The following is a 144,179-nucleotide window of genomic DNA, read 5'->3' on the forward strand; positions in this document are numbered from 1 at the left end:
CAACTTTATTACTTTATTACAAATAACATCCTATCTATCTCTAGCCGTACAGAGCGATGCAGATAGTTTTATGGTTTTATTTGCCCATGATCTTTTCACCATTACTCTGGATAATCCAAAGATTATCATGTCAACAGGATTTATATGAGGCGATTCTTTTGTAGAGTAAGATGAGATTTATTTATTTTTTTATCACACAAAGTGTCAGAGCAGCAGAAGTGCAAAAACAGATGCATAGATAAGTAACTTTATCCGTGAGCTCCACGACCAATATTCCATTTACATCATATTATATCTTTATATATCTTTTTCTTATTGTTACGATTGTGTGTGATTCACAGCCTCCGTGTCATAGAGCATATTAAGCACACATCAGTGAACCACATTGTACTATGTGACACGTTCCTTCATTGTAATGAACTTGGACACTGTAGTTCATTTTGAGATCCACAATTCTGCTGCCAGAAGTACTCACTAACGTGCATCAATCTGCTGTTGAAAATAGTCCTTAAAAACACATTGTTTACTCCTGTGTGAAACCCACAATGCACAGCTGTTCTAGGGAATTACCCATTCCCAACCAATACCAATTATTTAAATGACAGTACATATTTGAGGCCTGTTTTTACATATTTTACAGGAGTGAACATGCTTAGGGTTGAGTGCTACAGACAGGAGGAAAGTCAGACATATTTTTGGTTTTTGTAATTTCTTGGGATTCAGTGTCAATAAGATGAATTTAGAATAACATCAGCGTTACACATTAAAACATGGGCAAATAGGGGCGGTCGGTAGCATAGTGGGTTAAGCGGCCGCCCCGTGTGTAGAGGCTACAGTCCTCGCTGCAGCTGGCCCCGGTTCGAATCCCGCATCGGACGGCTAATTTACTGCGTGTCACTCCCCCTCTCTCTGCTTCCTGTCTATCTTCAGCTGTCCTATCAATAAAGGCATAAAAGGCCAAAAAAATATAAAAATAAAAAAAACATGGGCAAATAAAACAAAAAATCCTCTTTGAGTAAATTGACCCTTTCCTCCCTTTGCAAGTGTAAACTACTTCTAATCAGGCAAAGAAATGGCAATCCCAACTTCTTAAAAGAAATTATACATTTCTAGCTTGACAAAATACTTTTGGACAACAACCTTGTGATGATTTATGTTTGCCTGAGTTATGGATATTAGACTCGATGACCAAGAGGCAGTTTACTTTGAGTGAATTCTCATTGCATGTAAATGTCGCTGCTATTTCTTTCTGCTTTCCCTCCCCTGTCGACTGTCCTTTCCCCCTTCTCTGTGCTGCATGTGTTTAAGGCTTTGTCAACAGATGTGGAGAGGGTCACTAGGTGTGCGGACTTTGCCAGCCAAGTGCCCACATGTCTGATTTTAATGGGCAGCATATGGAGGCGGTGACTGATGAGTGGGACTCGGCCGGTGACAGGTGCTGAGTCGTCTGTCGTGCTGACCCCCGCCACACAGTGGACCAAATCAGAGGACACCTTCATCCAGCAGGCCTGACCCTAACACATACACACAGACACACACATCTGTCTGACTCAGTATTTTCTTTACATTTATTTGCTCCAAGCTAGTAGAAAAGCACGCTCACTCCCACGCTTGCAATTATAGAAAAGTTTGGAGATCGTTCAGTTCTTGCTGCACATGAACTATCTGCACTATCTTCTTGGGTTTCTATATAGCTGTAAATAAACTGCTGTGTTTTGTAGGATTAAAATTCATCCAGAGGTTTGTCATTTCAAACTGCGGATCGAAGAACTTTGAAGAGCTCTAGTGCACTCTGTTACCTTGTGTTGAAAAGTGCTGTATACGTTAAGTTTCAGAGTATGGCTTCGGACACAAATAGGGAATCTCCCTCCATAGCTAACACAAACAGACAAAACATTCGCATCTCACAGGCAGATTTAAGAGCTTTGAGTTCACCGGATGTATGTGTCTCTGGACTGCGGGAGAAAAAGAACAGAAAAGCCTCCCTTGGGTTCAAAAGCAGGATCTTCTTGCTGTGCTGAGCCACCTTCTGCTCATATACTCCCCCACAGTGCACATTACATCTAATAATAGAAGTTGCATCAGGCCAGATGAGATAATGATAAAGTCAGCCTGTGGTTAACTAATTCAGTAGGGAGTTTGTAGTAACATTTCCTTCACCTGCAGCTGTGACTTCTTTGCTTCATTGTGAAGTCTTTCAAGAAAAAAATATGCTTTTTGGTAAACCTTGTTGGGTTGTTTATTACACAGTGTAGCCAGCACACATTTTATCATTTCAGTTTTCTCTCTCTATATATATATTTTTTTTATTTTTGTCACCTAATAGTGTCACCAAAACCAATTCAGGAGAGCTCTCAGAGAGCTGCTGCTTTCACCTGCGTCACAGTTATTACAGGGTTGGGAAACTGGTTCCATCTTTGGCAAACTTTATTGCTATCATTGAAGTAAATATCACCTCATTAATAAAGTACACACTCAGAGAACAGACTGTATTAAATAGCTGCACAGAAGTTAGGTCATGATCATGTTTTTTTTTCTGCTCATGTGATTGAAAAAAGAATTGAAACACCCTGCCATCTGAATATTATGCTGTTTGTGTGGACAAATTATGAACACGTTGTTCTAAAATTGCCAGGCTAAATGTTTTTATAGAGCTGTGAAAACAAGTCTGCGTCTTGCAAGTCGATATCTCCATCCCGTGTGAGGAGATTATTTTGTGTACAATGTAAGTGACTTTTCGGAGGTAATGACCTTGCAACTTCTCTTCCTTCCCTTCCTCTTCCCCCCCCCCCCCCTCTCTTTCCTATGATTCAGAGATGGGAGATGCGGTTTGACGCAGGGCCCAGAAGATGCAGTTGGATTCTATGGCAACTGGCGCCTGCAATAAGGTCGCATAGGAGGTGTTTAATTAGTGGGCCACAGCCGTCCCTGCAGAGGAGCTTTTTATTACCTCAATATGTCATAGAGTGCATCAGCTAGCAGCCACACAAACACACACACATACACACACACACACACACACACATATGCACAGAAGCAGATATAGTACACAGCACAGAAACAAATAGTGAAGGAATGTTTTTGGTGTGGTATTAAAAGCAAATGAGACAAAGAGAATGGCAGAATGAGACAGAGAAAGAGTAAGAAGAAAAAGAAAAAAGGAAGAGGTCAGAGATAGAGAGGCTGGAGTGTGGGTCAGCGAAATATCAGCTAAGTAAGGATCAGCCCCGAAACTGGCAAGAACAGGAAAAGGACAAACAGAAAGTAGGAGAGAGAAATGCGGCCACTGTGGCGAGGCTCCACACTGTGTTGTCACATTGTAGAGAATTCACTCCTCATGTTACTAGCTCGCTGATACTTTTTTAGGTGCTTAGCCAGCTGATTGCTGGGTCACTTTGGCCAGCAGAAATGAGTGGCATCTGTTCAGCCCTGACTGTGTGCACGCCACTAAGCCAGTTGGATGTATCACTTTACCGTGGGTGTGGGGCTGCCAGGGCCATTAACACATGCCAGCCCTGTGAATGGCTATGCAGCCACATCATACGCGCCAATACATCATTAACTGAGGCAGAGGATGAGGATGTGAGACAGGAAAACACGCACAAACAGAGCTTGTATGGTTTGGTAACGGTCTCTGGTAGCTGTTTGCTCATGAGCTGGATCTTTTTGAATTCAGTTGAACAAACAGTGCAGTATGTGGATAGTCAAATTACGGAGTGGGAGACAGAACATTTAAACATTCTTAAGATTATATACCATGGCCCCATGCATGTCACCACTCTTTGGCACCTCTTGCACTTTGCTCTATGTTGTGGCACCCCACATAGCTGGAGATATTAATGAAGCACGCCTGGGCCTGCGAGAACCCCCCCAGGAGGGCAACATCCTCTCTCTCCTCCCCAACACGCTTCATCTGCTATCAGCTTGAGGTGGCATCCTCAGTGCCCGTCTGAAAAATCAACTGAAGCTTTTAGAGGAGAATAGAAGTCATACCAGGGGGTCCTGAAGGGAAAGATGAATGGTTTTATGGATATGGATGGAAGCCCTGCCTGTTATCTTGTGTGCCCTCCCCTCTCTCATTTCCAAGTTCACTAAAAGGTGTGCACGCCACGTTATTAACAGGAGTGCACTGTTACCCCCCCCCTCGGTGACCTTTACCTGTGGCTGTGATGTAGGGGTGTTAAACTGCGGACTGCGCTGTGTGTGGCCCATGTTGGAGCGGGTGATTGATTACATTTTTCTAAGAGCAATGTAGAACCTGAGCCAGTAATTGGCACAGTGTTTTGTTTTTTTTCTCTTATTATTTCTACTCCTCAGCGTGCTTGATCTATGTTCCCTCTCACTCACATGGCGGATGATTTAAGAAAGCAATTTTAAAGCCACTGGTGGGGGAGTTAAAATGGGTAACAAACACAGACAGGAAAGATGTGTTTGCCAGCAGAGGTCAGTGTTGCTCCATTGATGAAGTTAAAGGCCAGTTAGGTCTCCCTCTGTCATCCCTCCTTCATTTTCTGTCTCATTCTCACTCTTTCCATTCATCTTATACTCTCTGGATCAAGCTTTGAGAGGACTGGCCACATTATGTGATAATAACAGCATAGCATACATATCTACCTCAAATATGGCAGATACTTCACCTCTAGCTGAACAACCGTGAGCCGTAATTGCATTTGACTCCACTTAATCTAATGGCTTTACTAACAATGGAACATAAAAGAGCTTTAAATGAGGAAATCCAAGGAGCAACAATGGAGAGAAATTAATAGAGTTGTGTGTGAGAGATGCTAAAAGGATATTGACACAGATTAAGACACACACATGAGAGAAAAGAGATTAAAATTTCACCATCAAAGGATCCCTCCCATCCTATATTGATTGGTGAATGTGTTGTCAACATTTAGATTTGATTACCGCTGACACACAGGGCTGAGGCTGAAACACAAGGCTGGTAATGGCCGCGATGCCTTGTGCATATCAAATATAGCCCGAATCCTGCCGGAGTAATTAATATCGCACTGTGGTTATGAATTTCCTGGCATAAATGGCCAATTGGATTTGCATGGCTTGCACGTCAGTAATTAAGATGAAACATCAGGGAGAATTTTACATGAACGTTTCAGCTAATTCCCCCTCTCTGTGTTTTTTTCCTCCTCTGTCTCTGAGGACTTCTCTTTTAGTCACAGTTTTCTTAAATATTTGCAGGGTAAACTAGGTGTTGACATTTCGCCTTTTCATCGTCGTGCAGCAGCTCCGAGGAGACACATTGGGGTAATTTCACAGCTGTGTGTTGGCTAATGGCAAAGAGTAAGACAGGGAGTTTTTTTCTCTGGCATTACTTATTTTACTTGAGAAAAAAGGCCTCCTGCTTATGTCACAAAATGCTTTCCACTGCTCTTGATTTTCTCATGTTTCAGCTCCCTTTAGAAGGCATGGAGTGCTGTGTGTCCCTCTAGGGGGATTTGGTCCTTCTCTTTTTTCTTAAAAAAAAAAAAAAAAAAAAAACCCTCCTATGTCCCATTTTTACACTGGATTGTATTTCCCGTGTGCTATTGGCCCAAACCTCCGGGGCTTTGATGGCGGTTTCTCAAAAATCATCCCATCAAAAAGCTGTCAGTGTAGTTTGAGATCAGTCAGCTGTCATCGGGTGGGGGCAGATATTGACCTTGTGGTAGGTAAGCTACACCACACACTACTATTTTCAGCCCATCATGGGCAGATGTGGTGCTGATTGGGCCATGTTAACAATTGATCTTGCTGCTATTTTGTGTCAGCGGGTGCAGTGTAGTGGTGAGTCAAACATGAGTATCAGCCGTTTAAGTCAAATATACTAAAGCCAGAGCCTAAAAAACATGATTCATTTTAAAGAGCGTAATAAACTATTGTAACTCTGTTTGCTACATATTTTGTATGATATAATAATCAGCTGCCTTTTGTGTTTTGATGCAGAAATGTCTTAAATCCAAGACAATTTTCTGAAGAGGGAGACAAAAAAAAGCAGCCTTCACCCTTAAACACCAAGCCACCAACACATACACATAAAAAAACATGTATATGTTTTTGTAATTTGAGTGAAAATACCCTTTAAAGCTGAGCAATTAAATTTTTTTTTATGCAGACCCGTGCTCTGTATGAATAAATACACTCCTGTGTTGGCCATCTCTAAAGAGATCACATGTCCCTAATGTCCTGAAACCATAATCGGCCCGCATCATCTCCTGCATAATCCTTTTTAAAGCCATATTTAAAAATCACACATAAAATATTATATTCTGGTGTGCATGTGCATGTGTGTGTGTGTGAGAGAGAGGCCATGCATGCATTTCCCATGGTGAGTGTGTGCTAGCCCGGCGGTGGGGCGATGCGTCTTTGTCCTTCCTCCTCTCCCCCTGCAGATGAGATGACTGATTCTGGGGTATGGGGGCTCTTCCCTCACTCTGTGTCATTTCCAGGCCAGCGCCCCCCGGGGACCCTCCACGACATTCCCAACCCAGCAGCCCCTAGAGCCCCCCGGGCCTATGACACACATAACACATTGGCTCTGTCACCACCACAGCTTATTTTAGAGCGGCCTCCTTGGCTGCCGGGAGAACTTTAACTTTATGTAAATCATATTAATAAATTTGCAAGAGTTAGGGGAGGGGGGTGGTGGTGAAGTTGCTCTGAGGATTTCAGCACACATGCCAGCACCAGAAGGTGAGCGGGACAGTGACAGTAAGTCGACAGATGAAGGAAGAGAAGGAGGAGGAGGAGGAGGAGGAGGAGGAGGAGGAGGAGGAGGAGGAGGAGGAGGAGGAGGAGGAGGAGGAGGAGAGAGTGCATACAGTATGGTCCAGTAAGTATTGTGCTGTTGCTCGAGATACGGAGCAAAAGGAGGTCAGGACAGGAATGATTTACAGTAACCTGCAGGTGGGGATTGTTATGGCCGGTGATTTTACAACTTAAACAATGAAATGGAAGCAGAGTGATGGATAACAGGACACAAACAGTAGACTGGCTGTAAAATCTGAGAGAAAACATCATTATGGTGGAAGATTTTCTCATTTTTTGAAGCAAAAAGAAAGAAATGCAGCTGTTTAAAATTAAATGAAAATGTAGCATTACACTTGAGACGTGATTCTTGCAGCTGTGCCTGGCTAATTTACCGATAACATCCCCGTACCTGCATGTGTCTGCATGTGTTTGCATGTTTCTATTCATCCTTTGATAGGATTGTATTCAGTTGGCTATGGAAAACACAGTGTTTCTATTTGTTCAATTGAGCCCCTGCTGCTGGCTTCTAATGCGTCTTTCCACTGAGCTCATCTTCTCTGTTTCATCTAACACCTGCCTCCCTGCCACAGACATGGAGAGAACAAGAGAAAACAGAAAAATCAGTCGAGGGTCAAATGATGGTGGCAATTCATGATCTTCTTGTTCTTTGTCTCTCCCCTCACTGATTAATGAGGATATGTAAAAATAAATAAATGGTGAAATCCTGCTTGTTGAGCACAGCTCAAGACGGCATAGAGGCCCATTGATCGGTGAGGAGGAGATACTAATGCAATCGATGCAACACACTGACGAGAGTGTTTTGTAGGAAGTCAAGCCCATCATCTTCCTCCCTCACCTCACCTGACATCCACATCAGGGAAGCAGACTTGAGAGACAGGGAAGGATAATGCGAATAGAAGATGTCTGGATGAGTTGCTCTCAGCGCGCCGCTGACAGACAGCTAAACTTTATTTACTCTGGCTAAAATATGATGAACAGCGGCATGTTCACTTACTCTTACTCTTACTCTTACTTACTCTTACTCTTACTTAGCAGGAAGCTTAAAAGATTGGTGTTACAGGTCAAATAACTTCTGCTTCCTTGATATCACAATGGTTTACTGTGTTGACCTTAAGGTTTTTTTTATTAGCAACAAATCCCAAGAAAAAACAGTCTATCTCTCAATACTTTCCGACTGCCCCAACCAGTCTGTGGCACAGAGCTTTGAGCTGATTCTCCTCTCTGTAAGATCCAATTCCTTAAAACAAATGGTAATATATATAATTTCATTTCTGAAACAGCGGGGCACTTTTGTTTTTTTACCAAACATTACTCAAACATGATTGTGCATTTGTTGGCACTATTTTCAGCTGTGGATTAATACACATTTGCACAAGTTTGAATCTTAAAAAAAAAATCTAAAAACTTTTTTATCTTCCAATGACTTTAGCACTTATCCAAGTAAAACACAGATTCTGTATAGGGTAAAAGAAATAATGAGTGATGATCAGACTGACACTGACCCAGGTGGCACTATATCTGCCATGAACCTTTGTATTTTTTTACATTTTTATTAAATAAAATATTTAATATTGGAAAAAGACATTCATCTTTCACATGGATGACACAGTACACACAGAACCAAAAAACAACATATATGACCAGTAGGAAGGACGTGGTAGAGTGTTAAGTTCTTCACTTCTTCACAAGCTAAAATGAAACACTTTAATATATTTGTCTTGGGAGGTGTTAAAATAGTTCAGAAGGATACTATACATGGAACTGACTCAGAATAAACTACAGTGCCCATGTTCATCATATTAAAGGGTCAGCTGTTTATTGATGGGGTTTCTTATAGAGGGATAAGACAGAGAAGGCTTTGACTAGACATTGTCTAGTTGTTGGTTTTAGTCTTTTTTGTGAATATTTATTGACAATAAGGAAAATAAAAAATATTAAAGCCTTACATTTTTTCAAATGAAGAAAAAAAGTGGGAAAAAAACAGGAAATGGATTTTCCAGATTTTCAGGGTCAATCTGTCTCGCTTTATTACCTCCATGGATAATACTCACTCAGTGTATTGCTCCATTGGCAGACACGCACACACACACATACTGTCACATGCACACACACACACACACACACACACACACTCTCCTCCAGTGTGTGGCTCTTAATTACAGGCAGCCTTTGGCGGGACTGGAGTGATAGGAGGCAGAATGAGGAGGCAGTGGGGTCTGTATGCACCCAGAGGGTCATTGTCACACCGCTCTCTCTCAGTTTACTGACGACCACAGACGAATACTGATCACATCGTACACACTGAAGGCTTAACACAGGGAGAGGAGAGAGAGAGTGTGTGTATTTGTGTGCATGAGAGAGAGAAAATGCGGCTGCCAGTGAAATTAATTAGCCTACCTCTGCTTCATATTGCTGTTTAGGTCAGTGTGTTGGGTTTGTTTTTATGTGAGTGTCTCTGTGTATTTGTATGTGTGTGGCTGTGAAAGCTGAATGGATAATCCTGTCTGTTCACACACTGCAAATCTGATTTAGTGTATCTCTTTCATTTGAGAAGGAGCCGTGAACTTCTTTTTTATTGCTTCTTGGCTTCTCTATCTGAGCATGTTTGCACACTTGTGTGTGGGTGTGTGTAATTTGGCTACACTTGTGTTGTGGTTTACCTTATTTCCCACGAATCACAGAGAGAAGAAGTGGCTTCATTCCCTGCCAGTAGCTGCAGTCTCACAGCCCATGTGTTGATTACAAGGCCCAGCACACATACATATGTTCCCTGTCTGTCTGACTCAACAAGATACAGGCTGGTTGCATGCTTTACTAATCATTCCAACAGCACGAGCTCTCCAGGGACACAAGCCAAACTCCATATTTCAGCACACACTTGTCAACATAATGGTATCAACAGCCTTAGAAATGTGATATTATGGGAGAGGAGGACAAACAACGCAGTCTGTTTCCTGACACAATCTCCTGCTTCCGCAAAGAATGAGAGCACATTAGTCAGTCATTGTAAAACTTTATGCTTTTCATAATTGAATGATCTGCTAATTGTTTTCTCAATTAACTGATTAATGGTTTGGTCTATAAAATGGTAAATGGACTGCACTTTTATAGCGATTGTCTTCCATAATGGACAGAGCTTTACAATTTGCCTCTCATTCAACCATAACCTGCCAAACCAATAAGTGGACAATCTGCCGCCTTGACAGGAAATAATGAGAAATGCTCTTTAAATTACCTAAATTTCAATGTTATGTATTTAATCCAAAGATAATCATTTTACTATCACATAAAAGTGTGGCTGCCAAACTAGGGTTCCAATCCCGCTCAGGCAGACGCCAAAGTTCACAGCAAGACTTTGTCTGCTCTGAGGTTCCATATTAGATCTGCACCTCATATTCACTAAAATCCCAATAACACACTTACTGGATAATGTCTGTATATAAAACTATTTTAAAAAAAATTGTAGGCCAACCCTCTGTGACCTCTCAACTTCTGTGACCTGCCGTCTCAATCAGTTTTTAACCAGGTCAGCTCGTTTTTCCCTGCAGTCAGAGTTTCACTTTTTTATGAATAAAACAAATGTGCCGATGATTCAGCAGAACCAAAAAAGAAACTATGGTCATATCTCAAGAGTTACCTTAACTCCGGTTAAAAACCCTTAACATGTCTCGGCGAGAATTTGTCATTTTTGGCAAGAAGTTAGGTAATGACAGCATAAAGCAAAGCAAATGCAACAATATCAGGAAATAAAAACATCACGTGTGATTCTTTCGGTCTGTGTGTTTGTGTGTGTGTGTTTTAAAATGTCTTATTTCTATTATTTATTTTTTAATTTTGATGTCATTGTTTAAAATTGTTGTATTTCATCAAATAGTAATTACATCTACATTACCTTCTCCACTCTCCTTTATGCACGGTATAGGTGTAGTTGTTTTCCGATGATTAGTGATCACATAATGTTTCCTCTAAAGAGTGAGCTCACTGTCGTCTTACACACTCTGATGAAGGCTTCATGCCAAAACACACACTCGGCTGATGTGTCATCCTATTGACTGCAAAGAAATCTACCCCAAAAAGATCGTCTTTCATTCTTGATTTCTGTTTTTGTATTTCCTATCATCTCTTGTTGCTTTTTGTGCACACTTGTTAGTGTTCCATCCTTTTGTTTCTCTGTGTAATCGCAGTCCAAATACACCAGCGTCAACATGAGCGCTAATTTACTTAATTAAGACAAATCACGCTGTGAATAAAAGACTTGCTCAGACACAGAGGAGCACACAAAAACAATTATTTTCTAAATCTTAAAATTAAATATGTTTGAACTCAGATAAAAATCATAATTATGTTTACATGAGTACAGCTAACAATCACGCTCTCTTTGCACACTCCTTTTTAGCACACGCATGAATCATTTAAGCTTATCTCAGCAAAAGTACATGGTGATATAGTGTTTGAGCACAGACACAGATGCAGTTTGAATTTCTGAGAGTTTCAGTTGATGAATAAAATTAATAATAGTCTACTATTCTGTAACCCCTGTGGGCTGACAGTATCACTCACAAAGACAGGAACTGTAGCTGCATGTTGGATGGTAGGATTCTGGCACTTTTTTTTCTTTTTTCACATTTATTTATAATTTATATCTATATTTTATTTATTTGGAAATGAATATGTTACGAGTGATGATGTGCAGAGACAGAGCGAGGCTCCGGCACGTAGCATAAAACTTGTTCTCTGTGTGAAGCTCTCGGTCTCAGTGGCGTAAAACTGGAGGAGCAGAGCGTTCAATCATCTTCACCCTGTCAGCGCAAAGACAAAGAGCTGCCTCCGAGCAAGCAGAGCTGGTCATAGGTGAGTCCCACACACACACAGACACACACACACACACACACACACAAATGCAGACCTACGTGCTGTGACACACACACACACACACACACACACACACATTAGAGGCAAGGCTAGCTAGAGGAGTGGCTGGCTGGTGTGCCCTTGGCTTGATCTTCAGGCCTGGCTACTGTTAATGGACACAGAGGCTACACACCATCCTTTTTACACACACTCTTTCATAACGCCCCACCATCCAGCAACCTTTGTTGTCCCTCTGATCCCCCACCTCAGGGGCCTCTGCTGCCCTGTCACGCTGCTGCGAGATCACCCCCAGTCTCCTGCTGGGCGGTCAGGAGGAGGTGATTGGAGTTGGGGGCACGGGGTGTGTGTGTATTGAGGTAGTAGGAAAACAGGACTGGGAGCATGTCACGTCTCTGTGGACCTCAGCGGTGGGAAACCAGCCGATATCTTGTGCACTATCTGTCTATTATTCCACTTCTCCTTTCATTCTTTCATTTCCCTGTCTGTCCAGTCTGTTTTTTTAGAATGAAAACCTGCAGGATTCAGGAGAGAAAAAGAAAATGTTCTCCTCGAGTGACCTGGTGACTTGTATGTTTATTCAGGCTGCATAATTCATAACACTGCTGGGCAGGTCATGTGATCAGTTGCTACCCACTGGCCATAGTTATGACCAGCACAGTGTGGTGAAGGGGAGGACAAGGCTGGTGTGATGATGGTGTTTGGTCCAGAGGTGAGAAAAACATCTCACACTCCCAACACTCAAAGCCCTGACATGTTTTCTTTCTTCGTCATCCAATTACAAACTGCAGTTTGAGGTGACAGGTGGGCGGTGTGTAGGTTTCACCATTTGGCTTGTCAACTTTGCACAATAGTATCATTAAACAAATGCATCTTGAGTCTGTTGCCAGATTTCCAAATTGTGTCTCCTACCACAGTAAATGAAACGTCTAATTTTATTCAGTGTGCAGCCAAAATCTCTAAGCTGGGACAACGATGCCGACCAACTGTATTGCAGAGATATGAGTCGAGGCCTTAGGAAGTGTCTCCTGAAGGGGTATTTTTGGGGGGGAAAGATTACAGAGTGCTCAATAAACCCTGCTCAGAGGGAAGCAGTGGGCAGCCCAAGCAGAGGACGGATTAATTGGCAAGAGTCTGCACTGGATTTCCACATCAGTCTTTTTCCGCAGTGTTTTTTTTTTTACATCCTGGCAGTTACGGTGTTTATTTTTCTGACCTTGCTTTTTGCTCACAGTTTTTGTTCTCTTGTTATTTCTCTGTTTCTCTACTGCTGTTTGATTCCTCAGCCTGAAGATGTCTGACTCTGCTGATCCTGGTCTGTGTTTCTGAAAGTTTAATGTTGTGTCTGTGTGAATGATGGAAAAGTCCCATGTGACTGGCTTGGATTTGAAAAATGTGCTGGCTTGTATTTCTATTCCTGTATGTAAAAGATTTACCCATACACATTGACACATCCATGTACAGTAAGTGATGTGCGTGCAGTGTACAAGCTCACCTCTCTCTACTTCTTCCTTCCAGAGAGCGGTAATTCCTGGCCAAAGAGGAGCCTGTCCAGAGTCGAGGGACCTGCCCTCTGCACCCTCCTTCTGTTCCTGCTTTGATTTCCAATATGTCCTCCCATCACCACAGATGGCTGCAGAGGAAACATTTTCTCGGCCGACGGTGCTAGCGAGGCCCTTGGGCCCCTGAGGCTGATAGGGGGCAGAAATTGGAGTATAATGTAATAGAATATTTGATTGGGCTCTGATGGGCAGGACACTGGGAAGTCTGCCATAGTAATGTGTCTGGCCTTGGCTGGAAGGGTGCATTTCTTCCTTCCAACCTCTTTCCCCCCTCCTCCTATTTCCCATCTTCATCTACTGTAGCTGCAGGTTGTGATTTAATAATATTTGCTACTTGGCACTGCAGCCCAGGGGTCCAGGGGCCCGGAAACAGAAGTCCAGTGCTTCCTGTGGGCTGTCAGAAAGATGTTAACAACGTGACAAATGTTTGGCCAGGCTGTATACGAATTCGAAGGTGAATAAGTGGAAGTGTCAGCAGAGGGATTAATGGCTTCACTTGAGCTGGGAAGGGGATTGGCTGGATTGGGTTCAAAAAAGAGATGAGATGATCCATATGGTTAGGGACACACAGTTACAAATACACACATGCTGTACATACACTGACAGTTTGAAATATATTCAGCTGCCTCTTAAAATATACTGTAGCAACTGTAGCTCCTCTTAGACCTTGGGTTTTTCCATATGTTGAGTGGTCATGGGAATGTAAATGTAGGAGAGAGATACTTTTAGGGTTTATTAAGGTTATGTGCTACGTTCAGGGTGAAGGGGTACATCTTTAACTAACTTCATTACATTATTTTGTGGCATTACAGGTCACTTTTTAAACCTTTAAGAAATGTTTTCTTACATACATCAGGTATTCACACATGTAGCACATGTTAAATGCTGCTTTTACTGCTATATACTACTATTTGCACTATGCAACAAAACTATATATTTTTGCACTGATGAATGTTTTGCAATCATTTATAGATGCTATAATTCATTCAAATATTGCACATGTTGTGTTCCGTGTTTAACTGTACAATCTTAGACATGCCATGACAATCTTAGGATGCTGTAACTTCCCATAGAGCAGCACATACCAAGCCTAAATTAGTCAACACGGTAATCATAAATCACTTGCTTGTTGCAGCATGAATGTGAGCACTGCGGGCACCACTCTCAATGTGGATGGACAGAACTGACATCTCTTTTTTTTTGGGGGGGGGGGGTCTTTTGTCCGGAAAATCCTTAGAAAAGCAATGCTTTTGATCACTTTTGACGTTTTGACACCACAACATAAATAACACAGAGATACAATACAAGAACTGTGCCGCTCCTGTGTTCTTCTACATGGATGATCAACTGGTGAGAATGTTTTTTTGCTTGAACTATTTTGGCCTCAACTTCTTTAGCAATCTTTTAGCATGACATGATGCATTTGGTCATCAACTGCATAATTAAGACACTTTCACAGGCTTCTCATTTTAATGAATCAGCTGAAAACATGGAAAGCTGGAAACATTTTCAAACAACACATAGAGCTAACTTTATCTTATTTAGCTAACTAGATAGAGATGATAAAACTAGTTAGTTTCAGGATTAAGTGTCATCAACAACACTGAGAACAGGTTTCTTCCTCCTCCTCTGTGTGATCCCACTGTGTAATAATAACTTTGTGTAATCATCATTTTTAATGATAAATCTAACCTGTTATCTAAACTGCATGTGCGAGAGGTGACAGCTGTGGTAACAGTAACTAAGTATGTGTGGGCATACCGAATGGAACATTACATAACATTTCTTTAAAGTCTTTTAAGTGCTGTTTTCATCCTCCAGAGTCAAAGCAATGCACATCTGAGGAGTGAAAGAAATAAACCAGTGGGCAATGGCAGCTCCAGTTTTGAACAAAAGACAAAAAGACTCCCACCCCCCTCTTCCACTGAGACAGGTGCCCAAAAAGCCATCCATCAGAAGGGACAGGCGCAACCAATCACACCTCCTCAAATCAACCAGACGTTTACCCTCGCTCCCAGATGGGTGGGTGGTAATTGCCAATCGCAACTTTGCCCACCTGGCAAGCTACCATGGGATGCGAAGAGGTAGGTAGATGTCTCACCGGAGGGAAGAGTGGAAGGAAATGAGGAATATTTTCAAACAGACGGTCAGGACTGGCACAGAGAAGTGTAGCTGAGCAAACCTGATGACTCATCCGAGATACGCAGTACGACACTTTTAATTTCATTGTGAAATCACTGCCTTATCTCCCTCCAATCCACGCTGGTTTCGGCTTGCTGTGCTCCCCCCCGCCATAAATGCCCCTGTTTTGTAGCTCTGCCATCCTGGGCCATTGTGATGATTGTCATTATGCTGCCTCAGCAATGCGGTGCCCCGAAGAGAAGAGCAAATCACGCTGGTGAAGGATTTTAAATTTCACACCTGTACTGTGGGAAGGAATAGGACAAGGGGGGCTTTGGACAAGGTGCTAATTGAGGAGGTGATACACAACCTGTGTGTGTTCTAAGGAGAGCATTCATGCAAAGAATTGATGCAGGGGCTTCAAACTAGGCTGTGAAGTGAGGCATTGGCTCACTGCTTTCCTCACCCATCAGAATGCTGAGAGAAGCTATTCTTAATGGGACCCAAGATATACTTCAAAATCTGCCTTAATTGCACTTGAATGTGGAAAACAACCAGCTTATTATTATTTCATGTCTGTGTGGGTGTAAAACACACCAGCCCTCCATAGGCCCACTTGTTTTTCATTGCACAGGCATTTCCACCTTAGATTTTTCACATTTTCAAAACACAGGGCTGTGCAGGCACTTTGAGCTGTGAGGTCTGCCAGTGGTTGCGTGTTGCGTTGGATGGCGGAGGGCCCGATTCAGATGTCCGCCTGGCGATTGGGGCTGTCAGATGGGCTGGTCGGGGGGAAATCGGAGCAAAGCTGAAGACTACTCCTGCAGTCATCAATCACCTGCCTGTAGCCAGAGCGTGAGCCAATCCGCCCAAGCCTCAGGCCCTAGGATTCATCAGAGGGGACAAGGTCTGACACCCAGAAAAATTAGCTCAACCCTCCGCACGTCAGGACAAATCGGTGCCCAATGTCACCGACTCGCTAAGCACGAGAGCTCTCCGTTCAAAAAGGATAAAAGCGATAGAAAATGTGTATCCATATAGTATCTTCCTCTATCTTTCTTCAAGTTCTGACAGTTGGTCCCCCATGATTGGCCATCTTGGCATTCCTTTAGAAATGAAGTGTAGCAGTACTGCACGTGTGTGTGTGTGTCTCACTCACTCTCACACACACAACACACTCATCCAGGTTGAAGAAATGAAGGGGAGAGTCATCAGGCTGAAAATGATTAATGCCCCTTTTTGTCCATCCTGGCATCTGGAGCACATCTGCCCCGCTGGGACCAGGACAGATATGGTACCCGCTTCAGGGATTAAGCTGCCCTTCGCCCTCTCTCCTGAGGCTGCAGGTAAGGGATCCTTCCCTGCAGCAAGCACTGCCTCCTCTTCAAATCCACCCCCCAGGGTAGCTCAGTCTGGGCCCACCCCAGAGCTCAGCACATTAAGCAGAGATGATATTTATGATGTGGAAATGGCCTGCTATTTATTCAGCGTTCAGAGGGATTGTAGTTCCTCGGACTCCTCTCTCTCTCTCTCTCTCTCACAAATCTGTCTCTGTCCAACTCTTCTCTCCTCTGCATTTAATTTCCTTCTCTTCCGCTCTTTCTTTTTCTGCCTGTCAGGATTTTCCATATTTTCAAATATTCCCTGTGCACTCTGTAAATTCTCTGAGTTTATTTTATTATTGATGCACAGGTTGACTTGCAGTCTGAGGGCTCTGAAGTGTACCTGTGAGAGAAGTTAGAGTGAAGTGAAAATAAAATAGATCAATTTCATTTTCATATCACATGGACGAGGAGATTCTTCATAGCACAGATATCAATATTATTAAACTATTGCTAGACCAAAATATCGGTGCAATTTTAGTGTGGGAAAAGTAATACGTCTGCTGACAAAGAAATGATGATGAAGAATTTTAAACAATAAACACTCATCAGGTTATGGTGGTTATCAGTTGGTTAGCGTGTGTCTCCAGGGGACATAAAAGCTGAGAGGAGGTCAGCATCGAAAAGCTTTTTGCCTACCTGCATGCGCATCTGCATTCAAAATATTCTGTTCCACTGTGGGGAGACAGAACATTTTATTCAGAGGTGTGTCCACAGAAATAATAGTAAAACTGCAAAATACTTTCACACATTTAATATTATTTTTATCTTTTTAGTTTTCAAACGGCCATCAGATCAGATTTGACTGAAAAACTACATTTCGATGGGTGGTTCAAGACTCATATGGGAGGTATGGGTTACTGTCTTCTATCTTGACATGTGTCTCTGGTTGCAGTTTGCCAAACTCTGCAATCCAACTCTAAAATACGCTTTTGCAGCTTTTGTCTGTCTGGTTAAGTGTCTGGTTTCATGAGACTGGATCAGAGATGTTCTAATCTATTCATAACTTAAAAAGTTAAAGAGGAACCATAACTCTCATCTTAAGTACTCCTAAAGTAGCCGAGATGACATTTCAGTAACACTTTATTTTATGGGTCTGTAATCTCAGAACTATTTGGTACTAATTATAGAGAAAATGAAAGCAGAGTGTAATTACTGCACTTACAATATATGAATTTAAATTAGGTGCTAGTGTAACCTACAAAGTGTTTTAGTCACAAGAACACAGTTTAAGCTGGACATGCAAAAATGTGAAATGTATCTAAAGGCTAGCATCGAATTCAAAAATATTTGAAAAGGTTTTCACTCAAAAATAATAATCAGTGAATATTTACTTTATTGGTGGTTGATTTCTACAGAAATGCTGCAACACAGCAAATAAAACTGTCTAAAAACACTAAAATAACAGACCTCTGTTTCACCAAATACCATTTTTTGTGCACATCTGAAATATTTAGTAAATAAATATTAATGTGATTGATAAAAAATCTGGATTGATTTGCTACATCGTACATGTACTGTACCATGACATGGATAAATGTTCCATGTTCCACTTTGATTACAAGAAACTCAGGTTTAAAAACCAACAAACATTGAACTAATGAAACCTTCAGATGAAGGTAGCCACTTTCACATTTTCTTATAAAATTATTATTTCCTCTTCTTAAGTAATACATTACTTATTCAAACAGGGTGCTGGGGCATAATATATAATGTAATTAATGGCATGTCAATCAAAGAGAAAAGAAAAGTAATGCTTAGTCGTCGTGGTGACGTGGTTCCAATCCACATAATAGATCATACTTCATATTTGGAGCGTATCTCCTGCAGTGTATGCATGGCTATTAATAGATAAAAAATAGATGAAAATAAATAGAAACTTAATGCAAAAGTCAAAGCCCACAGGATGCACAGGACACCAATAACACATCGATACCCCCAATACCACATCATGGGATCTGTGACCACTTTGGAGAGTATTTTTTAGCCTGGTTGACACACACACACACACACACACACACACACACACACACACACCCTGGCGGCTAAGAGAAAAGAAAAAAGCCGAGGGGGGGAGTGTGTGAGAGTATGACAGTGGATCAATAGTTGTGTTTGTGGTGGCGTTCCCACAGGAGCGGAGCAGTATATGAAAAGCTGCTGCTGATGGCTGAAGGTCCTCTCAGAACATTCCCTGTGTGTTTAGCCCAGAGCCAAGGTTAAACCCAGCACAAAGACGCCACAAAACCTCAGCCCGCCTCCCCGGGGCTACATACACTCACACAGGCAAGGGCCCACAGGAGCCTTTCTTCTTCCCTGTCTATGTGTGTGTGTGCCACTGTGTGTGTGTGTGTGTGTGTGTGTGTGTGTGTGTGTGTGTGCGCCTTGTGGCAACAAAACGGTGAATCCTCAAATATAGTGACACAGCCACCGGCTTAGACAGGAGCTACAACTTAACTCTTTCATATATTTTGTGTCATCATTAGTGTGTTTTATTACTAATTATGAGTATTAATAACTGGCTGTAATTAAATTAAAGATGATAGCGCGTCAGTGAAAACAACATAGAGGAGGATTATGACAGCTGTGTTAGCACACTTACATACAGGGTTAATACTCCTGTTGTAAATAAAGCAATGAATTTCACTGAAGGCAGACTGTAATTGTGAGCCAAAGCAGAGTTAACCTCTGTGATTTATCCAGACTTAATTTCCATCTTAACACCTCTTTATTGCTTTTACTAGCATTAAACAGCCCCTCTGAGAGAGAGGCAATAACTGTGGGGCCATAACACTGCTAAATCATGCATTTAAAGCAGTACAATGTGTATATGGAAGTTTCACTACACCCAGGGTGACTAGAAAAGACACAGGCTCCAACAAATAAATGTTACTTTTCTCTGGTTGAAGTTAGATGTAAGAGGAACAAGAAAAAAAATCACTCTCCTGGGGCTCATTTTTCTTCCAAAATTATATCTTATTTACCAGATTCTCCCCAGACAAAGGATTTGTGTTGTTGCTGATTATAGAGATGGAGGAAAAATAGGAAGCTTGTCATGCTCTCTACAGTAATGTAAGGATACTCTGTCAAGCAGCTCTCAAGGTGTCGACATTCCTTCACTTCAGCCATCTTCCTCGCATACAGGCCGTAACTAGCTGCGATGTGCCTCGACAGGCCGTCATCGCCACAGAGGACTGATGGAATACTAATTAGCGTGCCACCACTTGAATTATTCATGCATCTTAATTAGTGGAGAGATTTCCCATTAGGCTTTTAGATGTGACTTAAGAGTTTGGCTCCTATTTTGTTGCGAGAGTCAGTGCAAATAGACACAAGCGCGCACACACACACACACACACAAACATATAGGCTGCCATGTGTGGCGTGAACGTGCACGGCCAGAACTCAAATTGAATATCACTCAACTAAAACTTTAAATTAATGTGAAGAAAAACGTTTCCAGGACGCTGAACAGTGATTACAGCCACGTATTATTCATCACACATGTACAGCTTTTGCAAAACTGCTCACAAAATGCCAAATCGCCACAACTTTGTTCCCTCTTAAAACTACATGAATAAATAACAGCTGCTCCTCTGCAAGGCTGCACAGAAAACGTACGCGTCCCGCTGCCCTGCTATAGGGTTCACTAATTAACTAATGTGCTACAGCTAAGACAGCAGACAGTAGCTACCAGTGCATGATATTCCTCTCCATCTCCGTGCTTTGCTTTTATGCTGAGGTACCGAGTGCTAGCTGGCTCGAGCCAAAGCCACATCCATCTGCTGCAGTTTAGCAGGGAAATTAGGCACTCAATGTAGCATATTTGTTTAAGTAATTGGAAAGTAATTAATAACCTGAAAATATAATAATGTGCTCAGCAGCAGCTCTTCTGCAAAAATGTAGTGGCTAGTGCCAAGTGTGTGTATGTGTATGTGTCTTGTCAGCATGTTACGACGCAGCTGCTTTATGCATATCTTGGAGTGAGATAAATAGGAATGACAGTAGAAAGGGGAGAGGGGGGAGAAATCAAATGTTGATTCATAGGTGAGGCACCGACGAGGTGCTTTACATGACATCACTGGGCGGGGTGCTCATTGGCCGTCCGTTTGACTGGAGACACTGCGGCACTGGCTCCCATAACCGCACAGCGAGGACGGTGGCGAAATAGGAGCCCAAGGATTAGGCCGACATTAAACCCAGCCTCTAATTACGCTGTTCAGAGATTGTTTTTTATAAATATTTGATGAAATGTCATCTGCTGCTCTGAGGTGCTGGAAGGGCGGAGTGAGGGGGGTGAGAAGAGGGTTGGTTTAGTCTCAATTTTCACACACACACACACTCACAAACACACATACATAGAGTACATGCCTCTCTGTTCTCTTTTCATATTCTTGCTCTCAAATGCATACAGAGAATTTTTAAAGCAGTTTAATTACACATATTTCCGTATAATACCAATCAGCTGATGAGCTGATCGTTTATTTATAGTTCCTCATATATATATTAGTGAACCAAGACTTTGTCAAACAAACCCGCAGCAAGGTTTCTTTGCAGAATGTTCACAAGGACTTACATAATCTTCACCACACCAGTAATATAACTCGAGGTCTTGGGACACAAATAGATACTGTACCTGAGTGATCTTCTCATCTAACTTTTAGCAAGAAACTGGATACAAACAATCTTCTCAAAATGTCACACAGTTTTTTTAAAGGCTACACTTCCACTTAAGTGTCATGTCCTTAATTTCTGATGACTTCTCCTGGGTGAAGGATTATAAAAGCTGTATTTTGGGAAGGAAACCTTTTTAAGAGCTTGGAGCACAAGACAAATTCTTTGTTAGCAACATCCAGTACATGTAAAAGTCCATAACTAACTAACTAACTAGCAAGTTGTGCAGCTAAGAAGGTGGCACAGAGTAAGTTTAATTGTCACGTCAGCTAGAACAATAATCTGTTCATTAGAGTATTGTATTCTGAAGTTTTCATTCACTGACCTGCACCTCCTGGGACTCTCTTTACCCAGAAGAACTGCACACAATCTGTTCTTAGACTTGATGAATCTACACTTCACACAGTCACTCAGATATGTGCTCTTTCCTCTTTCTCACTGTTTATTTTTCACACCCCCACACATATGCACGCACCTTTCCCTGAGCGGACTCCTAAGCAGCTGCCGCACGTTGCTCTTCGGGATCGTTGGCTACATGATCAAACTCCACCATGGAGTTTGCCTGGTGTCCTTGAAAGTGTGCGTCAGGGGCGACGGATCCAGGTGGAGGAAGACAGGAGGGATCTCCCAACTCACTGCCGCTGCTTTGTAGCTCCACCAAGATGGCAAATTGACAGCTGTTTCACTGCTTGAGAGAGTCGTTTTGAAATTCCTATTTTCCTCCTCTCTGTTGAGCCACAGTGAAATGACTCATGAGGAACAGTGGGTGATGCAGATAGGTTGATTCAAAGATCTGACAAGAAAATTAGGGTAATTTCTGTGTAGTCTGGATACCCTATACTAGAGTTTTTCTTTCCAATTGACATATTTTGGTTTTCAGCTTATAAACTGGTAGCAACTGACAATACTTTGCATAAACCCAAAAGTAATAAGAATATTTTATTCAGAAATTATCTCTAGCAGAGATTAGCAGATGTTTAATGTTAAAGTATTTTATGATTTTTTATAATTTTATGGAAGAAGTTTATGTTTATTTTCCCATTTTATTTATTTTCCCAGTTTAGTTATAAACATTAATAAATTAAAACAGCAAGTCAACAATCATAATAACAGATATTTTGATTGTGTTCACTTTAGGTTTTACCTCCAAAAAAGGTAGTTTAGATCAGTCTGACCCAAGCAGCAATCTCTTTGGGTGTGACATGAAGCCAAAAACTGCAGTTTCCTGAACATCCACAAGAGGCTGGCTGCAGAACGAGTCAATCTCCATAAGCCCCCATGTTAAAATCACTAACTTCACAGCAGAAATAAACAAGTTTACAGCCTGGTACAGTTATACAGGTTAATTTGGCTGTTCAGCTGTACTGAGGCTGAATTTCTATACAGTATAACTCACCTGTTAAAATTACATTAAGGCTTAAAGTTATGCATCAACAGTGTGGCTGCTTTAAATGACAGGTAGGTGCCATTACAGATGGCTTGTTTAAGCACCCAGGCATCATTTAGCACGCCTCAGGTCGAGCAATGATCCACATCTTCATCAATATTTAGATTAGCAGAGAAGAAGCAGAGGCAGGGCTGCCAAGATGGCGATGGCTTCACATGCAGCTCTTCAGAAACCTATGGGTGACGTTACGCCTACGACTTTCATATTTATACTGTCTATGGTCTGACCTCTCCTTTCTTGCCCTGTCAGACTTTATTGTGTCAATGTTGCTGCTACAATGTTCTCAGATCTCAGCAATTACCTTGGTGAGTGTAGTGTTATCTTAAGTATTAGTCTAGTGTCACAGTAGATTTAACAAAGCACACACACATATTCCTCTCTAACATGAACCACCATTAAAACATGTCCACTGGCATCTGTGCAGCCTTCAGGGTGTCATCTAATTTGGTGCGGAATACTAATCCTGCTCATCGATACCGATAGGATCATCGATGGCAGCAGACCAGATAAATATGTATACTTTATTATGAATCCGTACCCTGAGGCTGATGTGGAGTCTCCACCTGATACCGGCAGGAACAGGTAACTGAAGTCTCGGGGAGACAGATCAGAGTGATACAGAGAGATGCGTGGGGACGGAGGAGTTTCTTTTTGTACCTCCCTTGGTGGCAGCTTTGTGGTTTGATGTGCTTCCACACATGCACTCAAGCACACACTTTGGGAGATGGGGAGATGAGCCTGTGCAAACACATGCAGTCTGCACATACAAAAAGAAAATATATTTTCATGTGTCTGTGCCATATGACCTTGTCTGCTTACCAGAGCTCATTACAGAGGAAAGCAGCAGCGGAATCGGTGGCAATGAAAAGCAGACATGACCCTCAGATGGTTGGAGCCAACATGAAAGCGCTCTGCTATCAGGAAGAGAGAGGGGGAGGAGTGGGGGGGGGGGTTGTACCATAAGAGCGAGTGAACGGAGCTGTCCACAAACTTGAATGTGAACGGCGCTGGTTTGCATAATTTAAGGTTAATGAGGAAACAACAGCAGATACAATCTCCCTGGTTTTATCCCGACTGGCTTTGCTCTACCGCGGTGCTTTTCATTAAAAAGGCATCAGAAGCAGCGCTTTAATGACCTGTGAATTCATCAAAGTTTCACCTCATTTCATATTACATCACGTACATGGATGCGAGAGTGTACTTCCTTTTCAAAGACATGTCCAGTCTTATTTAGCTTCGGCGGATCAGGGGAGAGAACGTGGTGTATTGCTCCCATACTGTAAGATTACTTACATATTGATACAGATGGGCTTCCGCTAATGTGTTGATGGCAATACATAAATAGAAGAGAAGCTCCTAATTGCCTGTGATAGAAATGCTAAAGGAACAGTGCGTAGGATTTAGTGGCATCTGGATTGTTAATTGCAACCAATTAAAACCAAGCGTGAAGGAGAAAACTACAGTGGCTGCAAAACTTTCAAAAATCATTACAGCCAGTGTCTGATTTGTCCGTTTGTGGGCTAATGGGGGTGGGTTAATTTACTAAATAGTAAAAGTGTGCAGTGTGTACATGCATGAATGTGTGAAAAATACACAAAACTTTGACTCCTCATGGGTGTTTCAGAAGCAGCCGTTGGCGCTCTCTCTCTCTTTCACAGTTATCCTTATAGAGGTAATTGGACAGAGGGATACACCATTCTCCTCTCTACCAGCCTCACATCTGTATACCCCCCTCCCTCCCCATGTGCCTAATCACACCTTCATTTGCATGAAGAGCCCGAGAATCAGCCTCAATAACGCTGCGCTGCTTTGAAAGATGAGTTTTTAATCTTGGAGAGGAGATGAGTTTCTGACCCGCACCTGTTTGTTTCCATAGTTTCTTTTTCCGTGTCGTACAAAAGTGACCTGCGGGTAAATTTGCAGAGGCAGGATAGCTGCTCGCCTCCCTAAGTACTGTCATTGTGCATTCATTAATATCCCCATATCTGACATGGCGGGGAAAATGGTTCTTGGCGAAAAAGGGCACTTGTCGTGGTGGGTGAGACTCCCTAACAGGCAATCAAATGGGCTGACAGCGAGTGTCAGGCGGTTTGTGGGTGTGTGTGGGTGTATGTGAAGGAAATATAGAGGGCTGTGATCTTCGGGAGAGGTGTGGGTATTTATTCTTCTCCCATTGCCCTCTATTGACCCATGTAATAGAGAATTTTACAAGGGGAAGTGTTTGAAATATCCTTTGGATGTAGGTAATGTGTTCATCTAAGAGACTGGGACCTGCTTTCATTCCTGTACTATCTGCCTCTTTCTTTCTCTCACATATAGACACATGTGCCTTTCCATGTATTACAATGTAATACCGTAATATGCATGTTGGTTAATTACACTAAATATTGGTTTTGTCAGGCTAGGACTTGATTTTCACAGTTTTTAACAGAGCATGTTAGTAAAAGTACTGGTTGTTTTGGACTGGTTGTCCAGTGGATGAAATGAGGTCATTGAATACAGCAGCAGTACTTCAAACTGATCCTGTTAACCTGGGTTAGTTCATACAGGATATCTTTGATGATTGCAAAAACTAAAAAACCTTATTCAAAAGGTGAGAATGTATTCAAAGTGGCTGCAAAGGTCGGGGCTAACATGGGAAAAGCAAGAAATGAAATAGTGAATTGCCGAATTGAACATCAGCTGATGACAATCAACTGACAAGAGTGCATGATGATTTTTTTTTCTCGTAGAAGCAATTCTAGACTCACTCAGTGATTTCATTGTGAAGAATGAGTCAGTCTTTTTAAGCCCTGTGTAAAGAAATGAGAAGCAAACCCACCAAAATGTCTTTTTCATCTTGAAGTTCACTGTTGCATGGGAAGGTTCTCGCTCATCTATTTGAAGTGTGTGAAGTGTCAAGTTATTCCTGCATCATATTGATGAATGTATATGTATGTAATTCTTTTGAATTTAGCGCCGCAAGGAAAGCCATCACCATCTCCAACATCCAAGACAAAAGCTACATGTCTCAAGATGGAATTGTGGTGTGCACAGCTCAATTGGCAGATATTTGATTTCCTGATGCAGATTTTCTCCTCGGTGCTGGATGGTGACACAGTTGCAGGCTTCAAGGAAAATTTGCAGTCTCGCAATAGGGAAGATATTTCCTGGATTTAAGATGCAGCCTTTGAGTGGATCAGAAATCCATTTGGGGACAAAACACACATTGAACTTGTCAGTTCAAAGCTCCCACCAAGACAGGTTGACAGCTCTGTGGACACCGCATCTGATGGGACACTGAGGACGACTTTCAGAGAGAAAAAGGTTGGCAGACTTTTGGGTCCACATCCACACTTGTTGGTCTGAAGACAAAGCAGCGCAAGTGGATCAATATGGACCCTGATATGAGACTAAAACACATTAAAACAGTGCCATTCTTTTTATTACTTACTTACCAACTGTTGTTAATTAGTGTTACGGCCGCCACCATCTCGTCCCCGGTTTATATCTGTGTGTAGTGTCCCACTATGAAAATACAGGTGTGCTGCAACTGGAGGGGTCACCATTGGCACACGTCCTCGAGTTGTGCAGGGCCGGGATTGGCGCGGCATCCTTCCCACACCGCAAATCACTCATCAGCATCACAGCATTTAAACCGCAGCCGCCAGAGAATCTTGAGGCTTGTTTTGTATGTTGTGTTGTTCAGCTCACCTCGTTTGGGAGAAATTGTGATTATAAACTCGTTCGATGACTGTGGAGGTTTGCTTTGTTTGCTTCCAGGACTGGGCCAGGTTTAGTTTAGTTTAGCACTGATTACATTGAGGATATTTTTGTTAGATCCACTAGTTCAGGGGTGCTGTTCATTGATATCTGTTTTTTTGTTATCGATAGGTTAGATACTGAGGTTTTTCTTTCTCGTTTTGGTTTTCAACTTGGATGATATAGGCTCTGTTTAGAGTTCTCTTTTTGTTATATTTGTTTGTTCTTTTAAACAGCACTCGCTCACCCTTTGTTCTGCTTTTGCCTCACCTCCTTTTGTTAAGAACAATTTAAACTTTCGTTTAATAAATACCTTTGTTTATTAACCAGAACACCTTGGTTTTATGTTACTTCCTCATACCCCTACTGTTTATCTGGTCGTAACAATTAAGCTGTAATTTGTACTAGTGAAGAAGGCCTATATTATTTTGGGGGATATTTGGTATGGTAGGTGATCTGTGAGTGTTTTTATTGGTGAAGTTCCCCTTGGTATAAAAGGTCTTCCCAGTACTGAGAAATGTGACTGGTTGTAAACAGTATACATACATACATACATACATACATACATACATACATACATACATACATACATACATACATCTATATGAGTCAGATAATTTCCAATTTTTTGTTTTTTGTTGTTGTTTTTGTCAGATATTCATCTCAAGAAATAAAGGGTTAAATGTAAAAACACTTTTTAACAACACAATTCTGTTGTAGCAAATCTGGCTTATTTGTATGTTTTTTAGACATTGGTCCTCATTGAAACATTATTTCCTAAATCTAATAAACCATCCTCTTCAACACTGTAACTCATGCAGTTTAATAGATAAAGCAGCATTTTCAAAGAAAAGAATTTCACAGGCCAAGGAGCTGCAATTTTTGCCACTTGGCTTTATTTCAAAGCCACTTGGTATCAACGCAGAGCGCTCTGGAAAGATAAAACGCTGCATTGTCCGGCAAAGCAGTTGAACCTGGCACAATTCTACCATCCTTCTGGGAATTGTTGCAACAAATGATTTCTAAAAAAAATGAGTTCTAAAATTATTAACCTCTGTACTGTGTTCTTGGTGTTGATAACCCTTTAAACTTGTTGATCTTCAACTAAAATATTTGTTTCTTGTGGTTTTGGTCCAAATGCTCGGTACACATGATGAACAACAACAACTAAGCTTGCCCAAATAAGCACCGTCTTGACCAACTACCATCAGTGTGCCCATTAATAAGGCATTTAATCCCCACCATGGCTCTCAGCCGAAGAAGAGGAGGGCTGTGCTCTACAATGGATGCAAGCTCCCACTAATGAATGTGTGCTACAGTGTAAACACACTGATCCTGTGTACTCAGCAAAACTACTGTGGGTAAACAAAGGTAAGACAAAGTTTACAATTAGTCATCCTGCTGCCTTCGTGTATTCAGTTCATGCTCATTTCTACGATGTGATTTAAAGACACGTTAAGCTGGAATGAGTTTACCTCTTTGGGAAAAGAAATTCACTTGCAACACAGACTGCAAACAAACCTTCACGGATATTTCACTACACAAATAGCTCATCACATCTTCTCTCAGAATAAGCAGACACACACACATATGTACAGATTTGATGTCCAGGTGGATTTTGACTCACACCCACAGTACACAAGCAGAAATAAACACGCCTTCAGTGATTACCCACAGCTCCCGCATCAAAAACAGATCCTCAACAAGGCAGATCTTACACACATGCTAAACTTCATCACCTTGTTTACCGTGTCTGTTCATAGTTGAATGTGCGCGAGTGCTTCAGCGCCACGGCAGCCTTCATCTCGCCATTACTGCTCCGCTTTATATTGTTGCCAAAATCACAGGTGACAGGCCACTTTTCCCGGGCGCCTTTGCACAAACCCTCCTCTCAGCGCACGCTGCGGGCAGAGTCATTTGACGGCAATAGCACCCGACACACACAGGTTTCATATATTCAGCCTGAGTATGAGACGGCAGAGGGAGAAAAGAAGGCAGTGAAAAGCTACCGTTATCGCTATTAACTGTCAAAGTCACCTTCACCCCAAGGCACAGCCCCTGTCTATCACACATAAACAAACATACATACTTACACACACACACACACACACACAAAATATAAATATGCTGAAACTAGCATGATTCATGAAACTCATGAAGTTTGAAGTGTGACTGTACGTTATTTTAAAAAACGTGAGATTAAAACCAGCCCGGCAAACCTTCAGTCGTCTGACTAAAAAAAAAAAAAAAAAAAAAAAAAAAAAAAAAAAAAGGAAAGAAAAAGATAACGTGTCAACGACATTGGAGGAAAAAAAACAAGTCACAAACAACAAAAACGTCTCCCCGTATTTCTGCACCGTGTTGTCATCCCTGTGCCATACTGTCGGCCCCTCAGGATTGTATCTCACCTTTATTTTTACTCGGCAGACGGCATGAAAGCTCGGCATTGTGGGACAATGAAGTGTCTGAGTGTGTCAGCTGAACACCTGCCGAGCGCTCCACCAGGATAACTGGGTAGTCTAATTATCAAGCAATTTGAAACAGCATTCTGTTGCCTCGGTTGCTGTTTTAATTAGGGGGCGTTGGCTTTCAGAGGTCACACCAAATGAGCTTTTGACTACTCTCATTCCAGGAGAAGATTTCATTCCTTACTGAAGGCCGCTCCCTGATGCTACTTTGTAGATGACAAGATCTTGGGCAGCTTGCCAAAGATAACAACGCACAAGAGGAAATTTACTGTGCAAACAGAAATTAAGGAATATCCAAAGAGACTAAATGTCTGATGTATTTAGCCCAACTTTCCTCTCCTCAATATATTTTGGGAGAATTAAAAGTGCCTGTCTTTATTTGTAGCCATGCATTTGTATTAAACCCCGTCATTTGTTGTGTGAAGCACTTTTATAGGTTATAATCAAAACTAAGCTGCTATGATAGGGAAGCTGTGACTTGTGTTTGTGGGGTAATCGAGTCAAAATCATCTTTGGGCTTGGCTGTCACGCAGTGAGTGTTGTCTGCCGACAGATGTAACGGGATATATGACAGCCGCCCGCCATTCCCTGAAGTGAGGGAGGCACCATTAGCAATTGCATCATGACATTAAATTAATAGATGATAGCTTTTGCTGATTTCTGTTGATCTTGTGCAGTGGTCTAAAATGTCAGACTTGTGGTTATACATACAACAATCACTGAAACAGATCCAAAGTGGTACTGAAGGGGTTGCAGTGTTACATGTAAATGTTTCTTACTACCTTGGATTGGTGGGGAGAGTTTTTATGCTATGTCACCTTGTTTTCAAAAATTAGGATAAACATTTTTCAGGAACATGCTGCATCTCTTGCATTTATTAATGTACTCTAGCCTGTTTTCCTGTTCAAATGTAACAGACAGTTGCATCTCATCAGATCATCTAAAAAGGTTAGGAATCTCTCCCTCCGAGTTTGACAAAATTGGGGCCCCCACATAGCATCTTGCATACGGTCCCCAAACAGATAGAAACTACCCTGAATTGAATGCTAATGCTGCCAGTTGGACCTGCAAGTCAAAGCAGTAAATGGAAAACCAAGTGCTACATGTCACTTTGACCTTAGCTGGAATCAAACTCTCATCCAGCGGATCTATAGAGCCATGTGCATGCGTACAAAGAGTTTTTTTTATGTTGTTTTAAGTACTAATCACTCGGCCACCGAAGAAATATCATGTCAGATATGGCATAAAACAGGTAGTATTGCAGGCGTTGGCATGATCAATACAATGACATATTTCTTGGTCAATTTTGGCATCATTAAAACTAGAAATTAGGAAATAAATTCATGAAATCACTCAGTCTTTTCTTCCCTTCTGTTGTCTCTTACTGGCTTACTCAAATGCTAAAAGTTACTGAGTAAGTTATTGAGGAAGGATGCAGGTAGGAAGCAAGAAAGGACTGAAGGAATGATTGACGAGAAAAAAAATATGGATGAATACAAGCACGAATGTACAGAGAAGGGTGACAAAAATGTATGGAAGGGAAACGTACCGAAGGGTCGAAATGAGCAAGGAAGAAACGTTGCATGACAGCAAGAGATTAAAAATGATCAAAAAGATTTTATTTATGGAAGGTGAGCAAAGCATCATCGGAAGACTAACAGCTACTGGAAACATCTTAAAAATTCTTTAAGTGCTCATAGTTTGCACTTGAAACTAAGACCCTACAATTGTATTTTAAGAGCAACTCGGAGACAGGCTGAAAACAAGACATTGTCATGGAAAAAGGAAGACTGCGGAGGTGTGTTGCTTATTGCAACTTTTTCTTTTTCTTGAATCTGCCTTCTCTTCGCTCAATTTCTCGAGACAGCCAAGGTAATTTAAATCGATTCTAAGTCCTTCAATTACGGACACACTGACAACAATTTGGAGAGAGGGAAATGGATTTTTCTGCTCATCTACGAGCCAAGGCCAAATCTGAGGACCTCGAAGGCAGTGCGGTAACAAGACGCACCACCGACAGCCTCAGCTGCTCCTTCACTCTTGACATTTTTACTCTCTCCCGCACTGTGCTGCTTTTCCTCCATAAAACCTGTCAACAACTATTTTTTTTTTTTTTATGATTTCAGGCTGAGAAGTAAGACAATAACTGTGTGGAGAGATGAGGCAGAACAAGCACTCTCATTTTGTATTTCTGTGAATGAGAAGAGGAAAAAACAAACAAGAAACGCTCCGGTGTTTGGGAGATCCCACAGGGAAGAACATGTTTGCTGTCTTCATACAAAGCCCTAAAGAACGTACTCATAAACACACATTTCGAATAAGAGTGGAAACATCAATATGCTGGCACACACACACACACACACACACACAGACTCATGCACCTTATCTGTCCACCGCCTGGACGACAGATGCACAGGCAGAAAATTGTAAATATTGAACAACCCGTTGTCCCTGAAAGACGAAGTACAATAGCTGGAGGCAATTCATACCGCTATTGCTTTATTATGAACTAATATGTTCATAGTTGTTGCTTCCAAATGACTCAATAAATATCCAATACTTCCTGAGAAACGGCCTTGACCCTGCTGTCTGAAAGAAAGCTTTTCCAGAGCACTGGCTCTCCCAACAGGCCTAAACACTGAAGGCAGCTTTGTAAAGTGGCAATTACCGTTTTGACATCAATTCAAAAACCACATAAAAAATCTGCCACGTTTTGAGAAAGCAAAATGGACAATTACAGAGACAAATAAAGTGAGCCACCAAGGGTGAAAAATAAGACTCCCACAGCATAATAATACTGCTTAATTAAAGGAGCAGCCTGCACAAAGGGGTTTAAAACAACACACCCTTCTCTCACCTCCAGAAGTATTAGCTGAGTTAAAAGCAGCGGGCTACATGACAGAAGTCTTCAGCCTGACCTCCAAAGCTTCTTTCCCCCCTCATCTATATTTATATGAAGGAGCGGCACTAATTTTGCCCAGTAAATCAGTGTGCACATTTCGTTGTGACCTCCAGCTTGACACTGAATTAAACAATATCAGGATATCAGGGCCTGAGAAGCCTGCTTTAACAAGCCTTAAATTCCTCCGTCCAATCCATCAGCGGGGATATTTCTGACACACGGAGAGAAGAGCATGAAATAAGGCAATTATTGAACCCTTCAGCCCATTTCTACGGCTCAGCTAGCTGGCACGGTGCAACACCGAGCCATAGACCTCTGAGTTTGTGTCTTGAGATGACTCTTGGTGATAGGGAGGCTTAAAATGAATAAATCATAAATAAATGATAGTAGTTACTTCACTTAATATCCATCTCTACTTTGTGTCAAGGTTGGCAGTTACACAACATGTCACTTCTAACTCTATGGAAAAATAAAGATGTATAGCAAGTGCAGCAATTACCAGAGGGCCCCGTGTGGAGTCCTCTTGACTTTGCTTGAAGAAAAAAACAAGATGAGCTCCAGTTTGAGACTCAGTTTTCCTCTCTGAGAAAACCTCCTGGTGCATACAGGAGGGAAAGAAATGCTTTGTGTTTGTGTGCGTCTTTCATGGAGGTGGCAGTTGATCCTGCGTGTCTGGGCGTCCTCTCAGATTGCCTGACAGATAATCCATCACACAGTCAGTGTGTCTGACAGGAAGAGGTCTCAGTCAACTCTCTGTCTCTCTGTACTGCTCACACGGGCCTTATGAAGGACAGTCGCTCCTCTCAAGTCTCTCTTGGGGGGGGGGGGACGTACACTTGAGTTTCATTAGAGGACTGAAGGTGTGCGATTTGAGGAGTTTAAGCTTGTGCGGGTATTCTCTAAAATACGTATATACATATACATGAGTGAGTTCTTAGTGGAAACTGGAGCTCATTGGTACTTTTTACACGACTGCAGATTAATCTATGTATTAAACAGAAATCAAATAAATGGAAAGATTAAGGTTTTTTTTGTAGAACTCTGTATCATTTCATCCTTCTTTAATCTTTGATTAAAAGTTTTTTAAACCAGCAAAGGCTGAATTTATGTTGTCACCACAATACAAAGTTCATCTTTCTTTGCTCATTTAAAAATTCTTGACGTGTCTGTTCAAACTGTGTTCGTTTTCACTGATGAAACCAAACTTAATATACTAGTTTTGGTTAACTTAGTTAACTTTTGACAAAAACTATTTTGGACTGTTGGTTTAAACAAAATATGACATATTAGGATGTCATCTTGAACTATTCACTTTTTTGTTTTCTTATGTTTTATAGACTAAATTATTTATTAAGAACACAACTGGCAATTAATCAATAATAAAGGCAGCCCCACAGGCAACACAAACGGGAGCATACTGTATTTCCTAACTTTTTTGCTTGGTGCCAGAGTTACCGGTTTGGTCAGCTTCCAACACAACAAATGAACTCAAATTAAACCCATCCTTCCTTTTAAACTGCAACGGACTGAACCTAAACATATTAGAGTATGTGACCTTTAGACTAAACATACAGTAAATTCATCTGAAGTAAAAACTTGGCATAATGCAGCCAGCGTTGGTAAGGAGAAGGGGAATTACTTGGAATAAGCACCTCCTGTATATTCAAAGGTTACCTCGAGTCTGGACTGTGTTTCTTTGCTCAGGTAGTCAATAGTGAGCTCAAAGGCTCAAAGGCACGCAACTGTACGAACTGCTGAGGGTCTGCTTCCCCCACTGACATTAGCTTTATCCTGCAAACTTACTCTCTCCAGAAAAAGTCAGCAGAAGCAGTGCAATCACAGTTTTTTTTCTTCCTTACTTTCCATACGCTTTTGTCTTTTTCCCCGAGGAAATAAACAACACAGCAATCTTGAAATATTTGTTTTTAATCTCTCAAATTATATACACAGTTTTCACACTGTATTCAAGATATCGTGTCAATATACATTCATAATTATAAAAAAATCTAAGTACAATTGTATATTTGATTTAGTTCTCTCGACATCTCTCTGTATGAAACTACTGCTAGGATAGATTACAAAACTTTCATCATCTAGGCACAGATAACACTGTTTCCCATAGAGCACCTAACAAATAAGACACGGTGTACAAAATTCACAGCATGGGCACTTCATCCACCTCATTGAGAGATAGACAAGGCATTGGATGGATTCATGAAGTGGCTAAAAAAACAGGCTGATTGATTCAAAGTCCATGAAGTGCCATTAAATGATTTCACAACTCATGAACTGGCTGTTTTTTCAGAAAGAGTCTGACTTTAGAGTACCTAAAGCTGAGTTTAGAGGTGCTAATGGGAGAACTTCTCATATATTTCCAATATTTCATTCAAATGCCATAATATAATGGAATGCACAAAGTGTTGGGTCTCCATCCAATTTCACAGGAGATTTGACAAGATTGTGTTGACTTCAACAAGCCTGCGAGTGATTTATTCCAATTAATATGCTTTTGATTCAGAAAAAAAAATGATGGAAGTTAATTTGCAGAGCCGGGAGAAGAACAGATACTGAGCAAATAAAAGCTCCAAATATTTGGAAGCTAGTGTTAAAATAACAAAGGTAAAGTCCTATGAGAGCCAAGGCTCAAAGTCCTGGAGGTCTGCATGTGTATGAAAAGGCTGACGGTGCTGATCTGAGGATGAATGTTGGTGTTGGGGGGGACAGAGTTACATTGAGAGTTTTCTATTTCTTGATGGCAGCCACTGCTTTCCTGGCAGCGTCATCCAGGTTTTCTGCTGCTGTGATGGGCAGGCCGCTCTCCGTCAGAATCCTCTTGGCCTCGTTGACGTTGGTCCCTAGCAGACACGGGAAAAACAGTTACAACAGGCAACAACAAAAAATTGGCCAAACAAGGTTGAACCTAATCTGCTGCCTGTGCTGATCTAAAAACCACATGGTGTGAAAGACGAAGAGCTCCTTTGGAGGAATCAAGGCACATGATGACAGATGGATGGAGTTATGGGTGAGCGGTGGCAAATTCAACTGCTGATCCGAAAGCAGCTTTGTCTGTGAACAATGTCAGCGAGGCAAGAGGGCAATTTGTTTGTGTGTGTGTGTGTGTTCCCCCTGGCTGCAGGGAGGTCAGGAGTAGCAGGTGCTCGGTGATATGGTGGCGTTCATGCCCCGGTAGACCCGCAACCAACCAGAGACGGAGAGAGAGAGAGACCCAGGGACGGTCTCCACAACCCTGAGGCTCTACACACTGAGCTGGCTGCCTCTCAGTGCTGCACATGGCGAAGCCAAACACCAGGCCTGACATGCCTGTCACAACATAGGGCAGGGTGCACTGCAGTGGACGGAAGGACACGGAGAGCGAGAGGATGGCGGTGGAGAGAGGGAGTGAATGAGAAGGGAGAGAGGGAGGGAGGGAGGGAGTGGAGAGAGAGGGCAATGGAGTGAAAGGTCAAATGAAGCAGAATCGCCCACGCTGCTAAAAACAACAAAAGCCAGCTGTTTATGTGGCATTTAGTGATTTCACACATGAAGATGTGATGGCAAAGAAAAGGCCAACCATTCTCTCCTCTATATATTCTTAAAACATTATTTTCTTTTCATTTATTTCTTATCACGACACTGCTGCAATGCCTGAATTCTTCCTGAGGACCAATAAAAGTTTATCTTATTTCTAAAATAGTCATCAAGTATAAACAATAATCTTGTTAGGGCTGGTTGATAAATGTTATGCCCTACATGTAGAGCTGCAAAATTAGCAGGGAATGCCTTGATGAGCATTCATCTTTAAGCAGAAAATCCACTGTAAATGTTTGCTGCTTTTCTTTGACAGTAAACTGTTGGACTGCCGGTCGGTCAAAGCAAGACATTTGGGAAAGGTCAGTGGTGACGGCGGTTTGACATTTTATTGATGAAACCATTAATCATAAAATTAATCTGTAGGCTAATCAATGATGAAAACAATCAATATTGTGCAGTTTTTACTGTATGTGTGTAATTAAAAATATGTGATGTGACAGCAATTACCACTTGTGTGCACTGGTGTCTCTTTGCGTTCACTTTGACCAAGTCTCTGGGTGTAGCTGTTTTTGTGTGTGTGTGCCTAAGTGCGTTTGTGTGTGTGCTTAAGTGTCTGTGTGTGTGCATGCTCAGACGCTTACAGGTTGACCTTAGCTCTCCTGCCTGGCGTGTAATTAAGACTGCATGATATGTGAATTCTCCGGAGGCCCGGCCACCCTGATCAATAGACCTTTCATGAGGAATTCTATTACCAGCGCCACTTAACGCCTAATATTTCATCTCTTTTGTCCAGCCAGATAATAAGTCATTCCAAACACATTTCTGCAGACTCAAACTCCAAACAATCAATTCAACAATGTAATTAATTAGAGTAAGAGCAGGAAGAGGCCTTGCTGTGGCACATAAACATGGGATTATGTATCCCAAGTCATCTTCTGATCAAATAGCATTGCATATTCTCTGTCTGTGTCAGACAGATAAATATGTACTCACAACCGGCGAGGCCGTCAGTCAACGTGAGGAGAGGGGGCGTCAGTACTGTAATAAGTCTGACCTGAGAACTTCAGCGGGCTTTGACGGTTCTCTATTATCATAATGACGGGCTTATCTGTCAGCTGATTAAAACAAAGTTGCAGCACAAGAGACAGAAGATAAAACTGTGGGAGGACAGTGTGTGCTCACAGCAAATACATAATGCAAGAGATGTTCTGAAAAGACAAATATGCCTATGGAAAGTGTATATGGCACTGAAATAAAGTAAACAACACATGCATTTCTGCTATTTTTTCATCCCATAAATATTCATGAGAAGCTGGAGTGTGTGTGTGGCGTTATTTACACACTACCTGTGTTATCCATGTAATGCGTGAGGGGGGAATCGCACATCTGTGGGAGTGCGAAAGAAAAGACGTGCACTTATGTCAGTTTTTTTTTTCTTTTCATGTAAGTGTGTGTGTATGTGTGTGTGTGTGTGTGTGTGTGTGTGTGTGTGTGTGTGAGTGCAGTTCCACTGTGAGCAGTAGGGAGCACTGATAGCTCACAGCAGCAAAGAAAAGGACAGAGCCCAGCAGGAAACAGCACCACTAGATGTGTGTATGTGTGTGTGTGTGTGTGTGTGTGTGTGTGTGCGTGTGAGTATGGCAAGTATATGAATGTGTGTGTTCACCTGCAGCCACTAGGTGCTGCCAGAGACCTATTCACCGCCTGGACCCAGAGACATACAGTATACTGTATAAAGCACACATGCGTGAGGCATACACGCAGAGACACTTTCATTTTGAAAACTTCAAAATCAAATTCAATGTGATTAACTTTAAAGAATGACATTAGAATTGAGAAAAAAAGAAAGATTTGTACTGTCTTACTTAGTATGGAACAGAAAATAATCCTATTATACTGGGTTTATGGGCTTATTCATCAGGACCAATGATTAATTAGTACAGCAAGTGAGATTTCTGGCTCTGAACTTTGTTTTCTAACAAGCATGTATTGGAATTTACATTAAATCGCAATCCACACCACCACCACTTTTTCCCCCCACAAGGCTGTTCCAAAACTGCTGAAGGATGGATCAGCTGATCGGCCTCACAGCACAGCTCAGCTGCATATCTTTCAAGCCAAAACAACAAGAGACCAGACAGCGTTAAGCATTTTGCCATGTGATATATTGCCACTTCACAGCACATTTCTGTTGGATCTCCGCTCTAATTAGCAAGCTTATTTGTGATTATTGTGAAAATGTCACTTTAATGTGTGAGTCAATTACAGGCCACCATATTTCAGCAAGATAATAAGGCTTGGGGATGTGCCAAAGACTTGTGCCAGAGGAGTTCTGTTGATGCTGCCGTTTCTACATTTGTAACTAATTCTGTTTAAACAAACTGATTTTCGTGAAGACCAGAAAAGAGAAGGAGACAGACCTAGTCTCTGACCTACAGAGAAACTCTAAAGTTCTCATGGGAAAGACAGAGTTTGTTGTCGTAGAAGTTAAAGATAAGAAAACAAAGCCTGATTTCGATAAGCCTGATAACTTATCCAAATCTGTTTCTGTGGTTGTTAGCTTGATAAATGTCCTCTAAACTTTGTTTTCAATTGAAGTGAGACTATGAAGAAGCAACAGCTTCTTCATTTTACACGTCGATAGTTAATCTCACAAGTGATAAAACACATTTTGGTTCAATTCTGTACACCTGCAAGTGTCGCTGCTACAAGCTTACTTGGTCTGATTTGAGCTAATGATGGCTGACAACTTGAGATAAACATTTCGGTGTGAATGACACCGCAGATACCGACTCGCTACGTTGTAGCAGTTACTTTGGGCCTTTTTCACAGGAGCAGACATTTTTTGCACAGTAGTTGTTATCCAAAACAATAATGATGGCTCTGTTCTATTCAAGTGTCTCAGTACGCTATGAGAGTGTGACACCGAGCCGACATGAATAATAAGTTATCACTGTTCTTATTATTTACACCTGTGCTTTTGTTACTGTGTCTTCGCTGAAAAGGATCTATTATCTTGTCACTTTTGGTCACTCCCGTGTTCAGAAAAGGTTCTTAGCTGTACTTTAAGGTTTTTTTTTTCTTTTCTTCTGGCACAAAAAAGGTAAATCATAACACCTGTCAAATTAGCTGAATACTTGTGTCTGGGTAAAGACAAATCTTCTTTTGACTATAGTAATAAAAAGGTGAATGAACGTTAAGTATCTGTATGTTTGCTTTGGCAGATAGTCAACGCTGCCTGGCAACACAACTGAGATTCTCCTTCCATCATCATCATGTTTTGACACCAGGACAGCTGATATATATACTGATATAAATTAAATTAGTTATGAAAAAAATTAAACAAATCAAAACAGTTCATAATATCACTGAGGGATATTATAGGGATATATCAGGATCTCACTACTTCAGTTCCCTTGAATAACTGGTGTGAAAAACATTTCCTTTCATCACTGAATGTCATCACACTTTTGACTTTTGAGTTTGAATCCTCAAAATAATCAGGACCAAACAGTGCAAGTTTTCCCTTCTCAGCCAAAAACGGATGAGCCCTGCTCCTCCCTCCTTCATCCTGCGCGTCAAACATCAAATGCTCCTCATTGGAACGCGAAGCGAGATACTCCTGAACAGTGCAGACGTCTTTCCTTTGATGTGCTAGCCAGTCATTAATCAAACTTTTCACGTTTCTCATGCTGTCTAGACTCTTGTTTAAGAGAAACACACACGCACACACAAACACAGCCACTATAGCTACAGTAATATAGTAGATTTAAAAAGCATCTCTGGCATTGACAGCTTATAAAATGCATCTCGTAACAAGACTCATAAAAAAAAACCCCACATTGTATTAACAAATAACATCACAGTATTCAGTGTTTGTGCATCTGAAGGGGAGCAAAGGCTGGAAAACACTGAAATGCTGGTCATTGTTTAATATTTGCACCTTAACATTTAGCAAATGTGTAGATTTGAAAGGCTAAAAACAGGTCAGATCACTGTCAAAACAAGCCAGTGTGTGCAGATGTATTTATGTGGCAAGTGTGTGTATGTGTGTGCGTACACACGCATACCTGTTGTTGTGTGTGTGTACAGCGTGTGTGCAGCAGAGGGCTATTTAAGCTGTAATGACACTGTCAGGACTGAAAAGGCCATCGCAACCGTACTACAGGGCCTCGCATCTCTTTTTAATTAAATGGGAGAAAAATAGCTCCTTTCGAGGAGCGAACAGCCTCCACTGTTATGCAGACAGTTTGGGAATGGCTCTGTAAATCAACAGGCCAGGGAACAGAGTTGAACGAATGCAGTCACCTTTTTCCCAGGACTCTGAGGGCTGTTTAAAGGGAAATCTTTCCATGTTGGCAGACAGCAGGTTCACACTGTGGCCAAAGGGGGCAGTACAGTACTTCCCCAGGTATCTCTTCCTATCTATACCTTAAGTACTGTGTGTACAAGTGTGTCTTTATGTGTGTTCTGTTCTTAATCAGTTGAATGTACAATCTATAAACACAAGTGTTAATACTGCAGACTGGGTGTGATGCAGTTAGACTTTCTTATCAGCCCACAATAAACACTTCAACCCTATCAACTAATTCCACTCTATCAGCATCTCCACCACATGGCTGCTCTCCTACACATATGGGAATATGTAATTCTCCACCAATGAAATCAACCCAGGCCTTTTAAAAGAGCTTTCCCAATTAAAAGTGTGCCAGTTAATCCATCCTGATCCCGTTGAAGAGCGCTGGGCCGTTCTCACTGCCCTGCGGTCAGCCCAGCAAGCTGAGCTGATTGATTCTGACCAATCTTCTCCAAAAGACTGCAGCCCAGGACGTAATGACCCAGAGCTAAAGCTTGGATTAGGCCCCGGCCAGGAAAACGTGGTTGGACCAACCACCAACAGTGACCTTCTGGTCTCAGTCTGTTTGTGAGTTAGGTTGAATTACATGGCCTACTATGAAAAATCTGTTGTGACTAATTTAGGGTCTGTTTTGATTGCTAATCCGGTCGCTTGCATGGCGACACATTTCAGCTGTTGTGTACTCGCTCTTCAGCCACATGGTCAATTGGCAACACGAGATAGTGGATGGAAATTACACAGATTCATATTTTTCACCTTGAGCGTTTGAACTGGCACCAGTGTTTAACTTTGTGTGCAGTGGTAATGTGTAGGGTTTGGGTTTAAGCCACACATCTGTCCTTGTTCGAGCTTCAGTTTTGGTTCAGGTGCAAAGTTATTTCAGATGGAAAAAAAAAAAGGCAGTGATATATTACTCACCTGCGTGAAATTTGCTTGTGTTTAAAGGGAAACAGTAAAAACAATGTCACAAATTCTTTGGGGAAGGTGATCATGATTTACAGCCCGACCTTTCCTAAATGTATCTATCTACTGGTGTGTGTGTGTGTGTGTGCGTGTTAACAGGCATCATTTGATTGAGAACAAAAACCTTTGGTGTTAATATGACAACTAAACTTTACACACTCCATTGTTCTCAGAGCAGCCACATTCATACTGCAGTGTAGTACATCTGTGCACGGTTCTAGAAACCGCTTACACACCCTGACCTACAAACCATATTAGCAAAGAGTGTGAGGACGTACAGTATGAAGAGTTGAGGGCTGACACACACACACACACACACACACACACACACACACACACACACACACACAAACACACAAGCACTCACACTATATACTCCCCTGCTCTCTGCTCTGGACACACCACTCAGCAGGAACTTGACAATTAAACTAACCACCAACTGGCCCCACGCCTCCGGGAGTCACCGCTGCCATCTAACCCACACACATGCATACACATACACACACATATGCATACACATACACACACACACACACACACACATGCATACACACACGCACACACACAACTGAACAGGTTTCATTAGCATATACAGGTGAAAGGTGAGGCAATCAGTGCCGTCTCTACTGTTATTCTGGCTGGCGCTAATGACGGGTGCGGCAAAATGTGACACGTGTGAGAAATGCACTGCTGTTCTTACGGGGACACTGGGCCACAATGAAGATGGATAGGCTCCAGAGAGTACAGCAGCAATAATACAATGGCTTCAAAGTTTAAACCAAGGTGGGGAGGAGGTGCTCTAAATCTTGCCGCACTCATGCTGTTAACCAATTACACTATATACCCAATACATTTAAAATCAGATACAACTAACATTATCAGTCATCGTTTACGTGCTTTATGTCATGGAAGCTGAAGATAGTAGCTACATGGGGATAGCCGTCTTAGTGCAGGTAGGTCAAAGAGGTAACAAGAGCTAGGGTACAGAGATGTTGGCGTTAAGAGATGATGGATACTGATGAGCCCTGATGTCATTTGGCACCTCATGAAGATGAGTGACAAGCCCCGGAGGTGAAAACTTGTTTTTAAATTGTATGTTTAAGGCAAGTGTCATTAACCAGCATCATCAGGAAATCCTCAATGAGGTCATGTGCTTTCATTCCAGGCCAGATGGAGATCAATGGTTGGAATTCCTGAGGTACAATGTGTATTGTGTATTGTTTTGAGTGTCACTGGGGAATAGAGGGTGAGGCCAAGTTTAGATTTCTTTGTGTGCGTGTGTGTCTGTGCATTCCCACCTTCAAGCCTGACCACCAGCGGCACCTTCAGCTCCAGCTCTCGACAGGCCTTGGTGATGCCGTTGGCGATGATGGCACAGTTGACGATCCCACCAAAGATGTTGACCAGGATGGCTTCAACCTGTGAAAGAAGAGAATCAATACATGATTTAATCCAGTGGCAGAGACACACTAAATAACCTGATATATTTTTCATCTTCCATCTGTGTGTCATCGCGATGAAAAGGGAGAGCACTGCATCAGCTCTGAACCCTGAAATGCATGTGGAAAGTGGTGTTGTGTCAAAGATGTGTGTCCAAACTGAAGCACAAAACAAAATGTCAGCCGTTGACAAATCCTTTGCGGGTTCACTCATATGTCCAGTACAGCTGGAAACACGCCTCACCACATCAGTGCAAAGCTAATTGTGTCAAGGTTCAAATCTCACATCTAAAACATAAATCATTTAGCAGGGCAGCTCTGTGTGCAATAGGTCATGCACTTGCTATTCACCCCGAGGGCTAAACAACACTGTCCAACTGTAGGCAGAATAAAGTGATATATTATTGAAGTTAAGAGGACATCAACATGAGAAAAAAGGCAACACTGGGGTTGAATAATAAAGCCATATTTCAATGGGAAGCGGTGAGATGACAGACAACATATGCTACACACCTCCCTGGTTTTCAGACCATGTAAGAGGACTGAGCCATGTAGCATATTTTGCCTTTAAAACTAATTTACATACCATGTGTGGGACAAAACAACAACAAAAAAACAAAAACTGGCTAGTGAAAAAATAAAATAGAAACACGTCCACGTCCAATAGTCAGTCCCCATCCTGCTAGTAAATGTAAAGATATCCTTTGCTTCTATGACTCCACGTTCGTTTCCCTGAAGGCCAGCAAGAACAAAGAACAAACCTTGGAGTTTTGAACACGCAAAGTTGTGTCAAACAAACTCACTGTCTGAACTATGTTCACTTCAGTTGTCTTGCAGTGTCTTTGCAAAAGCTATTTCCAACTTTCTTACAAAATGAGCACCAAACTGATATCACTAAGTAGTGAAGCAAGGCAGCTCGTGTGTGTGCTTGTGTGTGTGTGTGTGTGTGTGTGTGATTACACTAACAATCTAGCACTTGGTAATTACCCTGGCTAGCTCAGTGGAAAAGTAGACTGAGAGCACACAGGATTAATCCTCCATGTTTGTTTATAATCACTGCTAATCTGTTAGCGCCGATTTGGATGAGCAGTTTGTGGGAGTGTGCGCGTGTGTGTGCACTGTGTATGTTTTCACTGTGTGGTAATGATGTTTATAGGGAGAGAAGATCAAGGGCCTGGATAGCTATCAGAACGACAGCCATGGCATTGTCCTCTATGCGCTTATCCAAATGAGCATCTCCTTATAAACAGCAGAGAACGATACAAGACTAGGAGAGAGCTCCAAAACAAACACAGACGTAGGCAGTGGCATAAAGACTCAGACGCCATGCAAAGAAATTGAGCAAGCTGTTAGGTCAACACAGAGTACTGTTTCATGCTGATTAAGTATATCACAGAGGGATGTGACCGGGAACGCAAAAAACAAAGGGAAAAGGCAAGCAAACATTAGCCCTTAACTGCAAAGAAACATGATTCAGATGTCAAAATGAAGCATGACCTTCCAGATTATATATAAAATTATGTATCATGAGGTGTTCCATATATATTACAATAACGGTTTACTGTTATTAAAAAAAGCCAGTTACTAAAAAAAAAAAAAAGGTACAGTATCAGTTTAAACTATGTTGAAGATACTATGTTATTATTTACTTTAACATATGTTAACACATGAAGGATACAAATTTTAATTTAAAACATCAAAAAAGAATCGACAGGGCTGTTAATGTTAACGTTGGCTATTTAGCCAAAGCTTCTAAATGTAGCTACTTGTATAACATTACTGACAGTCTTAATATGTTCCTTGTTTCTTACATTAGTAGTGTGCACCCCAACCTTCTGGTAATATGCTGCCCCCAATTAGTTTGGAGTATAAATTTGACAAGGGGGTTGATTCGTACATATAGCTCCTTTAACAAACACCTGCCGGGCAATTATTGTAATTTTAATGGGAGCCATTATTTAGGAAGTGTAATCTCTTTTGCAAGAAAAAAATATCTTGTATTAGTGCATTACAGTGTCTGTTATATTGTAGCTCTGTAAAAGGGGCCCTCGAGCGTTTTAGCATTGCACTTCAATTAAGTTGAGGAAATAATAATTAAAACATTAATACAAGAGTGACCAGATTCAAAGCAGCAGAGGCTGAGATATCCTGACTTTGTCCTTAGTATGGGTCAAACTGGGGACAGAAGTCCCCTTACCTTATTCTGCGGTGAATGCCTACATATTTCAAAGTCTATGCCTGTGTGGCCAATCTGAAATAAGACATGAACAGGTTTATTTTCTTAGACTTGGGCTTGCTTTAGAGCCACTGAAGACATTATATGACTGTTTTCAGAGGATGAACAGCAATCTTGGTGACAAGTAAACTTATCTTCAAGTGTAGAATTAGTAGATTGCCCTTTAATGTAAAGTGGCAATCATATTTAAAGGAAATAATGTTGTTCATTTCCGCCTGTAGGACTGATACTATATGAATAAAAAGAATCTGTTCCATCACTGTATTCATCACATACTGATGTATATGTGGACGTGTTGTCTGGCAAAAACGGAGTTAACTGAGCTAACCGACACCCCTGTTCACAAACTTTTTGAAGAAAATTACTATATTAGCGATATGGTCTATTCAACGACCAGCATGAATGTAAATATGTGAAGAGTGCCAGACAGTGAAAAGACTGCATGAAAGTTCAGTGGTAGAAAAAAACGCAGACAGAAAGAAAGAGGTGTGAAATGATACCGGCTCGTTGGTTCTCAAACGTCAGCCGTGTATCGAGCAGTTCTTCTGACAGCCTGTTAGACGTGATCTGCAGTTCACAGACTGTATGTGTGTGTGTGTGTATGTCCGTTCTAGGCAGCCTCAGGCCACATTTGTGAATGTGTTTTTCCACTTTCTGGTGCAGTGGGTCAACATTACCGTTATGAATTTGTATACAGCCAATCAAGTAATTAAAAAAATAAAGGAGGGATCCATGTCTGGTAGATTGTAGATTGATTGAACCTGCATTCCTAGCACATGCAAAACACAATGCATTAACAATAGAATGCATTTAATGTGAAAGAAGTGTAAGACTGGTCTCTATGTAAGATAGTAGAGGTGGAGCCAAAGCAACTTTATGACATTAATATCTTTACAACTGTACAAGATAGACTTTACATACTGTATCACACGGTTTGACTCAGCCTCACAAAAACATGAGCACACACACACACACACACACACACACACACACACACACACACACACACACACAGAGCATTATCTGGCCCCACTGGGGGGCAGCAGAGATTTAGATGCCTTTTTGCAGCCTCATGAGAGAAGGCTCTATTCTCACCCTATCTGCAGCCCATTTTTCAACCCTGTCTCTATTGGGAAGAACCATATTTCTTCCATTCATGCGTCTACTATTGACACCCATGTATATTAATGATACATAAGACGTGATTTATATGTCTTGGCACAGAGGTAAATGTAGTATATAGAAATATGGATGTGGCAAAGACTCAGTTGCTCTTTGCTGGAAGTTTTTTAAAAATATTTTTTTATTATAATTTCTCTGGTTTTGGTTTACAAGCAAGCATGCATACATGCCTAAGTAACATTCATTTCCCTGTTTAACAAAAAGGGACAATCAATATAAGATTTAAAAAGACATTTAATGTAAAACTTCTACCACTTCTGCCATTTCCAAGTAAAGATCACAAATGCAGAGCTACAACGCCCACACACACAACCAACTCACTGTAATTTGAAGAGAGATAATGTGATACTGTGTGTGTGCACCGAGGGAACGCAGCCTTAAATTGAAAATATGCAGGGAGACTGGAGGTAAAGGAGCAGAAAAAGAAAAAAATCATATTCAACTTTTGAAACGTGTTCTTTCCTGGGACATTCAGTTCTAAAATGCAAGATATACTCTGGTCAAGCACTCTGGCCTTTCTTTGGTAGACTGTGCACATTAGTTTTAAAATATATTGCTTCTCTTTAGCAAAACACTGGTCTGTACGGGGGTTAAAATGCCACAATGATGAACTGAAGAAAAAGAATCTGAGCCATATTTAGGGTCAATCTTCTTGGTTTGATGCCCTCTCCAATCAAAAAAAAAAGTCTAACCATGCTCTGTTACATTCAGCTCAGAGTCTCAGAAATCCAGCCTTAAGGTATGAAATAACGCTGTACACTACAATCCATCTATATTCTCCAACATCACACTCTGACACACTCTGTAGTAGCATTTTACCTCCTGTCACAGAACCAAGTACAGCCTCTTTCCTTAAAGGCATTCATTTCAGGTGAGCTAACTTGGCAGCTGGGTGGATTTCTTTCATCAGAGCTCAGCATAAAGGCATCAGGTGTAATGTGCCAGCTCGCTTTTTTTTTTAGAGGATCTTTGTGTGTTCTTTCAGGCAGTACTATGGCATGAGCTGATGCATTTTACCTGGGTGCCGGAGAAATGATTCAGATTTTACAAAACAGGATCATTGCTGCTGGCATTGCGATACCGTGCCAAGGCTTTTTTGCGTCGAAGTCAAAAAAGGGCCTTCACAAGAGAAACAGGCTTTTCTGCCTGCTATTATACGCCTCACTAACTGCATTTAGGGCAAGTAAAAAAATGTTGCCCAGACAATTTGACATGCTCATGTGGTTGTATATTGTATTCCTCCCGTCTCTGTATTTTCGTTGAATGTGTCTTGAATGCATGTTCGACAAAATATGTATGTTGTCAAATTATGTTGATGGTCATTTGTATGGATTGGGCAAAGAAGATGACACGACATATTCAGAAGGTCTTCGTATTCCTTCCACAGGCTGATAAATAGCAAAATAACCACAATGTACTTTTCCCCTCCAAGTTTTAACCCCAGGGGGGAATAAGGCATTGTATTGCTTCTCATTCTGTAAGGCTCCTCGTCACAAGTTTTGCGTGCGTTGCAAAATTATCACACAAATACACATTTTCATGCCCATATCCCTGTTAAGCGCCACTAATCACTCTGTAGAAAAAGGGAAAGCATCTTGTTTCTTTTGTTACCAGCAAGCAGATAGGAGTAGAAAAAGTACTGAAGATGGGTGTGTGTCTCTCTGCGGCCTATTAAGGGCTATTGTTCTGTCTTATCTACTGGAGACAGCCTGTACTGTCACAGCCTGCTCTGGCAGGCCTTGTTTATTTGTTTTCGATCTGCTGGGGGCCCTGTGCTCGGCCCTGGGGCCACAGGTTAACATGCACGGCTTCCAAATCAAGGCAGGCCCTGCTGGCTCTAATCACACATCTTGGAATGATGCGACTGTTGGTGAGAAACGATTATTTGGTTTCTGTCCACATTTGAAGCTAGAAGATAGGAGAAAATTGGTTTACATGGAGTGTTGTTTAGGATTTCGTAACATATGTTTTGTTTGGACTTGATTTCACAGCTTCTACCTGTCATGCTACATCCGCACTACAAAGTACTGAGCTTATCTACGTCCCATTTACTTTAGGTAATGGGATACCAAAAGGCATGTGAGAACTAGATACACCTAGACCCATGTGAAATTATGGAATTACTGATTAGATATAATATACTGAATTCCCCACACAAAGCTAAAATTGTGGCAATATCAAATTATCACAGCAGAGCATTGCTGATACATGTTTGGATATAGATGACAAACAAAAAAATACAGCCTTGTCTACATAGTCTGCACTAATAAGCAATATCCTGCTTCGTTACAAAAGATAAAAAGGTAAACACTGTCTGTCACCACACAGCATTCACTTTAGACACAGCCAACGGTTTCTTAGAATCATTTAATTCCTTGAAATTGTTCACGCTGTGTATTTGTGCTTCATGTCACAACAAAATGATAAGGCTAGATGGATGAAAAGAAAAGCAAGATTTCACATGTTCTTTGTCATATGTGTAGGAAGCATAAAATGAGCAGGTCGAGCCTTATAACAAAGATGTTCATATGGCAATGTTTTGTACTGCGTTTACTTCTCTGAGCATCAAATCTGCCAAACTGAGGAGCTATTTTGCCTGTGCAAATCTATTCTTAGAGAGGATACAGAACAAGAAAGAGAGAATGACACAAAGACAGACTGAGTGAAAAGAAGGTCTTCAAGTCAGAGAGTGAGGCGAAGTGAAACAGATGGAGGAAGAGAGATGGAGAAGAAAAGAGACGAAGAGAAGCGATGGGAAGTGGTGCGGTCCCTGGCTTCTATTGAAGACTAGGATTGGCCCTGGCAAGGAGGGATAAGAGGGAAATAATTATCCGGCCTGCTGAAGCATGACAGCCCCTTCTTGGGACTGTGGAGAGACAGACTGAGCGTTATGTCAAAGATTGGCCATGTCAACGGCGGAGACACCTCTTGACAGACAGCGGCATATGAAGTTTCACTTGACGGTAAAAAACCCACCGCAACAGGCAGCCAGATACTTGCCTGATCGATGTCCGGTGGAGACAAGGTTTCATCTGGGGGGCATAGAGATGTAATCACTGAACTCAGTCTACCATCTACATTACCTTATGTTAGTTCCTGTTTGCGTGTACCATTGATATTTCAAAGCCTTTGGATTGAAGGACTGAAATATGTAATCCAGTTCTCTCAAAACGTACTTCTATATATATATATCCATAGAAGTGTACTGTACTTGCTGTGGACAAGCTTTCCTCACTTCCTCAGAAAACATTATGCTGATCGCCTTAGTTATTCTTTTTTACAGCAAAGCCACATACAGTCACCGACACATACTATCCCGTCTCACATACTATCTATACACATACTGAGTCCTCAAGTCCTGCAGTACCATTTTACCGCATGAACTAGGATTGTCAAAACTATATCAATACTTTGATACCTTTTCAATACCACATGTTTAAACGATACAATCTCCCTTAATTATAGAGCAGGTAATATCAAAAACCTAAGTTACAAAAAACCCCATCTCCAATCGACAATCAGAAAATTTCCACCTTGCCGTCCTCCTTCTGCACGGTCTACTGACAATGACACAGATCTGCTGCAGAGACACAGAGGTATCTAGTATTACACTGAAGACATGGGAACAGCATTTACTTTACAAGCATGGACCAGGCAAAACAGCAGTCTACTAGAAATATGGAAATGTATTCAAATAAAATATAAAACTACTCCAGTTCTCCCCAGTCATTCTGTGGGAAACACTGCAACTGGTCCTCCATGGCTGTTCACTGGACTTTTTCTGTACCAGCACTATGTGCAGGTTATTCATTTACAAAAAGAGAAAAATGATCCTATATTGTGTGTCCAGAACTTTTTTCCTTTTTTTGCTGCGGTATCGAAACAGGTATTGAGCATTGCTTTTTAATACTAGTATTGTATAAAAGTTTAAAATTCTGGTATTGTAACAGCTGAAGCCTGAACCCTGCTCCACATTGATATTTCTTGCTCACATTTATCCACATCATTGAGTTTTCTCACATTCTCCACCGGCCAAGAGTATTTTATAAGCACTCCATGAGTCCACCCCCTTTGACTACACTTTTCTCTACAGGCCACAGAGAACAATCAAGGCAGAAGAGTTTGTGTGATGGTATGGGTGGGTAAGGAAAGTGTGAAGGAAATGAGGAAAGGTGAGACCTGACAGGATCCATATGACCACATAACAGAGGGGGCATTTGACAGTGCAGCTTGGAGGATATGTAGAGCTATGGATGAAGTTGCGTTGGGCAGCTTGCTGGTGTAGGAGCTAGGTTTCTTTAACATAGCCCAGTGAGAAGATTTGCAGCCAGAGATTTAGTCACTTCCAAACTAGCTGCAAAGAACATTTAATTTAGGGGGTGAACACGCATTACAATTTTTAAGTTACTTGCATTTATAATGAGTGTAACGACTGATTGGAACTAAATTGAATCAAGTTCGCTCCAGACTGGGCCAGTTGGTGTTGACAGTTGGGAGATAAAATGATACAGTCTGTGGCGTTTAATGATCGTAATTGTTCGCCTTCTGAGCGAGTCACTGCCAGAGATTCCCATTAAGATTATTCTAAACATGTTTGACAGGTGTGGGCAGCACAAATAATACTAATTAAACAAGAACTGTCTGGAAACATAAAAATAGTGTGTTGTGTCATGACAGAGAACTATTTTATAATTCCTTCCTCAATTCACACACCTGCTTTTTTTTTTTTAAACCTTTTGAATTTTCTTCTTAAATTTTTCTGTTTTTGCAGTCACGCAACATTTTTTGTGGGTTGCCCAGTGACACATTTTGATCATTGCCTACTTTATACTGTTTTACTTTAATTTTTAATTTATTTTAGATTCAGATTTTTTTTTTTTTTTTTTTTCTATAATGAAGATGAAGATTTTGACATTTTTGATTACAGGATCAAGGTCAAACTGTGACAGCAACCTCCTTGTCTTGTGATAAATTGATAAAAGGGGCTAGAGAGAAAGCACCATTGCTATGTTTGAGATTACAGTACTTTTGTAGCTCCTGCGTAACCATCAATATCTGTGGCTTACAGTTTCCTTCCACTTCTACGTTTCTCCACTTATTTTCATCCAACAGATATCACCCTCACTGTTAGGTAGCAGAACCATCGGAAGGCTTTTATTGTGAAGCAGTTACAAAAAATGCCATGGCATTTACCACTTTAGTAAAAGCACAACACATCATTAAGGTAAACATCTTCTACTGTTGTATCCCATCATATGGAAAACTCATGCTGTGAACACATCACAAGATCTGACTGCAGTTGCTCACTACATGTGTGACTCAGCATTGGATATTCCTAACTGTTTGGAAAAGGGCCAATAGTTAATGGAAGTTTGACTTTGAGTTTTGTGACAATATGTGCTTTATAACATGGATCATTATCTCCCTGGATGTATTTGAGGTTATGGTGGACATGAATGAATGCACCCAGTCAATGTTTAGGTATGCTGTTCAAATGAAAGCTTGCCAAGAAACATTCCTCATACTGTACCACCACAGCAAGCACAATGCTTCTGTGAATTCTGTTCAACCTGTCATCAACATGTTAGAAAATCAGGATTTGTCGAGATGGCATTACAACTCTATCCTCACGTGTAGATTTGTTATGCGTTCTCAACCTTTTTCTGTATGCCTTCACAGATTTTATACATCACTTTCACCTTCCCCTTTTTTCATTTGTGTGGAGGTTTTGGCATCTCTCACGTACTGCAAACTGCCACATTCAAGTGAGAGTGAGATATGATGAGGAGGTTAAAAAAAAAGTGCAATCTTTGTGAACAAAGTTACAATATGTTGCAGAGACATCCTGTCATCATTATTTTGATACACACACAAAGAAGACCTCATGTTGACACACTTTAAATTTAGGAGCGTATAATTGAAATGTGAATAAATGCTTGTTCCCATCCACTACCGTTATGTGAATATTAGGAGTCGATTCACAAGATAAGCAAGTGCTGTCAAATTTCCAGTTAGGAAACCAACAGATGAGGGTGCAACAAGCTGACGAAATTAAAAGAGCCAGCAGCTGAACTTCAAATGGTAAAAGGCAATGCAAAAAATATGACATTTCTATTTGTTTTATGTGTTTATGTGAGGAGGTTATATCTATTTGTGTTGAGAGCCTTGGGAGTGCTGAGGAAACGGAGCGGAAACAGGTAATCAGTCATGTGAGTTAAATGTTCTCTGTCAGAACTTGACGTGTGAACTTAAAATGTTTCCATCTCACATTAAGTACATGAACTGTTTTTCTGAAAAAGACAGATACTGCCGTAAGCGAGTGTAGAAAAACATTTTTTCAAACTTTTTTAATGCGATACTTCAAAATGTGCATCAAAATACATTTATGGAATACATGGCTATTGAGAGTGACAATGTGACAGTGATTATGTTTTTAATGTACCAGGGTGCCTCAAAGTCTGGAGGCTGAATATGAGGCCCAACTAAAAAAAACATACTTAAAAACATTTTTAAAAAAAAGTCACATCTCCCTTTACCATGGAGATGGAGGCAAGGTGTGCATGGTGTTGGCTTTGAGGTACAGTAGATCACCTTCTTGTTGAAGGGTTTGAAAGGCCTTTTAAAACCCTGGGCCTGTAGTAGACAGGGATGGGAATCAAGAACTGGCTCTGGTTGAGAACCGGTTCCGTGTGTTTCAATTCCATGGAATCGTTTGGCAGTTTATCTAACGATTCTCTTATCGATTCCAGAAAGCATAAATCACATCATGCTTAATGCTCAATGCTCGATTCCAGCAAGCACGACAAATTACGGCATGTAACTTACGCAAGTTTCGCACGTGCAGTGCAATGAGTAGTAAACAATGGCACCCACTCGGTTCAAACGCTCCAAAGTTTGGCTGCATTTTACCAAAACAGATGGCAACAGGGCGACTTGCAACCATTGTAAAGTGGAGATAACAGCGTTGGGAGGAAACACGACGAACATGCAGAAACATTTGCGCTGCCTACCATGTTAGCGCGATATGCTTCTTTGTAAAACATGCTATAACAGTTAACATTAAACGAATGCCTTCTGCATTACATTTAGAAGATGACCATGACGAGAGAGAGAGTCTGGCTGGCTCAGAGGCTAGCAGCTGTACTAGTACTCGTTCCAGTTCACTACCTCCTCTAGATGATGCTGATCAAACAGTTTGTTCTCCTTTTTTCCCAAATAAGAATCGATAAGAGAATCGATAAAGAATCGAATCGTTAAGCAGAATCGATAATGAAATCGTAAAAAATCTTATCAATTCCCATCCCTAGTAGTAGATTCAGTTCAAATGATACTTTTTTTCACATGTAGAATTGCCAACAATTATTAAGAATAAACTTAGTGATGTATTACCCCTGCCTCTTGCTCAGAACATAACCAATAACTTATGAAGGCAAGACAAGTATTCTGACCAATGTTGGCATGGCTGTGGGACATCAATTATTTGTTACATCTTTTGTGTGAATTAAATCTTACATGTCAATTTCTCCTGGACCAGAAATTTTGAAGCGGTACTTTCTTTTCCAGTGAACTGCCAAGTTCAAAGATGAACTGGAAAGAGTGCAAATCATCCTGTTTGCAATGAGAAATTGGTTGGGGGACTACTTTGATCTGTTAAACACGAAGAAAGCAGCAGTTTTTCTGGAAGATTTTGATAAAGGCCTGGGTGGCCACTGGTGGTTGGAAACTTAACTTAGCCTTTACAATTTTATTCCATTAATAATTCTGTATACCTCTTTTCCCCTTCATTTTTTATCCTGTCTGTTTGTAATATTTTGTCTTGAGCTTTGCGTGGATGCTTTGAATGTGCTGCTCATGTTCACATTCTTTTCTGTTCACAGCATGAGTTTTCCACATGATGGGATACAAGAGTAGAAGATGTTTACCTTAATAATGTGTTGTGCTTTTACTGAAGTCTACGACCTTTAAGATATATTATAATGAAATGAATTATTATACTTTCAGTAATGGTATTATTATTATTATTATGATGATTACAATTATTAAAACAAACAAACATAACAAAACACATTCTATAAAAAAAGGATATATTTTGAATGTATTTCATTTGTAGACAATATTGTATTTGCTCTACGCTAAAAAGAACATGCACTGTCTTGTTTGTGATTGATATATATTAAAAAATATATAAATTACATAATTTCGATTCAATCAATTCAATCTAGTATTTCTATCAGTCCTGAATATCTGCAGCTCTTTTTGTTAGGCTAACCACCAATCAGAGGTTAAAGTATCCTGCATGCAGCCTGGCAGGGGAACAAACAGTCAACAATGCACTTGCTGCTGCTCCTAAACATTACTGCAGTGAGCTCATGGTGGCCATCATCAAGTAAAGGCAACTCAGATGAATGTATCAAGGGTTGTTGCTTGATAATAGTGGTAAAGGGAAGGGATTGGTAAGGATTAGCTACATGGAAACTAATTAAGTAGCAACTGTGACCAATGTGAAATGATTCATGAATTTTGAAATTAGACAACAATAACACTGTTTTTGAACTTGAACTTCTCAACTTCTGTGTAGTTCTTTGAAATTTAAATATTGTTAAATTAATGAAATTTAACACTATATAGAAAGTAAAGGAAAATAGATACAAATCACTAGGAACATGCCGTGACACAGAGTGAGGAGGAGAGACACCAACCTCTGCGGTGAGTGGGAGGTTTGTCAGAAGTCAGCGAGGGATGTAGAACTCATCTCCTGCTGCTCACCTCAGGGTATCAGAATGCCCCTGAACCCACATCCAACTTACTGTACACGCAGCAACACACACACACACACTGTAAACCTATCAGCAGGCACACACACACACGAATTGGACTCAACAATTGGAGCCAGTGTAGGGCAGGCATATTATTCATCCCCAGAGGGTGTCGTGTCACTGCTGACAGGCAGACATAAATATTCCTCAACCTCTTCACCAAGGGTTAATGGCTGTCCATCAGGCAGCAATGAGACATGCAGGGCAGCATGGGCCTGGCGTAGACTCACAGTATGGGCACTTTCATTGGAATAGCAAGGTCACTTATGGAGATGAGAAAAACCAGGGAGGACAAGCAGCTCTGTGAATACTGTTTACATGGACATACATACATATATGTATGTCCAAATTGCAACCTGAAATCTTTCAAAATCAAATTTACATTTGAGTGCACTCACGCAGACTGAAGCGTTACCTAAGAAGCTGAGTATAGTTCCATGTTGTGTTGTGCTCTACTCTGCTCAAAGCATGAATTATTTTATTAAACTGAAGAAATGCATAATAGTTGGGGAATAACATACATAATCACCTCTGAGACTGGGTACAACAAACCAGCAGCTGAATATAAAAGAGCCAACATTTCCCACTTTGTTCCTAATGCTGCACGGCCAATCAAAATTAATTTATTGTAATGTATGCACACAGAAGGTCAATTATCCAAATGATTCCAGTTCAGATTGCACCTGATCTTGGGAGCCAATGAGCCATCGAAAGGGCAGATGGGTGTGCTTTGCAAGGCAAATCATCGCCCCAGCCCTTTTTTTTTGTCACCTCCCAACCATTTGCATGTCTAAATGTGCAGGCCATTCGCTCACATTTAGAGAAGCACATTCCACTAATGGATAAACATCTTAGCATTGTGTATGAGAAGTTATGTATAAAGTAGGTGTGAGCCATGGTCAACTGCTACAAATACAGTAGTCACCCAAAGCTAGTTTGACCAAAAGTAATCAAAAGGTAATAAAGATTGTTTTGTGATTCCATTACGGTGCGCACAAAGCCATCATTGTTTAAATGTTGGAATAAACAGAACCTAATTTTCCCATAATAATATCAAATACAATGCTTCCCAAATTTACAGTTCTTGAGTTCTTTTTAAAAGCACACTAGATGTTTTTTTTTTATAAGTTGACATGGGATGTGAGGGGCTTGTGTTTACAGTCATTTTCCAGTCCTACTTCTTGACCTTGTTTTCCTCCTATGCGATGGCCCCTGATGTTTCCTGTTTACACCTTTGGTTTTGTGATGGTGTTAGTTCTTCCATTGTTTCCCTTTTGGTTCTTTTATGCACCTTACAACATTCACACCACATCCTCACCCACCAAGCATGTGAACACAGGTGTCTTTCTGTGAGAGAATGGAACAGCAGGCGATAATGGTCTAGTGTGAAATTTCATCAAGTGAATTTCAAAGCATAGGCATAGCAATGACGCATGTTACATCACTCAAGAGAACTAACCTCATCAATTATGATGAATGAGGTTATCTCTATTTGCCATTGTCAACCATTGCCGTTTCACTTAAAGCCTCTCTATATAGTACCTCTTTCTAGAACCCACTGATTTGTTTTTCCATCCTTGTCAATGACAAAAAAGACAGATGACTGTTTTTGATGCTACTCAGCTCTGGCTAAATGAACAATTCAAAAATCGACAGAATACATATTTTTCTCTCCACTACAGCCATCTTTCCTTCCCTCACGTTCAGCCCCCTGTGGGTCCTGTGAGGTCTGGGTAAGCAAGTGCTAAATTGCCAGAAACACAAACCTGGTTGAAACAGATGGCCACAATCAGGGTTTAATTTTCAAAAAGCCAGACATGGATACATACACTGATTGGGCAATGTTAGCATGCTTACTCCATACTTTCTGTAGTTGCTGTAATGGGAGCTGTTACAAAAAAAATTCCCATGTCCTCGAGTTTCATCAAATGGAGATGTGGTCTGCTCTTGTATGCAAATACAAAGGATTTTTAGTTGTCTTTCAGGGGAGGGGGACCAATGGCTCCAAGCCTGACATTTTGCCCTGCAGACTTTTGATGGAGCTCTTGAGAACAGAGCAGCATATCAATTAGCCATTATGGGTTTGCTCAGGTATTAGAGGGATCAGAGAAACCAATAAAAGCCTCAAGAGGAAAAGGAAGAGGCTGAGTAGACTCCAGATCAATAGAGGTCTCATCTAGGGGCTTGCCCTATGTCAGGAAGGGCATATAAGGTTGAAAAATAATGAGACCTTTGAACTGCATACTGAAGGTATTATCCTAATGAAGACCTCAGACCATCAGTAATTTAACTCCTGATTACTTGTGGACATTTGAGAGCTGTACTGTATGTTTGAGCTGGTGACAATGGACTTGGTATATACCAGGTTAGTCCCAATGAGAAAAAAAATCCATCCTTTTATTTCTGAGTCACAGTAACGTACTAAAAACATATTTTTAAATTGCCAAAAAGCAATACATAACCAGCAAATTCATTGGTTGGAAACTATTTAAACACATTTTCTGGCGAATGACGAATCAAATGATGTTCGATTACATCAAAGATGGTGTAGTTATTGTGGTGGGATGTGCGGGACAAAATGTGGACAAAATTAATTTCACACTGGTGAGTCTATGAGGATGGATTGTTATATATTATATTGTTATATATATTATATACTTGTAAATAAATGTTTTTTAAATCCAACTGTTAGCATGTGTTAACATATGTTAAAAATATGTATCTCTAACCTGTGCTACTTCCACAAACATCTTCAATAAACAGTAGTATATTTTCCTCCCATATGTTTTTTCAATATTTTCTATTTAAAGAAAAGAAAAGAAGTTGGAAAGGTTAATGTCTGTACAGCCTCTTTTATTCACTGTGTCCATAGAAACGACAACAAAGGCAGCCATAAAGCTATGGTTTCCTTATACAGGAAAGAAAGTCATTTAATTTTCTACTCACTGCATAACTCATAAATGTTCCGAGGAGCTTAATATTTGGTTATTTGTGATGCTAATGATGTCCAAATTTGATACAGTTATAAACTGCTCTGTGAGTCATATGCCATACGCCATACTTTTTGCCTTGATTCAATGACATCAAGTTGCTCTTGCTTACACATTTTAACTGTACTGGATCTTAAAAACACTTTGCTTGTGTGATCAATTTATTTCTAGAAAACAGAATTTCACACATATTGTGTAGCAACCTTGAACCCAGGTAACTTAACATTTCCACTGGACACCATAACTGTGCTACAGCTGTGTCAAAACTGAATTATGAAAGGAATGTCATGGACATTATGGGTTATTCACTGCTGCGGGGGAAGGTGCCGCTGTTCAGTATACTGGCTGAATATATCCTATGTGGTTTAACATTTTAATATGACTTTGATTTGCATTCCAAGAAACCAAGTCTTTCACTCTTCCATCACACACAAAAGCACTGAAAGAGTCAAAGTAGGGCTAGGTGTGGGGGTCTTCAGTCCCACATCTCATTCGTTCTGCCACCCACTGTAGTAAAACTCCACTTAATTCATTTTTTTCCAGTCCATAAACTCTACCTCTAGCACCTTTAAAATCACCAGCGTGTTCTCCACTCCTGCCTTCAGTGAACCAGTGAGTGAGGTGCCACTCTCACCTCCAATCCGCACGTCTGCAGATAAACTCTTTCAGTTCCTTAAGAATAAACAGGGACACCCCCATCTCACCACTCTATCAACCCACTGTCCCATATACCAGTCAACCAAGAATGACTTGGACTATGTGTGTGTGTGTGTGCGCATGTGTGGCAGAAAGCGAAGTCTTCTCTAGCAAGATGAGCTCCAGTGATTACAGGCTGAGACAGTTTTCTAATTATTCTGTCAAACATCAATCCTGTGGGCTGATGCAGGCCATCCTGTGGCCTGATGGACAATGTAATCACTGCTAGAGCCCCCCCACCCCCACCCTTCCACCCATTTTACCACTCTATACACCCGTTTCCTCCCTCCCTCCTCAGCCTCTACACTCTCACTTTTTCCTTCCTTCATCTTTTCAACATAACTCCCTCTCTTCTGTCAGTTCCCTCGATTCATCTTCTTTCTCTACAAACTATTTCAGCCATTCCAATGCTTGCTACTAGTGAAAAAAAAAGAAACGATGAACGTCAGAAGGCTGTTAAAAAGATACAGCCGGTTGTAGAAATGAAACAATCAAACACAGTATGGGAAAAAGGAAAGAGGAGAGGCAAAGAGAGTCAGTAAGGTTTTGTATGAGTCACTTTGGAAGCTTAGACCTAAGTATTTTTAAGCTCGGATTGAAAATGGTTACAAATGATGGATAAGCTTTAAATTGTTATAACTATGGGTATAACTACTGTAATAAAACACACAAGGAACTAATAATTATTTTACAATTTTTTCCACAAAGACACGTGATGATGTCATTGATAATGAGTTGTATATTAAAGAGCTGAGACAGAATTAGGGTTAGCACCCTAGAGGTTCCTTACCACGTTTTCTTCACTGCAAGGGTACCTAATAGGTCACCCATGTTCTATTTACTAAGGGGGATCCAAGAGGGCATATATATGGGGGCACCATTAGTACAGTCCTGTTTAAAGTTGACTGTAAATACAAGCGTAGAATTTAATTCAAAGAAAATAATTACAAGTTAATTTGTAATTGTGAGATTGATAACAGTAATTCAATTTTTTTTCTTACTAATTGTTCAACCTGTACATTGAACCACTAGAGAGACTTAAAATACGAGTGTTAATTTCAGTTCTCACAAGGAGATATAAAACAATTATGACATGTTTCCAATTTTTAAAGCCTTAACTCTAACAGAGGCTGCAGGAGGAACCGATTTAAATGCATCATCTGGTTGAAGAATCTATAATCCAATAGTTTAATTACATTACTAAATTGTTTTACATTAATTACGCACTAAATACCCACTCAGGCAGCCAGTTATTTATGTACTCTATGATTTTCTCTAATTTTTCAGATTGTATAACAGTATGGACTCAAGCCTCAATCACCACCTCATACCAGACACCTCACATTCTCACACAGTCAGGCACTGAAAAAAAATCCTGTCCAGTGGCATCACTGTCACATAAGAAACAGATACAGACTACTTAGCATTGACAAGTTTACCAATTTTTCTTTTCTTAACCAACTAAAATCAAATGAATTCCAGATATAAGATCTTTGACAACAAAGGTTCATTTCTGGCTAAATGCAGACCAGACTTGTACCAATTTAGCTAATTGTATTGCATTATGAAAGTGTATTGGTGTATGGTGTACTACATATTTGTAGTGCATCATGGTATTGTGACACAGAAAGTTATATATTTTACCTACACTAGTCATGTTATAGTTCAACTCGGGACAAGAGTTAGAAATTATAAACTCCATGCAGCACATCTATTTCATGTTCTGTATTGGGACTATGTTAAATTACATTAACACCATCATCAAATTTAAATAAAATTCAAATGTTTGTTATTACATCTGTTGTAACGTGTCATCCTGGTGCCATTTACCGCTTACTTGTTACTTGTTCTACTACTGTTCTCCGCCTATATGTACAGGGAATGGTCCTCCCATGGGTCAGCTACGTGGATACTTCTTTCAAACACTAACAACCAAGGTTACTATATAACTACATGTTTTCATACTTAAGCTACTGTGGCTTCAGCTGAAAACTTCTTCCATCTTGATTAAATTAGGCTTCATAAAAAGGATAGTGAGTAGTACAAAATAAGACAGAAGTAGGTATCACAATGGAAACTTGAACCTCTTTAAAAAAACATGAGGCACCAAGCATCAGGATCCATTGACTCTACCAGGTGAAAGAACATTTTATAATACACACTTTGATCAAAATCAAATTTACCTTTATGATGTGCAATGATTACATAAATCTCAGAGTATAAGGTCTCAGAGGCTGTTATCTTGGCAACCAAACCTCTACAAAGCAAATATCGTATCAACCATAACCACATAGAATGGCTATGAATCAGAGGACAGGGTATGAATGTTATCTTAACTTAGGCCAATACATCAAAAGAAAGAACTGCATCATTTTTGTTTGTTTAGCTTTGCATTATTTTGTATCTACAATGTCTACCAGTATTAAATGTAACCTGTACGCTTTTATTGTGGTGACACATTGAGATTTTGTACATATGTAAAATATCTGGCTGATCATCATACAAACTACTTCCACTGCATAAAAATATTCTCCCTTCCTTCACAGTAATATTCAGTTTTCACATTGCAAATCTCTTGTCCATCTGGGTCCTCCGCTGGCAGTAGCAGATATTGACTGAGATAATTGTGCAGGAGAGCCGTGTTCTACATTGCTTCTGCTGCTTGGTGAACAAGGCAGGCTGCTGCAGCAGCAGACAGTCATGTCAGCTTGGACAGCGTACTAGGGAATGAACTGGATCATACAATCTGATACCAAATTCTTCCCACCGGCTGTCAATTGTCACGAAAGCAGGGACAATAAGATCTGGATAAGGGATATGATAGATGGTACATAATAGTTGAGCACAGATAATGCTTGAATACTTCCAAAATCTTTGCATATTTATGAATGTTTTTAATGCAAATATGATATTTGTTCTGATAATTCAAGACAATTTTCCTTTTTTTTGCCTGCAGTGTATGTGTAATGCTAGTTTCTGTTTCTGTGCACGTGGTGATGGTGTGAGAGCCTCGTCTTAACACAGATACACTGCTTTCTTTTCCTGACCCTGAGCATAGAAACAAAATGGAAGCGGCAATTTCTCTGGAGATGCGATGAGGAGAACGTTTCATGTGAGTCTCAACGTCTTTCCATTACGCTCGATAATAAAGAAGTGTGTGAATCAGACAAAAAGCTCGTATCAAATCAGGCTGGGAAAAGCCAATTACACCGACAATAATCTCTCGCTGTACTGCTGCCGGCATGTCTCGCCATACGAAGAAACAAATACCTGAAACATAAGGGGGGAGGGCGAGGGCTGAGGAGAGACAGGACACTTAAACAGACAAACTATATTTATGAAGCCTTGATCTTTAGACTACACAGCTGGCAGAAAAAGTATTTTTGGGATATGAGAATTTTGATTTTTTTCTAGAATATTATGGAAGATTCTGCTTATTTTATTTTAACAAAGATGTTAAAACACTGGATGAAGCAAAACACTGCTCTGCCCTCAAATGGTGTGAGGGTGTTCTGGAGGCGGATAGCAAAGAGAAGCTGGTGTCTCAACCCATGACCCTGCCCAAAACCCAGGGGGCTGTAACAAGACAGAGGGCGGAAGGGCTTTTGGATTTGAGAGCTGGGTCTGACTAAAATCATAAGGTTAATGCGAGCTGTTAGGAGCCTGGGGCCATGTTGGAACACGTACAAGTTTCAGGAGCCTGGGCAAAAGCATATAATCTACAGATAACTGGATGCATACACAGATATTGAATGGTACAGATTAAACATTCTCTCTCTACAGATGAACACACACAACACAAAATGATCGATCCTTATTTTAGGACCCATCTATCCTCAGCACTGTTTTGAAAATAGCATCAATGCTCACTTTAATCTTAATATTCTAGTAATGTCCTCTATTACTGGCCCTGTGATATGCAATATTCATATCAATGTCAAAGTTTTAGACCAGTTTCCAAGTTATAGTATAATAAGAAACAATTCTGCAGTCCTGTAAAAAAAATTAGGACTATGAGCTGTTTTATCTTAATCTGTCCATAGTGCAAATGAATTTTAAAAATGTATACGTTATGTCTCCGCTGTAAGGAGTACGATGTTTCCACAGTCAAAAGGAAGTAGTGCAGGTTTATCTGGGCTCTGCCAATATTGGGATAACAGCATTTAGTTGCAGTCTTCTTTCTCACTTTTGTGAGTGTTATTTGTTGCCAATAAAACTGGCCAATTGTCTACCATTTTGAGACTGTTCAATAAAATAATAAAAGTGGTACTCCAATGATTTTGACACATACAGGTTCAGTTTATTCAGCCTGAGAAAACAGTTGTAGGATGTCTTCTGTGGCTATAAAGGAACTTTCCAACATGAGGAAAAATAACCTTGTTGAATGAAAGACGCTAGTGAGCTGCATTACTAGAATTGTTGGTACAAGTGTATTTTTTTTTTTTTTTTTTTTTTTACATAGAATTCCCAATTCCCAGTCTTAACGAAGAAAAGAATCTTACAACATGTGAGTCAAGCAAGAACCTCCTGCACTTCTGTGTGCACCTTCTTTTAATCGTGCGTCTTTCAGTGACTCATGCTGCAGTTAATGATGTGAGGTGCACTTTGACCACCTCCAGTCAAACATAAAAAAAACAACATCTTTTCAAGGCTTTGGCATGTTGTTAAGATTGTTGGCTATCATTTTTTAGTCACCCGATTTATTTACAGCAACTTTTAACAGCTATCATTCCAATTAGCCTGTGTTTCAATGATACAGGCTTAACCCTGACAAGCAATTTCAAAAATATCGCCCGCATTATCAGTCCTAGAGGACAGGAAAGGGCACAGTGTTTGTGGTGTCAGTACATGCCTCAGAGAGCCTGAATGATCTCATCAACTGGGTGTTTGAATGGCCTCCCATAATCCCCCAGCATGTGCGCATATAAGAGCCAGGGGACCATGAAATGAGGGAGGTCTAACAGTCCCACTTCTTCCGTAATGTCTCACGGCACTGGACATGTGATGGTGATACTCCCTCAAGTCTCGGGACATAGACAGATGGAGAGATGGAGAACTGGATTGGTAGCAAAGGGTGGAGAGATGACAGCAGATGGTTTTGGATGGAAGGAAACTCCATTTATAATACAGAGAAAAGCAGTCTGTAAGGACAGCACTGGCTAGTAACAGCATGTCCATATTTATTAGGAGAGATTATTATGGGTTACTGATCCATGACTATGTTGAAACCATGTGTGAAGTGTAAACACAGCAGAGCTGCCGCTCTCTATGACATATTTATAGCTGGAGTGAATTGTGGGTTAGTGATACTGCCATGACAATAGTTTAAGTTAATTTTAATTTATTACCAGGACGTCTCCTGGTTAGTGGTGGGATGTGAAATGCATGCAAATGGATGCAATGACCATTGTGCAGTGCTCTACAAAGTACCTGCCTCATTGCAGCAAGTTAAGAGAGTAGAGCTACATAAAACCCAGAGTGATAATCGCTACCGTAACGATTATGACTTCCTAAACTGTGCAACAGACGATACATTTCAATTTCCTCTATCATCAGGTGAAGAGCTCCTGCAGAGGCACATGAGAATAAATGAAGCCCTTCTTTGCTATGCCCTTCCTCTGAGTGCTTGACTTCACAAGGTCGCTCAATCACACGCAGCTCCCCTCCCTGTGGCATCCATAGGCCCTATCTGATCGCTGGCTGACTCCCCCTGGCCCCATGGTGTGAACCAGGTGCTGTGATGACAAAACGCTCCTGGCAGCAATAAGAGAACGGAGGGAGCAGAGCTCAATTAGCCCAAGCTCCAATCCCAGATCCTCTATTGATTTCCCACGGATGAGGAATGGCAGACAGGAGAAAGCTCAATCAGACATACCCATGGGACCTGTCTCTCTTTCTGTGCGTGTAGGTGTCTATGAGAGCGTGCACGAGAATCAACAGGGGACGAATTGATGCCGTGACAAGGTGCTGGGATAAGGTGAATACATTAGCAATCCATAGTCTTTATGCATACATGATGGTTAAGTAATAGTGTTGTCTACTGATGGTGCAGTGGAAAATGACATGAGTCTTTAAAAGCATGCTGTGGTGGCCTAACCCAGATCAGATGAAGACGGAGACAAGGCATTAGATCCCTGAAGGGCAAATCAGTCTGACAAGTCATCAGCTCCATGGGTGCATCTCTGGGCATTTCCTTTACTTCAAATTAACCTTCACAAGAGGAATGAGAGGGAAAATGTATGGAGTCGGACAACCTAATTTGTCCTTCACTTACCGTATGTCCTGAACCTTCTGACTTGGCAGCAAAGTCTACATTTTTGCCAAAATTTATGACAGGTGCATACATTTGTCATTTGGTCCAGGACAGTGTACGGATGTTAAGATGATTCAAAGTTTGGGTTCAAGAGTTTAGAGTGTACATGTCAGTGGGAGAAAGTGGCAGCGTACGTGTGAAATTTGTGTTGTTGCCACTTAAATTTCAATATACAAATATTCAAGATAGGCGTCTGTTACTTTGCCAAAGCCTGAGGGGGCCCTTGAAATTGAAAATATAAGCTGATTAAAATGCATACCACTAACTGTGTCTCAATTCATTTTACACACAAGACTGCAGCAGAAAGCACACACTTGTGCGCTGTGAATGTTTCTCTTTCTCTATTCATGTGTTTTTTTGGCAGTTTATTGCAAAAGGTAAATTTAAAAATCACATCATCAGATAGGATTCAAATCCCCATCAGAAACACCAAGCCAACTGAAACAACTTCCATTCCATGAAAGGAAAATCACCTGCCCCTGGTATGTTATATATGTAATCTGTAAAATAACAACCACCATCCTAAATTATGCAATAAACAAATTAAAAAAACAACATCCTCTAAATGGCACAACATAACCACCACCTGTTTCAAGTAAAATACAATACAATAGAATAAAACTGACTGATAAGTTATTCAGTTTTTAGCAAGAAATCACTTGGCATGTCTTTCCAGCTCTCGTGCAGCTATTTGCATAGATATGTGCACTCGGTTGATTTGATTCAACTCTTCTCACCGCTTTTTGCTGAACACAAGTTCTGCGACGTTGAGTTCTGAAGACTGAACAGTCCGTGTCAAGTCAGTTTGAGCCTCGAGTCTTTTCACAGCTCTGAGCTTTGATGTCTCTGGTTGTCATCAGAAGAGCTGAAAAATGCTCAGTTTGTCAAAGTCCTGGTGGCATGGCATGGCATGCATATTATAGGTACAGATGTGATCCTGGTTAAGATCATAAATCACTAGCGAATGTGGATTGTAACATATGGCACCAAGGAACACTCTGGAAGAGGAAGACAAGCTGACAGCAAGTGTGTTCTCAAGTAAAGAGTGGATGGCGTTATTACATAGAGAAGGTCAGAATTTAATTAAGGAGGTGCTGTATCAATATACCGAAAGAAGCTGACTACTAATAATGTGGAATGCAAACAGACTGAAGAGCACAGCAAAGTCTGCAAAGTTAAATCAAAGAGAGCAGTGAGGAAACATGTTAATGTACTTTATATTATACACAACACATATGGCATCTATGATTCCAGCACCTCAGAATTACAGTATAGATACATTTAATATGTGTAAATCTAGAAGGCACCAATGCTAACACTTGCTATAATATGAATCTGTTGTCCCGTTTGTGAAAAATGTTTTTCCTTTTCATGCCGAGTGCAAGTAACATATGCCACATTCTTCACCAACGTGTTTGTGGTTATTTGTATGCCTGTAAACTAGCAGCATAAAAGGCCTGACTCACAGTCCCTATAGACGCATTCATACGATATATGGACAATAAGGAGAAATATTATAAACAGAACCACGATACATCTCAATCTAACACGGTTGCTAATGTCAACTGACATTATATTGAAAAATACAGGACAACTGCTGGTGAAGCTCAGAGTTATCAAAGCTGTACCATGCCACTTTTTAGTCCCCTTCAGTCCACCTTATACGTGGGGTTCTGAGTCCAAGAAGCAAAGGGCTTGGCTCATCAAGGCAGTTCACCCACTCTGCATCAGTTAATAAGCGCATGATTCACGAAGGCTGCATAACTGAACTGTTGCCCCATATCTTGGATAATAACATACGCACACACACACAAAACCATTATGAAATTCAACACATGGAGCTGAACACCGTGCCCATGTGTATGTGGCACGAAAACCAATTACATTACATTCGGCTCATGGTGAATACATTTCAAGAACTAGCACGGGGTCAGTGCACTCTGAGAGTAGCCTATATCATAAGTTTTACACAGTCCCACGAGGGATAAAAAAAAACAACAACAACCCTATATCTGTCATTGGAGCAGGGTTTTAATGCACTGTAAGCAAATATGCAGGAAAGCCATTATATAGAGGTAGAGCCTTTCTCTTGTAATGGCAAACCAATACAATGACCTGCACAGTATATAGTTAAAAAAAAAAAAGACATACATCACACGGTAAGCCACTTCTCCCTTAAAGCACTCAACCCCCCACGCTGTCTGCCTGTTACAGGCAATGTTCAGTCTTTCTGTGGCCTGGCCTCAATATGGTAGCCCCAGTGTGTTGGCTGGACTAAGTACTCATTCCTCACTGGCTAGCCCCCTGTTTAGTACTTGTGTAATATTCTGCGCTCCGGGAATGAACTCCATTACTGTGGTAGCTTGTTTTTTTTTTCCCTCTTCCTGCTTTTCTTAACGGCTTTGCATTGCTTGTGTTCATATCACAGGGAACCAGCCAACGCCCCTAGAGGCCCTCGCCTTCAGGCGGAAAGGTGATTTCTTTCCCTCTAAAATAACACATCATGGGGCTCTCACATCACAGGTGACTCTTGTGATTAAAAGTTGTCGGGATCCCTAGGGGGCTACATGCGTGTATGATGTGGGGTGCCACAATACAGGCATGTATTTGCACCTATTTGCATTTCTGCACAATGACTGAATGAGCTGGTGTGATTTGCATTACAGCCATGTGCTATAAACCCCCCCCCAAGGACACAATCCTGTAAAATAGGGCTTCTTTCCTTTTTTCCAGTGAATCCAGGAGGCAGGATGGTGCACCTTTCATAACACAGTTCTGTAGCTAGCCTGGCTTTCACCGAAGCCACTACCTCTCTGCGACTCCATACACGTTGAAGCACTTTAGACATGGCCTCAGACATCTCCATATGGGGATGACAAAGGCAGTGCCCGGGATCCTCCAGGATTTAGCTACCAGGCATGAAACTAAGGGGGAGCTCCTCACATTGACTTTAACAGGATTTAGCTAGATGAAAGGCTACAGGGAAGAAAATATAGATATAAAGAAGCAGAGAGACTGAGAGAAAGGGCATGTAGAAATGGAAAGGAAAGTGAGGAACCACAAGAGACTGGCAGGAAAACACAATGGGGCACCGCTATAAAAGCTCTAGGTATGTATCACCACGGAAGTGGCACTGAATGATAGCAATACAGACACTTTCACAGAAAACAGAAGACAGTGTTGGAAAGGAAGTAGTTGTAGGGTGTCCCCAGTAGAGGGTCGGGCTCAGCAGGAGTGTCACTACAACAAGGAGGAAAGTGGTTAAAGAGGGACCACAGGTGAGTAAAAGCACACACAGTTACTGAGCTGGAAAGATGGAAAATAGTATGTAGTTTCGCTTGAGGGCAATGGGGGCTGAAGCACTAGGGGACATGCACAATAATCCCACACAAACCGGAGGAGGCAAAAATGCAGAGGAAACCCTAGACATTACACACATACACACTCACGCACAGGTGAGCCTCAGCATTCCAAATTGAGATCACACACATGCCAGTGGGAGCTGGAGAAGATGTTTCACGATCAACAGCGTGATTATGCAACAACATTAAAACATGCATATGAACACACCTCCATATTTGCCCAGGAGGTGGGTCACCCAGCTGAACTAATGCTAATGTGCCAATCTGTGCCTGTTTTCACCTCGGAGCAGAACGTCCTCACTTTGCATGCCTGCATCGCCTTAAACAACGCAGCAGCGAGGCGAGCTACAGCAGCATAAAACAAGCTTACAGGTAACGCAGGAGAGAGCAAACACACAGATATACATTGTAAGCTTTTACACAGAATCACATACTGTATTGTATGTAAGCACACACTATACTATATACCAGTTTATTATTATCTGACTATAATAATTTCACTCGCCTTTTAAAACTTGCCTTATTTATTTATTTATTTATGTTTTCTCACAATATATTTTTGTTCTTTCTCCATCTCATTTTACTTTTTGTACCGACAGACACACAGAAGCACCGAGTGGGAAGCAGCACATTCACAACTCAAAGTGGAAATGTGACTGGCTCTCTGCCACCGTCAGAAGAATAAAACATTACTCTGAGAGAACAAGACTTTATCCAGCCTCAAAAATAGTGTAGCTGGCATACTCGAATTCTGCAAAATGGACAGATTTCTTTTGATTGTGAATATAAACACAAAGCAGATGGGCAGCAGACACAGCTAACCTTGCGATTGATCTCCTTGGTCACCCCACTACTCTGCAACATGGCACAATTAACATGTAGTGTTATTACTTCAGTTTGTGTTACATTCAGTCTATCAAAATATATGCTTGCAAATCAATGTTACAGTTATTGTAACATTGCTCACACACACACGAGCCAGTATGGATGTTCACACAGTCAATCATACAGTACATTGTTGATGTCCTACATTTACCAGCAAACAGTTATGCGTGATTTATTAATTGTGTGCATATTTTAAAGAGGTTAAGTTTGGAGAGACTGTGATGATGCTTTCGAAAAAAAGTGATAACCTTGGAAACAAACAAAAAAGTTTTGGGGGAAAAAACAGCCTTAGAATATTTTTAATATTATTCTATATCATTCTGTTGTGATGCAATGGTGGCCCTTACTGTATATGGACAGGCACCAACAATAAGGGTGTGTTTTAGAAAAATGTAATAATTTACTCTAGCCCATAAAAATTACAGAAAACTGCCTTAAGCTCCAAGAACAAAATGGATGTCGAGTTGGACAAAACATCCATCTGCCACTTTCTTTACAGCACAGGCACAAGGCAATAACGAGGTTATTTGGCTGTCGGTATTTGCTGCCTGCTCCTGCTTCGTGCCTACAGGTGATGTGAGGGAAACCTCAATAAATTCACCCATTCTGTCAACAAAGTGTTCTATACCTGGATATGAAGAAAGTGGAGCTATTTATTTTAGCATGAAAAATAAATATGTCCCCGCTTAAAAAGCCGGGGGCCGAAATTCAAACAAAGCTGAATGGTCTAGTACACCCAGCTGAGCTACATAACATCACACATATTTTTATCACATACACAGTTACACAGTTTTTTACGTTTCATGATTCTTTTTTATTTTCTCCAAATCATTTCGGCTTCTTTTTCCCATGTTGTTCCCACTTTGCATTTACTATCCACATTTTTTTTCAGAGAATAATAATGTTGAAGGTAATGAATGCTGTAAGGGCAGATACTGGAGACGTGAGCAAACAAGAAAAAAGGAGGCTTTGTCATCTCAGACTCAGTCTCTGCTATACAGCGTCCATAGCACACTCACATCACTTCAACTCCACTCAGCACAATGAGCCTGAGACATCAAAGCAGAGGACTGAGAGGAAGAGAGCAAGAAAGATGGAGGGAGGGAGACAAAAGCGTAAAAAGCGACTGAAGTAGAAAGACAGATACCAAAATACCTGTTTCTGTGGAAAAGTAAGGTCATTACAGCGGGATATTTCCTGCTATACTGGCTGCTTTGCCGCTGAATGCAGTTCTTTCCACAGCTTATAAACCATTCTGATCTTTCCATTCGCAAGTGGTATAGTAAAAGAGCACATATTCATGTATGCAGTAGGACATTATTGGCCCTAAAGCCTCTGCTGAACTAATTTCATGCTGTACCAGTTAAAAAAACATCCTTATAACATATACTATCAAAAGAAGTGTTGTTTTTAAAAAAGGGCGTTTAATAATGATGTGAAATGCAAGTAAAGCAGTCGGCCTCCATTAAATGGTGAACAGTCAACGAGGGGTTGCATATTTGGAGGCCATAAGCACTGATGGCCTTGATATTTTGGGCAAATGAGCAGAACAGAGCTCTCTCCATAACTTATTCACACATGGAATCGATAATTTTCCTTTGTCATATTTACCTAAGCAAGGAAGTGATTACAATTTAAATCCCTGCTCATATTTTTGAGTTTGGGAGTTGTAATTTGTGGAGAAAAGGAAAAAAAAATACTACATGCAAATGAGCAGTTCTGTCTCTCTCGCTCTTATTGTGAAATGATTAGCATTCCCTCCACAGATCAGAGCAGGTTTCTCAGCTCCCCTGGTTGAAATGCTAATAGGACTTCCAACCCAGTTTAATGTCAATCCTATTCTACTTTTTTCCCCCTGTTAGGGAGGAGCTCAGTGTCTCTATTTCCATACGCAGCAGCAGGAGGGACAGACAGCAAGCTTACTCCCCCATCTGGATCTGGGGAATCAGTCCAAGACAGAAAGAGTAGGAGGAACTGGAGGAGGGTGGAGGAGGATCCTCTAGTCCATGTGGAGTTGTGGAGTTTTTTTTGGTGGAGGGTGTCAATGCATGCAGATTTTAAAACCTGATTCTGCCTCTGCAGACTTCTACCTCGTTTTAAAAAGGTTCGATAATAATACATGATGGCCCCATACCAGGAGAGAGTGACAAGTTTTCTTTCTTTCTTCCTTCCCCCCTCTGTATTGATCACATTTCTTTTTTATCCACCATTTTCACTTTTATTTTCGTGCCGAACATTGGGTGAATTCACATGAGACCAAACAGAATCTACACACAGTGGAAATCTGAGTGAGGCAATACATCACCTGCTGGGGTGTAAGGGTTGGCAGGTTTTTAACATTCATCTATAAAGAGGTGCAACACTGGTCTGTTCACTGCTCGGCAGAACTCTTTAGAAATGGCAATCACCACTGAGTCATATGAAAAATCCTAGAACTGAATATTAGCTTTGGATGAAATTGAGTTTTCTAGAAGTATAATATTGAAAGAATATCCATTTTAAAAGCAGACTGCGAATCAGTTGACATATCTGTATTCACAGCCTCTCCATTGTTTCTTCACATTTGAATTAAGCAAGATAGCATTATTCTTGGAAGGTTAGAAAAGCAGATGTGTCAAGTCAAAGTGTGAGATTTCAACTCTCGAGCAGATTAATTACCTGTACTGGAAAGCTGTGATCTATTCTCCCGGATGCGTTGTAGAATTAGCGTGATTGATGTTACATTTTTTACCGCGTCGAATGAGAATGTGTAAATCGATATTTAAAAAAAAAAAATAGAGCATGGAGGACAGAAGAGCGAACTGGTATGATATGCTACTCTGTATTCCATACAACCAAGCCTTGCCAGAGACGCTAACACAGAAGCAACCAGAGATCAGTCCGGGAATGTGGGAGTGACAGCAGCAGGGGAATTAGCAGTGTGATGACTGTCAACACATATTCAGCACTGCGGTATTGTTACAAGGCTCATGTTGTTTAGTTTGGAGTTATTGGCTTTCTGAACATAGAGCCTGATCACTTGTAAAACACCCCGAGCTCTAACTCATCCTGAGCTGCAAGACTTAACAGAGGAATGCTTTGATTTAAATATGTACGTGTGCTTTTATTCTGAGCTGCTGATATGTACGAGTGTGCGTAGATGCATGTGTGATAACGAGTCTTTAAAAGCTGGGTCTCATTGTAGAGTACAGAGAAGCAATTTATCATGCCACTACAACGGAAAATGATGGCATAAAATCACACAGCCTGCCAGACTTTGTTTCCCTCAGTGAAACATGGACATATGCCAAGGTCCCTAGCCTAATGAGAGCTGTTGTCTCAGTGACAAAGCATTAACCAGATAGACAGGGCTTTATGAATGTGCTATGACAAGATACATGACTGAAATATCAAAGACAATTCAACAGGTGGTAAAATTGCTTTTTTTTTTTTTTGTCTGACTTTTTCTTTAAAACCAATTTGGCTTATACGGTTACAATCAAGCATGTCAAGAAAAGCTTTTTTTGAAAGTTTCTTCCTACCTTAGGGTCAGCAGTGAGCAGCTTAAAGGCCTCATACACCTGCCTCTCTTTGACACCTCCCCCCAGGTCCAGGAAGTTGGCTGGCTTTCCTCCGTGCAGGTCAATGATGTCACATGTAGCCATGGCCAAACCAGCTCCATTCACTGTAAACATGGACTCAGTTTAGTTACTATGCAAAGATGTTTACCGAAACACAAAGAGGATAACTAAAAATCAGACACATATTTAGCAGCAAGAAATGTGCCTTAAGACAGAGTCAAGTGAGTGTTAATGGTACTGTAGCTTGTGACCTAATGTACAATGTTAAATGTATTCATTGGGTATAATGAAGGTATAATCTGACCAGCAAGTCTAGGCTAAAAAACAGAAATTTAAACAAAAGTCCCTGTGAACAGTGTGACACCAGCAGCACAGAGTTAATAAAAAAAAAAACATTTAGTCCCATGAAAGAAAGATGCGATTTACTGTAAGAACACACACAAAGGAATCCAGCAGTGAATTATCAACCAAAGATGAGCAAATAACTAAAAGAAAATAGTAACACTTCACTTGGAAATCTTCTAATCAAGAACATTCAAAGCTTCAAGTCGAGAAACACAGAGAAAATTTGATTATGACTCAACTCTCGACTTCAGAGAAAAGAGCGTTGATTAAAAGGAGGTTCTGCTACGCTTTTTTTTTTTTTTTTTTTTTTGGCGACCTTTGTCATCGTTTAGCCAACTGTCAAGTGTGGCAACCCTGCCGAGATGTGCGGGAGCCAAGTGCACAAAAAATGTCTTACCTCATTTGATTTAGCCAAGCTGAACTTGTGTCCTGGCAAGCTCCCTGACCGAGGTCTCAATAAAAAGGGAAATTCGCTTTAACAGCTGTCACTTTGGTAGCTTACAGAGCTCTCAAAGAAGCTGCAGGGCCTTAAAAGCTGTTGTTACTTTAAGAGAGGCTGGGAGCTGGGGATGCAGAATGTGTGTGTGTGTGTGTGTGTATATACGTGTGGGAGGGGGTGGGGTGGTGGTGCTAACAGACATCTAATGTGTTTATGAGGCTACGGGGTAAGACGCGCGAGCACCTGTTAGTGCTGCTGTACACTGTAAAAGCTTTGATTTATGACAAGAGAGGGGGCCTTTAATGAGAATGCTAACAATCTGGCTCACTGGAGACTTTCTGGGCGGATTATAGCTAATTAGAACGCATTGGTTACGGCAGCATTCCTTCTGGAGTCCTCAGAAAGCTGCTTGTAATGTGGACTGGAGGAGAGCCCAGGCTGCCTTTACTTTGACTAAGTTTTAACTGTGTCCGAGCTTTTTGCTTATGTGACTTGAGAGACGCGTTAAAGCCTTATGCCAGGAGGAGGTCGCTTATGTGAGAACTCATTTGATGGTTGCTGTGTGTGAAGGAATGAGTTCTGTTACAGGGTCTTCTCTCCATACCAAAGCAGGCAATGTTTCCATCTAGTCCGATATATTTGAGGTCCCACTTGGCTGCTTCCATCTCTGTGGGGTCGCTCTCAGTCATGTCGTCCATGGCAAACACGGCTTTCTGGCGGAACTCAGCATTGTCGTCAAAGTTGATCTTGGCATCAAAGCAAACCACTGGAGGGATGGAGAGATGACAAAGGAAGAGTTAGGGATAAAGACAGCAGCAGAGGACGTAAAAGTGAGAAAAAAGGAGATGGCAGGCGAGGGAAAAGGAAAAAAGAAGGACTTCAGACATAAAAAGCCAACTAATTACCATTTCTAAAACATGAAATTAATGAACTGAATGGTGTCCCCTCGGCCTACTGGTCTTAATTATTTCAGGGGTTGGCTCACTAAGGGATGGTTTTTGACACTGCCTCTAAGGGAAAGACCATTATAGTAAATGGACATTTCCTTTACACTTCAAAGAGTGTGAATTTCAAAGAAACCACTCTCGTGAAGCTACCTGGAAACGCAGTAGGCAAAAAATTAGTCGAAGGGATTTTTGTATACACAACCCTTAAAATAATTGGTACTTAAGAATAGTTTGGTGTTTGGGGGGGGAAGTACACATATTGACTTTCTTGCTGAGACTTTGATGAGAAGATTGATACCACTGTCAGGTCTGTACAGTAAATATGTAGCTGCAGCCAGCATCTAGTTCGCTTAGCTGAGCTTAAAATCTGGAAACGGGGAAACATGAATTCTGGCTCCAATCAAAGGTAGCAAAATCAGCCTACCAGCACCTGTGAAGCTCACCAACTAACATGTCAAATCTTGTTTAATATGTGCAAAGGCTTTAGTGTAAAACCACACATTACAGTTTTGAGGGGTTATGTGCCAGACTATTCCTTGGTTGGCCACAGTGAGTTCTGTCTCGTGATTGCTGTGAGTGTGAAGTGTGCTCTGCAAGAAGAAGTCTGGCACATTAACCACATAAAACTGATACGGTTTTCTTATCTCCAGTCTTTGTGTAAGCTAAACCAGATGCTGACTGTATCTTCACATTCACTATACAAATATGAGTGGTATCAATCTTTTCATCTAACTCAGAAAAACAATCAGCTTATTTCCCCAAACGTCAAACTATTATTTTGAAGAAATTCAATTTCAACTAGTTTTTAGCAAGCTGCAATCTGTTTTTAATTTCTCTTTCAGACAACAATAATCTGCTCAGTTCAATAAATTGCACTGAAGGAACTTTTAGAACTTTGAGTTTAGAGAGTAATTACACCCTCAACAAAAATATAAACGCTACATGCACATTAAATGTTTATTTCTCTCAAATTCTGTTGATGAGTTTGTTACATGTTAGTGAGCAAACCATTCACCTGTGACATATCAGGATGCCAAAAAAACAGCATGACTATGACATATGTGCCTTGGATTGGTGACAAAAAAAGGCTGCTGTAGCTTTACCTTGAAAAAAAAACATTTATCAGGGACTATGGCTATTTCACATCAGGCTATGGATAGTAAAGATATGGATAGTCAAGACCTGTCATACTCATGGCTTCGTTTAAATGTCAGGGGAAGCAACAAACAAATAAAATAAAAGTGTTGTGTTCTGTTTTTGTTGAGTGTATGAAAAATATAACTAGAAAATAGAAAAACTATGGTTATGTCTATGTAAAAAAAGCTTTTCTAAAGAATAGTACATTGCAGATAAACAGACAGCCAGATAACAAACATGTAGGGTGACAACATATGGATACATGGGAATTGGCTTTAGCAGTGACACGCAGAAAAAGAAAAACATAAACAAAACACATAGACAAACGGTACATGAAGCAGGCAGCCTCTCCTGGGACTGGGAAGAAGACATACTGTGTCCCCCCAGGTAAAACTAGAGCTCCCAGTGCACAATTCCTTTTGTTTTTGTTTTGACACATCTATTATTGCAGTCCATCTACAAAAAGAATTGAGCTATTACCAAATGAGACAAAAAAAACACAAAAAAAAAACCACAAAAATTTTCTTTTCCAATACATGTCCGCCGAATGCCTGCTGGAAAATAGCTGCGCTCCCTTGTGACACGTGAACAAATTGAACGAAAAATTAGCAGATTTTAATGTGAAGCTTGTGAAGCCTGCCTAAATCACAGTCAATGCTTCTTCCTGCTGGTAGAAAGGATATCTCATACCTCTCAGTAAAAATTCATTGCTTGAAAGTAGTCATTTCATTCATTAATATTCATAAGGACTCGTGAAACAACAAACTTCTCTTGTCAATCTTTGATAAAACATACTTTGAACAAGAATCTGTTTTTGAAAAGACTAAATAACATCAAAGAAGTGATGCATCTCCAGCTTGTTGTAGGACGTCTCGATAGGACACATCACAGTCAATCTGTGCTCATCACTGCAGAGAAGACAACCACTCTTTTTTTTTTTTTTTTTTAAAAAACAAAATGAAAACAAGTTCAGTTTAAGTTCAACAACATCACAATAGCCAGAATGTGCATCGAGACTGTGTATAATGTGTTCCTTATCTGGATGCAAACTTCAAATGTTCAAACCCCCACTTGTGTCATGTTGGGAGAATTGATTGTGTTAAGTGACAACAGGGGAATGAAATTTACCGTATCTACATTTATTTGTGAAATCAAGTGTTTAGATCGAGCAGGGAGAAAGGTAAACACATGCAAAGAAAATGGACTGAGCCTATTAACTGAAGCTATGCTAAATAGTAATCTTTATGATAACATACAGAAGCCTTTTGTGAGCTATAAATGGCACTAATCACCACTAAAAGGGGAACATACATGCTGTCCTCATAGTGAAAAGGGGCAATTCCGGGATTGTATTTAATGTGGCACACATCACTTGTTGAGTAAGGCCAAATGCCAATACAGACCTTCATTAATCTAAAATTAGCACCACTGTTTTACACAGTCTTTGTGGATGAGCAATGATGAGCTGAAGGCCTAAATTTAGACTTCAGTCACAGTGTGACAAATTTATATTTGAAGAACAGTTGACTGACAATAGAGATGTTACTCTATTTACTGCTCAACTTCACAACAGATTTATTTCTTGAATCAAATTACTTCAAAGTTCAATAAGCTTAACATGTATTAGGCTGCCCTACAATAAAAAATTTAATTGAGGATGATTTCCCAATATTTTAATTTATTTTCGATTCAAAGACAAAGTTCTATTCCAGGCTAATGTATAAAACAATGTTATGAGTGAAATTATGCAGTAGTATGTCTACAGTATGTCAAATTAATTGAAACATTGAGTGTATCAGATTTTATTTTAGATATTCATAAAGTATCCCAGAGTGGTTAAAGGAAGGATGTGTTTGTAGCTGCTGCTGTAATTCCTCATTGTGGTTCCTCATTAATACTTGATGATAGACTGTACGCCTTTAGTTAGTCATCAACAACTAGGAATCATCAACAAACATCAACATGCCATGAATATGGAAAGCTCTGCTCCCTGAAGCCATTTGGATTTTGATCCAGACATAGTCGTGCTGACAAGAAACTGATGTCAGTGTGTTGCAATTACACTTCACATTCTTAAATGCATTCAGACCCGGGGAGATAGTGTGTCTCTATTCCAGTCACTGATTAAAAGGTGGCTGCCTGTTCATGCAAAAATACAGAATTTTAAATCTTTTAAATTATTTAAATATCACAGATGTTTAACACGATTAAGGACATTTAATAAAAGAAAAAAGAAGAAAGAAGAGAAAAGAAGAAACATAAAACACACATGCAGAGATGTGCACAGACACGTGCTGCAGAGGTCAGAGATAGAGGCCACATCAACACACACAGAAAAACAGGCATTTTCTATGATACAAGGTACCTTGTCCTTCGGGAGTCTCTCCGAGAGGATTGACTTCGACTTGAGTGGCGTCGACTTTCAGGAACAGATCATAGAGCCTCTTAATCTGATCTGCTGCCTGCAAAGTCCACAGAGGACGGTAAGTACCTGATGGCTCTGAGCAGCCGGCCCCACCAAGGCCACTCAGTCTCCCACACAGGCTACATAAAAACAGCAAATCACCTTCAACATCATGCAGTCTGAGTTTGTTTTACATGAACGTGTCTCTTTGTTGACAGGAAAAAAAATGTTTTTCACTTTCAAAAGATGTGACAACTGGCAAATGTATTATAACACTCACACAACAGATCACACTGATCTGATACATGCATAACACCTTAACGCACATTTCAGTACATACCAGGTGACAGTAGTATCCAAACATATGTATTTTTGTTTTGCTGTTTTTGCTACAGTGTACAGGCAAAAGATGAAAACAGCCTGTGAATAGAGCAGTGTAGCTATGCCATAACACTACTGTCAGAAACCCCATTTTAAAAAGGATCTCAATTGATATTTCTACTGTTGCAGCTGCAACTGTTCTTTAGTAATGACATGACATAGTATTAAAAACCTTGTTCCAGACAGTCCACAAATCTCAGTTACTTTTTTCTATCACATAAAGACATAAAATCAGTATATACATGCACGCGCACACACGCTCGCACGCTTGCACCACAGAGTTCCCGTCATGCCATTGCTCTAAAGGTATTTTATATGATCTACAATTATCTCTGAATTAAACAGTTTGGCAGCTGACACAACCAAGGAAAAACACACTTTCATTGCAGACACTTAACTAAATACTTTATTTTCCTCGCCTCGCTTGCCATTTAAAACCAATTCTAATTCAATATCCTGCAATACAAGATCACATATATTGCAACCGAAGCTCAAACACCTTAGACTCTCAGAGTCATATACATATACCATGTGTTAATAGACTGAACTAATCTGATTTACACCGTGCCTGTGGAAAAGAAAACAAATTAGTTTGATTTGTCTACATCTAAGCATACATAGAATGTGCTGTTCTTCCTTGGCCTCATTTTACAAGCTAATGCTGTCTGAACTAGATTTGTAAAGCTTGACGTGAAAAGAAAAAAAAAGTATGTTTCACTGTCCTGAAAATTATAGGTTGCAGATGAGCTTTGTTTCTTACTGCATGATTCACGCACAGATTCAATGTTCTATCATATAATGGTACCATTAGTGATGTCAGCTCCCCTCAGACAGCAAAAGCACTGTGCGTCACTGTCAGATATGACAATAGACCACCTGGCAAGTGAGTGTAGTGTAATGACACTTCAAAACTTGCCTCTGAAAAACAAATAATAGCTAAAGTTTGGTCTGTTTATGAATGAGGATGTATCTGCCTGTGTGTATGATTGTGAGTGCATCGTAGATCATTCTGCCCCTTCTTTGCATTGTGCATTTTAAGCCTTCAGTGCACCCACATACCTGTCTCTGCAGAGGTCCTTTGAAACCTAAATTAGCTGCCATGCAAAGTGCCTGGTCGTCTCGCACGCCTTCAAATATATCTATCGCTTCCTGTAAGAATCACAGGGAACGTGAGAAAGAGAGAGAGGGGGGAAAGAAATGGAGAAAGGGAGTGAGAAAGAACATGAGGCTCAAATGCTGGACTATAATTTGACACAAAGCGGATGTTCATATTCAACTGCCTACATCATAATTAAGAAGTGGAAGGCTGCCAGACATGGAGAAAAGGGAGAGTCTGAAACGGTGGATTTATGATCACCAGAGCCATATCTTTGACTTTCAGACAGAGAATCTCTCCTTTAACTTTTTTTAGTCTTTATAAAAATGGATGAAGGGTGTCTGAGTGCAGATTGGTGAAGAAAAGAAAGTATAAAACTGCAGCTGTTGTTTGAACCAGTTTTCTATAAACTGTGCCTGGACCGTATAGATTTTAATAAGATGTACAGCTCAATGGATGTATTTGGATAGCAACTCCACAGCTGTGCATATACAATCTGAAATCTGCAGAAATAATGAATGGCATAGCAGGATCTTTACAGTCTGCTCTAACATCTGTAGACTACAGCAAAAGAAAGATATCCAACAATAGGAAATGCAGGCAAACTCCATCTGCAATGCTTAAATTATACATCTGTTAACATTGAGGACCGGTTGCCAAGTAGCCAAGTGATGACAGTGGATTAAGCTTTGAAAATGGGATTTAATTAATAGCAATATAAAACACAGAAGGCTGTGTGTTTGTTCATGTTAAGCTTCAGTGTATTGCTGCATGTGTTCAGCTGTTGCAGCGCACGAGTAGACAGGACAATAAATTTAACTGAATTAGCAGGAAATATGAACAGAGCACAGCCCAATGCACTGGGCAATCCCGTCCTGGCCTGATTTCAAGACAAATAAAACTTCTGTCTATTACAGAGTAAAATCTTTGAACAAAGATGGTGGTGGTTGCACTTTTACCACTGTCTAAACATCTTCTGCACTGCTTTTGAGGCAGATTAATCTAATCTTTCTTATTCTTCTAATTCACAGCTGTAGCAATGAGCATAAACCACAAATCATATACCTTAAAGATGAGTTCTGGGGTGCTGGCGGCTACCTCCTCGATATCCATGCCTCCCTGGGGGCTTCCTACCATGACGGGACCATTGCAGGAGCGGTCCATCAAGATTGCAAAGTAGGTCTCCCTGGTAATGTCCAGGGCCTCAGCAACCATCACCTGCACATGGCACAGCAGGAGAAAAAGGGGCTGATGGAGGAGCTCGACTTCATGATCACATAAAGAGTGAGGGACCTACTATAACCCCAATAAAGAATCCCATTTGACCTCCCCCGAGCATTTGGCAAACCTTTTACTTTAAAGTCCACACTATTTTATTCTAGCGTAAATTGGACCCAATTACACAGGTAAACAAGCAGAGTCCATATATTGGCAGAATCTACGAAGCATAGCTCTGACAAAATCTAATATGCTGCGAGTGAAGGAAAGAGTGGCAAATAGAGAGGAAGGTAACATTTAGAGTCCGATAGATAAGCAAGAAGAGGAAGCAAGCAAGAGGTTCATTTGGAAAAGAAGAGAAAAAACCTGACAGGAAACTATCAGTTGTGTTGTGCTTAATGGGGTGCAGGTTTTCTGGAGGGGGTGTTTGTTTGAACATGCACAGCCGTTATGTTCTGCTTCCAGCCTATCGCCCAGCGAATGAGGATGGATAGGCTTCTCTACTACCCGTGTGAACAGACAGCGGTCCTATCTCCTTGTCCAAATGTTGTCTCCTCCAGTCACTCAAACCTTCTTTTAGGTTCCCTGTTGTTTGACTTGTAGCCTGATTCTTCACTCAGACTAAATATATTCTGCTCCCACTGCCCTGTTCTTTCTGTTTTCCATCAAACCCTGGTTTTTGTCTCCTACAGTTTTCTTCCACAAACATCTATTACCCACCTTCCCTAATCTTCTCTCCTTATCCTTCAATCAGTGCCATGACAGCAAATCCATGTAGATGCTGAAGTGCTGCCCCCTTTTTTTTTGTGGTGTTCCGTGCTCCAGGATATGCGTTGAGTGTTGATGCGAGCCCCATTGGCAGGTTGACAGCTAAGGTCTGGCTGTCATCTGACAAACCAGGCTGTGACTCCACTCTTACTGTACTAGGTCCTTCAGGTCAGTTAACGGCTGGCTCTTGCCAGGCTTGATTTCAGTGGACGTTCTTGGTAAGTCAATTGGAGGTCACGTCTCTCTTCGCTCACATCTAATTCAATTTCTGTCAGATATATTTTGTTGGTTGTTTGCCTTTCCCCTGCCTGCCTGACATAGGGCAAATTCTGAGCAGCCAAACTTCCTGGACTGCAGGTGCTTTTTTTTTTAAATAAAAATGAAAGAAGAAAAAAAAAAGTGAATAAAAGTTAAATAAAAGTGTGACACTCATTTCATTCTACCTAAACACTGCAGTACAAGCAGGAACAGGAGTTCAGGATCGGGGTGAAGAGGATGGCAGGGGTACACAGAGATGGGGAGAGTCAGAAAGAAAGAGAGCGGTACCCACACACAAGCCACAGACTGAGAAGGCTTCATCACCTGGAAATGTCTGTTTTGAGGAGGTACTGCAAGCAGCATGCAAGTAGAGAAAATGATATTCCTGCTTGTTAGTGGCACATAGAAACAGTTGTTTACCAAATACTTTAAATTCAGTCAGCCCGGTTCAATTTATGCAATGAGCCATAACAACAGCTAGCGCAAACCTACAGTAAACAACAGTGGACAGCTGCTAGAGAAAAAAACAAAACAAAATAAAAACTACAGAGTCAGACAGACTTCACTGTCATTAATCTCAAATGCCTTGAAATGAAGCCCGAAAAACAAGATGAAGAAACCAGAAAAAAAAGAGAAGTATATCCTTTCAGTCAGTCTCTGCAGTGTCTCACCGTTTTCACTTTCACTCCATCTTTCGGTGTCTGTTTGGTAGTCAGGTTGAAACCCAGCATCTTATTGGCCAGCTCACCAACCACCGCAGGGCTGAAGGAGAGAGGTCAAACAGTTTTACAGTCTTAATTTAGACAACAATCACTGAGAGAGCAAACGCTTACAAAATGAAAGATGAGAGAAGGAGGTGAGCTGACAGACGGATAGGTATTTCTTTATCTCATTCGGTTGAAGAGAGTTATGCCTCAGCACTTTCCAGGTTCCACTTCCCAGTAATGTAAGATACTCTGACAAAGAGCAGCTTTTGGAAACACTTTGGTGCATCTGAACATCGCTGTGAATGAACCTCTACTTATTCTCTCAGTTTAAAAGCAGGCCACATGCCAAGGCTGCCTCTGTAAGCGTGTTCTGGTTTTGTAAGTGAATAAAAATGAAGCCAGGGGTTGTACTCATCCTTTGATAGATGAGAGGAAGGTGAACTGTGCACTCATGTCACTGTCTGGGGACGATGAACTTGAGCATATCTCACTTTGAAAAAGTTTCTGGCCATTCCGAACCTGAAGTAGGGTGACGATGATGCATCTCTGCGACAATTGTCATAAATCACCTTTTTTGCCTTTAAGGTGGTGGTAAGTGCTAGGTACCTTTATTCAAAAGATAGTGCTGTTTTACTACATGGGAACTGCAGTACCTGATTAAAGAAAAACTCTTTCAAGTTGTTGTTTAGCCTTTAAAAAATGGCTTCACTGGAGGAAGGAACTCAATCACACTTTGTAAGCCTAAACTAGAATTAAAAAAAACCTCAGCAGTAGCACAAAACCCAATCCACCTGGAAGAGGAAAACTTGGTATGCCATGCACACACTTCTGTTGACCTTAAGATCACTTTTTCAACATCTAATTGAGGGTAGTTTAAAAACGAGGCACTGGAAGAAAGAAAAATTGTTTATTTGCAGCACGAGTAATCCTGACTGTGTCTTTGTGCCAAGGGAGCATCTTCAGAGAGCTCTTTCAGCCTCCTCAATCTAAAAGCCGCTGTCGCACGAGAAATAATAGGAATCCATCTCGTACAGTAACTCTCAGTGTGTAATGCACATGAGGGCATACTTACTCTTTAGTTAAGTGCACTCCACCTTTCAGGCCACTGTCAAACACACCCTTGCCTCTGCCACCAGCCAGAATCTGAGCTTTCAGCACGATCTCCTTGGCATCTGAAAGATAAAGAGAGACGGATTTTGAGAGCGACAGACAAAAGGAAGGGAAGAAAAACAGAGAAAGAGAGACAGAGCACTTAAGATATAGGTTCAGCACCTTGGATGCCCCCCTGAGTCTGCCACTTATCTGGCTATCTGATTGAAGGAGGCAGAGGGGAAGATGAAAAGAGAGCAGGTGAGTGTGATATGTGAGAAGATCAGGGATTATGTCAGAAAGGAAAAAGTTTACACTTTAAAAGGTCAGCACCCGCTCACCAGGAAAATTACCCCAGCACTGCTGATTACGATGTATTACAGCAATTATGTAATGTATAAGATGTAAGATCTTAGAGCAAGAGTCTTCATCCATATGCCAACTGTGACAATGCTAACACGCTGATGCTAAGCAGGTGTAATGTTCACCATCTGAGTTCAGACTGTTAGCATGCCAATATGTGCTGATGATAGCCCTGAACACAAAGTACAGCTGAGGCTGATGGGAATGTTGTTGGTTTTGCAGGTATTTGGTCGTAAATCAAGTAGACAGATCAAAATTTTTACCCGATGATGTTGCAAGAAAACATCAGAGGATGAATGTCTGCACCAACTTTCATGGCAATCCGTCCTATAGTTGTAGGGACATTTAACTCAAGACCATACATGTGGACCAGATGGTGAAATAGAGAAAAGTCATTGAATCATCAAGTCATTAGGATACTGTCTGGGAATCTATTTTTTACTGGATAAGTGGAAACTTATAAAGAAAAGTGAGGGGGAAAACATTTATTAGGATTCATTGTTAGGACACCAAGGATATCTGTACCAAGTTAAATGGCAATCCATCTAATAGTTAGTTCATATTAGTTCAGACATTTCACGGCCTCATGGTGCAACTTAAGTCAAGGTCAAAGGATCGCAGTCAGCAGGCGTCATTATCTCAGGAACATAAATGTCTGCACAAAATTTCATGGTAATCCATCAAATAGTAGTGGAAATATTTTAGATTCGACCAAAGTGGTGAACAGTCTATGACACCAGCATGGCTATATATATACACATATATATACCATCTACATTCAATATCCACTTGAACTGTTTCATTGGTGGGTTTCGTTGCTTATTTCCCTTATTGCAATGAGATTGTAACTGGATGCCACAGCACAACTGCTGGAAACTTTCACATGACCTTGCTCCAATTATATAACCATACTGCCTCCCCTTTGCTGTCACTGCCACCTTGCAAGAACTCGCACATCAGGAGGAGGCCCCTCAGCTGTCTATTCAGCATCCTGCCCACAATCTCCCTTTATTCAAATGGGGCTAGGACACTTGATGAAAGATGGTCTCTGGCTAGGTTATTATTATCTAGGTGGGGGAGTTCAGCCATTGACAGGTGGCTGCCATCAGGGTGGGAAGTAGGTGGTAGGGAGAGTGGAAGAGGATGATCAGCCGTGCAATGGCTAGAAAGACACTTTGACCTTGAGGACTGGAGACAAGCTCCTCCCTTGACAAAAACTCTATGAGCCGGATGGAGAATGTCCAGACAGGTGCTGGTAAGCAGAGAGAGCCTAAAAACTCTGGCTGTGCTCACTGCTGCTGTGGTGAGAAAGGGACCCAGAGAAAATAGCCTCTGACAGGGTGGCAGGGATTAAACTAACACTGCATTAGTGAGGCCCATTCTCTGTGGAGTGTTGAGAGCTGAGAGGGGAGAAAGAAAGAGAGAATGAGAGAATAAAGGTGTGCTCATATGCAAAGAGCTTTTGAGAGGAATCATAAATGAATAAATATGTTAATAAAAAACGGCTACTGTGCAAAATTTAAAAGAGTTCAAAGCAAGATGAAATAGTGTGTCCTACAGGCATGTGCAGCAGAGAGGGACGGCACAGAGGAAATGACTTTTGGTTTTACAGAAGAAAAAAAGAAATGAGTTGAAGAACAAGGATGTAGCCTGGTACGGAGATTGCATTGTTTCAGGTGTGGAGAAAGGTAAGAGTATTGACACATTGATGGGGACTTTAAAAAAACCCCAGCTATGGTCTTAAAGTGAAGATATATTAAATGTATTAAAAGGCATGTAATGTGCCAGGAAAGGTAATGGGGTGAGAACAAGGCAGGTGCTCATTCCTGCTGCACTAGTAATTGATAGAAAACCTGCTTATTATGCGGCACACAACAAGATATTGTAGCAATGTCAGCAATTATGAATGGGCACTGAAAGAACAGTGTACTGATAATAAGAGGAAACTTTATGAAACAAGAAAGACAATGAGATATAGCGTGATGACGTGCATTCACAGAGAGCATAAAAAGAACTAAATAAACCAAATGCCATACAATAACAGACCAAATACACAGGTTAACATTGAACCTCCCTCCCTGTAGAAACACATAGAGGATAATGATGTCCTCAAAGATCACAGTGTACATGGTGCATGGTAAAGAGCAGGTCGGCCATTATCTGGGTAGTATGACAGACATGAGATGGCCTCTAACATTCAGACAAAGGTTGGTCCCTAATGAGTGTGGAATACGGCGGGGAGTGGACGGAAAATGAGCAGTAGTATGTAAAAATCAGAAAAAAGTCATGATTTCATGTTCAACCTAACCACTGTGATGAATAAGGGGAAAGAAGGGCACATGTCTGAAGTTAATCAGTACAGACACCGGTGAGCACTGGGCTCAGGATGCTCGTGAAGTGAGAAATTCAACGTTAAATCTGTAAACTGGGAGGTCACGCTAATGAAGGGCAACACATATTACATTCTTAGTATGTTCAGCAATATATTGTAGATTCTGTCTGAGATGTTTCCTTTCAATGTACATTTTCATAACTGAGTATATGCACTAGATACATAACAAATTATTTCTTAACTTGTTGCAGCCAAAATGATTAGAAACATCTCCCTACACAAAGTGGTTTGGTTATTAGTTGGATGAAAACCATTTTCTTGGGGGGAGGGAGCTTTGGTTGCATAATCAGTCCTCCGTTTCCATTTGTATCATGCACGACCCAATGTGAAGATGCGGAGAAAGATTTTCATCTCCATTTACTTTCTATGACTTGGGGACACAGGGGAGGAGATTAACATCGCACAACATCTCCAATCACATCACATGCGATCGGAGTAATGCGGTCATCATCCTCAGGCCTTACTCATTTCCCAGTAATGAGTGCAAATCAACTCCCAGTCTGCTTGCCAGTGACAGCATCTGGCAAAGAGGATGTTACTCCTACTATCAGCACTTTGTTCACTCGGTTTCTTCTCTGTGCACTTCTGAAAGGTCCATTCTCCTCTCCCCTCTCCTCGCTTTCCATGTAGCTCATGGGTGGCCAGCAGCAGCGTTAGCTTTGGTTTGATATTTAATTAAGCCTTCGAGGCTGTGCCATGAGGGGAATGCTGGCTGGTAAGGGACAGATGTAGGCTGTGTGCCAATCCAGACAGAGTAAGATGTGGCTACCATCTGCATGGAGAAAGAAAAAGATCAGGACAGCCCTCCCCAGAGTGCATGTGTGCTGTAATGAAAGTAATGTGGCGGCTAAATGGAGAAGACTAATCAAACTCTTGGGAGAGGGGAGAAAACAAACACAAGCACACACAGCTGCAATCAACACCAGCGAGTGCCTGAGCCTTCAGATAACCTTTAGCATCTGTGCTCATCATGACAGTACACCTCCTGGTTATGACACAGGAGAGTGTTGACTGCTGCCAAACAGGCAAGGTCTGGCATGTCAGTCTACCAAAATAATAAAAACAAATAATGTGGACGTATTTACCCTTTTCCAAGTATTTTCTGGAATTAGTTCCAAGCAGCTGAACTATAATTTATAATTCAAGGGTATTCCAGGACTATAAGTAGAAAGAACAACAATCTGTGCTTCCATTTGCTTCCATCTAGTGGCACATGGCATGTCTTTAAATAACTTCAATTATGTTGTCAACCACATATTGCTAGCTCCGGAAAGCTATTGAAGCAGCTCTAGCTTTTGACTCATTTCTCCACAGGGCTCTTTGCAGTGTCGCATCAGTAGCTCACTGATATTATGAACAATGTACTCATGACCTGCTACAGCAAGAGTCATAGGCAATGCATGGTTTCAAAGAATTAAAACAGAGCAACTATCCGATAAGCTTTACTAATTAAAAACAGAAAACTGAATGTGTGTGCTGTTGTCCCTTGCATGTGTATAAAAAGGTCAAGTAAGCCTAACACATATTTCACATATTATCACATATTTCAGCTCGCTGTCCAGTGCAATAGACTTGCTAAAACATTATGCTTTAATTACACTTTGGCATAAGCAGGACCAGTAAATGGAAGAGGTGTTGTTAAATGTTTAAAGTCTTGTGTGATAATTTCCTTTAACCGTGGCGGCAACGCTGGTATTATCTTGGACAAGTTCAGCTTTCCGTAAACTTTTACCATTTCCAATGCTGTCAGACTGCGAAAAGGTCAGACAGAAAATTGTTCTCCATTCATGCAGTGATGGCAGGTGAACCAAAGGGAAAGATATGAAAATAAAACCTTGTTTTTTCATCGACCTTGACATATAATGACCTTGGACTTTTTAAAGCTAAATATTACTCCCTGTCCAGCCGAGGTTGAAAAGTCAACAAACACTGATAAATCCTAACCACGGTTGGGCAAGTCCTATTGCTACTGACGTGTGGAAAACCAAATGTTGGGACTTGTATAACAAGGGCCAAACAATGAGATTTAGATGCAGAAAAAGTCAAAGACAACAACAATTTGATCTGTTTGTTTGCTGGAACTAAATATATCATTACCATCATCTCTTGTCTGGTTAAGCCCACCGTCCCTGTGTCCGTCTCTGCCTCTAATGATGCCATCTCTGTGCTACTCGGTAGAGGAGAACATCAGTGTCCCGGACCTACAGCGGCACCTCTGTGTGACACCTGCTCCAGTCACTGCTTGCATGACGGCCGAGTCCTCATTAGAGGACAAGTCCACCTGGCTTTCAGACATTGACAGCACTTCTAATGACATCCTGAGATGGCCGTGGTCTCCTCTCAGTGACAGAAAGGTGCAGTTCAAACCTCTGGCTGAGAGCTTTTCATTGCCATACAACCAGAGGGGTGACGGTAATGATAATGTTGTTGTGGAACGATGGGTGCTGTGTGTCTTACGTATCTTTAGGGAGAATTGTTTGTTTGCGAACGAAGCCTGTGCAAAAGACATTTATTAGAATCAAGCCACATCAGAAAAGGTAACTAGAAAAACACTGTCTGCAGATAGTCTGCAGATAACAGCGTTCCGGGAAATCACCATAAAAATATTGTAAAGTTGATAATACAAACATGAGTCGCTCACTTCTCATTATTGACTGAACATTTTTCATCAGTTCAGCATGAATAATAGCAGCCTCAAACTATTCTAAAAGCTACCAACATCTGCTGCTTTTGATGCGCCAGTGGGCAAGAAGACTACTTGCAATGCCATTTCCACAATATGAGTAATGAAGTGTGCCTAATGGTTAGAAATCCCTACAAAAAAAAAAACACAAGGATGTTTGTCCATTTTATCCCATCAGTACAATTCCCACATCTGAATCTACACACACGAATGCCAACATGACTAGGTAGCTTGGATTTATGCAGCACCATGACAGCAAATATTAGGTGACATGCTCACTTGTACTGGCACATTAGTATCATCGTAATGCGATAGAGGGGATATGTGAGAAATAATTCCACATCTCACCCACAGCATGAATAGGTTAGGTCATGTAATGAGGAGGTGGAAACACTAAGCTGCTTACAGAAATTAGCTCTTTGAGAGACAGGCCGCTTTACCCTGCAAAGCCTATTTACAGCTGTTAAGACAATTTCCGATGCATGGCTTTTTCTTAGTAAACGACAGATCTATGAGCCAGCTAATGTATACAATGACAACAGGTCGTTGAAGAGGCCAGCAGAATTTGTATCTGGGCTTACGGCTGTGCTCTTGTATCGTCTACGTGCTTTAGAGCACATTCTCAAAATGTCTGTATATGCAAGTGTTTGCTATTATCATACAGCCTACTAATGTGTTTCTGAGTGAAGCTGGTGCGGTGTACTGTATTGTCAGTGGGCAGCTGTGCCCGTGTTAATAACCTCCTGTTTCAGTCCAGCCCGACCCTGTCTTCTCTCTTCATCGGGTCTGTGTTATCTTGGCAGGTAGTGTAGACAGGAAAACCGCAGACTAACATCTGTCTTCCTGTGTGACAGGCCGAGCCTCTGAAGGGACGAGAGCTGTTCCGTCCATCAGCAGGAGCCCTGCAGGGAGCGGGGGTGCTGAGGTAGAGATACCTGCAGCTCACTCCGGCTAACTCCCTGCACTCATTTATATCCTCTACAATGTGATCAAGGTGGCAAGCGAGGACACAGGGGTACTGCTGTAGTACTACGTTTATCTCACAAGAGGGAGGGGGAGGGGGGCATAAATTGAGGGGCGTTAAGCTCTCCAGACAAAGACAGAGGATAACTGCAAGAGAGCAACAGCAGACTGAAGTAAGAATGAAAGAGAGAAAGTGAGTGAGTAAACAAATCGGAAGGAGTGTGAAAGAGGTAGGAGACAAGAGGGCTAAAAAGAGAGGGACTAAAAGGAAAGCATGAGAAAAAGGTCAGGATGTGTTTGTAAAATGCAGACGAAAGAGCAATGTTGTTTTGACTTGACATTACCAGTTAATAGCTATGTAAATGGGCCTCAACGCATTTATGTAGAAGTTATTAACATAATACTTGTTTCAAACTCTGGCCACGTAAACAGCACCAGCAGGGTAAATAGTTGTAAATTGGTCAAGTGATTTTCTTTTATTAGTATGCAGAGTTCAGATCAGTCTCATCCTATGTAAGTGGTATAATATGCTAATATTCCACACAAATGGGCAAAGAACACCAATATGATTGTATAATTATGTAACTTTGCTCTTTTGCAAACTGCACATTTGCAGTGCACACACAAAGACACAGTAATGGGTAATGTATGCACTGAGGACAAAATGGTCAAACACAAAATGGCCAAATGTCAAGAGTGTAAAACAGAAGTCACCTCAGAGGAATTGGAAGCCAAACACAAGCTTTACTAAGAGACTTCAAATGTTCAGGGCATTGGTTAAAGGTTGTCGGTGTGGATCCATAAACACAAAAGCAGCATACATAAATGCAGATACTTCTAATATGTTCCATGTAAACCCACGTAAATTAACACACTTCCACACCACAGTCATATTTTCCAGATTCGACATGAGTCTACCCCCATTTTTCTCTTGAGTGCTGGTACACTGGCACAATCCGACTGCTGTATCTCAACTTCTCTTGTCAAGTGAGAGCACATCTTTTGCGATCTCAGAGCTGTCACAATTAATGGAGAAAATTGAATTGTTAATCACAATATCCTGACCTCTGTGGGTCCAAGTCCTGCATTATTAAAATAATATTAAAGAAGAAATCAGCTGCCATGCCATTGTTTGAAAGATACTTGATCAGCTTAAAAAAAAAAAAATCAAGATACCCACTGAAAACACAGCACACAATATTCATTCTTAATTCACTTAACTATATACACCATGCATTAAGCTGCATAATACTAGCTTAAGTTATTTCATTTATTTTACCTTTATTTAGCCACATGTCAGTTGTAAGTGCTCTGATGATCATCAAGTCATTTAGCTAGCCATCACCAAACACATTCTCACCTACTCTGACACTATCACTGGGACTGTTGCAGGAAACCTTATTAGAAAAAGTGAACTGCTTTGGGCCTGGTGTTTCTAGACACAAGCTCACCCATTTGAAACAGACATAATTAAACAGACTCTCTTTCTTGTTGTCACTGCTGCTTTTACAATCGGGCTAGTGCTGTGTTTACATTGGAAACAGACAGTGGTAACTGCTTGCTTATGGAAATGGACCGACTGGCATTAAGACAATAAAGATGGCAAAAATACAAGCACAATATCCTGTAAGATTGAGAAAACATATTCTTTTGAAGTTCAAGAGACCATTATAAAAATCAGTTGCCTCAGTAGATGAGCAGCTGCGTCAGTGGCCTCTGTCCAGTAGACCAATGAGAAGAGGAAATGACATGGGTTCCAGCTGGTGTGTACACAGACACACACAGAGCTCAAAGAAGGCCGTCTTATCCCTCACTACTTCAGACAAAGACAGAAGTGAAAGGTCCGTGGTTGAGCCAACTCTCAGCACTAACTGCTACTGTCAGCGCTTTTCACCAGAGACTACGCTTCATTTTATGAAGGGGCAAGATGAAAGTAGTCTTAAAAGGCGCTTGAAGTGTTGAAGTGCGTGAGGCAGCTCGAGTGGGTACTGTAAATGAGAAGGGAGGTGATGCGAAGTGAGGAGAGATCTGGTCATGTTCCATGTTTTAATGATGTTTGACAATAAGATATATATTTGTTATTTGTCTGTCCCTACATGGGAAGCAGGTCCTGTGTGTCCATAAGGTGTGTAGTACAGCTCTGGTTTTTTCCTTGTTTCATTCAACAAAAATAAAAAACGTTTAATTTGTCCACATATTTTCTTAATCGGTAGTGAGACAGGATTGGTATCAGACAGACAGGAGAGTCACGCATAATAAAATTTGATGATAAAAGAACCTAATGCGCATACAATGCTGTTATCCAGATCCAGGTAGACAAAAAAAAGAGTGAATGTGAGGAGTGAATGCAAAAAAAAAAAAGGCACACGGAGAGGAAAAGGAAAAAAAAAAAAAACACTGCATTGCTTCTTACAAATTCACTGCTCAATGAAGCATGGAATAGCCTTAATAAAACATGCAATTAGGGCCAGTATTTTTCAGATAAAGGCTTTATCAGTGAGTAAGTGTTGGGGCACCGTAATATAAAAGAGCCACAGAAGCATATCACTACCTCAACGCCCACGCCATGGTGATGTTCTACACTGCACATCTTATAACAAAGAAATCTGACTCAGGTATGAAAACATTTTATATAATTTAGAAGAAAAAAAAACTCAACTGTAAAGCACTGATCATTTATGATCAAATAAAGCTGCACTCTTTGGTTGCTTTATGTATCATAGAAGCCTGTTAGTCTGCATTTTGGCACACTTATACATATTTAAGGACCTACTTGAAATGATGAAATTAACATTTTACAAACATTACAACTAGCACTGTTGCCATCTTTCTTCATGAAATTAAGCCACGCTTTGAACCATTTCTCTTTTAGCTGCAAATTTCCACCATTGTCGATGCATGAGTTTCACATAATGACATCCTTGTTTTGCATTGTACAACTGTCAGAAACACATGGTGACAAACTTGGTGGCATACAAATTCTGATGGATCGGACAATTTAGAAACGGTTCTCGACTGGAGCCAGTTCTTGAGTCACAGTCCGATGCATTTTATTACCCATCTCTACTTAAAAAGGACAACATTTCTTGAAGTCAGTGAACATAAAAACATTGCTGTCATTTTTTAAAATCACGTTCAAATGACACACAGTTGATTCGAATGAATTTGTACATAGCCTACATAACCTGATCCTAAACTAAACTGTAGAGTTGACATTGTTCCATTCATCCGCTGTGATCTCCACTATCGCACTTGAGTCACCTAGTTGGATATGCTGTTGTGGTAATGTTTCTTACTGTAAAGGCAGTTGCTTTTTTCAAAAGCTAGCACAGCAACTCCTTTTTATCCATGATTTTTCCATTAAATACAGAATGCTTCCACACATAACTTTTCAGATGGGTTACATGTATCAGCACAGCTTGTGAATAAATAAACTGAGAAAGCATATCACACAATCTCCACTGGCACATAGGTCAGTCAGCATGGGGGGAGCAGGGTGTACAAGGGAGGACGCCGGTAAAATGCAAACGTCACGCATGGTTAAGGAAGTCCTCGGAAAGGCTCGTGGTGATGCCAATGGTGGGAAGGAGCACTTCTATGACAGATGGCACAGGCTAGGCAGTGCGTTGGGTTAGTGAAGAAGCATATGGTACTCTCTAGATGATCTCATTCACCAGCGCCAAACCCAGTCGGAGGTGTAAATGCTTGTCTGAACCCTGCCAGAAAAAGCTGAACCATTGATATCACCAGCAAAAATAATGTGGAGGCACACAAAGTGTAAGCATGTGTAATACAGCATATCTTATATCTGTGACTAGCATTTTATTTCACGCCTTTACTGCAAATAGTGAATGTAATGAATTGAAGCAAACACTCATATCAGATATCTAAAAATATGGATGTACAGATTACATATATCAAACAGTGAACCAATGATCAGGATTTTATGGCCTGTCTGTCCTCCCAGTTGCTGTAACAGTTGCAGCTGCCCTGGCGCTTTATGCCACTGGGTCCTTCCAACATGCCCTTGGCTGGTATATCCCATGTCTCTCCGCATTGTTAGTGATGGGGAAATGCAGTGTGTCTGGGAGTCCATCCAGCAGAGGCTGCTGTGCAGAGAGTCTCCTCTGCACCTCAGTGCACAATGGGAAACCCATACCACCAGATTCCGTGAGAAGAAAAATCAAATTATCTCACCCATCCCTAGTGCTTTTTTTGGTGCATGCCTTTACTTCTCGGCTGGATTGCTACAGGTTGGGTTGTTGCAGTTTTCTCATGCAACCCCTGACTTGAATATGGATGACGCAGCACATATTTATAATGTATTTTTATGTAAGGATCTAATGTAATCTTTTAATAAAATGTCTACTGATATTATCATACACACATGTGAACAACCAAATCACACCATACATTAGGATGGGTGCAATGAAGCAGCTGATCCTCTGATAGTGTCAGAAGCTGGCTGCTTGGCTGACTTTACATGCATGATATTTCGATGAATCATCTGAATGGACATTTACTCAACATTTAATTTATGCACTGCATCTGTGCATCTGAAAATAACCCAAAATGCTTAGGTCTTACTGAGAAGACTGGCACAAACACTAACGGCAGACATGGCACAATACAATTTAAGCCAGTATTGTGAGGAGAGATTTGCAGATCACAGGCCAGGAGGCATAGAGGGGGTCTAAGCTGCCACAGAGAGTAGACAACTAAATGAGCAGACTGAAAACAATCACTTTAGGATACACACAACAACAGTGTCCTTGGCCTTGAGCTACTTTTATTTACACATCTTCTGAGGCACAGTATGAACCTCATTGACTTGGCTTTAAGGGCTCTTGAAGTGGCCAGAAAAGGAGCCTCTCTAGCACAGCCAACAAAATGTTTATGTTTTCAATGCTGGATGGAGCTGATTTTTGCCTCAGCCAACTACATTCTGAGTGCTTTCAGGGATGCCATCTTAAGACAGTAATGTGCGCCTCAATAAGATGAGCAGATCCTATAGATCTCTTCTTCCCTTTCCCTTCTCACAAAAAAGCAGAAGCATAACTAAATCTGAACGCCTGCAAACACAACACACACACACGCACACAACAGCCACATCAACGAGTTAATGTCAAGGTAGCTCACTATTATTCAGCAAGCCAACATATTAAATTAAGTATTCCTCTAATAAGCACACATGAGATTTGACAGGCGTGCATAAAAACTGCTCTGTTTACACTGAATATTCATAACGGAGTGAAATAAATTAAACTGCTTCCTACCTCTGTTAATTGTCATTCTGGCAGTGAGGATGTGCTATGCACAAAAAAGTGAAAGAGAGCAGCAGAGATAGACTGAGGTGAAACAGGAGTGGGAGAAATGAAGGTAACATTGAAAACTGAAAACAAAAACACAGCAAACAAAAAGACAAAAGATACAGAAAATGTAATTGCGACACAATTTGGCAAAGAAAAGTTAGGTAGGTGACAGTGGTACAGAAAGGACAACATATTCCACAATCATCTGATATGAGGTGTTCATATACACGAGTATATGTTGCTCCCATTCATCACACAGGCTCAACATGCGGTGAAGATAAGAATCCAAAGCAATGTTTTCTTCCATCGCCGCTTTGTCAATGAATGATTGCTGGGGGAGGCAGGAGGCATGGCAGACATGAAGGGCTCTCGCAGCAAGGAAAATGTGGTTTTGATTTAGAATTCAGACTGAAAATCCATCAAGATTTGCTCAACAGATGCATCTGTCAAGCGGGTGGCGATACACAAAGTGGACTGCATAATCACATTCTCTTTGGCTGTAGCAGGGCACAGGTATTGGTATATGTGTGTGTGTGTATTTGTGTGCATGTGAAAGGCTATGCATATTTGCTTCGAAGGCAAAAACGGAATCTATATTCATTACTGGACTTGAGTGTGATATCTCAAAATAGGTAGATAGCAACCAGGTCTTTGTTGAAAAACCTGCATACACATACAGTATGCAGGTGTGTCTATATACACAGCATATCAGTGTATATATGAGAGTGCTCACATCAATGGAAAAGGAAAAGCAATTCAATCTTGCACTGACTCAAGATATAAACTGTTATCAATAATATATTTACACAATTCAGAAGGGGATCAGACAACCTCTTCCAAATCATTTCAGGGATCAGATCATTTCTGCCTGCTAAAAATCTGGAAATTATCATATAAGTATTCATAACCAGTCAGCTGTATTAATGTAATTTGTTGCTCTCTGGCATCAGTAAAAAATCCCTCTCGTGTCTAGCTCATCCGACACTCTGCTGCCAGGACTTTGACTTCTTGACAATCATATAACACCAATTCCAGCTTTCTTACACTGGCCACCGTTTACCTACAGAGTCGATTTTAAGATTTTACTCATTACTTATGAAGTCCTGAGGGGCCTTGCCCCAAGTTATTTAGCTGTTTTGAAAACACACTCAATTAATTTTTTTTAAAGACTTATTGCTTTTATTGTGTGTTATAAAGCTTATTATTATTGTTGTTATTATTATTGTTCTTCATTTTTCAAACATGGGGTTATTAGTAACAATGCACTACATGAAGTTTCCCCCAAAAAACTTCAAGTGATTTATTGGAAGAAGTTCTTACTCAATTTCCTTTCTCTAAAGGCATGCACTGAGGTGTGCATGTATTGCTCTATAAAAGCCTTAACATTTGTTCTCTCATTGAGTCGGATTGACAATGTCTTTACTCAAACTTGTACTACATTTTTTATTTGTCCATTTTGTTACATTAATACCTGTACTATTTATTAGTGTATAAAGTGAGCAAATATCTTACTTAAGTGCTAAAAGATGCTTGATCACATACATTTTTAAAAAGGACAGAAATAGAGGTGGCTACTTATACCTGACTGCAGCATGGCATTACACGCATCAATTATTGATTTTACATTTACTTGTACTTTGCCCGTTCACTGTTGACACATTGCACATTTTTGGTAGGATAAATAAGTACTGTCTTAGTTCCGACAAAATGACTAGATACCTAAATATCTAATTAAATATCCACAAATGTGAAAGCTTAACTAAAAAGGACAAGAGTCTTTAACATTTTAAATGAAAACATCAGAAATTAAAAAGTTAGATTATGTAACTTCAAGGTCCAAAAGTTGATTTTTTCAAAAATACAGCTTAGAGCTTGGGCTGTCAAGACACACAAACATGAACAGTTTGGGTATGAGACTAGTGGATCCACATCATTGCTTTTGGACAGGCAGCAGGCATTAAGGTACCATTTTTTCAGTGTCCCAGTGGAGCACACATTACAAAAACTTTGGACTTTCTGATAACTCCCTGCACGGCTCTCCCAGTATGGGGCCACAGAATTCAAAGCCTACTTTCCATGAGTCATTAGCAGGTTGTGAGTCACCCATCTGCCACGATGTAAACTCTCCCCTGAGAGTTGTCATTCAAGTTAAAAGGGAACCAGTGGTCCATGCCCATGTTTTTTATGTTCTGATAGAAGGAGAAAGATTTTAAGCTATTTGTCCGCAGCAGTAATAGAACAGATCAATCTGTGTCTACTTTAGGAGAGTTGGACCACTCTACAGTACTCGAAAGGACTGAGAGGAGTTTCTATATAGCACAGCTGCAATTGAACTGTCAACTTAACCACTCCATGGTTAAGTGAGTGTAGCAAAGAGGAGAATACTGCTTGGTGTACATGTGTGTGAGAGTTTCTGTGTTCATATGGGCAAGCTTACCCCACACACATCATTCATCTGTGTCTGTGCTTACATGCTTGACTGCTTCATTCTATTGTGTATGCAGAGACCCAAGGACTCACAGCAGGATATCAGCACCACACAGAAATCCATTGGAGATGCACCTGGTCAACTCAGATGCCCCTAATACAGAACCACACACCGTGTCATGTACAGTGGAAAGCCATGAAAGGAGCTCCATCGAGGACTGGCTTCAAACCCTGCCTCAGCCTCATCCCCTGGGAGTCAGAGCTTAACAGTTTCAGTTTGCATTTCAGCCCAACTGATCTTAACCAAAGAGGTTACTGATCTCGCTCTGTCTTTCATTCTCCATCACATTAATGTGTGACCTAACTCGACCCAAGAGTGAGCCCTGTAGATTCATGTGAGAGCATGAAAGGACACAGTGTGTAGAAATTAAGCATCAGTAGATGATAGCTTGCACACTTTAATGGTGAGCCAGCAATAGTAACAGGACAAAAAGCGGGGGAAACACACACACACACACGACCAAAGCTTAGCGCATAAATGGAGATGAGAAGATAAAGCAGCTCTGAAGTGCACAGTGGGATTAGAAGGGTTGATTTACTAAGCCAACCGCAGATTACTGACAGAGCAGCAAAAATCTGAGTTGCCGCATATTTTCAATTTCAGCAGTGAATAAACACGCATGATGTAAACTGTCACAGCCATAGTTCAGTTCATTTGAATGCCCTGCTGCTAATTAAGAGCTAATGCTGGGCAATTTAACACGTCTTGTCCATTTCTGGAAAGCAATGGAGCGCAAAGGAAAAGTGTAAGTTCTCTGCTACTGCGTTTGAAATACTGGTTGAAGAAACCAATAAAAAAAAAAAAAGATTTCTGAACTGCAGTCATGCAATTACCTCTGCAGTGGACAATCCGCAATGATAAATCATTTTCAGTCACCGTTTGTATTAAGTTCCATTCCCTCTGCACGTACAGTGTTCTGCAGTTTAACATACAGTTGAAATGTCCTAAAATAGATTTTACAACAACCCAAACCTGCTACTTTTCAGTTGCCAGGAGAAAAAATTCAATGCAGGCCTATAACTATGGACAAATGCTATCTCAAAATAAATATATAAAATAAAATAAACCCAGCAAATACTGAGTTATACATAAATCAACCCTCGAGTCTAGCCTGGGTTTTATTAAGCTGTCTGTTCCTATCTAACTTCTTCTTTCCAGGTTTTCTGTCTCTCAATTTCTTCCCCTACCTAAGTAATATAGGTACTGTCATGAAAATATATATCCTCTTCCTCCTATTTAGTTTATCTTTGTCTGCATCACAACCAGGACCACTGAAAGAAGCACCCCAGGTGCTGGAGTCCAAACGCAGCGGTAAGAGTGGCACCTTGCTGGCTGACAACCAACCTGGATGCACTATCAGAAAACCGCTGCTGTAGTTGGAGAGGACACTGAATAAAATATAAAGCTGAGGGTGGAAATATACACTGCATGTGCTGGCCAGTTTGGTGTGTGGGAAGAAAGTAGAACAAGGAAGGTAGGGAATGGAAGAGAAGGCCATGTGTGGGTGCATACAAATGTGTGTTAAACCATCTTTGTTCAGTACAATGTATTTGTGAAGATTTGTGTTACAAGAATAAAGTTTCAGACACTTTACCATACACCTACACAAAGCATGGTTTTGTGTAGGTGTATGGTGGCAATAATCCAAATTGCAATCAACGATTAAAAATAAATAAATGAAACAAACAAACAAAAAAAACATACAAAATGTGAGAAACTGAACACGCAAAGCTGTGAAACAAATTAGTGTGGATGGGCGCATGATGAAAAACCGAGCAGGCGCAACCACTAAGTGGAAAAAAACCACACAGGCTTCTGCACATAAGCATACAGTACGAAGACGTGATTAAACTTGAAACTTCAGCCGTGATTAGCCACAGCCATTTGCACGTGACCAAAGTGACGTGCAGCACAAATAGGACTGTTAAGGCTTCACAGTGTACAGAAGTACAACTACACAGTAATTACAAACAGATCACATTTTAAGAAACCCTACAACTGAGCCATTATCAAACAGAACACTGGTGCCCCTAATTTTTTTTTTTATTTAAGTGAACCAGCACATGAATTAATTGCATTCAATAATACATTTTAAGTTTGTCAGTTCCCGTACACAGTGTAATTGTAATTTCAGAACACACTATATAAATTATTAAAACAGGGATAATGCTGCGGAAAAATGTTTTTCTATATTTAAATCAAAGCACACTCAAGAAACTGCCATTACCTCAATTTTAAAAAAAATTAAAAATTCAATCAAATAAATCAAACTCAAACAACTTTAACAAAAGTGTGCACTGCTCTCATGTCCTTGCAGAATCTTATGGCTTTACCCAATGCAATTTGTTTTACATCCAAAGCTTCTATGATGTATTTTAATGAAGCCTCAAATGCCCATCTATGTTTTATGTTAACCTAAAACAAATCCTTGAAGGAAATCCTCAGTTTCAATAGATTGATTCATTTGATCGCCTTTTTCCGTTTAGATTTGTTGTTGGCTTTTCATAATAACACTGAAAGTTGAAGACTGCGGATAAAGGGGGAATGGAGAGAGAAGGCAGCATTAGTGAGAACAAAGAGCAGTGAATCAGTGAAGTTATTTTTTGATTATTTCATGGTGGTTGCGTCAAAAAGCACAAACAAACACAGCACACCTCCTTTAAACCCAGCAGGAAGGAGCCACGTTCCCGGATTTTGTGTGAATAACATGCAGCCATAGCCATGCCTCATCCTGTCTGTTGTGTTTGCATGTGCGTGGAGCTCAGCCACACCCTCTGTCTGACCAGTGGAACCACCAATGAAAATGTTCTGTCGCACTTTTAGTCACAGTGCTGCTAAAACGGTCACACACTGAAGCCTTATCAAAGTAAAGAATTATCTTGTGTAAATCTATACAACATAGCACATCTAAAGTGATGTGGCCACATGTTTATATTGCCATCAAACAGTATATGACATTTTAAAATTGTTTCATTGTTTCAAAATGCTATTGTGCTCAAACCAGACACAACCACTTGCAGAATGAGTCTATTTGACGCTGAGCTAACCACAAATCAACTGGGTTACATGGGACTCACACCGAATGCGGAACGGAAGCGGAACGGAAGCGGAACGGTACTTTGCCCGGCGTGAACTCACACCGGACGCGGATCAGCCGCGGAACGGAAGCGGAGCGAGCCGGCCGTATTCACGCGAGATCGCGAGATCACGAGATCACGCGAGAATCCTGGACATACCCGAGACCCCGCGATAAACTGTGTATAAAAAAAACAACAACAACAAACAGCTGACTTTGCTTCTCCGACGTGGAGCAGATTATAAAAAGCATCTGTTGTGTCATAAATGATTGTGTGTTGTTCCACTTCAACAATTAGTCTCTCGTTGAGACCCTTTGATCGATCTTTGATCACCTGGTGCCACCGGTCATGACGTAACGTTGATGTGAAGTTGTAAAAAGCTACATGAACTGTGTATTGTGTTTTATTTTGAAGGGGGGCGGAAGTTTATTATGTTGATTCTGTGTCGGATTTCCTGTCTGGTGCGCAGTGCTCTGTTGAAATTTACGAGGTTTAGCCGCGGCTCGCGGAAAAAATAGAAATCCTGCGGAAAGCTCGCGCCGTGGCGCGGAGAGCCGCTTCTGGGACGCTTCTGATCCGCGGCTGATCCGCGCCCGGTGTGAGTGCTCTCATTGACTAGACTGGATTCTATTTGCTACGGTGACCGCGGCGGTGCCGTTCCGCTTCCGTTCCGCTTCCGTTCCGCGTCCGGTGTGAGTTGGCCTTTAGAATACTACTGAGAATTGAACCTCAATACGCATTAAATACTGAACCAAATGTGCCCACAGTGAGTGCTTAAAACTGTAAAGCTGCCACTGAATGCTGGGTCTCATTTGCTTAATTCTTTGATCAGATTTTTCCAGATTTAATTCAAAAATTTGCCAAATATAGAGAAAAAAGTACAACGTATGCTGTACAGAGCTTCTGCATCAAATTATACACTCAAGGCAGACTGCTCCTTTCTCTATCAAATGGACAAAAATGAACAGCATGGCTCTTGCACATATGTATTTATGTGTGTGTGTGCCTCCACTCACTGAGTCTCTTTGCAGCCTCCAGGGCCTCGGAAGCTGTGTCGGCCACATAGAAACGCTGGACTGCCACGCCACTCTCTTGCATCAGCTTCTTGCTCTGGTATTCTTGCAGATTCAGCCATCTCCTGGGACTCAACCAGGTGCACTGGAGGGGAGGAAGGGAAGGTGGGAAGCAGAATGAGTAAGTGTGACTTGTAAGTGAAAGATAGTTAACACAGTTAACACAGTGCTATAAAAGGGTATCATCTCGGGGGCTCCATCATACCTAATGCTAACAGTTTTTCCTCTTCAGCTCGACGTTTCTCCAAGCCTCTGCACTTTGTGCTGCAGTGTTTTACATTATACAACACCAAAACATGTCTAACACCAGCCTTGGAAGTGCACAGTCTACATCCTTTTCTCCTCTTCCCTCCTCCTACCATCTCTCTCTCTCCTTTTCCAGTAATGAGGCAGGCAGCCGGGCCTAAGCTGCAGGACAGGTCTGGAGCTGTTTGCTCCATCAGCAGACACAGGCCCTGTCAGCTCCAGCTGTTGTTGCTATTAAAAGGAAATTGGCTTTTTAATGCGGCGGGGAGACACAGACTGTGTTAGAGTTAGAAACCCTCCACACCAGCACACACTACTATGCGCATGTGTGTGTGTGTGTGTGTGTGTGTGTGTTTGTGTGTGCGTGCGTGAGAGGGCACACATGGGCATGCGTGCGTGCGTGCATGCAAATGTTTTCACAGGAAAAGATCTTCAGGGAGTCGTTAAGGAGAGAAAGGCCATTAAAGTAAAGGGAAAACAAGGATTGCAAGGTAAATTATGGTCCCGCATATAAATGATGCTTCAGTGCATGTATTTCCTCAGCCAGTGAAGATTAAACTAACATGATAGTAACATCAGCTTTGTGCTGCGTTATGTTGCTGACTAAATGAAGTTAAACTGACCTAAGCTGTTATCCACTGTTACTCTGTTGGGGCTACACATGACAGTTATTCGAGGATACCTCCATGAATATGTGCATATTATAGTGCAGAAGATGATGACACCTTGTGATAATGCTAAGACGCTACTGCATCTTGATAGCATTATTGTGTACCAGCAGAGTCATGTTAGTAAAACACTGTCAAGAAAACAGTATATCAATACAGCAAAGTCAAATACTGACTCACAGCAGCACTCCTTAGGTCTGCAATGTCGATATGCTGCACTTAACAACCACTAGATTTTAAGAGAAGGAGCCAGCGGCTCCAGGTTTGTTCTTTGTTTGCCAGTGGGAAAAAATACCTTTCTGTGGGGACAGACACACAACCTAAAATATGGCAATTGCATCAAGCAGCGCAACACACCTTGAAATTGAAACTGCGTCGTTCTAAACTGACTGAAAGAATTATGGCGCTCATGTGAAATTATTTTGAAAAAGTCGAAAGATAAACAAGCGGCATGACCCAATGTAACAAGTTGAGAACAGTGGCACTGTGGACATTCAGATAAACTTAATATTAGTATAGAATATATTATTGTGAAAGAAAATAAAAACAGTATGACAAAATACTACTTCACACTCAAGCGAAAATTGTGTCTTGAGTGGGAAATTGGACAACAGTGGGTGTTTTGAAGTGAATTCAGAAGTGAATTTTACACCTGCGTAAAGGTAGCATGTCTAGGCTGCATTATATGGCATATCTCCATTTAGACATGTCAGCACTAAACTGAACTTATTAAAGCAACATTTTGGAGCAAATAGCAGCAAAAAACCTGCAGCATTCAGCTTATTATCTAAATTATAATTTATCAATGCCTTTGTGGCACGGGGCATGTTCTATGAATAATGAAGGATAAATTCAAAAGCAACAAAGACGCAGGAGCTGATCAAGCAAATCAAAATGGAGATGTGTGTGTATGCGCATGCACTATGTGTGCGTTTTTTAGGGTGAGTTTTGAGTCAGTGGTGCATGGTGTGTGACAAGGCCACTGTGTGCTCTTTAAAGTCGGCAGTCACTCACATCATTTTCAGCTATTAGGTGATGGAGGGAGTGAAATGTAGTCCCAACTAACCCTTGATGGCTATTAGTGATTAAAGGCTAATGAGCTTGACACGGTGACTCTAATGGGGAACAGTTAAGCCAAACCTTTTTGTTTAATCTACAACTAAGCACAATCATCAATGAGCCTCAACTGAAAACAAAACCGCATGACTGGTAATTCACACTCTATGCCAAAACCAATCCTCCCTGTGCCACAGCACCCTGTATTAGCATGTGTTCTCTCATGAGAGTCTGTCAGGAGACTTCATTAAAGTTAAAATGGCTTGTTTTCTAAGAGAACAGTACATGTTGCTCCACATTGGCCTCTTCTCCTGCATAACTGAATACAGTAATGAGGGGCATCTGCAGGTCACCTCTGCAGTCTCATCTAGCAATACTATTCATATTTTTCAGTTATAGCAGTCTGTATGCATACAAGGTAATTCTGAGCACACTGAAACAGCCAAGACTGATTACATGAGCTCTCTTTTATATATATAGTATATAATGGATATGAGAGAATATATATATATGAATAAGATATATATATATATATATATCTATATATATATATATCTATATATATATTATAATATATCTTTATATATATATATATTCTTTATATCTATTATATTTATATATATATACTCATATTATATACTATCATATATTATATCTGACTAATAATATATATAATATTATATATTATATATATATATATATATATATATATATATTATATATATTTTCTTTATATACATCTATATATCTCTTTGTTTATTTATTTATTTGGGATGCACTGAATATTCGGCAACTGAAAGTATTCGGCCGAATATTGCAAAAACGATATACTTCTCTCTAAACTAAGGCGTCTCACACATGCAAGGTGCGTTGACATGACTATGATGCCTTCATGAACGTGGGAAAAATGGAAATTCACCGGAAATATAATAAAACTAAATAGCATTTCTTTCAAGAACAAATTAACAGTGATTAAAACAACATGGGTTTTCTAACAATATATGTAATAATAATTATACTAACTGGAAATTCTACTGGAATATTTGAAGGATATTAAATAAACATTTACTTTCTTTGAAAAAAAAACATGTCTACAAATTTATCTCATTTACTCTTCTTCTGCCTGTCGCTCATTCCTGCATGTCCACTTTAGCAGAACATGTCCCACAGCCATAACTAGCTGAGCTGCAGAGCTGGTTTTCTTTGTTTTGTGCACTTGTTTGACTGTCGCCCATGTAGGGCCTCCTCCTCCTGGAAACTTCCACCTCCCTTGCCAATCAAACTATTTGCCTTGGGAGGATTAGCTCTGCTGCCTAGGTGCACGTCTTCATCTGTCAGTCTATCTTTTGGTCTACGTTTTCCTGGAAAATGACAGGTTACACATCTTTTCAACAGGAAGTGCCATCAGATCACACAAAGACAGAGCTAACCATTAAGATTATATATCTTGAATTTAGCTTGACCAAAATATAGTTAAGCTTGCACTGCGTTCAGATGTTGGTAAGGTATACGCTCAATAGGGACACACTGCTGATTAGATCAACAACACCACACCCTGCAGTCAATGTCAGCTCCAAGTTTGTGAAACTCATGAAGGAACTTTGCGTTAGAGACAACAGTACATCAGTGACGGCATACTGCCGTCACTTTTGGCTTCAATTTTAGAGAAACTGAAAGAGGTTCAACATAGCAGCATAAATCCCCCTGCTGGCTGCAGGCTCCAGCACCACTAATGAATACATCACACATTTTATCCAACAATTATTTATAACACTGCCTGGAAAAAATCATGTGATCTAAACTTTAGAGTTCTCAGTACAACAGTTTGGTAATTCTGGCACACGTAATCAGGTCTATTGCAAGAAGAAGTGAAACTATGTTGGCCAACACAGACCATGTCCATGTAAGATTAAAAATACAGAGAACATTCACTTTCTCCTATATACATGACCATTGCTGAATAGTACACAGACTTTGGAGAATGTCCTAAAGCCACTGGTGACAATAATGTGACCTGAAAGCCAATGCCAAAGTCTAAAAGGATAAGAAAAGCCTTTGATCCCGATTCCTGCCAAAATGAAGGCATATCTTTGTAGAGAGAGGGGCAGCAGTTATTCTGCTACTACTCGTCCCAAACCAGCGAACAAGGAAGCTCAAACCAATACATATCAATTAAAATAGCTTCTCTGTCACTTTAAAAAGAGTGGAGTGAGGATAAGGAAAAAAAGAGCTAAGCAAACTTCCTAAAACAGCTGCTGCTTAGGAGAAGTCAAGCGGGGCTGGAGGTGTCCCTCCAGGCACTGACAGTTACCTTGGGCAAAACACCAGAGAATGGAGAGGCACCTAGGGCACTTTCTAGTATGTACCAAACCCACAGACAATTTGTATCAAAGATGGGCTCTTACTTGGGATTCTAATAACAATATACCTTTAAATGTATGCAGCCTGAATGGAACCTTCTCCATCCTCTCATGTCTTTTTACTTTACCACTGTCTGCTGATGTCGATGTATAATGTTTCCTATAAGTGACAATAGATTTATGAACACTACACTTTTTTAAAATCGTACTTTTCCAAACACAGTTGCTAAGTGCCGTGCAGTAAAATAAAAAAAAGCGAGAGAAGCGGTCAATTATGCTATAAAGGGGACAACATCCAGACCCAAAACAAGTTTAATATTAACACATAATTAGATAGATTTGTGGTTATACTGAATACAAAGAGGAATGTTGTTCAAATTTAGATTAAGAAGTGTGGTGAGTCTTCTGAGCCTTCATATTACTTTAACTTAGATTTTTCCTTCAGGGCCATCAGAGCCATGTATGAGGCTCCATGCCCAATCCAATTAGTAATAGTAATGGAATAATAATAGCCCTCTACATTTTACGGTCAACTACTTATTTATAATTCAGAGCTGTATGTCTTAATATTGCTATACTTTAATACTTAAGACTGTTGTTAATTCATATTTAAATTATGGAAGGCCATGACGACGAGCGAACACAAGGAAACCATATTGCCACTAATAATCTCGCAATAGAGTGCAATGTGAATGGAGATGCATAATGATAATACACAATTGATGAAGTGATATTTACTTATTATAATGTGAACTGACTTCATACTGTACCTGTTGACTGATATTAGAGATTCAAAGGTTGATGTTGAGACTTTGTCACCTGGCTGTCAGTATGACAGATGTCCCATGACTGACTAGTTGTACTTTTTGAACATCACCAGCATGGGATGGGAATCAGTCCTGTGTGAATATTGTATTAATTATGCTCTAATGATGGCCTGTTGCCGGCATCTAATTTATTAATGAGCAGTGAATTGCAACAGTGATTCTCTCTCTCTCTGCTGTTTACTGCTCTCCTATTGTGCCATGAAGACTTTCTGACATGTGCGGCTATTCTTCACTGCTCAAATTCATAATGCAAAAGACAAAGTGAGCCTTGACATTACTACACCTGTTTTTGAAATTTGTCAAAACAATGTCAAGGAATGCTGTTGTACTACCTGCATGTTGGTACATCTGGCTTGACACATCCAGAGGTAAACACTTAGTAAGAAACTGGTAACACCTTCTGTGAGAGATGCTCTTGTTATTCATAAAAATAGACTAGAATAACATCACACTACTTGTCCAATTAAAAAGTGATACCCCTTAACATATCATTAACAGTACTAAAAAAATTATAATATTTCAGGCATCCGCCGTTTCAGAGAGTAAAACCCTGTTTAATCAGTTAGAATAAACAACTGTGTGTAAATCTTTACACACACACATACAGGTTTAGTGATTAAGACACATATCATACTGTATACTATAATCACAACATCCCTTATTCGATTCTGGCCAGAGACCTGTGTTATATGTCAGGGTGCAAAATAATGTTTTTTTTCCACTGGCCAAATGGCTAATGAATGCTACTCAACAGCAAAACATACAACTGGCATTTTTTGGCTGGTGAATGAAGCAATTGGACCAGCTATTTGCATATTTTACCAGCATTTGTGCTGGTGAATGGTGCTGATTTTTTGCACCGCAAATACAAAAAAAAAGAAAACCTGTGGTTCTTCTCTGAAAAAAAGTCCATGATAATAGCTGTGATCTTATCAAATCCAGTTTCACATGCAGCAAATGGTGACCTTAACCTTTATTTTCCACAGCTGAGCCTCATGGGTACCATGGTAATCAGAGCCATATGCCATAATAAACTGACAAACAAAGCCACATTTCTGAGAAGCATAAATGGAAAAAAAAAAAAAATGAACAAAACATATATTATTGTGAAATAACCAAACAGAAGACAAAATAACAACTTTTAAATGTATAATCTTACAAAATTCTTCCATACCCAACAACCGTTAGGGTTTCATGTTTAATGCTATTAGATAGTCAAGTCATGATATTTAGGAATAATCTGACTGCTGCATGTCTGCCATGGATGAAAGCAGTAAGTGGTGAATGGCAGCATGGCAGCAAGGAAGGCAGCTGGCCTGCAGTCCCCTGAGACGCTCTCTCTACAGTAATTATCATCAGCGGCACTCTAGAGACAATCCTACCCAGTCCTTCTACCTAACTATTGCTCTCCTTGTTCTTAATATACACACACACACACACACACAAAGTTGTATGCTCTGCATGGGCCCTAGATGACATAAATATTCACAGCAAACTCCTATACACACAAAAGCACTCAGCATCTTTCCCATGAATGCATCCAAGTGATGTGAAGTGGGGCACAGTGGCAGGAAAGAGCAGTGACAGTGATAAACAGAAATATTTTCGATTAATATATGGAGATGAAAAAAAACAAGGCAAAAAAGACATTTAAGGTCTCATTCATTCAGTAAATCGAAATGGACAGGATTTGTCGGTAGCATGCCATAGAACACAAATAGAAATAAAGTGCCAGGTGGAAATTGGAAATGCAAGCATTCACATTAGTAACCAGACTTCATGAATTGGCAAGCAGAACATTTTGTTCAGCCATCAAACATCAGAGACGGGTTCCAAAAAGGCCCAAAAAACTTGTACCTGGCTTTTGGTTTAGGGCAGGGACACATGAATTTCCACAAGATCCCGGAGGTAAAAATGTGCCGAGTCAAAATCCACGAAGATATGCAGCATTAATGTGACACCACCCCAATAATGGCCCATCATAGTCTCCATTATGTTTTACACCCCTACCACTGCATTTCAACTTTGATGCAAAAGCACAGCTAAAACCTTTCCTCCAAAAATTCAAACTAGGCAGAGCAGAAAGAAGCTGCAGTCACAGTGAGGAAGCACTTTTGCGGTGAAAGAATCGCTTTCAGCGGGCTTGCAGCGAGAGTCTTGACATTCAGCGAGTGATCACAAAATGCCATGTACTGTACACTGTGGCAGAGGTGGATACTAACTTTTTTTTTCTCTTCTTGGAAAAGGCCTTTTTTTGTTTAAAGGCAAAAGCAAAAGTCCCACTTTGAGTCAGATCTTAATGGTGCTTATGACTGATATTTGGATCAAAGTGTCCAACTTCAAGAACACTCTCACAGGGAGGTGCAGTGCAAGTTGCAGTACCAGTCGATCAAATTAAAACATGTTGGTGTATAAAGGACAAGACATTAGATAAATAGAGCATGGTGTACTGGAGAAAAGTTGTGCAACATGTTTTAATGCTGATGGATTTTGAATAAAATAAATGAATAAAAATCTTCAAATCATAACACATTATATATTCATATATACTAGATTTGGTTTTGCAGAGAAAGCTAAATATTTAGTACCCCAAATTGTGGTTTTAAATTATGGTAATTGTGTTGTGAAAATTCAGAACTCAGTCGAGGTGATCTCTTGACACAGCCAAAATATTTTAGGAAAAAAGAAGGTAATGCAAAAGTTCAGATGTTTACAGGGGTTTACAGGGCGGCTGTAAAAAAAACTATGTGGTGGAAAAATATTGAGATAAAACTAAAAAATACAGGAGAAAAATATCCAAACAAATCGAAAGACAACTCACAAAGACCTTTCCTGAAACTAAATTGTGTTGACATTTCTAAGTAAATAAAGAACATAGGAATCTGAATCATTGAAATGTGCTGAATAAACTATGTCACTATACTGCCGCTCTCTTCACAGAGCACACGGAGTGGCTGTGCCCTCACACAAAGACACAGAGAGGACAGGCAGTGCTATGGCAGTAGCTGCATCAGATTGCCAAGTCCTTGTCGCAGCTGTACTTATCCACGAGTGGCATTGAAGGACAAAATCTTGCAGTCAACGCTATCCCCGAAACACTTCCTTAGCTGGTCCATATGGTATTCAGCACAGCATCATGCAACATCAGGACTTCTCCTATGAGGCGCAAGATTGTGCAGTCTCCTGTTTGGTTGAGAGCAGCATGCCCAATGTCAAAGCACACTTGTTGTGAGAAGTGTCATCACAGTGAGGGGATGTCTGATCTTGGCACTTTGCAAAGTCATTTCATGACATGCCGCTACTTTGTCGTTTGCCCTTCTGTTAAACTTAAGGAGTCAATATCCTAAGGCTAATTTAAAGCAGTTGTCTTTATCACTATGAGAGAGTGGAACAATGTCAAAAAGTCACCATCTGACAGAGTAGTTCTGGCTCGCTTGGAAATTTATTACAGCCATAAGCCTTAATTTACAGGGGAAGGTTACAAAGCAGGCAATCACCTTTGATCAGACCCATAAACAGCAGCCAGTCAATGCTGCGCTGCTCGTTAATCTGTCACTCAAAAATCCAAACGGTTGACATCCCAGGTCAAAAAACGCATTTGTTTCGTGAATGCGAGTGAAGCCGGACACGATCACAAGCAATTTATCTAACTAAGGATGTCAACACTGTGGTTGTAACAATACAGACAACTCCATCTTTTAGTAATGCCATAACAATTATACAGGCAACCGTTGATTTTCATAGTAATTAATTCTGAGTTGACATACATAAGATGATTAACTTGATTATTCAGAATGTGACTGTGCATGTGTAAGGCATTTTATGGTGTCTATTGAAAGAATGAAATCATTTTAAACGATTGTGATTGTATTTATTTATTTATGTCTCTTTTTGACCATTTGCTGCCATTTTATAGAGCAAGCAATTATTCTATCAACCAACAAAATAATAGGTGCATTAATCTATAATGAAAAAAAACTGTAGTTGCAGCCCTTCTGATGTTTACATAGATGTATAACAACAACTCTGCAAAGTATTACCTCTGTGGCCCTCACTGTGTGCTCCTTTGATTCGACTCGGTATGAGTAAAGATATTTGTTGTACAGCATTGTAAATTAATGTAGGCAGTGTCAAATATTTTGAACTTAAATTTGCTGTGATAAACTATACATGGGTTAGACATAATGTCACGAACCTAATTGACGAATGGAGCTTTTTCGCGTTGTGTTTTCTTCGTTTAACTGACATCAGTATGAGAACCTATGGTACTCCGTGCTCTGCTAGATGGAGTGCAGCAGCACACATGTTGGAAAGACTGCTCTGATTGATGATGTCGAAGACACATGCAAAGAGGACACTGCTGCATGATCCAATCAATACCTTATAGGACACCTCAACAAGAGCCTTCATCATTCACCACCCTTCAGAAGTCAATAAAAAAGTAACAAATTACTTTTGGAGTTTTTTTCCCTCAACAGTTCATACATTATTAATACGGATGAAGCACAATGAAGAGCTGCATTAAGGCAGTAAAGAACACCAGGGATTTAGAATATACCTTGAGCGCCAGACACTATCCCAGTCACACACAGAGGCTATCATCATTAACAAGTCTCAATGGCTGGACATAGAACAGGTTCCATTAGGGGAAACTCTCAATATGTCAATCCAGGATTGATTCCTAAGACAGTCTATGCAAGATTTTAAAAAGGCTCATGTTTTTCTCCTTACTGAAGCAAAGAAGAAAGAAACGATTGATTATATGGTGATGTCATATTGTTTCCAAAGAATGGAAAAGAAAATCAATAAATACAAATATTTTGTGTTGAATATTTTATATAATTAATTCATTATTAGCTTGTCCAGATCGCCCATGCTTTCTCTTTGTGTGAGGTGACCTCAGGTCTTAAATTTCACCTCCAAGGACAGGAATGTTGAAATGTTCTAACTTCGGACAGCAATGGCCTCTACCTTCACTACTGCTGCTAAAATGATATCCATCAGGGTACAACTGTAAGCAGGCATATTTATGAGAAAACTGCAAATTTGTATTGATGTGGCCCGTATGACACTCTGAGCTTAGAAGACTCCACTCAGAATGAGTTCAAATAGGCCTTTGAGATCATTTTAGACTCTGAAGGTCCTCCTGATGACCCTCTTAATGACCACAGGGTATTCCTCTCCCATCAAAATCTGAGATGGCCTGGCTTAGCGGATATCTTTCTCAATTGCTCAGGAAAAAAATACAAAACAAAAAGAAGCATCACAGAAGAACAACAGAAGACAGTAAGGACAAAACAGACCTACCCGATATAACAGATATCCAGGCCAAGACTTCCCCTTCCATGCCCTGGTCATTTTTTACAGTCTGCTTAGCAACTTCAGACACAAGAATGGAGTCTAAGTTTCACAAGATTAATCTTTAAAAAAAAAAAAGCTAATAAACCACCTTTTGCTCTCCACGTAGACTGTTTACCTGCATGGAGCCAAAGCCTGTCCAAATGGTCAATATTGGTGAGACTATAAAAAGAAATCTGCCAAAATCTTTTCCCTTGCCTACAGATTCTGCATTCATATGTTCGTTCCACACTGAAATAGTTCCTGATCAAACACCTGCAAACCTGTTATTTGTATTTGTGTATATACTACAGACAATGAACATGGTAAACATGTTTTTTTAAAAGGTGTATAAAACTACATTGGGAAGTTTCAGCTCCTGGTGTTTGTTTTTGGAGGATTAGATTAAAAGGAAACTGTTCAGTGTTGTACTACAGCAACTTATTACATTTTCAGAAAACATTAAACCCTCAGAATGATAACCATGTTTTTTTTGTGAAAAGGAACAATAATGAAAACACTTAATCTGATAGCAGAGGTGGCATCTAAAAGAATTCATTGAAATGTTTACAGATCATATTCCACATTCACATATCTTTTTACCAAAGCAAGGTAACAACTGCAGTTTCCAGAGGCACTGAATAGCTCATATTATACAGTGGTATCCTCAGATGTCTGGTGAGGTTAAAATCCTCATTACTTGTCATGGCCAGACCACAAACCCTTTGAAATGACACTGCCTTATTAGTGACGACAAATGACTGCAGAGTTAATTAACCAGAATGCTCCTCAAGGGGCACTGTCAAATGTTTAAGAAATTAACAGATTGCCAGTTCACCAATTCTATGTAACTGATTTGTTCCCATTCAGGTTATGAACTCGTCTCTTTCCCCATCCATTTGGCTAACCATCCGGGAGAAATTTTAAAGGGGAGCTTTATAGTGTCCACTTCCATGAGCCCAGACTGAATCAAGAAGAGCAGTACTCAGAGCGACTATCAAAATCATCGCCATACTGATTGCAGTGGAATGTTTTTCCCGCTAATGAGATGGCAGTTTGCTACTTAGTTGCAACTCATAAATACAGGCTGACTTGCAATTAGACAAGCACTGTGTGAAGAGCCGCGAGAGAGGTGACACGCAGTAAAGGAAATGAAGGAGGCAAAGAGGCGTAGATGATGTGGATTTTCTGCATAAACAGGCCAGCGTGGGGGGTGTCGTTTAGCTCAGATGGTAGAGCGTCCGCCCCATGTACAACGGTTTAGTCCTCAGGGTTCGAAACCGACCTGTGGCTCTTTCACGCATGTCATTCCCCATCTCTCTCTCTCCACATTCCTGTCACTCTTCGGCTGTCTCTATACAATAAAGCTTCTAAAGGCCAACAAAATATCTTAAAAGAAAAAAAAAAAAGGCCAGCATGAATCACAGACATATTTCCACTTAAAGCCAACCATGTAGCAAGAATATGCCTCGTGAAGCATTAGTGGGCTAACTCAGAAAGCCTGGTCTCCTTTTATTAACAAAGTACTTGATGGCAGAAGTTCCTCTTTCTGTCCTCAGCTTTGTCAGTGCCTGCATAGATTGATGAAAAGTAGGAGCAGATATTGATGTAATATTGGCAAAAATCTAAGGACTATTCGGCTTAACAAAAGCATAGCTCAGTGCAGGTTAAGTGAGTGCACTGTTGAGTACACCCTTGTCTTACTACAATTACTGTCTGTACAATTTGTGGAGAGGTGCTTTAAACCTTAGTGCATTTCTTTGCAAGCATCATAATGTCCACACTACTTTCTGATTATGTCAAAAAGCAAAAGAAGAGATAGAGCATGTAAGGTGACATAAGAGACTTTATGCTATTATTTCTGCTACCACCAACTTGTAGCTTTCTACGTCCTCTCTTCATAAAAGCTAAAATCATATCCAGACCATAAGAGTATGGAGAGATGAATGACATGTGTCTGTTAGAGAGCTGGGAATGGAGCAGTGGAGCAGAGACAGAGGCGGGAGCAGTAGAGCATGACTCCAGGATTTAGATCAGCAAGATTTGCATCATTGGCAGGTCTTTAGGCGGGGCAGGTCTAATCTCCTGCAGACAGGCTTAAGAAAGGAAAACCTGAGTGTTGTGTCTCTACAGATAGGGATTTCAGTAATTAGCATAGTTAATAAGAGTCGGTGTACGGAGTCATGTTCAAAGGTGTCGAGTCTAAGAGGGAGATAACGCAGTAATTAGTGCAACTTTAACAAAGTTCACCTCCATAGACACCCAAGTCTGCATGTATGAACCTGGTCACAGGCGAGTACCCTGGAGGAACACTCATGAGTTCCTAACACAACAACAGCAATACAAGAGTGATTCACTGGTGTTATCAAGTGTACTGACCAGTTCAAGATCCAGCAACACAGCAGACAAAGGTGAACTTAAGATATATGCACCGCTTTAACAATTATCATAGCAACTGTTAGGACAAATAAATAAATAAATAGCTGGTCAAGTTTTGACATCCAGCCAAAGCGTTCAGGGCTGTATCAGTACAACTGCCAGCTGTGTGGAGACAATTTATTACTTTTAGGGCAGCTTCTTTATTGCTACAAGCAGTGTGTACACTCACACTGCCATTTGCCGTTTTTACGAGACATACAATCAGTCTGCCAGGCCGACCCTGTTGAAATCTCTGTACACTGATGATGGCAGGTCGGGTCTTCTTTCCCTTAAATAAAAAATGTTCATAGGGAGTGTCCCCGGAGAAACTTAATTATGAAATCCAAATTACACTTCCGATATGTTTGAAGGTTTAACTACAAAGATGATGCAGAAGCTTTGTATGACAGCTGCACAAAATCTTCAACATACCGCACTTTTAGCCGCCAGCAATCACTGACACTGTTTTCTCAACTAATTTTCAGCCTCACTCCCACTTTTTCCTCATTATCTGCACGCGAACAACAGCAGAAGTTAAGCTGAGAGGAGTGCATTCACTCATTGCATTCCCCATTTCAGAGTCTGCCAACATTTCCTAATGACTGCAGCCCTTCTAAATTATTGAAAAAGCCTAAGCACCTCACCAGCTACAGAAATGGCTATTAACCTTGGTGAAGTGATATTCAAATCCAGTTAGAGCTAACTTCGTCCTCCAGTATCCCTTGCGGGGAGGAAATGTAAATGTGTTCTTGCTGAGACAGATGGGGAAGCCGCCCGTCGTTTGAAGTTCCAGCAAAAGAAGTCGTTGCAAGTAGAGGGCTCTCCACCCCCCTCTGTAAAATATTCAGGACCCAGTCTCATTGAGCCACCTCTCTTCCCAGTGTTTCCCTTCAAACCATGCTGGGCTTCGACAGCGCTGGGTTATTACTAAGCAGACACACCTTACAAAAAAAAAAAAAAAAAAAAAAAAAAACTTAGCAAACGTTTACAAATTCACCACTGTGCAGCGACAGTGAAAAACAGCCTGAGGATTATCTCGCTGTGCAGACAAGAATTCAGGAGATTTGATTTATGAGAGAGTGAGAAAGATAGAGAGAGCGCTGGAAAGAAAAGAAGAAAAAAAAAAACACACCATCCCACTCCTCCTTTAAGAAGAGCATGCTGGAGCCTAACCATCTGAATATTGTGATGTCCTCTGTATTGTTGTTGACAAATCATCACAAATTGAATTCTTCAGCTTAGCTGACATGCTGTCAGAGCTGATTTGATTCTATTGTGGAGATACCTGGCTGTCAATCAATTCAGGCCCTGATACTGTGCTACAGACCAGAGAGAATCCCTCATCATTACTCTTATCACCTGGCTCGAGAGAGAGAGAGAGATATAAAGAGAGAGACGAAGGAGAGGCAGAGACATAAGTGAATGTAGTGGAAGAGAAACAAGTAAAGCAGCCAGTAACCTCAATGTAAGATTAGAAGTTTTGCAAGACTTTACTTTTTAAGGGCATGCCACTGCATACTGTATAATGCGGAGCACAATACATTTTATCAACACTGGTAGACCTCCAGATTGTTGCAGATTGCTTTGGGTCCTGCATGTATGTAGGTGATGCATGAACCCGGTACAGAGCAGGTAAGCAAAGTTTAGAAATACATCTTTCCTACACACAAGATGATGATTCAACAATAAAAAAAGAAAAGAAAAACACAATGCCAGGCAAGATTACGCCTGATACTGCAGAAATTTAATACATGTGTGTGAATAGGTATTTTTCTTTTTTTACTATTTAGATTTATTTTAAAAAAAAAACATAAACCACAACCTCTACTTATAATGCCACTTAAATATATTACATAATATATTACATACATTACATTTTTTGTCTTATCTATTAACTGTCACATACCTATTGGGTCACCTGCTCCCTTCAGAGCACGTTTCACGTTATTTTGAGGACTTAAAAAATAAGTAACTGACAACTTCAGTTCTGGAAGGGCCTGATATTTTAAAATGTGACTAATAATGACCAGAAACCACTTCAAGAACTGTTTCATGTATTTATTTGCAGTATAAAAAACACAATACATTTTTTTTTCTGTCTTGTGTAAGTAAGTCATTGCACTCAGGTCCAACAGGTATCATAAACATCTGATTCTAGGGATGCACCGAAAATTCGGCCACCGAAAATCTTTGGCCGAAAGACCTACATCACCAAAACAACACGGCCGAAACAGAATTGTGATGACGCAAGCAGGAAGTGCAGCCAGCACACAGTTATCTGGGTAAGAGTCAATATGTCTGTGGTGTGGATGTATTTCAATATCTCGTAGCAGACGTTATTCCGTTAATTGCTGCACTAAAGCTTCTTCTAAGCAAAGAGGTTGAGACGGACCATGGAGTGAAGACAATGAAAAGTACACACTTGGAGTCTGTGAACACAGGTTTCACTGAGATCTATTGGTATCCTCTGCACTTTATCGCGACTGTACTTGATCCGCGTTATAAGGATCATTACTTGGATGTGGGAATAAAGCAGCGCGCACGAGAAATGATCCAGGCCGCGATGTATGTGGACAACCCGCTCAGAGACGGAGGAGAGCGGAGCGCAGAAAAAAGGACGCGTCTCTCTGCACCAGATGTGGGGCATGCACCTTCGTTGTCTGATATGTTCAATGAGATCCTGCAAGGTCCTCTTTATGAGAGAACATATTTAATTTTAGAATCTTTCAGAAGACCAGTCAGTTATACGTCAAGTTAAACATTTTGAATTTTAATTTATATTGTGCATTGTTGTAATGTCAGTGCTAAATAAATACTTTCATACTTTCATACTAATTGATTTATTCTTTGAATTGCAATGCCTTGACTTCTGTGAGGTTAGTACACAGTCATAGCTATGAATACAATGGTTCTAATAATTGACATAATCATTTCTTTCGGTGTTTCGGTTTTCGGCCCTGGTTTCCTCATTTTTGGTTTCGGCCAAGAATTTTCATTTCGGTAACTGATTCCATGCCATTTAAAACCTGTCAAATGTTCAGACTAAAGGCTCCATCAGTAAATAAATCTATCAGCATGACGCAGCAAAAGCAAATATGAAAAGGCAAATGTAAAATGAGACTACAAAAGTCCAACTGTACTGCAAACACAGCGCCAAACAGAGCATGCCTGTTTGCCGAGAACAATGCGAACTGTGTCAACATGTTCCTGCTCTGTCCATTCAATCAGACACCAACCCAATAACGATCTCTGATGCTGACCTGGGTGAAACATATCAAACTGAGGCGCTGCTTGTATCAGAACATGCGGTCATTTGAAATATTTTACCAACACAAGTCTGCTTTCTGCTCTGTAAGACCGTGTTTGTTTGTAAGTCAACACCAGTCAGGGGCTTAATTTCGGGTGTTCATTCTGACTTTAATCATCGGGCCTAATGCTTTGTTTGCAAAGCAGCTGTAATCATCGGCTGTTGTGTGCATAGACCAGCTTAATCGGATAAGTTCTGTGAGCTGTTGTTCACGGCTCAAAAGACACTGCGGGATCAAAGTGCAAAAGTCAACCTTTCCACTGTGGTGTTATCTGAAGTTATAAACTTTGAGCCAAGTCCTGCTGCAGTGGCTGTTTGTGGAGCGGGGGGGCGAAAAATATTAAAATGATGTCTGATGCAATTGTGGTGAAACAAGTACAAACCCTGATAAGATTAAAATTGTTAAGTATGAGCGCGGAACCTGTGTAAATAATTACTTAACTAGAAGGGCACTTTGTGGTGTTTTATCTACCACAGAGATGTTCAAGAGGAGCCCACTGTGAGAACACCAGGGTCCTGGTGGCTGTGTTCAGCCACATGTGAACATGTGCTGTTAATAATGAACCAGTAGCTCTCACAGCTCCCTTTAGAGCTCAAAATCAAAGCTGAATAACCTTTAAAAAAAACCCATACACTGCACACACTGTGCAGGCTCAGACATGCATAACAGGTCAATGTCAAAGTGACAGATAAACGCTGAAGGTTAGCAGATTTTAAACAGACATTAGTGAAGGCTTGTCTTCAGAAAAAGCTCCTGTCCAATAAGCACATTTATATAGACAAACAGCAGTTACACGAGCTGAGTCATTACGATTATGACAGCATTAAACACAGTTTTGTAGCATCAGCAGCGAGCTGTTGATCTGTCAAGCCTCTGTCTGCTCACACATGCTAAGCTGCTAGCCACGTAGCCACACTAACAGCCCCCCTGAGACGATGACAACGGACACGGGACGGAAAGGCCGACCACAGAACATGACGACAGCTGTAATATTACCTTGAGTTTGTCCAAAAGTGCGTGCTTCGAGGTTGCTGTCCTCAGTCCTCTTGCTGCAGCCTGGGATGCCATGGATGCCGCCATGTTGACACGGAATACAAAAGAGAGATGACGTCGGGGGCATGTGCGAGATAAGACGGAGCCGCTCATTGGTCAACCGGCAGAGGGAGGCGGGGCTTGGACAAGACGCGCGCACACACATACACGCGCACCAGCTCAGCGCTACATTCATACTGAAGAGCTGTACAGTGACAATGTGAACATTTAAAAAATTATTTAACAATTTTATTTTCATTGTCACAATTATCATTGTCATCATTATCATTATTATTATTATTATTATTATTATTATTATTATTATTATTATTATTATTAATGTCACCAAATCTAAGCCATTCAGGCGTGGACAAATCTAAAAACTAATTCTGCCTTTCTGAAGTCAGATAACATAGAATAAATTGGATGGAAGATGTTAAACTTTGGTACAAATCTTCACCTCATGTTCATTCTAAACATGAATTATAATGAGTAATGCAACGTCTGTTAACATTTCAGTTTAAAACGCATCACTCTTCTCTTTCACAAGGTCACATCTACAGGCAACACCAGCAGTTACTGTATGTCCTTAGAGGTTAACGTTTAGCGCATTCAAATGCTTTATTATGTCAACCAAAAAAGCCAAGTCTGTCAGCCATACAGTATCTGACAATCCTAGCAGGCCATAATTAATATCTGACTGCTGTCCGGACTTTGGACTGTAGTAGAACTTGCAATTTAAAGTGCATAAAAAAACCAGCAATGCCAGGACACCTAAAACCATCAAAAACTGCCCTCATTTAACATATTTTTATTGGAAACAAAAGAATCTAATTCCTCGAAAAAAAATATGTCTGATAGACCTACATAATATTCAAGGCCATATACTATGAATGTTCGATGTTTATTCTCTTTGTGACCTGGTTATTCAGGGTAGTTGGTGGACATGAATGGATTTTTATTTTTAATTATTTTCCATTAAAAATATAAAATGGTTACAAAAAATGTTCTGAAGCTCGGTACAAGAGGACAAATTGAATTACAGAAAATAAAAGGCACAAAACATTAAGTGGACTTATGTATGACGTGAATTATGTTCATGATGTACCTAAATACAATGGTGAATATAAAATATATATTTGTGTGCTATGGTTAGGTTTGTTTGAGTTCATGTGAAGATTTGTGTGAATTTATTTCTATATCATTGTTGGAGGTCCTTATGTAAATAGGTTGTCTGTGCATGTTTAAATGTTCATGATTCTATGTTTTCTTTTTCTCGGTAGTTACACTGTAAGATGTTGGTTTGTATGCATATGGTCATTTTGATTTGTTGCTGATTCTGTGTCTGAGTAAAAAATAAAAAAGAATTCTAAAGCTACAATACACGCTGTAAGGGAATAAATAATTGATTGATAATGATTTACACTGTTTGCACAGAGAAATTTAGGTGTTTTGCTTATTTATTTATTTAATGTGGATCATATAAATGACTGGACAAGAAAATACATTAGTTATTCATTCATTCAATCATCTGACAGTGAAATCTGCACATTGTTTCTTAGTGGAAAATATTTCTTATTGGGTTTTTACTGACTGAGGAGAACCGACCCATTAAAGGATAACTTGTTGTCCTTGTAGCTTTTGAATAGAGTTGATTAATCAGACTGCTAATTTTAATCATATGACCAACATGAACCGACTAGACACTAAAATGACATGGATTATGAATATCTGAGTTGCTCCAGCTTCATCCATTGTGTGACCTTGTGAGCAGGACAAACAATCACTGCACTCAGCTGAGAGGTATTGGTAGGGAGTCGAGTTAAAGAGCGTGGGATGTGTGAGCTGATCTTGTCTGAATAGCTAAATAGCCCACTCACACAGTCCTCCAGAGCCCTCATTACATGCCGCATCTTGAAAGGGCAGAGAGGGCAAACCGATCATAAAGAGCAGTGATTATGACAGAGGGAGAGAGAGAGGGATGAGATACTCACTTAGAAACCATCAATGTCAGCAGGCTACGGAGGACAAGACAGAGGGCTGGGGATGACGACGTACAGCTACAACCAAGAGATCTTTTTCTAAGCCCTGTTACGGTCAAATACCTAAATTTACACAATGAAACCTTGAAAAACGTTTAAAATGTGCAAATGTAAACCACTTTAATGTCAAATGGGAGAGAATTTATCTCATGTTTATTTGATATTTTTTCTGTTAACACCCTTCTTTTGGTTGAGAGCTTTTGATAGTCAGTGATCCATTTTTGCACGCAGTGAAATGTTCTTCTGATGCCTTTTTAAACTTACCCCGGTAAGAGTACAAATGAAGTGAAAAGTGCTTCACTGGCATAATATTTCAGCATGTCAACAAATCCTGTGGAGTGCATAAAACACATGCCCTGTGTCTTTGTGTCAGTGAAGAGTGGCACGCTCAACTTAAGTCTGAGAATTCAGTAAGAGCTAAATCCAAGCAGAATGACTAAAAGATGATTCACTTGAACATTCACAGGCTTTTGTCTCTTCCCGTCCCCCCTTTTTTTCTTGTCTCACCAGGGACATTTTCTCCTCCCGAGAGAATTGATATTCATGCAGGACTGTCAGAATATCAATGGCTTTTACTAATGCAATTCAACTTTTCTCATTTGGGATGTTGTCCTGTCTCGCAGAACAAAAAATGTGTTTTTGTCCACAGTGATAGCAATCATGTCATTATTCTTTCAGAATGCAAAACAACTACTACCGCTTTCCCTTCTCCAAAACACGTTTGTAACAGATTTTTCATTTTGAGTTCATTGGACACTTTACAAAGAAGCTGTTATTTACACTTTCTTGATATGATCTCATCCAAATCCAAAGTATGGAGAAAAAAACATTCTATATTATATAGCTGTATTTGCTTTAAGGATTTCATTAAAACAGAAATCAAATCAAAGACTAAGTCAACACTAGACTTCAAGTTTAAAGATTGTGGCCTAATCAAGCCATTGCCAGAAATAAGCTGTGACACATTTATGTTTTTCTTTAACACTATAGTTTTATATGTTGCATTTTTTTTTCATTCACTAACATGCAAAACCCCCTCCTCATATATATTCCCATGAATCTCTGTGATACAGATGAGCAGCAGTGATCTTAAGATGCACCACATAGTGTGTATATATAAACAGAAAGCCAATGCATGAAATTCAAATGATATACATATGACAGCATTTAAGTTTTTAGAAATAATGCAAGAGATTAAGATAAAAACTGCAAAGAAAAACGTGAGGAGGTGTGAATCAGTATGTATGATTTCAGCCACCAAATATGTGATAGTCATACTGAATACAAATTCATCCTACTGTCTGATTAATTTCCCTGGTTGCACACACTTAGTTTCCCTGTGGGTGATAATTTTACGCATCCCTCTGATCGAATGTGGAAGTAGACCAACTAATTTGAGGTTTCCATCAATAATCTATTGTCAGTTTCCATTCAGTGAGCCGCAAGCCATGAGAATACCAGAGATGGAGAGCCACAGCTCCCATAAGGCTGTGGTCAGCTCTAACCTCTCACTCAAATAACGATGAGGTGCCTGGCTAACAACCCACGGGACTCATGGCTAAGAGCTGACACCTTGGGCCTGCACAGTCTGGACCACACAGTTGAGTTCTGTTTCCACTTGTTTTGCTCGCCCTTTGTTGTTCTTCCCGTCTCTCTTTGTGTCTCCTCCTCTCTGACCTGCCTGTTAACCACATTTCCCAGATGTGGGTTCAAAAAGAGAATTCAGCACAGTCCTCTTGACTGCAGGGCCCTCTTCAAAAGTCAATGACAGCAAGGTTTCTGCCCATCTCATTAACGTGACTGGCTGGACAGCATAGCAGATCACCAGAGAGAGAGAAAGAAAAATCCACAAGCATCCGAAAGGTTTTGCTTCTTCATCTGTCTGTCTCTCACTCTCTCTCTCTCTCTCTCTCTCTCTCTCTCTCTCTCACACACACACACATACACCCACACACCCCCACACACACACACACACACACACACACACACACACACACACACACACGCACACACACACACAGAAGCACTTTAATGATCCTCTCTCTGACTGAATGCAGATAGATCCATTTCATTTTATTCTACCTGTACTCGCTCTCAGTGTCTCAGACATGGCCAACCACCAACTTACTAGGTTTGACCTCTGTGAATAAATGTATATGATGCAGTGCGGCCAAAAGTACAGGCAGTGCATACAAGAATAAGGGTCCATCAGTGCATACAAAGTCAGCTTTGTAACAGTGCTGCGATTTAGAGAGAGTTTTAGACTCTGTTTTATATGTTTACATAGAGATTTGTGTGGAATTAGCTAGCAGGAGAACAGTTTTGTTTTCTATCCCACTGAATACCAAATGAGTGACAGAGATGGGGGAATTAATGCACTTAACTGCTGAGTCAACAAGCAAGGAATCTAGTAGCTTATTCACAAAGGCAGCTAGCAGACTGCCTGACAGGGAAATTAAAACAGGCAAGAAGGACAGTGAGACCGGACAGTGATGGAGAGAGTGGACAAAGAGAGGAAGTGAAAGAGATTGGTAGAAGTGGGGACGGTCATTGCCACCCTGTGCTCAGCACATCTTTTGATATGACAGACGGCAAACATAATTAGTCATCGTTTTCTGTGCTAACCCTCAGAGTTCACAGTGTCACAGCCATGCATATGTATCAGACTGAGCCCTTCCTTTCATCCTCCCTATTTGCCCCCTAAAGAGTTTGGACAGATTATGACCCAGTAAACATTTTTCACTTTCAGAAGAAGAGCGAGGGTGACTTTATCCCAGTGTCGACTGCTGTACCTCAGCGACACCCACAATAACTTTCACTTTTCTACCGTAAAATCCATAAGAGCCCAAGAACACAAGATTGCCAAAGCTTGGCTCGTGTGTGTGTGTGTGTGTGTGTGCTGTGAATGTCAGTACTGGAGAGTGAATCAATACAGCGACAGGAGCTGCCACATCTTAGCTATCTCTCTCCCCCAGATGTCTGTCAGCCACACTCAGCTGGAGGTCCACCATTAATGTGCTGTGGAATAACATAGTCAGTGGGTCTCCATGCTTGTAGACAGATGCATCAAACAGGGCTTGTGAAGTGTTGGGTCTCCGAGTGTGTGATGTTCCTGTAGGTTTTGCAGCAGTTCTCTGTATGGAAATAACCAGCTCGGATCAAAGCCATGGAGACATAATATTACAATATCACACGACAGAAGCAGTCATGGAGATGTCTGATCTGTTAATAATGTGTGCATGTGAACAGATGCATGGACGACCATTGGTGAGCTCCTTAGAAGCTATACAACACATCTATACAACACAGCGGAGATACAATGCAGATTATGTTCATTAAGGAGTTAAGATACATCTGAAATGTTGGCTTCGAAAGATGGCCCTTTTTTATTCCAGGCGTCAGTATCACACCCAGCATGGCTCACTGCACTGGGGGTGCATGGCATTTCTAACCAAAACAAAACAAAACACAGCACCTGATAAACACACACAGATACCCACAAACACGCACCCACCCCACCTACACAAACACAGTCATAAACACAGAGGCAGGGCCAGCAAAGACTAGAAAAGTGCTTAGATGTGCATATGAGAGAGCAAGAGGAGCTAGATCACAAGCCTCTAAGCACATGCTATCCACCTCAGTCACCAAAGAAGGGACTGGGTTATGCTTTAAAACTTTTACTTGGTCCTCTCCCGCCTTTTATTCCCCTTACAAGCCTCCACTATATCGGCACACCGCCCCACACTTGCCTGTGACCCTTGAAAAAGCAGCGGGATGCCTCTCATCCCTTTCTCTCTGAAGACGATATCTTCACATGGACAAGAAGATGTGCAGAAACAGACAGAGCAGTATCAGCCAACCTCTGAACATAAAGTAAACATGACTGTTGCACATAAAGCTCCAGGCACGATATGAGAGATATTGTGTCTTTTTTTGTGTATATGTGTTTTCATGACTATCATCTACGGTTGCATACTCGCCATGCCGGGTCAAGCATGAAAAATGCATGCAGGTGGGATGGTCGGAAATGTCAATAGAGAAATCAAAGCAATCAGGATGGTGCTGAGGGCGATGTTGGTGTGATAAATCATGCCGTTCCTGACGGAGGTCATGAGGAGAAGGAAGAAGAGGAGGGAGGGATAGGGCAAGGTGGGCAAAGTGCAGTTTGCTCAGCTGTATGCCTTAGGGAATGGCTCGAAGACACACTTTATTCAAGGGTGTGATTCACAGTGTGAGTCTTGATGCAAAGTCATTTGTGACACAGTGACCTTTGCAGGGCCCTGTTCTCCCTGTGAGTTATTTCTTTGATTTAAGCCCTGTGTTACCTCTCTCTCATGGGAAATGATGACGGATACACCCATGGGTTTGAGATTAGCTCAATAGGACATTATTGCCTACATCAGAAAAGCTGCTACACTGCAAGATCATTGATGGATGATAGTTTCTAAAATGGTTTTCCGAGCGAAATGATATCCAAATGCATTTTTTAGTAGCGAAAATGTTTTCTGCTGTTGCTGTTTCTGCACATTGACACTTCATGATTAAACTTCTTGGCTTTCATCACACAGTATAACTGGAAATAGCAGTCGGTTGTTTACCATACTGCCATTTCCCATCGCCAACTGAAGTATTACTTAAATAATGCAATGACCGTAAGCAGATGTGAATGTCATCTCAATGGCTAATACCTACAGTTCAGACTCCCAAGGCAGCCAGCCCTTCCGCCTTAAAGGCTGATGAATAACTAAGGCACGGTAACACTCTCCATGTGGATGCATGTGGATGAGGGAAAGAAAAGAAGGGAGTTATCTGAGGCTCCATTAACCTTGTTTGTGTAGAGGCACCTCCACTATCCTAAGCCCACATCGTGCGGAGAACCTCAGGGGACCCTCCACTAATTAACCTTGTGGAGACACCCTCAGTAGAGGGAGGCTGGGGCCAGAATAATAAGGAGGCCTTTGCCAGGCCATTAGCAGGAAGATTAACACATCCAACTTTCAAGTAGCTTTTTGACACAAAACCAATATTTGTCTCCACTGGCTTGGTCTGGGCTGTGACACAACTGAATTCTAAGTGACATGTGTGTTTCAGCCCCGTGCAAAGCTCAGCCATCACACAGCCTTTTTCTTGGCAGCTCTATTATGAGAGGATTTGGTGATTAGCTGAACATCTGTTTGCATGTAGATTATAACGATGTATTTTCATTGCATATTCTTGAACCAAATGTAACATGTTTCTTTAACAGTAGAGTCTGAGCCAAGAAGAGTCTAGATAGCATCTATGTGCCAAATATCTGACAACAATATGGTTTACATTTCAGTGTATCACATCACAGGTGCACAGGGCTCACTTTAACATTCACTGGGCAAGGCAGGGAGAAACCTTGATCAATTACAGTCCAACACAAAACTAACACAGTAGGAAAAAACACATTTCAACCTTCACACCTACAGGCAATTTAGATTCATTAATTCTCCTGACCTGCTTGTCTGCACTGTGGGAGGAAACCAATGTGAACACAGGGAGACCATGTAATCACAAACTAGGAAATAAACCAAGGAATATGTTGCTGTGCGATATCATGGGTAGCTATTAAGCACCATACGACACCTTACTGCTGGGTTTATGCTAAAACTTTTTATCCAAACTGAATGAATGCATTTTTCACTAGCCTAATTTGCACATATTCCAATGTGGCATTATGTAAATTACATTTATCAGGGAAGGTCCACTGGGAACAATACATCTCTTTGATCTAAATCTAAATCTTATGCTTGTGATTGGTGAACATCGCCATCATAAACCCTGAGCCAGGGTCCACATAGTCTGCATTCCAATTACAGCTCATGTGCTCTTCATTTCCAGTCTGGACTGTATATATATTCAAGTTTGCATTGACTGTGTAGAGATGGTTGTGGTGGAAAGGTCTCTAGAATTTCAACTCTTTATTCCTGGAATTGTAATTGCTTACTTCACAAAGAACACATAAAAGGAAACAAAAATCTATTACTGAAAGATGAATGAAGGATGAGGAATAAAATTGGAAGTACCCAACATGTCAAGCACTTCCACAGATTGTAAAGTGCTTAAGGTGTTCGGGAGCCAACGTCAGATTAGTCATTGTGTCCTGTCATGTTAAATGCTCTTTCACCTCTTAGTTCATTGAGAGTCTATCATGAAATGTATTTCAGGTAATATTGTCCAACGCTTGAAGAATGATAAAGGAAACATTTTCTCTATGTACAGTACAGTCGTGCGGATGAACAAAAGACAAGGATACAAAATATTTCCCTCGAAGATTTGAAACCTGTCAACATAAACATACATGTCTGTGAGCAGGTGGAAGTTAAGATCTTTGGCTGGTTTTATCACTTAGTGCTTGGCATGCTGGGATTTGTGTGAATATTTGTGTTATAAAGTGCATTATAAAAAAAATGTATACAAAGGTGAATGTGACTCTGTCTCACCAGCTTTTTATCGGAACGGGCCATCACATAGCTTGTTCTATAAATGATCTGATTCAGCCTTTATCTTTTTCTTTATTTCCCCTCCCTACAGTGTGTTTTACTCTAACTTTATCTGCAAAACACACCTGCACAATGTTTGGGTGGTTGCCACAATCCTATCTTGCATCCCTCCCTACTTAACTTTACAGCGGAATAAGGAAGTTTTGCACTTCTACCCAGGAGAAAATCCACAGAAATCTGAAAAATCCAAGACAGCACTTTGAGACTTCAAAAGAAAAGGACACAATACATTTGAATATCTTTTATAACTCCCCCATGCCATTTTTATTCAACCTCCACCCACAGAAAAAGAGATGTCATATCTGAAAGGTGACTGCCTGTTAGTCACACTTCAATAGAAGCACAGAGGAGATGGTCAAGGCTGAACACAGTTAGAATTATCACCCCTTAACCCCTCATTGATTTGGATGTATTTTATTGTGTTATGCAGCATTGTGCATTCCTAAAGAAATAATGTCGGAATGACTTTGTACAGCTGAGCGGGGCGACAGCATGGTGCGTGCTCGGAGACCTTCTGGGCTTCATGCATAATGCTCTTTGTGTTTCCTGGGAAGGATGGACGACTGACAGGGAGGACTGAGTCCCTTCCAGAATCTCAAATGGATAACGTTCACTTTCTCCCCCGTTTCGCCTAGCTCTCAACATCTCTCTTTTATACCATTCGCTGGAAACAGCCAACATCATTGATGTGGCCTTTTCCTGTGTGTGGCATGAGAACAAAGGAAGTACGCTTCCTTAGCATGCTATTGCCGTCTCTTTCTCCCACTCTTTCTCTGTTTATCCTTCCCTCTCTCACCAATCTGTCCCACTACTTTTCTTTTATCTTTTAGTTTTAATGATTTATTTTGTAAGAATGTCTGACCTGTGCTTTCAGAGAATCTTAAGTGTCACTTCAAAAGAGAGATTCATGTCAGTTACTTCCAACAAGGGATAATGATAAAACAAGACTGAATATTTCACAATTATGTTTGGCTTTTCTGTTTATAATACCACTTATTTCTTTTCGAGCTGCCAGCTGGATATACTGTAAATTCTTGATAATCACCTCACCTTGAACAATACAGGAGGGTCGTATTGCATTATCATAAAATGAAGTAAACTAGACATGTATACCCATATCTCTGAAATTCATTAGAAAACCCTGGTTCCTATTACAGTGGTCATACAACATTCCCAAATTTCATTATGCTGTTACATTACATAACAGCATACCACCCATTAGCCCGTTGCACCCACATTTACAACTCCATGAATTATGAATCAGTTTCCTTTCATCACAGCGGGAACGCTCTCCCTGATGTGCAAATTACACTCACAGAAAACAACCACAGCCCAGGGACAGTCACTCTACAGAATCCCAACCTCCAAACCAGGCTGTACCTCGAGTGGACAGGTTTCTTGAACCTGTTCCCCTTATATGTTTTTAGTATAAAGTAGATAGAGGGTTCATGACAACACAATCTGGTTTTCACATTCTGTGGGTCGCTCTTTTACTGACAATAAGTTGGGGCTAACAGATAACTGCAGCCCCTAACGTGCCCCTGGAGGTGGCCCTCAGGGCAGAGGACATATTAACAATGGATGTATACTCACAATATTGCCCATCTACACAATTTCTCAAAGCCCGAGACTCCCTGTAGTGCTTTATAATGCTCTCAGATATCCAGGTCAGCCACCAGCTACATTCACACTCTATACAAGCCCACAAGCAGAGATTAGTGAAACATAAATCAGGAAAGCGAGAGAGGAATGGGCCCCTGGCGTAATGCAGAGGCGATTATGAACTCAAATGTGCACTCTTTTCAATAAAAACATGAAATATGATCTGGCTTCAAGAGAGTGGAAAGACACTTACAAGAACATTAATAAGAGGTGTTCTCTGAGGTTAGGGCATGGCTATAAGGCCAGTTCTGATTCGGCCCAATGTTGTGTCAAATTAATAGGAGTACCATGAAGGAGCAATCATTTTTATTCTGATGACCCTGTGACAACAATAAAAAAGATGAAGAAGAATTATTTTTTTAAAATCACATTGAACCACATTTAAGCATTTGAAAATGTATTGAATTGATTGTATGTTTTAGAGAAGCTGAATCCCCTTTACAACTAATAAACCTCAGATCAATTGCTCCCTATGTGTGAAAGAATTGATTATTTGATTGATGCAATGAGCTAATTGGGAATATTGATAGGACAAGGTTTTACAACACATGTTCAATGTAGCCACACAGGAACACATGCTTTTAGAGTAAAAGTAAGATGGACACACTCAAAGTAGAGATACAGGAGAAATACATTTTTGTTCTGAAAAGCCCATGTGTCATAGATGCACCATAGTAGACACATAATGGGCCTTCTTCAGACTCAGATGGATACCCTTTTATCCACTATACAGGTACAAAGAGGCTTTGATAGTTCAAAGCACAGATTTCTGAGCATTTCAGCATGAACTAAAGGTACAGTTACTGTTGTCACTTAGATAGGACAGTGATCAGAAAACCTGAAGGGTGCAGAGGAACAAAGCATTTACCCACCACCAAGACCTGATGCTCAACCTCAGGCAGCATTGCCTGTGGGTTGGCCCCATCAAACAAAATTAGCCGGTGGAAAGTCAGTGAGGGATCATGACCTATAGTTGCAGCAGTAATAATTCCTTCTGGCTGCTCTCTACACACTGACTTCTTCTGTCTTAAAAACAACCTGTTGACTGAACGTTGCCTTGCTTTGACCTCACTGTGATGTTTGACAGTGCAAATTTATATTCAATATATTCAACTTTTCAATTTTTTATGGCCCATGGTAATCTTTTTTGAATTCTAACTTAACCACCTTGTGATTAGACAACTAAAATGTTTGGTTAGGGTTAGAGAAATATCGTAGTTACCGTTGATAAAACTGCAAACATTTTAAAGTTTTTCTGCATGAAAATCTGACATAAAGTAAACAGTATCAGCATTAGCTGGAATGTTGCCATTGGACCTCAATAGTATTAAGGTATTTCTTATAGATACCAGGCTGAAGGACTGCAGGAGAAACTGGCTTTTGAGAAATAGGAATAAAGGGGAGGAGGTGGGACTTTTACTTAATCAGTATTGCCTCATGTGCTATGTTCCATTTAAAATAACATTGTGGTTTCTTGAGGGGCCTAATTGTACTCTTGAAAGTAGGGTTATAACAATGACTTACAGCAAAGGCTATGTGATGTATAAAGTTGCTCCAGCAAAGGTACAATTCTGCTGTACTCTTTCTCTCACATTGTATAGTCCGATCCCTGAGTCATATCAATGGACCCTTTGAATTAAATAACTATGTCAGATTTGCCACCATTCAGAGATTTTTACAGCCACGCGTACAATCTCTCTCTTATCCATGACGCAGGGCAAGATGGATGCTGATGTATGCTCACAGAATCTCATCAGACATACCGTTCCACCTCAGCTCTGCTCATCTCTGTCCTTTAGCAGTGTTCTGATTAGGCCTCTAAATTGGATTCCAGTGCGGTTCTATCATTTTTATGTTGTTTTGTGTTTGTTCACCCTCCCCTACCCCTCCCACTCATGCGCTACCTCTCACTCTATCTGCCTCAATTCTTCAGCTCTCTCTCTCTCCGAGCCAACGCAGCTTTCGTTACACCGAAGGGCTGACATTTTAAGTAGACTGCGCTATTGTAAGACAATGCTATGGAGTTCAGATAATGTGACAACAGAATAAATTTTCTACCATTGTGTGGGATAATGTAGAGACATTTTTTTCTTCTTTATTAGATTTGCAGTTTAGCAGTGAATTCCTTTGGAGCCAGCAAGTCCATAATTCTTACTCTGCAATATATTATTGTGGCAACTAAATATGCGACACAAGTTACTATACGATACAATATTAAACAATACCTCATCACTTAATCTATATGAACCCTATTGTAATTAATATACAGCATAAAATGCATTGAGGCAACCAAAGGAAGATGCTAGTAATAAAACCTTATAGAGCACATAGCAGGACCTGTAGGGTAATGTCAAATTAAAAGCAGCACATAAGTAGCAGCTCCCTGTTTTTTTTTCATTTTATTATGCTTCTATAGGCCAAGTGGCTTGTATAGTGCAACTAATGTGTTACTTTCAGGGTATCTGTGCATTCATAATTTATAAAAGCATAGTGGTGTGATGAATATATCACAGGCACAGCCAACACATTGGTATATGTTAAACAATCAAATGTAAATACTGGGGAAACTATGAGATACTCTCTGGTTCCTTGTTTTTAGTATTCTGTTGTCTTCTGATGTCTTTTGATTAGAAATTTATTAAAAAATGGCAAAATGGCGTAATCGTTACATTAATATACAATGTCAGAATGATTGAATTTATTCCTTCTCACACACCCCCACACCAATGCAAAGCTTACACAAATCTGAATGTTTCTAAAGCTTTAATGCTGCTAAATCTAGCACTCAATAGTGTCTTTCATTTGGACATATGCTTCAGGTCTCCCACGGACAGATATTTTATTAAACTTGGATTTTGGGCAGCTGCCAATCCACAACCCACTGCTCGGAGAGGCAGTGTAAAAGATTCTATTGTTTTCCGAGGAGGGAGAGCCTGGAGGTAGGTGATGAGTGGGGTCACCAGCTGAACAAGCCAAGCGTGCTGTCATGATGCCCTCGCCTTCACCACTCTGCTTCCAATGCACGTTTCTCCATCTCCAGCACAGAGCCCACACAAATACACACACACACAGAATACACATCTTCGCATTTTTGAATATATGAATCCACATGGACCACATATAAACAAATGCATATACACATAAATATATGAACCCATATGCAGGACCTTGTACATGCATGCACTCTTAGAGAGCAAAACGGTGAATAAAGTTCTAAACCCAGATGCTTTGGATTTATGGTTATCATGAATTATAGATTATTTATATAATGTTTATGATATTGATTATGTGAGGTGTTTATCTCTCAGATTTACCAAGAAAGTGTAAGAAATCAATGCGATTTCTTTCGCTGTATACTAAGTTTGGTTTAAGTTCTCTAACCTTTGGTTCAAGACTCTATTTGATGTAAAGATTGTATTGCTGGAAAACAAGAGTGTAACTACATGAGGCATATAAAATTTTTTGTGGCAGCACAAATGCATCCAATGATAGACTGGTCCAATACATCAGCCTGGGATTCTGCTGACATTTCGGAGGTGGACCTCTTCGTTTGTCTGGAATATGAGGTGCTTACATTGACTTGCTGGTTGGATCTTCAGTCTGAAGATCTAATAGATGGCAGCAGTCATGCTTGTTGATTCTGACCAGCATGTTCACAGAAATTATGCAGCTCTATCTGCATCCTGTTCCCCTGCAGCAGTGTGATAAATAGATAGTGAAATATGTAACAAAAATCTACATCATCACACAGCAGTGTTAGTTGGCAGCAACATGACTATGCTTGTGTGCCTGTTAGCAGGAAAAAAGAAAAGTTTATTGCTTGTATCAGCTGAACTTTTTGGCCCACAACATCGCCCAAAACATGACTGGGATCACTGTCTGTGTAAGACAGCGATGATTGAACACAACTTCCCTACAGAACTTGTTCATAGCTCCATCTGCTTTGGTGGGCTGACTGGATTTGTGCCACTCAGTGTTTCTAGTCAGAGTATCTGGTGCAATGTTTTGTTGCCACTACTCTGAAAGCTCCGCCTTGTCATCTGGTGACAAAGTCCTAACAGTCAGTAGCAGCGGGGTGGTGGTTCAATAATAAAACCTTCCAGGAACACAAGAAGGAAAGTTTTATGACTGATCCTGCCACAGGTGACCCCCTGCAATACCGAGCCCTGCTTGCCACCAGCATGATTTTTCTTAATCGCTCTTCTTAAAAGAAATCTTCACCAGCAGAAGAAGAAATGGCCTGCAAAGCATGGCCTCAGCATGGCCTCATATTGTTCAAACGCACTACTGAGCGTGAACCTCTCTACAAAGGCTGGAAGCCATTACTTTGTCACAAGAAGAGCTGATAACTAAAATATCCGACCCCACATGGAGGGTAGTGAAGAGCACTGTGCTTGGTGCAGAGTGTTGTTCTTGCCTTCCACTTCTATACATAGGAGTGTGTGACAACAGATGTCATCTATTTTTGTCCTCACCCCATCTGCTACGTACAATGTCACCAACCAGCAGCATGTCCACAGCTTCTGTTTATACTGTAATTCGTGTTTTTTTTCTCATCATTTGCCAGGATTTATAATTCATTTTTTAATTGTACATGCTTAAATGATAGGACGGCACAGTGATGCAGTGGTTAGCACTGTCGACTAACAGCAGGAAAGTTCCTGGTTTGAAACTCAGCTGGGGCTTATCTGGAATTTGCATGTTCTCATGTACTCCAGCTTCCTCTCACAGTCCAAAGACATGCACTTAATAGGTTAACTGGTTACTCTAAATTGTCCGTAGGTGTGAATGTGAGTGTGAATGGTTGTTTGTCTCTGTGTGCCCTGCAATAAGCTAGCGAACCCATCTCTTGCCTAAAGTCAGCTGGGATAGGCTCCAGCCCCACCATGACCCTGATTAGGATTAGCAGTTACAGATAATGGTAATGGATGGATGCCTAAATGATACTTCTGTGAGCAGAGTTCACAGATTGCACACGAATGAACATCTGTTTATTCTTGTTGAGGAGTGTTATTTAACCAATGAAAAAAGTTACATGATGTCATCTGTAGTTCCGGATGGATCTTTCAAAACCCTGGTCATGTTTGGTCTGGATGGTTTGACTTCAAACACCTTCCGTTGTTTGTGACTGAGGCTTTTTTTGTTTGTGACTGAGGCTTTTTTCTGAATTGTGATTTCTATGCTAAATGTCTTTCCTCCATGCCACATATGCCAGTCAACCACAGCGGAAGCTGAAATGTGAAGCTGAGCAAATGATATCAAATTGTTAATGCTTATAATAATTTGAAACATTTAAGGCCACTTAGAGATCAGAAAGAATGAATTCCACCACAGTAGTTTTTCTATAATTAAGATTCATGGGAGACCACCTCATATTTAATGTTTTTTAATCATGTTTACTGATTGCTGGTGCAGAATTCTCCAGGTGTGTAATTGTAATTCTGTGGCTCTTCCAGGTCCTGAAGGAGGGAGTGTTCAACTCTGAACAGAATCTATTTCGTGTCTAATAACCACCTGCCACAAGATTTGATAAAAAACCTCTCAGCTAAACCTTTCTAATTAAGAGGCATTGCCATTTCGCTGCTCCAGTTCTGGCTCCAATTCATTTGTTCAGAGTTCTGTGTCAGCCGTTGGTCAGTGGTTGTGGAAACTGTGCCTTCATCCTCTCAGAACACATTTCCTGCCCATGACAGCTCATCTCGAGGGAGTGACACTCATTCTAGTCTGGTGGAGTGAGAGCAGAGCCCAGAATACACTCCGCACACAGTAGTAAAGCAGACACCAGGGCCAAAGAGACTAGTGTCTCACCTTTGCTTGACCTTGTATGGACTAAGTTGCTCTGAGCAGGCATTGGCCAGTTGCTGCTGCTCTGGAAAAAAAAAAATACTCTCTGAGAGCTATCTCAGAACCCCTCAGCAGCAGACAGTCATCAGTGGACAACTCTGATACAGACAATGACACACACATCCCCTCAGGGCGGCTGAATGATATTACATGTTGGGTTCAGACACAGGTGACAGCCTTTTATAAATAACAAAATCATTATACTACAGTGGCTGTGTAAGGACTATATGTAACTTCAAATACAGCAATTATAGGAGTAATTAATCACAGCCAAAAATAACCTATAGCAAAATAAATAGCCAATGAACTGCCAAAAAAAACTGCCATCAAATCTGTTTGTGTTTTATTTTACAATAGAAATGTAATTCTGTTAAGCAGCTACTGCGCACCACATGAATGCCCTTTTTGACTTTCAAAAGAGAAAGCTCCAGGCAAAGATAATTCATGACAGAGAACTGAAAGAAACAAATGATGAGGCAGGGGAATTATTTTGTGACTCACAGCCTATTTATACATTTTTCACTGGGGCACAAATGAACAGGGGTTCAAGTATCGACCAACTGATTGGTGGGGAAAGAAAGAAACGAAAAGCTTTTTCCTATTTTTTTTTTTTTTTTACTCTCTGATCGGTGGCTGAAAGGAAAACTTCATTTTCCATTTTTATTTTAAACATTTGCCCAACTGTATTATTTAGTAATGTATTTTGACTTGTCTGATAAACTTTTATTGTAATATGTCAGTTTCTGAACTCCAGACATCCTCAAATTATTTGCAGTAAAAACTTGTTGTGAATTTAGTATTATATGAAATATATGAAAGCAGCAAATTCTCACATTTTGTGGAGCAGGAAACAGATGTGGTAAGACTCTAAGTGCCAGGTCCCCCACAGGGTTACACTAAATGTAAGGGTCCCTCCACCTACCAAATCCTACTTTAACCCCTGCCAGCAAACTATCACATATTCTATTATTGCATCCTAATTGGCTTGCAACATACAGTGTGAGCTGCAGATTATCCCTGGGTTTTCATTCACTCAGTCCTACTCTGCTGATTCACCTATTTAAAAGACCATCAGAGCCCTTTATCAGCATGCTTTGGGCAAGAGGAAAATAGTATGGTTGCCAGTCTGTCATGTCCCTCCTCCCATGTAGGAGGAACATGAAAACTTCACAAGCCCAGAGCAGTGAGTCAACAGTTCAACTTTGTCTGCTTTCATGAAATCAGACAAATTAGTGTTGTCAGTTCACAGACATGCAGATTGTTGCTTGGTTATATCTGTAGATATACATAGTCTTGATACAGTATTGTTTTGTCACTAATTGGCTTTCTATGGAGATTCATGTGAAAGATTATGTGACAGCATTAGAGGCCATGTCACTGTGACACAATGCAGATAAGACTGCTATATATGGATGGATGTCATTACATCATTTTCTTTGCACTGTGCTATGAGCTTGAATGTTTTACTGTGAACGAGAGAAAGTTTCTCTCACACTTGGCCTTTTTTTTTCGTAGGTGTAAATCTCCTCTACTTGTGCCTGAGGTGTAGAACAGAGAATTTAAATGTTCAGCGAAAAAGGATGAAGCGGCGAAACATTTCACAAGGTTGTAGAAGAGAGTCAGGATCCTTCAGGCGCTTGGTAATGTTCTGACCCCAATGTAAATCCATCAGTGCCATTTTGCTAATGAACTGATCTATGATTTACACTGTCAGTGGAACTCGTTTCCTGCCGACGCCTCTCACAAAGTGCTGACAGCGCCTCTTTGTATTCAGCAGACCTTTAGTATTGTTGTGAGTAATCTGATTTGTGTTATTCATCTTAAATTCCTGATCCAGTCTGTCAGTCAGTTGATAACTTGGGTTACTGCATACATAAGGAGAACAGATACTTTGGGGGGGGGGGGTTTATTACATAAAACAAATTACTGAGCTACTCTGGGTGTGTGGTACTTGCTTACAGATCTTATGCTAACGTGCATAATTCATGATGCATAATCAAGAAGCCTTATGCAGCACATATTTATGACAATAACCAACTGCATATAGCATTCTTTCAACTTAAACCATAGTGTCATTACAGTTGATTGAGTGGATTAAGGCTAAAAACAATAAAAGAATTCATAGATGCAAACACCACATTGCCATAAGCAAAACAAATGCCTGTAAGCGGCTCGGTCTCGGCTCATGTGATCACAAGGTGTGTTGGGAAAAGGTAAGAGCTGTGGGACATCTGTGGTATAAAGTGAACATCCTGAGGTTTAATGAGGCTTAATGTCGCAGATGCGTGTCTCCAGCTGAGTGATGCCCACCTCACACAAGCTGGCAATTTCTCGTGAGATGGGATTAACCAGTGGGAAAAAAAGCATTCACTGGGTTTTCTGCTTCATTTTCAGCAAAACCTAGAGAAATCTTACATTGCACAGCTGCAGCAGTCAATAAATGAGATGAGTGCAACTGCAACCATAAAATACTATCAGACATGCGATTGACACGACACTTTCAACACGCAACTCCAATCCCAGTTTGGATTTATCAAGTGTTTCTTAATTACTGAATTTAAATGTGTGTCTTCTGTAACAGTGCCTCTCCTAAAGTATGTGTAAAGGCAATTCCGAAATTTCTTTCAAATAAATTAAATAGTTGCTGAAAACATGTGAAAATTATATATTACTGAAATGTGGAGGTAAAAACAGTTTTTCCACAAGTTTTCAGTCTAGGATTTTTTGTGTGGTCCTAAAAGGTGGCTCGATGATGCACTGAGGCCACCCTGAGCATAATCCCCCCGCCACCCTAACCCACAACAGTATAAAAACCTTCAGCGTGTTCGCATCTGTGCTTCTCCATATGCTAGTTATTATTCTTGTTTACACTCAGTTGCTAGCTAGCGCTGCCTTCGAAGTACAGCAAATGCATTTTCCTTGGATGACCAGTTTTATTTCCATTTTTTACTTCCCAAACACGAAGAGATGAAGAAGAAGTGCATTTATTTTTGAAAAAGATCTGAAGTTTACCTGTATTTACGTGTAATGGCACCACCCTGGGCTGTAGGTGCACCATGCTGCTGATGTTTTTTTGTTTTTTTTTCAAAATAATTCCACACAGTGCGTTGTTTCACTAAGGTACATGACATACTGAGACACAGAGAGAAAGACAGACAGAGAAAAAACAGAGACAGTGAGAAAAAAAACAAACAGACAGACAGGGAGTTAATTGTGAATGATTTCCTGCTTACTCCAGTTGATTGGAACAGTGTTCAAGTTAACACCTCAAATTCTGCTAGAACCTCTCCCAGCATGTTTGAAAAATATAGAGGAGAGAATAGAAAGCAACAACTGTAGGAGGCTTGGCCTCAGTGTTGTATTCACAGCGACACAGAGCTGGTAGTCAGAGCTAAGCAGCAATGAGAAGCCACTTTATGTTTTTCCTCTAGAAAGACAGAGAGTCTGGTGGTGCTTTGACTGTCACTAGAAGCACATTTATGACCCTTTGGGAGAGTTACTGTGTGGGTACCTGAGTGGTAACTGGGCCAGCAGTTTTTTCCACAATAGGCTCTCCCGCTGTGTATGTGTATGTGTGTCTGTGGGAGAGTATCAGCATATACTCATAGCCCTGCTGTTTATCGTGGTTACATTACAGTTAGTAGGCTAAATATCTTGTTCAGCTCTGAATAGAGACAAGTTATCGATGGGCTCATGTGCCAATGAAGAGGAATCTTGCTCATGTACAACATCCTTTTTCTGCCAGCATTTATCAGGCTTGCTAACATAACCTGAGGGCCAGAGAATTTGGCTGAGCTAAATTTCAAATCCATGAAAACACAGGCCGACAAGCAGAAAAAGCTGTTTTCACATACAATATGGGCAGAAGTCCAATTAGAGCTCCATGGATGAAATGTCAGGTACAAAAAAAAAGAAAGTTCACGAAAATGATAGACTTAAATATTTGGTCCCGTAGCTTAAATTATGGAGTGCAATTGCCTAGCCCTCAAAACTGAAGACACTTCAGGCTGAAGGCTGCTTTGAACTATTTTTTTTTTTTTTGTGATAATTTTAAAGTATTTTTTGTATGCGAAACAATGAAACTAAAGCATACTGTAAGTCTGGAGTTTGTTATGAATGTGTGGAGATTGTTTGACGTCAGATTCCTGCCCTTGAATTTTTTATACCCGTCTGGCCCTGGCAAACACTATTCAGACAGCTGAATTAGAAAACTTTGAAAGTTTTGGTAAATTCTACAGATATCGGTTATAATTAAATTACAGTGACTTGAATACCTGTGATGAAAATTATTGTTGTTTGACTACCAATTGCTTTAGTGTTTTGGAATATGGAAAATCAAAGAGACAGATGAAATATATGCTGGTGAGGGATTTGACAGAAAGTTTAGATGCTAGAGGAAAACAGGCTAGTTCACACATAACGTCATGACTTTGGACAAAGCTACGAAAATAATACCAATAAGTAGCAATCAGCCAGAATCGGCCATTAAGTTTGAAGGCAAAACGATTTGTTTACTCAATATCATTTTTGTTATTAGACCTTGCAAGCCTCCCGCATGTTTGTTCAATTATTTATTTCAAATATAAACTTTGTAATTCAACCTGAATATATTTTTTGAATGGCAAGTACAAGCTCAGGGCCAATATCAATAATTCCATTCCCCCTCTCTCCTAAGGCAGAGAGAGACAGACTTGTGTGTTTCCAAAGGATATTGTCCTCAGATCTGATTTTATGAGGCATTTCTCATTGATTGTTTCATTTTCACCCACAGAAACACAGTGATGAAATTAATGATGCATGCCTGGCCTTCCTACAACACTATTAATTATTTTTAGACTGTGGGTGGCGAGGTCATGGTGTGAAATGGCACTGCTCCAGTTTGTCTGAGTGATTTCCCTAATAGTCAGACAGACAGCGGTGTGGATTATAATATACATGCATGTGTATTGCTGTGGCGATTGCATAACCCAAACAAACGGATCAGTGACGGGGGAATAAGGGAATCCTAACTAAATTTGGAGATGATGGCAGATGCTCTGCTGTCTGCCAGATGTCTCCGGAGAGACCTGTCTATGAGGGTGGAAGAAGGGTCTGTGTGAGTGTTGTGACATGGTGTCTGGTGGTACGTCTTTTGCATGTTGTGAGGGTGACTCAGCTTGCTATTCTCACCTGCTGCCCTGTCACTTTCAACCTCAGTGCACCTACAGCTGCAACGCAATCATGTCCACCTTCACACACTCACAGCCAGACATGGTCAGACACAGCTCCATATTGCTCGTCAAAGAGCCTCCGGGATAAATGGTCCTGAGTGTTGACAATGGCTGTAATTTTATGAAGAGGGTGAGGAGCTGTGTCTCTTTATTCAGCTAACCTGATTACATGGCTTCTCTTTGCCTGTGTGAGCACACAGTGTAATCTAAAAGCAACACCTGGGCCACTAGGCGATGCAAAGACAGCATGCCAAAGTACTGGAACACCCCCAAAATGAATTAAGGTGGGCTATTCAGGTCTGTCCTGACCTTGGGGAAATGTGCATACTTCTTTCTGCTCTCGGAGAAACAAGCTGAATACAGTCTTTTATTACAGAGTCACAGTGAAATGTTTAATGTATGTTAATCCATCTGGGATTGGGAGTAGGAGAGGCAGGTTCTGAAGGGACAGAATGATGGTGTTAAGAGAGAAGGAGAAAGAGAGGAGGGGGTACAGAGAGCAAAGAAGGAAAGGAAATTGGTTCAAACAGGACATTGAAGGAGACCAGTCGAGGGAGAAAAAGACATTGAGAAAATGATAGAAAGGTGACAGGCACAGGCAGGAACAGGCAGACAGACAGAGCCGACGGAGGGAACAGACAGAGGGAGCCAGGATAGACAGATGGAAAGACAAGGGCACATTCACACTGCTGCTGAAAAACTTCATGATTCTGATTCTCCTGATTTTTGTCACACGTCATGTGTAACACAGGTTTGATATTTTCCAGTCAGTGTGATGCAAGAAGCAACCTGACATCTTTTTTTTTTTTTCTGGTCTGAAACTGTGGACCACAGAAATCTGGTTTTGACACATGTGAGGTATGCAACTTGACAGCGCGGCCATGACAACAGCAGAGTATAGCTATAGGCCTAATCCACCTGAGACATAATGTTATTGTTCATGAATTCTTGGCTGAGGAAGCCTTGAAACAAGATATGTAACTTTTGAAACAATAGCACATCCAGGCTTTAAAATAAAAAGCTGAATTCATACACAATAGCGTGTGCACCCCTGACTTCAATCAGAGGACTTTTGCTGCTACAGGACTGGTCGATGAAATGAAACAATCAAGTGGTGGTGAACTTTGACATACTAATTTGTGCTGTTGACTAATAGCAAGCCGTCTTGACAGTGCTGACCTTTGAGGGAACAGAAGGCTGGAAAATTTAAAATGATGGATGCTATTGTAACATATTGGCTGTTTTGCACTATCCACTTTTTATTTAATCGCTGCCCATCGCTGTATAAACTGATCCCCAAAAAAAGGGACAGTTTGGAGAAGCAAATGTTTCAATAAAAGAAAAATATAGAGAAGCTTGATGAGATATCGTGACTGACTAGCATCTTCCTGGCTTCCTGTTGGTAGTTAGCTCATGGCTGCAATAGTTCCTACATCACCAAGCTCACCATTCAGTAGCCTACTGACTCTGGCTTTATTTTGGGATGGGATGGAAACCTGACTGTGCTCTTCCATCAAATTATTCATAGAATTCAGGTTGATGTTGTTTTTCATTCTAATCAGTGACGATCTTCCCTGGCAAAAGATAAGAAGCTACTAACTGAATGCTTTCTACACTTCAAACTAATTCAAGAAATATGCAGTAGGCAGTTTCTGGAGAGATACTAAAATGCATGTGTCTTGTTAACCTGCCATCTACCTCCGCTATCCCCTAGTACAGTGGTTCTTAACCTTGTTAGAGGTACCAAACCCCACCAGTTTCATATGCTCATTCACCGAACCCTTCTTTAGTAAAAATAAAATATGATTTTTTTACTGGTGCACAAAATGAACCGTGCATTAACATCACTTGTTCAATAACAAACCAACACAGTGCATGAACTCACACAACTTACCTCAGTGTGACTTCTGCTGTTGCCTTTGAGAGACCAGTTCAATATGTGTGGCTTCACCTTGGCAAGTGCCAGTCTCATTTCATTTTCACAGCAAAGTCTGTTCCTTTTCTTAGTTTTTATGTCAGCATCCTCGAAAACGATTGCTCACAAAGATATGTTGTAACTAGTGCTGTCAAAATTAACGCGTTAATTTTGTCGATTAATTTTAAAGAATTAAGCGAATTAACGTTACGTTACTTCCGGTGGCGTCCGCCATTTTGGATGTGGCAAAGTAGAGCTTTGTTTCCCAGATATTCCCAGATAGTGTGTGTGTGTGTGAATGGGTGTATAAGAGGCATTAACTTAAAGCCCTCACGGAGACTGCGCCCTGGCCGGTAGCCCACCTGCCCATAGCTAAAACGGCCTGCTTGTATTAGTTTATGGGCAAATCTGCCACATCCAATATGGCGGACATGTTAACGTATCGCAACAACGGACCAACCTGCTCAATGCGGCGTCTATGTATATGTCTGTGATCTATCCTAACTAAAGGAGAGTCTATGGCGGAAAGATGGATAAGGACGGATTTTTATGGGGAACATTTCATTTTAAAAAGTTGCCCTGTGTTTATTCTACATTAATTTGATCATTTTACATAAATAAATATTCATTATAAGCTTCAGTCTCAGAAAAATGCATTTAATGTATTGATATATTTATTGATAGATTAATCGCGATTAATTACAGAAATTTTTTGCGATTAATTAGTTAATTTTTTTTAATCGATTGACAGCCCTAGTTGTAACAAAAGGTATAAAAAATTCCAGGGCGGAGGCTCCACCGAACCCTTGAGACCGACTCACCGAACCCCTAGGGTTCGATCGAACCCAGGTTAAGAACCACTGCCCTAGTACCAAGGTCATTAAAGGTTGGGACCCAGACACCATCCTATCCGTATAAACTACTGAGAAAGAATAAATATTGATGGATGTTCTATTTCAACTGGCACAACTTTTCTAGCTTTTTTGACTTTGGGTTAGCATCCCAACTCACAGACCAATTACAGTAAATGTGTTGTAAATCACTTCACATGATGTTGCTCAGACAATCAGCTTCCCTAACCATTACTACACTGTGTACGTCTGTATCTTGCAGAGTAGGTGCACCTTTGATAGTTATAACTAGCTGCTCTAAATTTCAGCTGCAACTTCATAACCATGACCATATGACCTATACAAATATGAACACATCAAGGAAGAGGGATGAAGTCATCACTGGTCTACTTGAATCCCAGGACCCATGACATGAGATAGGACCTGTGCATGTTTTGGATTAGAAGTCTTCACAGGTCAAAATATTTGTGCCCAAGACCAAAAAAAGACCCAGAAATGTGCTACCCAGAACCAAACCAGATTTTCATAGACTGCTATTAACAAGTTAATGTTAAACGTTTGTCTTACCTAATGCGACATTAGTAGCTTTCTCCCCTCTGCCTAACTGTGACACATATAATCCATCCTCCTTGCCAAGAAATTTGGTAACATACACAGGTTTTCTGTTATTCCTCTCTTGCTGATTGAAACAGCATGACTAATCCACTTGTTATTTCAGTTTAAGTCCACCCGCTGTAATGGTGATGGATGACTTGTGCAACCCATTTAGAATCAGCTTTGCAGTTTTGTTGTGTTTAGCATGATAAATATATATATACTGTTTGCCCTTTTGAACTCTAATAACGATTACTCATTTGCTGCCAGGGCTAACATTAGCATTACTAATTTGCTATCATCCGTGCTCTCCAAGATAAATCTGACCTCTGCGGTATTATACATAATGTTAAACAGACCCAAGACCTGCAGTAAGGCCTAATCCTCACCCGTTTGACCGTATAAAACATGGATCCGAACCTGCATGTGTCCTGGATTGGGTCCTAGGGTTCAGGTGGACCTGTGAAGACTAGTTCTAATCTAGTCCTTACATTTTGATTCTTGACATTTTACTAACAAAGGCGTTATTCCATTTAAAGTAACAAGGAAAGTTGTTTTCTTAAGTAAAACATTATCACTCACATCTCTCCGCTGCTCTCTCTCTCTCTCTCTGTATGTGTGAGTGTAAGTGGAGGAGCTCAGAATAGTTCTCAGGCAAACACCGACACAGAGAGCTGAGGAGAGAAATACAAGGAGTGGCTGCATGTGTGATGTGCAATAGTCTCACTCACCGGTTTCTTTAAGTATAGATAAAATGCTGCAGGCTCAAATTTAGAAACTATTTAGAACCAGGTTTTAGTGAGGATTCTTAGCAAGCCAGAGTTATTTGCACTGACGTGACCACATAACTTTTCGCACTGCATACTGATGTTCAG

General features: G+C 40.6%; 1 protein-coding gene across 1 annotated transcript; it reads right to left on the bottom strand.

The window, feature by feature from the left end:
• Window positions 1–33,842: 33,842 nt before the first annotated feature.
• On the bottom strand, window positions 33,843–118,745 carry suclg2 (succinate-CoA ligase GDP-forming subunit beta). The gene is made up of 11 exons (XM_010737238.3): window positions 118,621–118,745; window positions 101,348–101,489; window positions 83,037–83,136; window positions 81,929–82,019; window positions 80,079–80,231; window positions 78,977–79,066; window positions 77,498–77,594; window positions 73,653–73,814; window positions 72,226–72,368; window positions 42,084–42,204; window positions 33,843–34,789 (listed from the first exon to the last, which is right to left on the bottom strand). The coding sequence occupies exons 1-11, from the start codon at window positions 118,702–118,704 to the stop codon at window positions 34,677–34,679; spliced, it is 1,296 nt and encodes a 431-aa protein (XP_010735540.3). The 5' UTR covers window positions 118,705–118,745; the 3' UTR covers window positions 33,843–34,676.
• Between the last annotated feature and the right edge of the window lie 25,434 nt (window positions 118,746–144,179).

The sequence above is a fragment of the Larimichthys crocea genome, chromosome VI, assembly GCF_000972845.2.
Source record: "Larimichthys crocea isolate SSNF chromosome VI, L_crocea_2.0, whole genome shotgun sequence".
Lineage (NCBI taxonomy): Eukaryota > Metazoa > Chordata > Actinopteri > Sciaenidae > Larimichthys > Larimichthys crocea.

What these genes read in the sequence shown, in the direction of transcription:
- suclg2 (XM_010737238.3), bottom strand. Translation starts at nt 118,704, where the DNA reads ATGGCGGCATCCATGGCATCCCAGGCTGCAGCAAGAGGACTGAGGACA. An exon ending in GGAGTGCACTTAACTAAAGA is followed by an intron (nt 82,020 to 83,036) that starts GTAAGTATGCCC and finishes TCTCTCCTTCAG; the next exon opens with CCCTGCGGTGGTTGGTGAGC. An exon ending in ATGGAGTGAAAGTGAAAACG is followed by an intron (nt 80,232 to 81,928) that starts GTGAGACACTGC and finishes TGCCATGTGCAG; the next exon opens with GTGATGGTTGCTGAGGCCCT.